At 47.1% G+C, this 102,285-nt stretch overlaps 2 long non-coding RNA genes across 5 annotated transcripts; both read left to right on the forward strand.

The window, feature by feature from the left end:
* The first annotated feature begins 9,804 nt into the window (after positions 1-9,804).
* On the forward strand, positions 9,805-13,660 carry LOC117723228 (uncharacterized). Its single transcript, XR_004608643.2, has 3 exons — positions 9,805-9,894; positions 12,100-12,357; positions 13,438-13,660. It is a non-coding gene; the product is annotated as an uncharacterized LOC117723228 (long non-coding RNA).
* A 550-nt stretch (positions 13,661-14,210) lies between these two features.
* On the forward strand, positions 14,211-83,039 carry LOC117723227 (uncharacterized). 4 transcript variants are annotated; one of them, XR_013104817.1, is made up of 3 exons: positions 14,211-14,385; positions 77,912-77,998; positions 80,232-83,039. It is a non-coding gene; the product is annotated as an uncharacterized LOC117723227 (long non-coding RNA). The 4 variants fall into 4 exon arrangements; XR_013104819.1 differs by lacking the exon at positions 14,211-14,385 and adding an exon at positions 68,845-68,912; XR_013104818.1 differs by lacking the exon at positions 14,211-14,385 and having other exon boundaries at positions 73,714-77,998; positions 80,232-80,454; positions 80,543-83,039.
* The last annotated feature ends 19,246 nt before the right edge of the window (positions 83,040-102,285 follow it).

Raw genomic sequence — 102,285 nt, forward strand, 5'->3', positions numbered from 1 at the left:
CAGATTTATGGTTGGGTTCACAAATGTCACTCAGCACTCTGGCATCTGCACAAGAAACGGAAAGCATGCAGGTGAGGATGCCCTAGAAAAGCTTTGTGAAACAAAACCGAACGATAAAGAACTGGCTGGAGCTCACAGTCGTCTCTCTGTGCGTTGTCTCTCCCCACCTTAGTACTGTCTCCCTTTCGGAGGCTGAGGCTGAACGTGGCTTCCTCAGATCCACACCTGTGATTCTTGACCTTGGCTGTTGAGAGGCTGGTGTGGCTTTGAACAAGACGTTTGTCTCCTGGGATATTAGATTTCTCAGCCATACACAGAGATGACAAGATCTGCCTCCCAGGTTTTGTGTTTTAGGTGGAATTCATATAACACATACAGTCTTTAAAATAATTTTTAATGTACATTGGTGTTCTCTACCTGCATGTATGTCTGTGCAAGGGTGTTAGATGCCCTGGACATGGAATTACAGATGGCTGTGAGCTGGAATTGAACTTGGGTTCTTTGGAAGAACAGCCAGTGCCCTTAACCACTGAGCCATCTCTCCAGCATAAAATAAACATTTTAAAAACAGACAACTCAGTAGCATTTGACCTATTCCAGTGCTGGGCCACCAACACCATTGTCCATGTGTGGTGCTTGGTCACTTTCCCAACTCATGTAGGCACCCATGAAACAATCACTTCCCACTCTGTTCACCACCCGGCCCCATCAATGACCTCTTTAGTGTGTGCTCTGTGGATTTATGCATTTTGGATATTTCCTATAAATGGTATTACACAGCATGCCACTTTTGTGTCTGGCATCTGTCACTTTAGCATAATGTTTTCAAGGTTTGTCCATGTGTTAGCATGTCTGTACTTTATTTCCTTTTATGGACGAACAAAGCACACATATATACCATATTCCACATTCGCTTTGATGTCTCAGTGACCCGGGGTCGACTGTGATCTGAAAATATCAGAAAGAAAACATCAGAAACAAATCTGAAATTTTAAATAACTTCCCAAATTTGTGAGTTTCTGTTTCCGTCACACTGTGCCTGAAGAATAAGTTAAACTGCATCATAGGAATGTGTGCATAGAAAAAAACAGTTTTGTAGATAGGCTTTGGGACTGTCCACATCAGGCATGCCTGAGGGCCTGGAGCACATCTCCTGAGGATAAGGGATGAATGCTGGATCACACTTGGTTTGTCACCTGGGATGGACATTTGTATTTCTAGCCTTTCACTACTCCCAACAATACTGTTTTGTACATATGTGCATAACTGCTTGGGTCCCTGCTTTTGGTCCTTCGTGCTGGGTATTTAGGATAGAAATTGTTGGATCATAAAGTAATTCTGCGCTTTTGAATAGTTGCCAAAGCTGCTTTCCCCATGTCCAGTAGCAAATTTTGAGGGTGGTGATTTCTCAACATCCATACCAACACTTGTTATTTTCCATTTTTTAGAAGGCAGCCACCCTATGGCAATCAAGTGGCATCTGTGTGATTTTGATTCACCCTTCTCTAAAAACTACACAATTGGCCATTTGTGTTTCTTCTTCAGAAAACTATCTGTTCAAGCCCCTTTGTCCTTGTTTGGACTGATTGGTTTTTTTGCTGTTACAGAAAATCTTTATACAGTTCTGAATAGTTATCCCTTTGCAGAGCTATGTGTGAGATGGCAAGGTTTTATGGCACTGGTAGATTTCTTCTCACTCTTTTGATCACATCTTTCGATGCACACAGGGTTTGGGTTTTGATAAATTCTGTTTAATCTGATTTTTCTTTTATTGCCATATTTAAGAAACCACTGTCAAACTTAAGGCTAGGAAGATTGTTTCCTGCATTTCCTTTAAATGGTATTATAGTTCTCATTCTGAAACAAACATTTGAAATCTAGTTTGCGTATGGTATAAGATAAGGGTCAAATTTCAGTATTTTATTCTTCTCATTTTGTTGGCACTGAGGATTGAACTAGGGCCTCACACACACACACACACACACACACACCAGCAACTGAACTGTTCTTTAGTACTGATCAACAGTACAGTGCTCTCTCTCTCTCTCCCCCTCTCTCTGTCTCTCTCTCTGTGTCTCTTTCTTTTGACTTGGGTTTTCACTATGTTGTAGAGGAATTTCAATCCAGCAACATTTATGCTTTGGCAAGTGATCACATCCAAAGACCTTCTAAGACTGTGTGATCTGACTGGAATGATACCTTTAATCCTTCTGGCTCAAATATAGACATATCCTTAATATGTCTTTGATCCCTAACAATGAAGGTAAGGCTAGTTTGTAGAAGAAAGCAACCTTGTTTAAAAGTGATGTCTAATTGAGGGGCAGACAAAGTGATGAGTCAGAGAAAGATTCGATAGACTAAGTCGGAGATAGGACATATCCAACTCTCACAAGAACAGACATGAATGAGAGGAGATTTAAGAGCAACACAGAGTGAGTCAGGAGAGAGAAGGCAGTTTTACTGCAACTGTTTTATAGACACATGTTGCAGGTGAAGACAGAATGAGCCAAAGAATGAGAAGGAGCCAGAAGATTAGAACAGATGACCAGAGTTAGTTTGAAGCCAAGCAGAGCAAATCAGTCAGAAGTCTAGAGAAGCCAGTTTGAATCAGTCAGCTTTGTAAGATTAGATTGTATAGAGGCTACAAGTTTCCAGGTCTAGGCCTAGGGATAGTTAGTACAGAGAAAGAAAAGCTCTGGGCTCAGCCCAAGCATGTAATTGCACACTTTAGAGATGGCTCTCATCTCTTCCCTTCATCTGAGGAAATAAATAAAATAAGTAATAAAAGTGATACTTACCTTCATACTATATATCCCTGGTTGGCTTGGGACTCACTCTGTAGACTAGGCTAGCTTCAAACTCAGACATCTGCCTGCCTCTGTCTTCTGAGTGCTGTGCCATTACTCCTGTTAGGTCGAGCATGTCTGAAATCCATTGTTTGTCCTGCCTGTAATGTCCTAGCATCTCCAAACATACTGCTCAACTTTCTTTGTCAGAATCTTCACCTCTGTAGAATGTTACAGTTAAGTTATAAGTTATGAGTTGTAAGAACTATCTAGTAATAGACAACAGTTAGCCACAAGGCTTTACAAAAACACAATTAACAAGAGTAAAACTATTCTGAAAATTAGTAACTATTTCTCTTTGGAAGGCTTGCATAGTTGAAGAGGCATCTTAAACACAATGCCAGCAACAATTAACATGTCACAGAAGAACTACATAAAAGCTATTCCTTTAGCTAAATTTGGAAACTTTGGTTCAGTAGAATAAGTTTGGCAATCAAATCAATTTTGGCAATCAAAACTTTAAGTCTTTTATAAATTTGGGAAACAGTATTAGATTATGTACAAGTTCTATGTACCTTTCTCAAACCTAACAGAAGCTGGAAGGGTTTCCAAAGTTCCATCATTAGCAATATTAGGTAAGTGCCAGTTGGTTTCAGACGTCAGTTGCTATAGAAAAAAAAGTTAGCCAGGTACATATACAGCATAGAAGGACAATTGCCATTATGAATGGAATTAGTTTGTTAATCTTTTGGGATTATTTATTGCTGGTGTACAACAATAACACTGATTTGTGTGTAACGATTTAATATCTCACAACTTTACCGAGTTTATTAGCTTTACTAGATTTTATTTTGTATAATTTAGAGTTTTCCACATATAAAATAGTGCCATGGATAGACAGAAAATTATTCCTCTTTTCCCATTTTTAGGTTCTTTAATTATGCTTCCTACCAAGTTGCTCTGGACTGAAGAGGCCATGAAGCACAAAGATAGTGAGGGTGGGTATCCTTGACCAGGGATTTCCCCAAAGTCACACACCTAGTGCTCTAGAATCAGGATCTCACTTCCATCTGTTTGGGCTCAGAATCTTGGCAGAAGCTATGTAGTCAGGTGTTCATTTGATGTTGCCAGCAATTCACATACACTGGACCTGACTAATGTTCACTCAGATCTACTCTTAATACACTAATTACGCAAGAGTATAACCCTGTCATTCAGTGAAGGTGGGCTGGGTCCTGGGGATATCTCCTGGCTGAACTGTGAGTAGAAATTGCTACAGTGACTCAGAGTGCCTTAATGACCTTTATCATCTCGCAGTGTATATAAGATAGAAACCTTTGTTTTGTCAAATAGCTTTGGCACTATTTGTCACAGCAGCAGAACTTACCCTATCCTGAATAGTGATGTATTGCTTATCCTGTCTTATAGATGAGAAAGCTGGGCCCCAGGAGCTTGCCCAATGTCAAACAGCCCATTTAGTTTTATAATCAGGGATGGAACACACATTTCCACCTCCTATAGTAGAGTCTGACCTAGTGGCTGCTGACAGAATGTGTAGCATTCTGCCAGGGGCTGCCTTGACCCGCAGAGGGTCTTTAGGCAGCCTTAGGAGGGTCCTCTTTATCACTTATTGTCATTTTGCCTGGAAGTGACAATTAGTGTGCATTTTAAAAGCCCCATTCCCTACTGTGGTGCAACTCATTGATTGTAGAATGGGCAGCTGGTAGTATGTGGATGCATTCCGGCTTAGTTCATCAGAGATGGAGAGATCTCATGGTTTTTAGAAGTCATGGGCTTTCTGATAATGTTTTATGAGAAGCACCCCAGCATGTCACAGTTACCATGGGTCCAATGTTCTGCCCTTGTCCTTCTGCTGTGGCAGATCCGGGCTCAGCCCCAAGTTCTGTGTATCTTCCTGGGGCATCCAGACCCACTGGTGGGCTAAGTGCTGGGCTGTCTGGGCTCACTATTAGCTGCTTCTGGGGAGCTGCTGGCCCCACCTTCTTGGCCCTTACTTCCCATTTCGATCTTGAGAATGGTCATCTCTCCCAGATAGTATGGCCAGAAAGGTTCTGGGACCTTTCCAAATGCCACGGGCAGGGGCTGGTGTCTGAGGTCATGACTGGCTCTGGCTCTTTATTTTAAAAGTGAAACCGCTGGCTTCTGACACACCGGTCCTGGCCACTTTTGAAGTTATCCTCTTGCTTCTTTGGACCCAAACCTGCCTGGCCCCTTTTTCCAACTCAGCTGAAAACTTTCTAATCTCTTTGCAAAGTGTCAAGTATCTTCCAATGCCTTGAAAGGTGCTTTTCTAAAAGCAGATCAAACGGTTTTGACATTTGCTGCCGAGCCATTTAAAGCCCGATTGCTGGCCCACTGCTGGCGAGGCAGTGCATCTGGCTGTAGATAAGGGCCGGAGAGGCCCATCTTGTCACAGACACACGGAGCCAGCTCGTGGGAGCGACATCCCAGACCAAAACATTGCCCATAAAAGTTAATCTGCTGCTTCGTCCAGCTGACAGTTTATTCTATCATGAAAGCCAGCTCAAGGTCCCCAATTGAATTTTGCATACACATTTTTTTTTTAAATGCTGGAATTTGCAAAAACACATCAGTGTCTCTCCTGCATTTTTGGGTTTTTATGTTTAGCAAAATAATCCCATGGCATTGCCTTCAAAAGAGCCTCAGCATCACACTTGCATCAACTGTACTCTGGGCTTCCAAGGAAGGGGCCTCCTCACACCTGAGACCCTGTGTAGGGAATGGAGCTGGTCACCCATTCACTATACGGGAAGGCACAGGACCAGCTAGGCCTGGCCAGGATGGAAGTCAGGGCTGAGCAGGGTGAACGTCACCAATTCAGATGCCTGCAAAGATCAGGCACATAAGATGAATGAGCCGAGTGAACTAGGTGGGGAGTCCACAGCAAGAAGTCTGGAGACTGAGGCAAGCTGGAGCCTGTAGTCATTTTGAGACTGAGGAGCTGGTCTCAGCGCCTGATAATTGTCACTGAGTGGGACTGTGGGCTCCACGCCACCAGAGCTTCCCACTTTCCAAAAAGAAGCAAGGCATTTGGCATTTTTAAGATTTGAAATCTCTCCATTTTTTTAAAACGTTGGCCCCAATTCCCTGAAAACACACTCGAGAGCCAAACCAAACATTTCTGAGGGCTGAGTCCAGTTGGTGGCTGCCAGCTTGCAACTTCAGCTCTAGGTGCAGAGATAAGGAGAGAGGCAGGCGGGCTCACCTCCCTGCTTTCAGTCCACTCAGAGTTGTACCCCTTCCTGACCAACCCCTCAGTCGTTTCTTCTGCCTAGACTTTCTTTCTCTAAGTCTTGAAAATGTCAGACTCCAAGACAAGACACAGGCATGCATCTCTCAGGACTTGCATGGCATAATGGAGACCTTCAAACCCTTTCAACCCAAAGACGTGGCTGATTGGATGGTGGCATTTCAGTCAAAGTGAGGGCAGTAGCTGGAGCTTTCCAGAAGTCCCTCCCTTGCCAAGTGCCAGGGGCAGATCTCTCTCCACTCCAGCAATATCTTGGGTGTGTTCTGCTTTCCCACACGTTGCTGGGCCTGCACTGATGCTGGGATTTGGAGTTTCTAGACCGGCAGGTCTGCCATGAAGTTGGCTCTGCTTCTGGTGCTATCTGGCAGGGCTGCTGGGACATCCTTCAGCATTCAACAGGACAAATTCAAGCTGTCTAGGACTTGATCTAGCTTCCACCAGAGCAGAAGCCATCTACAGTAAAAAGATGGCCTCCTGGTCTTTCTGCTCTGCCGACATGGAATCAGATGGTCAGGAATATTCCCCCTGTCCCAGCCTCCACCCATGTCCCTGTCCAGGTTGTCATAGCACTAACCACCAAATTAGCCCTTTGTGACTTTATGTGGCTTTTATTGGCTTAAGATGTGTGTTGATGATAGAGCGAGATGTGAGGCCATGGGACCATTTGAAAGGCCAGCTAATTGGCTGTGTCTGCCCTTGCCTTCTTATCCTGACAGGCAGACTCAGAGAGCGGTGAACTGAGAGCCTGGAGACGGCTGCCTTGTCCACAAGGGGAGGTACGCTCAGCTTAGAATGTCACAGCTTGCATGTGTGCATGCATGTGTGTGTGTGCATGTGTGAATATGCATGTGTGTGTATACATACATAGGTGAGTGTATGTGCACTGCAGAGTGTCCCTTAAAGACATGGCTCTTTTGTCCCCAACTTAGAACTGTCTTAGACCTATAAATCTGTGGAGGTGAGTTAATCCTATTTTTTTTTTATTGAACAGTAGCTGATAAACAATGAAATGTCTACCACTTGAGCAGTAAAATTCACATAGCCACATATCTCTGAAGAAATAAAAGGTTTTTCTCAACAGGTCTGTCCAGTGAGTTCTATTCCTTCCCCAGCCCAAGCAACCATACTTCCGGTATCTATTGCCACAGAGTTTTGCCGATTCTTAAGTATCATGTAAATGGAATCATAGAATACATGGGATGGGCTCAAGTATGAGGACCCGGGTTCAGATCCCCAGCAGCTATGTAAAAACTTGGTGTGGTGCTGTATGCCTGCAACGCCATTGTTGAGAGGATGGTGGAGATAAGAGGATTGCTGGAGCTCGCTGGACAGACAGCCGAGCTAACATATCAAGCTCTAGAAGAAGTCATCTAATGTTGATCTCTGGCCTCCATGTGCACATGCATAGACATGTTTGCCTGCACACAACTCTTGTACCTGCATGCAGGTGCACACATGCACATGTGCACACTTGTACACACACACACATGTACCACACCCTACACATACACACACACACTAGAGAGAAAGAGAGAGAGAAAAAGAGAGAGACAGAGACAGAGACACAGAGAATAATAATCAGATTTGCAAGCTTCTTGTGTCGTGTCTGACTTCTATTCAATGTAAGGTTTTGAAGACTCATCTGGGTTGTTCCTGTACTGGTAGGCTATGGTTTGGATATGAAAGGTTCCACCAAAGGCTCCAATGTTGAAGAGGTGGCCCCAGATAGTGGTGCTATTCTGAAAACCTCGATAGATGAAACTCAGCCAGAGGAAGTAAATCCCCGGCCTCTGCCTGTCTCCCTCCTCTCTTTCCTGTGATATTATTGCTGTTCTCCATCGTACGCGTCTGGTGATGTCTTTCCAGGTGCATGGGACCGAATGATGACAGGAGGAACCCTCTGAGATCATGAGCACAAATACGTCCTTCCTCACTTTGGTTGGGATTGGTCATGGCTGCAGAATGAAATATCCAACAAGGTAGTCTGTTGGTTCATTGTTGAACTGTAGCCCATGGTATGACAGTATCACATATTGTCTCTGTCCACTCTCTAATTGATAGATGGTGGCTTAAAACTACACTCACTTGTTGGTTTTTGTACCAGCAGAGAGTTGAGTACTGTCTGCACTTTGGTATTGTTATTTTATGAAACACCACCTGTCTCAGTGTTTGTTTGTACACGTTCTTCTCCATCACCTTCAGATTGATTTAATGAAGAGCTCATAGCCTATAGCAGGCCTGGAGATCCAGGCAGAGTTAGGAACTCTGGGAAAGAATCAGGCAGGCACAGAGGTGGGGAGGGATTCGCCAGCCAGACTTGAAGGAAGAACAAATGCCTGGACTGAAGGGAAGGTACAGAGCCACGTGGCAGAACATAGATTACAATCAACGGGTTAATGAAGTTATAAGACATAGTTGAGACCTAGCCCGAGCTATAAGGCCTAAGCTTAATGAATAATAATAGTAAGTCTTTGTGTCATTATTGGGAGCTGGCAGGTTGAAACTATCTGGCAGTACCTAGGGTGGGTCTTTTGCAAAATTAACAAAGTTGTTAAAGGATTTGGTTCTTAGCAATTACAGGCTGGCCTTGAGCTTCTTCAGGTGACCTGCCTTTCTTTCTGCAGCCTAGCAGGTGGTCTCTTCACAGTCTGTGGGTGTTGCTTCCCAGTTTCATCACTAATCTCTTAATGGGCTAGTCAGATTAGGTCAAGCCCACCCAGAGCAACCCAAGTCAACTGACTACAGGCTTAGTCACACCTTCATGATTCCTTGACCTTTGCCTTCGTTGCAGGGGTAATGTCATCAGATCTAGAATCCATGCGCATGTGGCATCCGTTTTTAATGCTGTTAACAATTACCAGAGACAATTAACTTATAAAGGGGAAAGGTTCATTTTGGCTCACAGTTTTTGAAGACTCCAGTCTATGACCTTTGACCTTGTATTTTTGGGACTGGGGTGAGGTGGGACATCATGACACTGAGCAGGAACAGAGTAAAACCACTGCCTTGTGACTGGCAAGTGGAAAAAGGAGGAAGGGCGTAGGGATCCGTCTGTCCCCTGAAAAGGCACATCTAAAATGACTTAAAAGCCTCTAAGGAGGCCTTCCTCTTAAAGGTTCACACATCTCCAGACTGTGTTAAATACTAAGTCTTTAACATGTAGGCTGTTGGAAGGCAGTGTAGATCCAAACACTGCATCAGACTGTCCCCTGGGGTCATAGGGCCATCTTGGAATTCCCTCAAGGCAACTGTGAACATTCTGGAGTTATTTTATTGTTTGTGTAAGGAACCCAAATAACATTAGCTACTTGAATAAGCAATGACTTCAAATGTCCTTTTACACCTAACGCGTATTTAAATTTTGTCTTGTCTCAACAGTAGACTTCAGCTGGCTCATCAACAGTAGACCATGGCCAGGGCCTTTGGGCACTGTGTCCCTCTGGGGCCTGTTGCTTAGTGTAGTGTCTTTTGCTGGCGTTGGTAGAAAAGGGCCGATCTGCCATCCTGAAAATCCCACAGTGTGGATTAATGGGATACGTGCTTTTGCTCTTGCTCAGCTTGTTCTGAATTCCCTTTGTGTCTTGTGAGCTATGAGTCAAATCTGGGGTTCGACAGACTCCAGGTCAACCACAGGCAGTGCCAAGGGCGTGAAACTACATCACTTGGGGAGACACAAAGTGTCTTGTTGCTCCACTGAAGGTTATGCAATCAGGATAGGGATAGGCTGATTCTCTCATCTCTGTTTCTTTCCGTTGGATCAGAGGGAGTCTGTGGCTCTACTTTGTCACTGTTCAGTTGTTCAATTCTGCAGTGAAGGTAAGTTTACCTAAACGGATGATTTTTCTATGGTCTGAATATTTGTGTCCTTCCAAGATCCAGGTCAGCATCTAATCTCCAGGACAGTAGTATTAAGAATCGGGGCCTTGGGGAGGAGGGTGGGTCAGGAGGCTCTGCTCTTATCTGTGTAACTAGAGGCTTTGTAAAGGAGGTGTGCAGGGGCTTCCTAGCCTCTTCCGGCTCTTCTGTCATTTGAAGTCTCAGTAGGAAGGTGCTGTCTATCATGAACCAGCCTTCAATAGACACCTCATTTCCTGGGTGTTTCCTGGGTGTATTGGTCTTGGACTGTCTAGTCTCCAGAGCAGTGGGAATAAATTTTGTTGATTACAGATAACCCAGCATGAGGAGTTTTTCTGTAGCAGCTGGAATGGACCCCCAGGTGTGGCCTCAACACATTAATTAATAACTCTTGCTTGAACCAATGTTTTGTCTTTTTTTTTTTTCCATTAGGTCCCAAGTAGGATTTTAAAAAATATTTTATTTTTTCATTGTGTGTGTGTGTGTGTAGTATATGCATGAAGAGATACCTGTAGAGGTTAGAAGAGGGTATCTGGAACCTCTGGTGCTGATGTAGGCAATTGTAAGCCACTTGATGTGGATGTTGGGGACTGAACTCGGGTCCTTTGCAAGAGCGATGTGTGCACTTAACTGCTGAACTGTCTCTCAGTTTCCCAGGTGGAATTTTGATGGAGCTCCTCCATCTGCAAAACAAGAACATGGTCTGAAATCTTCCTGAGTTTAATGTTTGGGGGGACTGACTTCCGCTGAGGTCAGAGTCTCTGGCTTAGGTCTCTCTTCACTAGGCCTGGGCAGAGGTGACCTGAGTTTGGAGGGGGTTGGGAACCTTGCTCCATGTGCAGTCTGGGCTTCATGCATTGCTTGACTGAGACCTACAGGATTCAGGCAACGTTTCTGATGAGTCATGTGGTCACCCCCACAAAGGTCTCCAAAATTGAACTGCTAGAGTTTAGATGTACATTGTCCACAAAGATTTACGTAGTTGATGCTTGGCCCCCAGTGGGCAATGTTGTAGTGATGAATCCTTTAAGAAGTGGGGTGCTGGACATGGTGGTACATGGCTGTAATTCCTGAATATGCAAGCTTGGGGCCAGCCTGTTGAGGTTTGGTCTTAAGTGTTAAGTGCGAGGTCCCCAAGACCTGCTTGCCCCAGAGAATCTGAACATAGACCCAAATGAGCTCTGGGACCTTGCCCCCAAGTTATTTCTCATTGGTGAATAAAAATGCCGAGAGCCAAAAGCTGGGCAGAAGAGACATAGGTGGGGCTTAGGGTTCTAGGGCCTGGGGTGTAGGAGGAGAAACATGAGGAACAGAAGAAGTTGAGGAGAAAGAGAAAGTCGCCATGAGTTAGGAGTCAAGAAAACATGGCCCTGAGGACTGGCCAATTGGAGTTAAGAGCAGTCCAGATGAAACATAGTAAGTAATAACTCAGGGTAGTCGATAGGAAATAAATTTTAATAGCATAGAGGGTAGTTATCTGCCCAGCTCTTGTGCTATTCAAGGCTTATTGTAAATATAAAGGGTGTGTGTGTGTTTTATCCAGGAACTAAATGGTTAAAGGCAGGGATTAAAAATGTCTACAACACCAGAGTGGCCTATGTAGGAAGGAAGACTGTCTCAAAATACCAGAACTAAAAAGAAAAAAAGAAAAAAGAAAAAGAACTGTTCCAGGTGCAAAGCAAGTAGGGGAGTGCCGATCACGGAACAATTGACATAGCTCAGAGGACTTAGGTCCAGGAAATAAATGCAGGCTGCTATAAGAACTAACCCAGACTCTCCTGCTCTGTGCCTTGTCATTGTGACGCCATCGGCCAAAAGGCAGTAGAGCCAAACAGAAGCTGACACCACACTCTCAGATCTTCAGAACTGTGAGCTAAAGAGAAAAAACAAAACAAAACCTTTTTTTTTCTTTTCTTTACAAATTAAACCAGCCATGGGGTATTTTTCTAGAGTGACTGCAGAAGATGCATATGCGAATATATAAACAAATTATAAGTGGATGAGGAAACTCTCACCTAGACCTACCTGGGCTCTCAGGTTTCCTGAGACCCACAAATGGGCTTCAGGTTCTCCATTTTTTATTCAGGCCAGTGGTGTAGCTGAAGTCTCACTGTGTGCTGTGAGATCTCTCAGTGGGGTTTTTGTTTTGTTTTGTTTTTCAAACAGGAACCTGCTCCCCTGGAGCATCTAACCACGGAGTACTGAAGACCTTCAATTCACTCCCAGCTCTGGGGTGTGCACCATCTGGAACCGTATCTTCAAGTCAGCAGCTCTGTCTGCCTGCTGTCTTGAGTCGTCCATGTGGCCCCATCCCAATGAGTGGGCCATGCAAGCTGCATGTTGAAATGCTGCCCTGCAATGCTGGCACCACCTCCCATTCATTCATGCAGCATGCCTCAGCCAGCCAGAACCAGGACATTTGGGGTACAATACTCCCTCCATCCTGGCTCCCCTCTTGGAAAATGACTCAGTAGCTGGGCTCTGACTCCAGGCCAGCTGACTGCCCCACCCCCCTGCAGAGAAATCTGCCTTTCATTTAACAGTTCTATTTCTTTCTCTCTGGAAAAAGTCTTTGTGGTACCAATTAAAGGACTCTTTTATCCCCCCCTGTTTGAGGAATTTGAGGACCGCCTATGAAGAACCTCTTTCCTAATCCCTTCCCAAGACAGAGGGAGCTGGTTGCTCTTGGAAAGGGTACCTGGCAGGGGGTTCTGAAGAGTCCTCTTGAGGACTTTGAGGTTGATCTCAATGGAGGGCCAGAGATGTGTCAGGCGTGGTGCCCAGTAATTGTATCTCGATGGCCCAAGGTCATCACAGGACCATTTTGGTCACATGTTAGGGACATCACGCATGTCTCAGGGTGTTAAACTTGATCCTGGCGGATGTTTTCCAAGTTCTTTGCTGACTTTATCATGTTTCCCCATAATCCCTTTAATTCAGAAGCTTCAGGATTGAATTCCAAGGACATTCTTCCTGGCAGCTCTCACCACTTGGGTTGAAGAGGTCCCCTGGCTCTTTTGTCAGACAGTCTGTCTTAGTTTCTTCTGTTGCTGTGATAAAGCACCGCCACCGAAGTCTCTTACCAAAGAAAACATTTCATTTCAGCTTACAGTTTCTGAGAGCTTCCATCTTTTTGTTTGATTGTCGAGACAGGGTTTCTCTGTGCAGCTCTGTCTGTCCTAGAACTTGCTATGTAGACCATGCTGGTAATGAACTCAGAGATTCATCTGCCTCTGCCTCCTGAGTGTTGGGATTAAAGGTGTGCACCATCAGCCTGGTATGAGAGCTTACATCTGGATCTGAAAGTCAGAGGCAGAGAGAGACAGGCACTGGGAATGGCATGAGTCTTTTGACCATAGCCCCTCCACCTCCTAACCCTTCCGGAACAGTTCTACCAATGGCGGTCAGGGTGTTGGGAGAGTTTAGGGACCAAGTATTTAAACATATGAGCCTATGGGCCATTCTCATTCAAATAATCACACAGTCTTTCCCCACCTTATGCAGGTTCATACTCTTGGTTATCTTGGGAGTTGATGCTGGCTGTTGGCTGGTACTAGGAGAGGAAGCAGAACCTCCTCCATCTTGATGGGCACATAAGATGACAGTAATTGCACCACTTTTGAGCTATTGAAAGGAAAAAGAGAGTCATTTCTGAAGAGGCTCAGTGCTTATCAGAATGTTCATCAGGATCAAGGGGTTCGAGATTCCTGAGTACACGGACCTCACTGCAAGGTACCTGGGCCAGTATGTCTATTTGACATGTGTAGACTTGCTGGGATACTCAAACTCTGGTGTGTGGTTGCCTTTACAATTAAGAACCATGCTCAATTATGAGTTTTTCATGTCCTCTTCCTGAAAGATAGATAGATAGATAGATAGATAGATAGATAGATAGATAGATAGATGACAGACAGACAAGTAGAGAGTCTTGCATTCTACCTTGACCGGATGACCAGTCTCTGTCAGTCCTCCACTGTCTGTCTCAGTGCAGGGACATGTAACAGCCATACCTTGGAATACTGACCTGTTCTTCTCAGTGCATTCCCCTTCTGCCCTCAGTGAAAGACTAACCACATCAGTCAGATCTGCCTGACAGATACTTTCTGTATTCTACCAAGAACCAGGGTCCTGGGTGCTAACTGCCTAGCACGAGTCTTGGTTAGGACCTTGGATGATCCTATGGGATCCTCTAGAGGAGGAGCAGCCCTTTGGAATTATTTGCTTAGAGGAAGAGTCAGGGCCTTTTCACTACTGCCTTGTCCTTCACCACGGGCTCTACTGAGGAGGATGTGTCACTATAGACAAGGCAGATGTGTCCAGTAAAGACTGTTCCTAGAGGAACTCAGCTATGAGCCATCGAACAACAAACACATCTGGAAGATGGAGGAAGGAGCAAGTACCTCCGTCCTGAAGAGAAATCTGGTCTGCACATAACGGTCTTCACCCTAGAGGGTAAGTTTCTCATACTCTTCCTGTAGCAGTGTTACAGAGAACATCCTAGTTCTCCTCTTTGTTGGCACACAATGTCCCTGCTTTGTACACCGTGCAGTGTAGGTAGACCGTGGCTGTGTGTGCATGGCAGGTTAGGGTGAGCAAGGGAGAGCTTAGATCCTAGAGTATGCCACTAATGTTGGGGCTGGTGGAGGCTCATGCTGCTACAAGGGCCTCTCCCTTCTCCAGTGTTCCTGAGTGCTGGGAGGACCAGTCCCCTCATCCAACCTGAGAGGGTTTGCACTCTATCTGAGTGTCTGTGCCCTAGAAGTGCTGCAGACAGGGCATGCACCTCATTAGTTTTCTTCTATAAAACTGGAAAGAGAGGGTGCTGACACCTTCCAGAATTTCACACTGCTGTCAGACACTGTGAGGAAGCATCTAATCCCATTGCTTCCTGTTTGCCAGCTGGGCATTTTTTCTCAACCTCCTTGTCACTTACCTCCCCCTTTATGGCTTTCTGACCCCATGTATTTTATACTGTGACGTTGTTTGTCCTTGACCTGAGGGACTCGTTGCTCTGCACCCTGCATTGTGCCTGCTGCTATGGTCACAGTTCTCCCCTGCACACTCACCAAACAGAGCCTTTGCATGTTTAGATCTAGAAAGATAGTTTGATAGAAAGTGTTCAAGTCACATGCCAGCACCTAGCTGTAAGAGAGTCCGAGATGAGTTCCCAGCCCTTTTAGCGTGTGTGGTGGAAGATGAGTTAAATTTTCCCTAAGTTGTTTGATCTGCGAAGTTCCTCAGAAAGGTATCAGATTTAGGACTTTATTGTCCAAAAAGCAGTAACTATGTATCTTGGTGCTAACAGCTCTACCATACACAGTTATGGAGGGCTGTAAAGAAACAATGCACAATGACACCTGGCCGGTACTGGAGATGATTAGTCACACCCTCTTCCTTCTAGGTTTTCTGGGTCAGATGTCCAGTGTACAGATGGCAAACTCAGTTTATTTGCATCCATGGTCCTTGAAGCCAGGCACACTGGGCACGCTGGTCAGAGTGCTAAGGCTGTAGGGGTTCTTATGTCTAGTTTGATTTGATACTCAGTGTATATCAAATTAAATATTTGATACTCATTTTTCCCCTTTGTCCCGTGCCCCGAAATAACTCTATGCTTTTTCTTTTCTTTTTTTTGAAATTCAAAAATCTGGTCATTTATTTCTGACTCTTTCTTTTCTCTGATTTTTAAAAAGATTTTCATTTACTCATTTTATGTATGTGACTACACTGTGAGTCTTCAGACCCACCAGAAGAGGGCGTCAGATCTCATTACAGATGGTTGTGAGCCACCATGTAGTTGCTGGGAATTGAACTCAGGACCTTTGGAAGAGCAGTTGGTGCTCTTACCTGCTGAGCCATCTCTCCAGCCCCTATTTCTGACTCTTAAAGATTCTTATTTTTTACTGGACTCAGAAGTAGAAGCTCTCAGTGAGGGCAGTCTATGTCTCTTGGCAATCTGTTCCTGGTATGTTTCTTTGGCCAAATGTTTATCATATTCGGCAGCCTCCTCCTTATTGTTCTTGGTACATTTTGCAGGACTTGTGGAGTGACCAGATGCTCATTGCTGGGTCCTTTAGTCCTAATCTTCTGCTCTTCTTTTTTAAAGGGCTTTCTTCCCTCCTTCTCTCTTTCTCTCTTTCCTTCCTTTCTTCCTTCTTTCTTTCCCTTCCTTGTCTTCTTCCTCCTCCTCTTCCTCCTCTTCTTAAACTAACCATGTTGAGAATATTCAGGTTTGTGGTCACAATGTACCTCCAACAGACTCGTGCTTCCTCTCTCAGATTCTCCTGTTCTCTAACAAGAATGTCCCTTACTCAATAGCACGTTCCACTTTGGGTCAAGACACCCTGCCCCACAGAAAACCTTATTTGTTGTTCCCACAGCTGACATGGAGTATACAAGCCTTCTGATCTTCACTCAGGACCTCAGTGCCAATGTCTGTGGCCACGTGCTTATCACAGGCCGTTAGCATTCGTCATTCTCTTCAGTGAGTTTCTGACCACCAGTGGCTGGAACAGAGGTATGAAAGAGGCCAGACTTCCACTCTGTGACTTTTAAAGTTAGACATATTCCCCAGTCTCTCAGGGGCAGTCAAGCCCACTGCTTAGTGCTCAGCTACATACCAACCCACAACAGTGCTGGACGGCAACCACCCAGCTGGCGGCCTCATTCCTTAAGAGTCCAGGCTTCAGCCAGGCATTGCATTCCTTTAATCCCAGAACTCAGGAGGCAGGGACAGGTGGTTCTCTGTGAGTTCAAGGCCAGCCTGCTCTAGATTTTAGAGATTTTTTTCCAAGGGTAATCTTTGACTTTATGCAGTTTTCCTTTGATTTGAAATTTTAGATCAGTTTTCTATAAGAGGGACAACTCATGGCCGAAGGTAAAAGTCTTATTTCAAATGCCATGTGTAGGTGATCGATCGGGATGGCCTGGTGAGTCGCAGGGGAGGGGCTGATACTTGAATAGCCTCATCTGCTAAGGGGACAGGAGTGGGATGGGTGAGTGCACCTGGGAGTTGGGTCTTGGAAATCTCTGATCTCTGCCGTTGAGATCTAAAGCTTGGCTCTGACTTGCCTCCTATAGAGTTCCCCCTTGTTCTTCTGTAGCACACGTCTCTACCATGTAGGAATGCTAGTGATGCAGGGAGCCTCCTGTTAGGTCAAGACTATACTCATGACTAACTAGTTCTGGACATAAATATATTCTGTCTCCTGTGAACATAAGCCTGTGAACATAAGGGGGGGGGGTCAGTGAAAGACCAGGGAATTAAAGGGACAGAGCCACCAGCCCCACCGTAGCTTAGGAAGCCGAGGGGAGGAGGCTAGGCTATAAAAAGTCTGGAGGGAAGGCTTTGAGCGCTCGCTCGTTGGTGTAGATGTGGAGGTGCCCAGCAAGGGCGGGGAAGCTGTGCATCCTTCTCACTGCCCACCGTGCTACTAGCTGCTCTACAGTGGTGTTCTCTCTTGTGTACCAGCAACGTACGTGTAGAATGCTGTAAAGTTCTGTGAGTCAACCTAGTGAATTAAACTCCAGGATAGGGTTGTGGGAATTTGGCAGAAGTGTGGCTGGTGCCTGAAGTAGGGGCAGTCTGTAAGGCACAGGCCTGAGCCTATGGAGTCTGAGGCTCACCCTGGGAGCCCAAGGTCAGAATCAAATGACGTGTGGGACACCTGGCTGGGGCTGGGAGTTGGAGATCAGGTGTCAGGTGGCACCAGCTGTGACCCTTTGATGCTTGTTGAATGAACAAAGAAAAATGGCCATTGTGAATGAGACCACACCATGTCCATAGTCACTCACTCAAAAAGTTCCTGAAGAGTGGTCTGTGCCTCAGTGTGTCTTGGGCCCAGTACAGCTGTGAGCAGTTAAGACAGTTCCACAAATACACTTCCAGATCTTTCACATAGGGCTTACTGGGATCACAGTTGTCAGCTAGCCAGTTTACTAACAAGTATTGCTCTAAGTTCCCACTATGTGCTAGGCTCTTTTCCAGACCAGCAGGACACAGTGGTGAGCTGACTGTCAGACTTCCCCATCCCCAGGATGCATTTTGCGGTAGACCTAGCAGCTCAGAGAGGTTGATTGTCTTTTGCAAAGTCACACAGCCAGAAGAAGGAGGGTCAACCTAACCTTTTCCCAACAGACATTATTGCTTGTATTCTTACCTGCTGACCAAGGTTGGGTCTTAATAAATTCTGTGGCTCACCTTGTTGGAAAATTTAGAGGCTTGTAGGTCAGCTGCGTAAGTTTTTCCTTTGACTCTCCATTAAAACCTCTCTTCTGTGGTGTACCAATCTTCCAAAGAGGCTGGTGGGCTTCCTGAGGGGTACCCCAAGCATCATAATGCATGTTCATGAACAAAACCCTGTGTTCAGCAAATTGTTGAGACCCAGGCCCTCTCTGGTTACCTGCCACATCAGAAGTATGTTCTGTGGGCTGCCAAGGAAAGCAGAGAATAACACTGCTAAGAATTTTAACCATTCTGTAGAAAAAGCACCATTTTTGGCAGGCTCTGCCAAGTGGAACCAGACGGAGCAAAGCAGGAGCCTTTACTATTCTGGCTGCTATCTGGCCTGGATGGGTGACCTGAACCCACAGCCACCTTGTCAAGACTGTCACCTGGCCAAGGCCACTGGCTGTTGGAGAGGTGGCTCTGGATTTCGATGTCCTGGCTTGGAACTTCAGACTGGGCTCTGCCTGCTGGTGGGTGATGACACAGGGGCTCTGAGGAATGTCTACCAGTGCCCTGTGGTAGCTCATGCCTGTATTCATCCCAGCACTTGGGGGCTGAGACAGGGTGGTCATGAGTTTGGGGCTGAACTGGATTACACAGCAAGTTGCAGGGGCCTGTGTGAAAATGAATAAGAGGCTCCACTGAACTTGGAGTGGCTTTGACTTCACCTTATTTGGGATGGTAACCTTCAAATCTGCCCTGGATGAGGACCAGTAAGTCTACACAAGCAAATATCAGTGTGCCCCTTGGGCTGTCTTGCTGGCCATGAATTCTCCAGCAGTGTCCAGACAAATACAATGAAGTGCCAGCAGGTGCTCATAGGAGACATGTGGCTTCTACGTCATGCAGTTTCTACGTCAACAGAGTGGTGGATAGTTGGATAGGGTTCCACATAGAGAGGCAGCTCTGAGAGGCTATAGGAGGCTTCCTTGGTGGTGGGTGGGAGAAATTAAGAAAAGACTCTCTCCAGGAGATTGTCTCAGACTTAAAAAGAGAAGAGCTCAGAAGCCAAGGAGATATCAGTCTTATGAACGAAGGGTGCTGGAACAGTTGGTTATCCATCTGCAGGGAGATAAACCTGAACCAGACCAGAATGCCCTTCCCAAACACAGTTGTAAAACAGAAAGCAGATCTGGGTGTAAAACAATAGTACAGCCTCCCGGAAGACAGCAGGGCACGTGGGGCAAGACAGCAGGACACAGAGGGGACCCCGAGTTAGGCTGTGATTGCTCAGACAACTCAGAAAGCACTCTCCATCAAAGAAAGACTAAGCTAACATCATGCCATTTAAAAACTTCAGCAGGGAAAGACGATGCCAAAAGATGAGATCCAGAGGGAATATTTGCCAAAGACTTGTCTGATAAGTGTTATCCAAAACACGGAATTCCTGAAGCTCTGCAAAAAATAAACATACAACAAGAGGCACTACACACTGTCAAAGATCTACGGACTGCAAAGAGGTCATGAAAAGATATCTGTGGATACTCCTGTCACACGTCCTGGGGAAACACCAATGAGAGAGCAGTGAGCTACCCGTGTGCACCTGTGAGAACAGCTAACCCCAGAACACGCTCCCACCAAACACCAGCATGGCAGTGGAATATGGGACAGCCATGCATTGCTGAGAAATTGAAGCAGGCAGCACGGGGAAGACTGGCAGCATCCTGCAAAGCCACACCTGCTCTACCTGGTGGTCCAGCCGCTGCATCCTTTGGTGTTGATCTAAAGAGGTTGAATGGGTAATGGGCACACAAGAGCCTGCACATGCATGTTCGTAGCCTTTGGGCTCATAATTGCTCAAACTTGGTGATTCGGAAGGAGCAAATTTCTTCAGTAGGAGTGAAAATAAATTATGGAGAGATGGTTTAGACTTTGGAATGTTACTCAGTGTTAAACAAACAAACAAACAAACAAACAAACAACAAACAATCAAGAAACCAAGCCTCTGAGACAGAAAGAAGAAAGTTAGTGTATGCCGAAGAGAAGCCACAGATGCGTGATGCCAAGGACAAAGTTCCTGAAGAAGCAGGACCAGGGAGATTGAAAAGATCATTGGCCACCAGGGACAGAGACTCAGGTGAGAACAGGTGAAGCAGAGGTGCTTTAGAACAGTGAAATACTCTGCACTGTGCTGGCAGATGTGTGGTAGACATTGGGTTAAAACCACGGATGGAGAACACGGGGAAGGAGCCCCAATATAAACTGGACTTGGATGATCACAGTGTGCCAGTGTAGACTCACTGCTGGTAACGAACTAATGTGCCCCTCTCGGGGACAGGGGGCATAGGGATATTTCTATTTTTATATAGTGCTTTGAGACTAGAACTTCCATGAGCATCTTCTATTAAATGTGAAAACAATTGGAAAGTCATGATGATAAGGAAGGGGTAAGCTATCTAGGGAACAGCATGTGCAAAGGCCCAGGGGCAGGGAGAAGCAAAGACCCGGGATAGGTTGGTGACGCTAAGTGCACAGTGACAGCACCTAAGAGCTGGTGCTAAAGGTCTGGAGCTGAGTCTTCTGGATATTTTTAGGTCACTCAAAACAGTGAGAGCAGGAAAACAGCCAAGTGGTGACATCATTCAGTTGGTGTTTAAAGTGTTTAATTTTCAGGTTCATTTACTTTATGTCTACAAGCATTTGCCTACAGGTGTATATATACACCATGTGCCTAGGCCAGAGAAGATCAGAAAGGGACATCAGCTCTCCTGAAATTGGAGTTTGGAGTTACGGATGGTTGTGAGCCACTGTGTGGCTGCTGGGAACCCAGCCCTAGTACTTTGTTAGAACAACAAATGCCCGGTAACCACTGAGCTGGTTTCTCCAGCCTCATGATTGGCATATCAATAAAGCTTAGTTGGTAGATAATAGCATATAGGAGCCTGGGGTCAATCCAAGAAGCCACCTAGGAGGCTTTTATAGTGGCCTAGAGCAGAAGAGAGTGGGAACCTAAAGTCTGGGAAAGGTACACAGAATCAAAGGCAGCTGCTTTTCTGTACAGGATGGCTGATGTGTTGTTATTGATATAGTACTGTAACCAGAACGCCAGAGAGAACACCAGAAAGATTTCTTATTTGAGCTCACGGTTTCATAGATTTCAGTCCATGGTCACTTGGCCCCATGTGCTTGGAGCGTGTGGTATAAGAGAGCTGTTCACCTCATGGCTGGCCAGGACAGACACAAGCTCAGTGTGCTCTCTTGTAACCAGACCCCATCTCCTAGGTTCTGATACCTCCCTATGTAGAGCACAAGCTGTCGTGTCATAGATAGAGACTTTAGGCCAGCACCTCATGACTCAGTTGTCTCTAGAAAGGCCCTCCCAGATACACAGGAGAAGTGTACAAATCTCCTTGGTGGTTTTTGATTCAGTCAAGTTGACAACAGTACACAGAAATCAGAGGGTCTGTCCTGGCTATACTCACTTCCTGGACAGTGAACTTGTTCCTAAGTTTCCCCCCTAAAAGTCACTAAAGATCAAGCCAGCTTGAGTTGTATTCAGCCCTCCCATGACCCCACACCCAGCATAGGGTCAGCTACCCAGAAAGGCCAACCCTAACCACTTGCCCCCTTTCTTTTTCTGGCATGGAGCTCAGAGTTTAGGTCCATGTGAAAAGCCGGGCACAGTCATACCTAGCACTAGAGTAGGGAAGAGACAGGAGGATGGCTGAGGCTTGCTGGCCACCAGCCTAACTCCAGGTACCGTGAGAGACCCTGCCTCAAAGGAGTAAGAGGGAGAGGGGTAGAAGCAAGACACACAACATTCTCCTCTGGCCTCCAAGGCATGCCTGGGTGCACATATCTGCATATGTATATACCATATACACTCATAGAAAACATGCATGCATGTGCGTGCACACACATGCACGTACGCATGCGCATACACACACACACACACATGCACGTACGCATGCGCATACACACACACACATGCACGTACGCATGCGCATACACACACACACACATGCACGTACGCATGCGCATACACAATAAAATTTAAAAATAAATGTAGCAGGCTAAAAATGAAGATGTGAAAGTGGGAGGGGCCCTTGTTCAGAAGAAGGGGTTTAGTTGGAGGGAAAAAAATGCTAAAAGAAAATGGTGAGGGGATGTGAGCAAATACATTACAAAGTATGAAACTGTGAAAGAGAAAATAAGTAAAGTATTTAAATGTTTGTGTAGAAGAAGAGATAATGGCAAGGTTTGTTTTTCTTTCTATCAGACTTTTTTTAGACTTCAAAATTAAAAAGCGTCAGCCGTGAATATCTGTTTCTTTTAAGGCCCGATAAAATACAATAATACGGTAAGGAGATTTTATTTTACACAAGGTGAGGTGGGACACTCCTGTAACCCCGTGAGCAAAATCTGTGTGGTACAAGAGTGCTATCTTAAGAAAGGGTGGGTTTTAAGAGCCTCCTGTGGAGTGCACAGTCTCTCCTTTTAATTCCAGGTCGGTTCCTGTCTGCCTTGACCAATCCCACCCCACAAAAATGACACTGGAGTTTCCTTTTCTTGCCAGAACCTTCTCTGCTATGTCGTCAGAAAGCCCGAAGCCTGAGCCACATGAGAGGCACGAGTAGGCATTTATGTCAACAGTCTGAGCTGATTCATCTTAGTATGCAAGCCAGACATTGGAACGAAGAAGCCTCTAGAAGTTTCTAGTCTCTAGCTACTGCCTTTGTCTCAGGAATGGCTTCAGACATGGTGAGGCAACGTGCAGCCATTGTTGTACTCTGTCTCATGTCTAGAGGATTGCAGGTGATTCTTTGACAGGAAGTTTGTGGTGATTTCTTTCTTTCTGTTAAGATGTTTTCTTTCTCTTAAGATGTATTTACTTTTATGGGCATTGATGGTTTTGCCTGCATGCATGCCTTTCTGTCTCTGTGAGGATGCCAGATCCCATGGAACTGGAGTTATAGACAGTTATGAACTGACATATGGGTGATGGGAATCGAACCCTAGTACTCTGGAAGAACAGTCAGTGCTCTTAATCCTGAGCCATCTCTCCAGCCTTATGTGGTAGTTTCTTATGGGAGCTCTGTTTACTTGTTTGGCAGTTTCACTGTGCAGGTAGCTAGCCTGAGCTCTTGACCCTCTATGCTCAGCCTCCTGATTACAAGTGTACAACATCATACTTAGCTTCCTTTTTTATGTATTTATTATTTTATTTGTGTGTGTGTGTGTGTAGGTTGTGGTGGTTTGAATATGCTTGGCCCAGGAAGTGGCACTACTAGGAGGTGTGGCCTTGTTGGAGTAGGTGTCACCCTGTTGTAGGAAGTATGTCACTGTGGAGGTGGGCTTTGAGACCCTCTTCCTAGCTGCCCATGAGACAGTCTTCTCTTGTTTGCCTTCACAACAAGATGTAGAACTCTCAGCTCCTCCAGTGCCATGCCTGCCTGGATGCTGCCATGCTTCCTGCCTTGATGATAATGGACTGAACCTCTCAACCTGTAAGCCAGCCTCAATTAAGTGTTGTCCTTTTTAAGAGTTGCCTTGGTCATGGTGTCTCTTCATGGCAATGGAAATCCTAAGACAGAGGTTGACACTGAATGTGTTCCTCAGTTGCTCCTTACTTTAATTTCTGAGACAAGATCTTGTTAAACCTGGACCTTGCCAGCTACTGGGCTGCCAGCTAGACCTTGGGATCCTTCTGTCTCTAGTGCTGGGATGCTACACCTGACTTTAAATGGGTGCTGGGGATATGAACACAGTTTCTCATTCTTCTGCAATGAAGATCTTTCTGACTGAGTTATCTCCTCAGCCTCCAGCTTCTGCTTGTAATCTTTTGACTCTACGTTTCCCAGACCTTGAATTTTTTTTTATTGTCAAACATATATGTCTTTATGATGAAGAATATGTTTATAAAAAAATACTTTCATGATATAGTAGCCAGGCTTCTTGAAAGAAACGTGTGTGTTTGTGTGTATCTGTGTGTCTGTGTGTCTGTGTATGTGCATTTATTAGAGCGCCTTACAGACTGTGTTTCTGGGTAGTCTAACAATGGCTGTCTCCTGAGGAAAAAGCAAGGATCTAGCAGTTGTTCAGTCCACAGACTGAATATCCAAGCAGTCCCAATCTGGTGCTGAGTTTGTGAGTTCTATATTGGTGTCTTAGAGTTTTATTGCTGTGAAGAGACCATGATCATGGTATCTCTTATGAAAGAAAACATTTCATTGGGGCTGGCTTACAGTTTCAGAGATTTAGTCCATTGTCATCATGGCAGGAAGCATGGCCGTGTCCAGGCAGACATGGTGCTGGAGAAGGAGCTGAGAGTTCTACATCTTGATCCTAAGGAAGCAGAAAGAGACTGCGTGTCACACTATGCTTAGCTTAAGCATATGGGACCTCAAAGCTCACCCTCTGCAGTGACACACTTCCTCCAACAAGGCTACACCTACTCCAACCAGGCTACACCTCTTAATAGTGCCACTTCCGGTGGGCCAAGCCTTCAAACCCATGAGTCTACAGGTGGCATTTCTATTAAACAACCACAGTTGGAATCCAGAAGATGTAGGTTCTCACATCAGCAAACTGACGCCTCAGGAGCAGGATAGATAAACTTGCCAGTAAGATCGAAGTCAAGCAAGCGGAATGTAAAAAGCTTCCTTCTTTTATGTTCTTTTATGTGGGCCACCATTCAGAGATGTGCCTAGATCCAGATTGGGGCTTCTGATTTCAAATGTCCCCATCCAAAAAAATTCCTCCAGCTGCTTGTTAATTCCAGATGTAGTCAGGGTAATAACCAAAATTAGCTATCACGAATGAATAAAGAATCACAAAACCGGAGAGATGGCTCAGCGGTTAAGAGCACTGACTGCTCTTCCAGAGGTCCTGAGTTCAATTCCCAGCAACCACATGGTGGCTCACAGCCATCTGTAATGGGATCCAATGTGTCTGAAGACAGCTACAGTGTACTTACACAAATAAAATAAACAAATCTTAAAAAAAAAAAAAAAGAATAGAAAAGGAAGAATTGAAGACTAGAAGGGAGGGGAGGAGAGAAAGAAGTAAGGAGGCATAGGGCTGCTTTTCTGAGAGAACTCGGGCTCCAGGGTCACCAGGCCTCGTTGACCTTGAGTGCTCTTCTTGGACCTTTCTTTCGTTCTTGAGACATTCTGTCTGCTCTTCTATCCTTAGGGCACAAGCAGACTGCTGAGCTCACTCAGATGCGATAGCTTCACCTCTTCCTGGCTGCCATGTTGCTATAACAAAAATATTTGAGGCTGGGTACTTTATAAAGTATTGAGGTTTGTTGTGTGGCCTAGGATTCTGGTGCCCAAGCAACATGGCGAGGGACTAGTGAGGGTCCTCGCTGCATTACAGCATGATGGCTAAACAAAGAGTAAAACTGGCTAGGCAGCCATGCCAATCGTGTGAGACGGACCCGTTTCTATAGTAACAAACCATTCCTGAGAGAACTAGGTCTTCTCGTGAGACCCAGTATTAATCCTGAGGGGCTGCCAGTGATCTAACTACCCTGAACCAGGACTCACCTTTGAAAAGACCCACAGCTCAATCTAACCACATCGGGGACCAAGCTTCCAGCACAGGAGCCTTGGGGGTGGGGTGGGGGAGGGGGATGCACTTAGATCACACCCAAACCTTACCCTGCCGTGTCTTTGCTGCAACTCAACCTCTCTGAGTAAGCTTTGAAAGCTTTCAAAGGTGGGGTGCACTGAAAGATGGGGTGCACTGAAAGATGGGGTGCACTGAAAGATGGGGTGCACACAGGCTCAGCTATGGCTGCTAGTGTGGAAAAGCATCAGGATGCAGACCTGGGGCTGTCTGAGTCCCTTCAGGACCACCCTCTTCCTCCAGGAACCTCCAGGCAAGGCCTGGGAGACAGAACTGGAGAGAGGAGCCATTGCCAGCCGCCCAGCCTGGACCTCTCTGGATGGGCTGCCATGGGGGCTGAGGTGTCAGGCATAGAGAGGGAAGGTCTGCGAACAGAGGCTAGGGCCGCCCTAGCTCCTCCAGGAAGCTGAGTGATTCCACCCATAAACCTTTCACCTCTGCACCTCTGAAAGGAGCCATTCAGAGGGGGAAACCTGAGCATGGCTGTTTTATTCAAGATCTGCCTCTGCCTGCAGCAGCCTTGGGTCTCAGGGGAGGGATTGTTTTTACCTGGAGTGCACAGGAGGGGTTTGGGGGCTGCTGGAAGCATGCTGGTCACTCACCTGTCCACGGTCCTCATCCAAGAGCCCCCTTCCCTTGCTGGGTGTAGCTATAGGCAACATTAATTGGATCTGAAACCAGCACTGGAGCCAATGCCTAGAAGCCATGTTTCCCCTCTTGCCACAGCTTGGGGATGTCTGTTGTGCAGCTACGGAAGCGATCAGCCTTATCCTAAATGCGCATGCCCCACGCCATGGGGAAATTGCTCCTTCATGATCACGAGTACGAATTTCAGTAATGCTACATGCTCAGGAAGTGAGCATGCACAGGCCAAGACTTGACATATTCCTTTGTTGCTGAGGTCACTGGACAACACTGTCTGGCTGCTGGAGTGACAGGTCACATACACATGTACACACACACACACACATGTACACACACACACACACACACACACACACACACACTTCTTCCTACAGTGTTCCTTATATGGAGTGTCTGGTTAGTATTAACTGAATGCCTACTGTGTGTGCCTGGAGGTTTTTCTACACATTGCCTCTAAATCTGTGCAACCCTCTAGAGGTGTGTACTACCATGGGATTCATTGTTCTTATGGTCAAGCCCAAGATAAGCACTTAAGCCTTCTCACCACATGCCCAGGCCTCTGATCTGGTAAGAGCCAACCTCAGAGTGCAGCGAGTTCTATTTTGTGTTTTCCCACAGCTTCGGTGAGTTCCACCTCCTGTGTTCTCATCGTTGGAGGAACAACTTAAAAGTTGTAGCGGGCAGTAATGGGGGTGCCTTGCACAGCAGCAGGGATTAAGGGTAGGGAGAGGGTGAGAAAGAAGACAGATAGCACTTATTCAGATGCTACTTGCCGTCCCAAGGACTGCGCCCAGGTTGCCGACCCTGACCTAAGACTCTTGCTCGACACAGGACGTCCCGGCTGGTGGCTCGCTTGGGTTTTCATTGCTTCTCTGCATAATACATCAGAAGCCTGTGAGTGTGAGCATGCTCTGTGAAGGGACAGGCCTGGCTCTTGTTGTTAACCCTTTGACTTCTCTGTCCTCCTTGGCCTATGCCCACAGCACAGCCAGAACTTGCTCAGCTCACAACCTCTCCTGATGGGACCTGTGTCTGCTCACCTTCCTGAGTGAGAGATGAGACTGTCATAGAGTGTGGGAGGCTTCAGGCAATGGTGGAACAGCTCTGCCTCACAGAGCAACGACTAACACTGAGCACTGGCTGAGATCATGTGGGTCCCATCCTTGCTGGTCTCTCATGAGAAGGGATTCAATAAAAGGATTTGCTTATGCAGGAGATTGGGAGTCCAGAGACACTTTTCTTCTTTGAGTGCTACATGTTGGCTAAGCCAACCTAGAAACCAGGTTGCAGAGGAATGAGGGCAGGAGTAGCACCAGAGGCCAACAGGCAAGTGACTAGCCCCTATTCATGCACAGCATTCAGGAGGATTCAGGATACAGGAGGCTACAGGAGGGTACAGGAGGATACAGGAGGATACAGGAGGCTACAGGAGGCTACAGGAGGATTCAGGAGGATTCAGGAGGATACAGGAGGACACAGGAGGATACAGGAGGATTCAGGAGGATACAGGGGGACACAAGGAGAAGGATGCTCATATTGACATTAGGAGCCTCTGGGGCTTTCCATAAAGTCACTCCTTCCAATCCTAAGACTTTCTTACATGTAAGGAAGCTGAAGTCCAGAGCAAGAAAGTAGCTGCCCACTGTCACTCAACCTAGGAGCAGGAGCCCTGAGCCTTCATGCTGTTCCCATACTTGGTCCCCTGTGCTATCCGCTCCATACCACAAGTCCTCTGGTGTTATAGTCAGTCATACATTGGTTCCAAAGCTCTGAGGAGGCCAGTGTCCCTTTGGACAGCACCATGCCTAGTCCATGATGAGACCCCAATACATGGTGACTATCCAGACATTACCTCAGAGCCAATCTAATGCAGCTGCAGGCAGGTTGAGGGACACACTGCCCCATGCCACCTGGCTAGTTGGTGGCAGTGCTGGCTTGTTTGGATTTGCTCAGGATAGTCCTGGAAACCCTGCCTACTCAAGATGGGCCCTTCCATTTGGTCCCCTGAGTATGCTCTGGCTCTTTCACTGTTAGGACAGCCAGAGTGCTACAGCAGGTGGGGAGAGGGACCCGTGTGCCCAGTTAGAGGCATTCAGAGTGATGTCTATTTACCTTTGACCGCAACCTATATGATCATGAAGGATGGAGCTCCAACTATCCCTTGGCTCTACCAAATCTGCCTTTGATCTGCTAGTCCTCACAGAGAAGGCTAGGACATAAGCAGGCAGAAGGAAAGTCTTTCTTCTTTTGGTCCACAATAGTGTCAATGGAGCCACCACAGGAATCTCTGCCCCAGGCCTGCTTGCCTCAATAATTACGGGGGATTGGGGGTGTTTGAAGGGGGCTTACATCATGGTGCACAGGCCACCTGGGGTGGCAGACACTCCCTACCTGTCTGATGTTCCTCCTATCTCCCCTCCACTCCCTCCTTCTCCTTCCTCCTCTTCCTCTCTCCCTTCCTCTCTTCCTTTTCATTTCATCCTCTTCCTCTTCGCTCTCTTTCTTGAATTAGATTCTTTGTGCTGACCTGGAGTCTGGGAAAGCCACAAAGCTAGTTCAGCTGGTGACCTCGCTGAGCTGTTCCCCCTTTTGTTACATACACAGGTATACTTTCTCAGCATGTGCTTTACTCTGGTATCACCCTGAGGAGGTGATGGAGTCCATGTCCTAGGATACTTCCCTTCTCTGAAAAGCAAGGCTAGTCCAGATGGGCATAGCCTGTGCTTCTTAGCTTCTCTAGAAGTGTTGAAGAATGGAGAGCCTTGTATCCACACCACTGTGTGTAAATAGCAGAGTCAGGCCTAGTGGCATAGATACATGATCCAAGATAAGGAAGCCAAGTCAGAAGGACTGGGAAATCGAGGCCTACCTGGCTTTCAAAGTAAGTTCAAGACAGACTTATCCCTTGTCTCAAAATAAAAAAGAAAATGGCTTATATAATTTGCCTAGCATGAACAAGGCCTTAAGGTTAACCTGGAATACTAGTGAAGGAAGAGCAGGAAGAGAAAGAGAAAGAGATCGAAGAAGAAGGGGAGGAAGAGGAAGAGAATGAAGAGGAGGAGGAGGAGGAGAAAGAGGAGGAGAAAGAGGAAAAAAGGAAGAGGAGAAAGAAGAAGAGGAGGAGAAGGAGGAGGATGAGGAAAACCTTTTGTGGGATGTTCAGCTCTTGTACCAGCTTTGAGGTGATTAGTTAGCCTTTTTGCCGTTTGGTTTCATCCTTTATAAAATGGGATAATGCTGGTGGATTATTATTTAAAATGATGCTGTGGTTTAATGGGAAACTACAAGCTGATACTGAAGAAGCCCTTAACAAAGGGCATGTGCATTGATGTGCTTTGTTCTCTGTAATGCCATAGGCAGCTTGCATCTGCACAGTATGTTCTGCTCATCACTCTCTATGATCCTATGGGTTCTATCTGTCCCCACAGACCCCAGACACAAATGGGGTGGACCCTGTCACATCAATGCTGACAGAAGAATTCTGGGAAAAGAACTTGAGACTCGTGGTACTGTTCCAAGGGAGGTGGGGACATTGGTCAGGTGCTCTTACAAGGAGTTATGGTTGTCATTCAAGCTGCAGGTTTACAACAACCACAGAGAGAGCCCAGTAGATCAGGAGAGGCCAGAGTCACTCTGAATGAACAAGGCACAAGTCCATGGTTCAACCTGATTCTTAGTGTGGGAGAGTGGGACCTGGTATGCAGGAGCCCCGGCCTGTTTGATGCACCTAAGTCTCAGAGACTTTCAGGGTAGAGGCTGGGCTGAAATAGGAAAGGAACACAGCCTACAGCTTTTCGAAGGGGCCAAGCAGAGGGCATGAGGCCAGGACACTGCTCTGGAGACCTGCCGACCATTTCTGTCCACACTGTTTGCTGTCAGCGCCTATAGAGGGTGGTGTCTGGCCTTATGCCTGCCTTCATCTTTGAACTTGGACTTCCTGTATGCAACCACCTGTTAGCTGAGTCGCCCCACTCCTGAGATACATACAGGAAGAGGACTTAGCTGCCCCTTCTCAGTACTCTGCTTCAGCTGTTTGTACCAACCGCACACTGACAATATCAAGTGGAAAATTCCAGAAAGAAAATATAATATTTAATACTGGTGTGATTCTGTTATTGGTGATGTGATGCTGTTGCTATGCCTAACTAACTTATCAGTGGCCATGGGTGTGCATGCGTGGGAGAGTGCAGGGTATGTATGGTTTGATGCTGTTCACAGTTCTAGGGAGGTATTGCAGGCATCTCCCATGGATAAGGGCCAGGATACTGTATATTTGCAGGGGAGGGGTGAGATTCTTTGCAGGGGGAGGGGTGAGATTCTTGTGAGATTTCTAATGAAAGTGTCACTTCCACCTCTTCCTCCTCCTCCTCCTGCTCCTCCCCCTCTTCCTCTAGATTTGTTTATCTTATGTATGTAAGTACACTGTCATTCTCTTCAGACATACCATAAGAAGGTATCAGATTCTATTACAGATGGTTGTAAGCCACCATGTGGTTGCTGGGAATTGAACTCAGGACCTCTGGAAGAGCAGTCAGTGCTCTTAACCGCTGAGCCATCTCTCCAGTCCCCAGTCACTTCTTTCTGTCAGTCCTTGCTATCGCTCCTTCATGACAGCCTTAATCCATCTTGGATTTATTCATTATTCATTTTATTGTGTGTGTGTTTTGCCTGCATGAATGTCTGTGCACCATGTGCTGTTGCCTGGTACCATTGGGGGTCAGAAAAAGACTCAGCCATATTGAAACTGGAGTTACAGATCATTGTTGAACCACCATGTGGGTGCTGGGAACTGAACCCGGGTCCTCTGCAAGAACAACAAGTGCTCTTAACCATGGATCCACCTCCCCAGCCCCATCTTTTCTCCATTCTGAACCAGAAAGAATTTGGTTGCGAATTCTTTCTCCCTAAAACCAGCTGCAGAAACTTATGCACTGTGGACTTGGTTGAAGACTGGCAGTTGTAGAAGAAGAAAGGCCACCTACCAAAGGGGCAGTTAAACTCTGTTTTGCCACCTTTTTCTAGAAAACCCCTCAGGTAGAGAATTTTCCCAAATCCTTGCCATGTCATCTCAGACTGTTAACCAAAACACCCAAACCGTGATTGTTAAGTGGTGTTAGATGAGACAGAATACTAACAGTGATCCAAGCCAAACTTCCTCACCAGCTCCAGAGTAATGCAAAGACGCTAACACACTCACCTTTGAGCTTGCCTTCAGCACCCTCCCCACTCTTTCAAATAGTGTGGCCACTGGGAGGGACTTCTTTCCCTAAAAGACACCTTGGGAACTACTGTTTAAAAGCAGCAACCCCTGTCTGACACCCAGACACCAGAAAGTGCTTTACCTGTCTGGGTCTGTTTTCCATCTTGGTGAATTGGGGGCCTGAGAGGTCACAGTTTCTGCCTTTCCACTCTCATGAGCCTCAGAAGAAAATAATTCAAGAGGAAGCAAAGGGCCACACAGGTGTTCAAATCCCCACTGTAATAAATATTCCATGACAATAAAAATGGCATTGTAAAACTTTGCAAGAACTTGAGTTTCTCCAGCTTGGATCTCCAAGTAGGAAGTTTTTGACCTCGCTAACAAAATAGCTATTTGCTTTCCCCACTGCTGGGATTTGCCAAATGAAGTAAAGATGGGGCAGAGACGCACTGGCTCCCCTTAGGAAGAGAGAGGCTCTTCCTCTGTCCCTCCCTCCCTTCCTCAGTGGGGCCTTACTCGGTTTTGTTCTTCCTTTTCTTTTGTTTTTACCATATGCAAATCTTCCTCTTGGCTTCCCTCGCAGCTTGATAGATGATTGGTTGGCTTTCACTTTCAACATCAAGAGCCAGGCATATACTTTTTTACTTCTTCGCAATTCCGTGTCTAAGTTCTGCGGCACTGAGAGAAAACAATATGGTCCCCCCGCAGGAGGTAGACTGTGTAAATATATATTAGTTTGGGGAGAAGAAATGAGGGCTGATAAAATATTCAGAAAGCGGGCTGCTCCTGAGGGATGTTATTCTGCACAGCCAGGGAGCAGATTAATGACATCGTTTGTGAGGAAGAAGAACGGCCCCATAAAATATGTATCAGTGGGGTTGGTGGTGGGATAGGCGATTGCTTGGAATTGCTCGTGTGGGTATTGGCCTCGGAATCTTCACCCATCCTTGGTCTCCCCCATCAGTGTTCCCAACAGCTCTGGAGGGTGAAGATTCCAACGCAGGGTGTGTTGGCCTTACCTTTCCAGGTGTAAAGGATTGAATGATGTCCTGGGAAAGAGTCTGGAGGTCTGGTTCTGCCTTTAACCTTTGCATAATACTAAGCTAGTCTTCACTTAACCTCTCTGAGACTTTGTGTCTTTTAGGGTAAAACGGAGATTAGACAAATCTTAAAGAGCTTAAGTGGCTCCAAGGGTGGAAGTTCTGGGAAAGGAAGCAAGATGGAAACCATGTACTATTTGCTTTAGGGTGAATTAGTATAGCTGCAGAGATTCCTTGAGGTACCAACTGGAGTTGGGAAGACTCTCAGGTCTCAAAGCCCAGTGTGACCCACATGCCCTTAATCCCAGCGCTCAGGAGGTAGAGTCTGATGGATCTCTGGGGCCAGGCTGGTCTACAAAGTGAGTTCCAGGACAGCCAGGGCTACACAGAGAATCCCTGTCTAGAAAAATGAAAAAAAAACAAAAAAAAACAAAACAAAACAAAAAAAAAACAAAACAAGAAAACAAAAGTCCCAAGAGTCACAAGGGAGATTCATTGATAACCTCTCGGGGTGGACTGTTTTCTTCAGCTTCACATAGCTAGCAAGTTTGGGTCTGAACAGCTTGGAGAGGTAGCAGAGAACAGAGGCTAAGGGCAAGCGCAGACAAGGTGAAGAGCGAGTGGATGAGGGCTGGTGAGATGGCTCTGTGTACAGTGCTTGCTGTATAAGATTGCCGGGAGTTCAGGTCCTCAGAGGCCATGTCTGCACTGTGCAGTACGTAACACGAGTCCATTAATGCCAGCACAGCCTTACTTGGAGGTAGAGGCAGAATCAGGAGAACCCAGCCAAGCTTGCAGGCCAGCTAGCCTGGTGAACACAGTTTGGGAAAAAGAGACCTTTTCTGATCAGGATGGAAGGCACAGATCAACTCCACGTGTGTGCGCACAGTGAACAAAATTCAATGGCACACATACATTAAACTATTAATAAACTGCACTATTTTGTGTACTACTTAAAACAACAATGACAATAATTTTTAGAAGCGAATAAAGATGTGCATTTTTTATCAGCCTCCTAAGAGGCCTTCTTTAGACCCCCACCCCCACATCAAAACTCCCTCTCTCTGAGACACCACAGGATTCTTTACATCACTTGGCTGTTCCTGACTCCCTGGGCCTTGAGCAGAAGTGTTACTGCACAGACTGCACAGAGCAATTGTGCACAGTTTGCACATGTAGGCTTGTGCTGCAGGCATTAGTAATTCCACCCTAAGAGCAATGCTAGCAAGAAATGCTGGAATTAACTCCTTTTACAAATGACAGAGGCGAGGAAGGCCTAGAGAGATCAAGAAACTTAGTGCAGGAACAGGGCTGGACAGGCAGGTAGAGGCCACCACTACTGTAGACATTTCCCCACTCTTTCTTTCTTTCTTTCTTTCTTTCTTTCTTTCTTTCTTTCTTTCTTTCTTTCTTCTTCTACTAGTTCTTCTACTAGCTCTTCTTCTTCTTCTTCTTCTTCTTCTTCTTCTTCTTCTTCTTCTTCTTCTTGTTCTTCTACTAGTTCTTCTTCTACTACTTCTCCTTCTTTTCCTCCTCCTCCTCCTCCTCCTCTCCTTCCTTCCTTCCTTCCTTCCTTCCTTCCTTCCTTCCTTCCTTCCTTCCTTCCTTCCAAAGATTTATTCATGTGCATTCGTGTTTTGCCTGCATGTCTGTCTGTCTAAAGGTGCCAGATCCCCTGGAACTGGAGTTACAGACAGTTGTGAGCTGTTGTGTGTGCTGGGAACTGGGCCCAGGTCCTTTAGAAGACCAGCCAATGCTCCCAACAGCTGGGCCCTCTCTCTAGCTCCAGCTGGAGGCAGAACCCTGTCCGAGCCCTAGGAGCTCAGCAGACACTGTTAGCCAGTTGGTCACCCTCTACCAGTCTCTTCCACTCTCTTCTTGGCAGAATCTTGTAAATATATTTGGGTAAGTCATGTGTGACATCTGCTTTTGGGTCACAGACTGTCAGGTAGCTTGGATTTAGAAGCCTCTTTCCCCTGCCCCACAGAAGTTCCCAGCATGCTCTTTGGCAAGGTATCACTATAGATGGTTATTTTTGAGTCCCCTAAGTCCTGTGGTGTTGTCTGTGGTTCCATTATCCCTTAGATGTCTCCAAAGGCTGGTTGGGACTCTCTGCATCTGTGATAGGGTTCCAGATAATCATTCATGAATATGCGTGGCCTCTAGGTTGGAGCAGAAGAGAACTTAGCCTTAGGGTCAAGGTAAATTGTTTCCATGTGACAAAAGACATCAGAGAGAGAGACTCAGAGGTGAAGCCTGAGACAAAGCTAAAGATGACATCAGAGATTGACCCAGAAATGATGACTGCATGTGTATAACAGCAGACATTCATGCCCACTGCACTGAGGAGCCTCCCAAATCCAAGAGAAGAAAGAGCAAAGGTAGACCCAGGTTTTCTCTGTGTAAAAGGTTCATGGCGCCGGATCCGATGCAACATGTCCACCTGTGAGCAAGCCCAAGCTGCTCTCTGGCTGGAAGCCACTGCAGGGAAGATGGGAGAGTACGATCCACGTGCATATCACCAGGAACCCAGGCTGTAAAACAGTACATACCCCACACGGCACAGGGATTCTACAGTGCCCTGGAGAAAAGTCCTGTACCCCTTCTTGCCAGTGAACCCTGTGTGCCTCCACAACCCAGGGTCCCTTTATTCGGGGTTTGTCTGGCAAGTATTTTATTCATCGGATTTTTTTTCCCCTAAGAATCCTGGCTACAAGGTGGTCTTGGGATTCTGCCAATCCATGCTCTGTAAATTCCCCAAATTGGAGACCTCTCTTCCTACTGAAGATCAGAAGAAGGGCTTCCTCCCTGTTTTTCCTTGTCTACAATAATGGTGCCTGGGGGCAGAGTGCGGGCACAGTGCAGGATGTCAGAGGGCCAGCTTCCACACCCCACCCCCTCTAGTGGGATTTTGTTCATCAAACCAGCAAAGAGGTAGCCAGGCTCTGAGCCTTGCTCCAGAGTCTGGAACAGGTAGGGGGCAGGGGTGGTGGTGGTGGGAATGGCTGTTCTCTGTCATAATGTAGAAAGGGCCTGGATTATTTTGTGGTGTGGAGGTTTCTTTCTTTTCTTTCCCCATAGAAGCCGAGATCAGGGAAGAGAAAAACAGCCAAGGTGGACAAAGCAGGGTGTAAGCCCCGTTGCAGACAGGAAAAGCCTTCTCTCTGAGATTGGTGATGGCGTTGACAGGGGAACATTGCAGCTGCTGCCCACACAGGAAGCTTCCCTTGGCCCCGACTTTAGGGCAGGCTGGTGACTGCTACAGGGTAATGAGTGAGCCTGGGCTCTGCTACAACTTCCCTGTGCTGCTTTTGCTCAGGCTGACCCAGAGCCTCCAGCAATGCCTGTTGATCCTTCTGAATGCTTTCTTTGGCAGCAAAAAACAGAGGGGAGCAAACATACCTGGGAGTAGACATCAACCAATGTGTGTTGGCTTTTCTGCCTTTCTGCTTGGAGAGTGTCTATCGCCCCACCTCCACCCAGGCACTTGACCCAGGCGCCCATGCCTCCACAAACTATGTCCTCTTTTCATTCCTCATTTTGAGTCGGAATCTCACTAAGTTTCTCAGGATGCTTCTGATTTCACTCTGTAGTGCAGGCTAGCCTTGAACTTCCCACCCTCCTGCCTCAGGCTCTTGAGTAGCTAGGATGTCAAGTGTGTATCCTCCAGGGCTGGCTTGTCTGCTCATTTTAAAGAATTATTTTTAGTCTTATGTGTAAGAGTGTTCTGTCTGCATGTATGTCTGTGCATCATGTACATGTCTGCTGCCCTCAGAAACCAGAGGAGGGCATCAGATCCCCTGGAACCTGAGTTACAAGTGATGGTGAGTTACCATGCTTTTCACTGTTGGGCCACCTCTCAAACCCTGTCTGCTCATTTTTAATGCAGCCAGGGGCTTTCTTCCCTTTCTGTTTCCTTCCTACCCATGTTCCCTAAGATCAGCTCACCATAAGCTCCGTGTCAAGAGCCTGCCTTTAGCACACTTCTGGGGAGACTCGTCAGGACTAAAGCTTCATACCCTGTGTCCCAAGGCCAGACAGCTCAGGACCCCTCTGGTCATTCCAATGCTCCAGCTCAGAGCCCACCACTATTCTTAGTTCATTTTCTTATTTATTTATTTCATATATGTGAGTTAGCTGTCTTCAGATGTCTTCAGACACACCAGAAGAGGGCATCGGATCCCCATTACAGATGGTTGTGAGCCACCATGTGGTTGCTGGGAATTGAACTCAGGACCTCTGGAAGAACAGCCAGTGCTCCTAACCTCTGAGCCATCTCTCCAGCCCTCTTAGTTCATTTTCTGTTGTGATGAAACTACTTGCCCACTACACACCATGCAGCTGACTTTATTAGATGCTTCCGAGTGTTTTCAACTGTTCTTGTGTGTTTTTGACTATACCCGTCTACATTTTAGGAATGCGGAGGGCCAGATTTGCTTGGGTTCACCTAGCTCCCACCACCTCAAATCCCAGCCTGCATTATATTGTTCTCAGAAGGAACTCTGAACAATGGGGCCAGGAGATGGTTCTGGGGAGCCAAGACAGCAAGCGAGCTGAGGGTCCTTTTCCTCTTCTGATGGGGACTGAGCTCATTGCTCTGAGAATCTGCAGAATCTGCAGATAGTTTGGGCCAGGGTGATGAAGGGATACGTTTAGACATTGTTACTGCCAAAAATCTCTCCTGTGACAATGACAGAAATACAAGAAGATCTCAGATGTAGGCTAGTGAGACCCAGGCAGGAAGGAAGGAGATGACAAGGACCTTGTCAAGCTAGGTACCACAGGGGGCCACTGGAGCATTTCCTCACACAGGGGAACTCTGGAACAATGTGGAACACATAGCTCTGAGGTGCCTTGTGTCCCTGTAGATAGATCAATTCTTGTCAGTCACAGGCTCAGGGCCTTTCCCTGGAGATATCAATACTTTGGTCTTTGTGGCACTAAGGGTGGGAGAGGAACTGGCCCCTAAAGAAATGATCCAATGGTGTCAACTATGCTCTCCCCCACACCTGTTGTTCACTCACACAGACAGAAACCCTGACGCTCTGAGGCCCTTCCATCTGGTCACTTACATCCCTCATCCCTCATCTACTAGAGTTGGCCCCAGACTCTTTGTCCCCCTGGGAGCTCCGGCCACCCACAGCACACGCGTTGTCCAAGGGCTGTCCGATGTCATTGAGGGCTGGGTGTGGCTGCTCTCTTGTCCAGCATGCAGCTGCATCCTTCTAGAGACAGCAAGCTTGTGTCTCACTCATCCCGCAGCCTCAGAGGCCGACGGGTACAGTATCCCTTCCTGTTACAGCCTGGATTCAACCTGCTGAGGGTGGAAAATAGAAAAAGGTTGCCCCTGTGCTGTGCACATTACTGTTCCCTAACCCAGGGTTTCTTAAAGTTTGTCTACTTGGGACCCATCTCCTGAGAAAATTCCCACAACCTCAGACATATAGAAAGAGTTTACTGATAATAAATTATAAGAAATTTATTTTAAAACAATTCTTTGATATAAAGGTAATTTACCATTTGTTAAGGACAAAGACAATTCTGCACACTGGTGGGATGGATGTGCTTGTTTATTTGACATTAAGAAAAAAATCTTTTGGCTGGCCATTTGATACTGGAGGATGTAATATAGTCAACATATTTCAGAATTGACTAATATTCAATATTCAGATTTTTATAATCATCAATGCATAGTATATACTATGAAATATCAAAAGGATGTTTAGGGCCATCTCAGAAATGATTGAAAACTCTGTCTTAATTCCAGGCTAAAATTCATTTAACAATTTGTCAATGTGTGTGTTATATGCACATGGTGTGTGTGTGTGTATGCGCGTGTGCACACACAGGTACTGAGGACAGCTCTAAGTTGAGGAACTTCCTCATTTCCTTCCTCACTTCCTTATTTTCTGAGACAGGGTCTCTCACCAAACCTGGACTTCACAGATCAGTTAGACTGGCTGGCTTACTGAGCCCCAAGAGTCTCTTGTCTCCACCCCATCACTAGATTACAGGAGCATGCCCCATTCCAAGTGGTGGTTTGAATGAGAGTGGCCTCCATATATTCATATATTTGAATGTCTGCTTCCCAATTGGTATTCTGTTTAGAAAGGATTGGAGGGGTGGCCTTGCCGGAGGAGGTGTGTCACTGGGGTGGGCTTTGAGGTCTCAAAAGCCATGCCAGGCCCAATCCTCTAATTCTCTCTCTCTCTCTCTCTCTCTCTCTCTCTCTCTCTCTCTCTCTCTCTCTCTCTTCTCTCTCTCCTCTCTCTCTCCTCTCTCTCTTCTCTCTCTCCTCCCTCTCTCTCTCTCTCTCTCTCTCTCTCTCTCTCTCTCTCTCTTTCTCAGTCTACAGCCTTCAGATGAGAATGTAAGCTCTCATCTCCAGGGCCACGCCTGCCTGTCTGCTGCTGCCACCTTTCTCACTGTGATGATCATGGACTAACCCTCTGAAACTGTAACCAAGCCCCCAGTTAGATGCTTTCTTCTCTAAGCAACTATGGCCATGGTGCCTCTTTACAGCAATAGAAAAGTAACTAAGACACCTAGTGTTGTTGTTGTTGTTGTTTTTACATGGGTGCTGGGGTTCTCATATTTGCACAAGAAACATTTTAACCCCTGAGCCATCACTTCAGGCCCTACTAAACAATTTTTTTTAAAAAAAAACCTGAAGTTCAACTAAGCACCTTAAATAGCAGTTTTAAAAATCAAACATTCTAGCATAATACAATCCAAAGATAGACTAATCTCCTGCATGCTGAGAAGTGACAGTGGGCTACTCTTTGTTCTCCACAATACAACCATTCTATTTCCATGAAGGTGGGAAACTCACCATGGACAGTGAAAACACTCCAGTTAGTAGCACACGGTAGCCTCAGATCTGGGCCAATGTGTTCCAGGCGGTGTGTGTTGGTGTTATACGGCGTGATGGCGCACACTGGGGGGACTATGTATTTCATGTGCTGAGAGCCAAGGCTGCTGCATGGTCATACATGGCAACGGGAGCAAGCACTGCATGAAACAGCTCGGATGGTTGAAAAGCTCATCTCTCCGTGTGTTGTCTGCATATATGAAGTTTCGTGTGCATGGGTGTGCCCATCCACACTAGCATGTGTGGAAGCCAGTAGTTGACATTGGAATGTCTCTTTCAATCCCTCTCTGCCTTTTTTTTTTTTTTTTAATTGAGTCTGAAACTTGCTGTTTTAACTAGGCTGCCTGGCCAGCAAGCCCTCTGCATCTGCCCATCTCTACCTGCTTGTACTGGAGTTACCAACACATACCGTCATGCCTGGCTTTTTACATGGATGTTGGGGATCTGAACTTGGGTTCTTATGTGCAAGACCTTTACCTACCTCTCCATCTCTTTCCCCCACACATTTGATTTAGAATTAATTTTTGGGTCATTTATATATCCTTGACTGTTATTAGAAATTTTTTGTGACCCCCCCCACATTAGCTATGTGTTTCTGTATAGGATCTCAGCCCACAGTTTAAGAAGCCAGCTCCTAAACAATGTAGTATAGCAACTGTCCTCTTAATGCTTATGTTAGTTACATCTGGTGTTATAAGTCATCCAGAGCTGAGTTGGCTTCTCTGGGAGATGTATGCAGGCTCTGAGCAGATAGGATGGTGTTCTATAGGTGAGACCTGGGCATCAGCAGATTTTGGTACCCAGAATCCTATAGCACTCGGAGCTCAACACATGATGATTGCCATGGTGATTGTGCTGTTGATGTGGTGTAAAGCTGAGCTCCAGGGAGCAGACCACATCTCGCTGTGGCTACCTTGCTGTCTCTTCTCCCAGGTCACCTGATTCCTCTCAGTCTGTTTTCTTGTTTTCCTTGAATAGTCTTCCTTTCCCTACTCAGACCTCAGTTAAGTGGCTCTCCCCACCTCCTCTGTGGTGATGTGCAGCCATGGGGATTAGACTTGACAGAAAGTCAGGAGAAGTGGTGTCCCTCCTCCTGTCCTGTCTATTCGTTGTACATCAGCTTGACTCAAGCTAGAGGCATCTGGGGACGAGGGAACCTCAACTGACAAAATGCTCCCAGCAAATTGGCTTGTGGGCAAGCCTGTGGTGCATTTTCTTGATTGGTGGTTTGATGTGGGAGAGCCGTGCTCACTGTGGGAGGTGCCACCTCTGGGCTGGTGGTCTCGTAAGTCCAAAGAACAGTGATTCTCCATTGTTGTGTTTTATAAAAAGAAAGAAGAGCCAGGATTATGTTGATAGAGGTACGGTATGGTGAGGTGGAGGGGTGCCTCTGGGGGCCTATGCTGAGACATCCCTCCCCCTAAGATACCAGCCATACAATGGGTTTAGTATAGAATAGAGTTTATTTAGGGCATGGGAAAGACAGTTGGGAAGGGAGTAGAAACAGAGAGAGAGAAAGAGAGAGAGAGAGAGAGAGAGAGAGAGAGAGAGAGAAACACATGGGGGGAAGAGAAAAGGAAAAGAGGGAGAAAGGGATTGAGAGTAAGAGAATAAGAGGCTAAGAGAGAGAGGAGGGAGCAAACAGCCCCTTTTATACTGAGTCAGGCATACCTGGATGTTGCCAGGTAACTGTGGGGCGGAGCCTAGAAGGAATGCTAATATCTATGGCTTATGCTTCAGTTCCTGCCTCCAGGTTCCTGCCTAGCTTGAGTTCTTGCCTTGACTTCCCTTGATGTGAAATGGTGTTCCCCCACCCCAGTTGCTTTTGGTTGTGGTATTTTATCACAGCAATAGAAACCCTAACTGATACCACTTGAACCTTTGGCGAGGTCCTTTATGGTCTTTTTAAAATCTATGACTGAAGAAAATGGGGTTGCAGTCAGCCACGCAGGGAGCTTGCCCAAAGGTCTCATCACTGGGCTATCTTTACTGTGTTGAACTGAAGTTTTAGGGGTGACAGAGCATTTTCCCCAAAGGGAACAGTGTTAATCTTTACAATGAGAAAACCAGTGTAGTGGGCTGTGGATACCCTTTGTGACAGAAATTGTTTAGAAGCTGGTCAACGAATGGTTCTGTCCTTGATAGGAAAGCCCGGGACATTCTTGTAGTAAGGAGTGACATGCACAGTGTGCCCGGTGTGCCGTGTGTGATGACAGGTCTTGATTGTCAACTTGATGAGATTTGGAATCACCTAGGAGACGCACATCTGAGTGTGTGTGTGAGGGGCTGTGCCTTCCAGCGGGTGGCCTGGATGAAAAGCCTGCCTTCCCTTCTTCCTGAGCAAGCATCCCCATCACTGATGCCACCACCCTCCATCAGCTCCATCCCGACATCAAACTCCAGTTTCACCTACCTCCTACTGTGGACTCGGTGGCAGCACATGTTCAGTGAGCTCCAGGCCTTCTGGGGTATCTAACTTCACGGGCTGCACAGCTACCTGGTTCTTAGCCTTTCCTGCGTGAAGATGGTGATCGCAGGACAAGCCAGTCATTGTTCTTCAGCCTCTTCACCAGGGAGTTCTACCACATATATTGCCCATCCCTTGCAATGTCAGATGGGCCCTGAACTGAAAAGAAGTGACACAAGCTTTTAGCAGGAATAGCTGTGACCCCATTCGTGTTCTCAGTTGAGGTACACTGGAACCTGTACCTGGCCGGGGTCTTGGCCATTTCCTGGGTGACATTTCTACCTCCTCTGATGTGGTGGTCTTTTCTCAAACTCCTCCCTCCATTGCAGACTTCAGCAAGACTCCACGGGACCACAGGCTTCAGCCAGGAGCTCCCCAGCAGTCACCAAGCATCAGTGAGCACTAACCAGTCTCCAGGTTCACCAAATCCCCCGAGTTCTCTCCTTACTGACATTTCAAAGAGAGCCCCAGAGGGGTTAGTCAGTCACAGAAGGAAGAAGCCAGGAAAAGCTAGGTGTGGTAATGCCCCCCCCCCCAAGTTCTAGTTGCTTTGGAGGTTGAGAAGAGGGGACTCCCTACCCTGTGAATTCAAGAATTTAAGGCCAGCCTGAGCAACATAGCAAGGCCTCTCCCCTGTCCCCCAACCAAAAGGATTAGAACAATGGGTGGGGCCAGCAGCTGGAGCAGGCTGGGTGGTTCGCGTGACCAGGGGTGCTGGTCACGCCTGACCTTGACATATTCATTCTGGACGTGTGCCAGAGTCTGTTCCCGTTCGCTTTCAGGACAGGAAGCCCCCTCCAGGCCTACCCTCACTTTCCCCAAAGCCTGGCCACCCTCCCTGTGCCCACGCTGGCGGCTAGAGCTTTCATTCAAGTGGAATTGAGTGCAGGCTTTTGTAGTACTCATTTAAATGTATGCCAACAAGCAGCAGCGGGCACCAACCTTGGAACACTTTCAAAGGCGGGTAATTCCTCTGCAATAGGTCTTCCGAAAGCTTTATCTTGTCCTTTCTTTTTTTTTTTTTTTCTCCTTTTTTTTTTTTTTTTTTTGTTAATCTTGGAGCCCCTTAGCATGTCAAAGCGATTTTCCTAATGTCACATCTCCTAGACATTAGCATGAAAGGGCTCTAAGAGATGATTTGAAAAGGAAAAAAGCATCGAGTGAGTGTTTATTACAGCCCTTCGGGCTACATTTGCATGTCACTGTTTACACCAGAGCCCAGGAAACAAGCTGATCTGGAAGTGGTGGAGTCCAAATGGCTGGGTGCGTGCACCTGCTCGCTCTCTCTCTCCTCTCTCTCTCTCTCTCTCTCTCTCTCTCTCTCTCTCTCTCTCTCTCTCTTGTCACGATGGAAAGAGGAAGCTGCATTGGGTTGGTAGTGGTAAGTGCCACTACCATGCAGTTAGCAGAACATGCACAACGGTAGAGAAACCCCTCAGACCCTGGGTCCTTTCTGTGTTGAGAGCAGTTAGTAGGACCTTGCCTCCTTCAGAAGACATTCACCTCAGCTATACAGTACAGCTTCAGAGCCCTGCTTTGCCACAGGTATTGGGGTTCTGCTTCAATCTGGCCACTTCCCTGAGACCCCATATGCTCATGGCCATACCTGCCAGCATCTCCTGAGGGGGCGCAGCATGGTATAGACAGAGGATCCTCAAATGATTCCTAGCATGCAGCAAGTGCACAATATGATCAATTGCCCACATTTTTCTTGACAGTTTTTAAAACTTTTAAAATGATTTGTGTTGATTTTTATATGTATGAGAGTTTGCCTTTTTACATACGTGCGTGCATGCCTGGTGCCCATAGAGGTCAGAAGAGAGCATTGATTCCCTGGGACTGGAGTTACAGATGGTTGTGAATCTCCATGTCGTGGCTGGGAACTGAACCCAGGTCCTCTGCGGTGGGGGGGGGGGGTCCCCTGCTCTTAATTGCTGAGCCATCTCCTGAGCCCTTTCTTGACATTTGCCTGCAGAACTTGGCCTGGTTTGGGGCAATATGGATGTTTCTGTGCCCGAGGACACTGCCTTTGTGGATGAATGAAGGGCTTGGGGGTGTGGCTGGGGGGGTCCTAGTGGCTGCTTCACTCTGTAGAAAGAGACATGGAAGATTTTTAGCGGTGTCAACACCTTAAAACCAGGGTTACTGCTTAAGCACTGGGTGAGCCTGCCACTCACTCCTTGTCCCTAGGGTTCTCTGTGCTGGAAGAGCTAAAAGCTCCCGCAGGCCATCCCATCAGACCACACACTGCATAGATTGCTCAATCCATTAAGTTCCGTTTCTCAAGCTGGTTTTTCAAAGCCACCGCACCTGTTTTCCAACAGACCTTTAAGCAAGAATCCAATCAGTGCCAACTCAGGGGACAGGTGTCCAGGCTACTAGTCCCCTGGCAGGCTCTGCTTTCCAGGCCTTTTGAAGAACAGATCAAACACTCCTGCAAACCAGATCATCCCCCCCACACCCCCACCCCCGCCCATTCCACAGGCAAGGGAAACTGAGCATCTGGGAGGGGCTTTGTGGGTTGGTAGAGGTGAGACCCAAGTCCAGGCAAATGAGACTGGGCCTAGCACCCTTGGCCACCTTGGTCTTCTCCAAGCCTATTCTACTTCCAGGCTGAGACCCTGCCTCTCTTGCCTTTCCTGGAGCTGGGGTAGGTTTCTTTCCAGAACTGTCTTCAGGACCAGCCTTATTCAGCTGTTGGCTGCTCGTACCTCACTCTTCCCTTTGCGGCGTCACGGTCAGAACCCTGCCTGGGTTGGCAGCTCCCATCCAGACTATCCAGGCTACAGGCTTGATGTACAACCTGGCCTTGGCTGGGTCCCCTTTTCTTTGTTCTGTATTCTTGACTGCGATCAGGCAGCGGCAGCTGTGCCAGCTCTGGAGCCAGCTTCAGACAGCGGGGCCGCTGAGGCTCTTCTTGCAAGCTGGACACCACTCCTTCCATGTGGCAGGTGACAGATAAGGCCATGAGTAGGCCGCAAGGTAGAATTTGAATCCTGTTCAGGCTGAACTCCAGTGGTAACGTGACAAGGTTGCAGCTGTCTGGCATCTCCCTTTCTTGCCCTGGTCTCTGAGCCTTCTGAGGACAGAGACAGCCCTGTGATCTTCGTTTCCCTGGCGCTTCTGCATGCAAAGCCAGGGATGGCACTAAGCTCCTCACTGCAGACTCTCCTATTCAGCATGGGCAGTTATGATTTTTACCTCACATTCTATACCCCAAAGGATCTGATCCTAAGATGCTGTCTCATGCCTATGAGAAGGACCAGGACTCAAGGCAAATGCCATGTAATGTCCAATGTCCTATTAAATGTATCACTAACTGCCAATGTGACTCTGGGCAAGCTACTTAACTTCCCTGAGCCTCCCCCCATCTCCTCCCTCAGATGGAGAATACTGGATCAAGTCAGACACTGGATCCAGTGGGGGAACATGTAGCACCTAATTCTGGGAACATGTAGCACCTAATTCTTACAAAAGACAGCGTTATGACTACACTGCTGTTATCCCTGCAAATTGTGTTCAGAGCCAGCCTGTGAATGCCAGTCTTACGTGCTCTCCCTAATTTGGAGCATTTTGTCCTGGTGACTTGGTGACCTCCAGGCAGCTTGATGCCTCTGTATCTTCCCTGAAATGCAGGAAATTAAACAAGCACACACTCAGTCCTGCCCAGCCTTGCTGTGGGGCCCAAGGCAAGTAGCTGACGACTCTCAGGCCTCGGTTTTCTTTTCTACAGAACGGAGTTAGTTGGGTTGGGGTTGGAGAGGAGGCTCAGTACTGGCTGCTCTTGCACAGGGCCAGCATACATGTAGGGACTCACAACCATCTACCTCGGATATCCTCATCCAGTTTCAGAATCCAACTCCCTCTTCTAACTTCCTTGGGTACCAGGCATCTAGGTGATGCCCATACACACATGCAGGCAAAACACTCCTACATCTTAAAAAAAAATCTAGAAAAACTTTGAGTTGGCTGTTCTAGTTAGCTTCCTACTTAGGAAGTCTCAGAGCACTGTTACCAGAAGAACTTGCCTCTCTGAGCTGAGTTACTCAACTGCTTCTCAGAACCCAGAGCTGCCCAGGCTCCTAGCAGGTGGCACCCTGTAGGCTGCACCTGCCCGCTCCGCTGAGATGCTGAACGAAAGGGGCCACTTCAAAATGCATCATAAATTGTGGTCAGGGAGGGAGAAAAAGAGGAAGGAGGGAGGGTGAAAGGGAGGGAGGGAAGGAGGGAGGGACAGAGAGAGAGAAAGAGAGAGAGAGAGAGAGAGAGAGAGAGAGAGAGAGAGAGAGAGAGAGCAAGCGAGCAAGCAAGCGAGCCCCCACTTCAAGGCCTGCTCCCTCCCTAGCGGGAGACCTGTGTATGTGAGGATGAAGGCAAACTGGCGACTGGCAAAGCTGGCCTTCTGATGGAGCGTGTGGTGCCCACTTTGAACGTGTGGCCTTTGTACCTGCCTATTCAGGGCGGCCTCAGGACGCTGGGGGGCAGGCACGCAGGGAGGACAATGACGGGACTCGCTGCTTTGCGTTCTCTTTGAAGTGGTTCTGCCCTGGCCCCCTGCGGGCTCCAAAAAGAATGCTTTTGTTGCCCGCTCCAAAGATGCCGTAAGATTCTGGGGAAAAGTAACCGGAGGGGATCTACCCGATTAAAACAAAATTAAAGATAAGAAACAAATCAAGCCGGCCGTGCGGGGGCTGGCGGCAGCTTTGAACAACCGGTAGAAGGGACACTCTGTGATCCAACCCTTTCTCTCCTTGGGGAAGTGACCGGCTTGGGGGAGGGGAGGCGAGCGGGCTGTCCTCAGTGGAGCAGAAGCCTGGAAGCCAGAAGGGGAAATCGGGGCCTGCTGGGGTCTCCTAGGAGGGACACCAAAGGGGAAGTGACGGTTCGGACTCTAAAATCAAAGTCTACTCCAGAGCTAGCGTTTGGGCAGAAAAATGCCGGAGGCAAAATCAAAATAGCTACTATTTACAGAGTTAGGTGCCAGGGGTGGGGCCCAGTGCTAGCTAGCTTCAGTGGCTGAGTGAGGAGTTTAAAGTCTTCACCGCTGTGAAATGAATAAGCGTGTTCAAACGCCTTTACGTGCCCCATTCTACTGTTGCAGAAGTTGAGGCTCAGAAAGGGACTTACCTCCCAGACACACTCAGCTAGCAAGTGGTGAGGTCACATTCAAGAAGTAATTTAGGGCCTCGGTTTTGAGAAGGAAAAGGGGCCGTTTTCCATCTAAAGTTCTCCTTACATGTTATACCCCGGTCTGCCTGAGGGGGCGCTTTCCAGGCTGTTCCAAGAAGTGTGTGTGTCTGGGTGTCAAAGGAGAGGTTTTTAGACTGGCAGTGGGTTGGCAAGACTACTCTTAGTCCAGACTCCTCCTATCCTCTTGTGTTTACCTTTTTGAAAGATCTTGCTGCACATTCCAGGTTGTGCTCAAGTTGGTGATCCCCCTGCCTTGACCTCCTCAGTGTTGGGATTGCAGGCATGTGTGTTCACAATGGGTTCTCTCAGATCCACCCATCAGTTCTGAACATCCAGTTCCACTTCTGAAGCTGCTAAGAGGTTAGCACAGGCCGGCCATGGCTGGATTTCACGTAGTCCCATTTGTCCACACTGTAGTCTGAGGGCCTCTCTGACACCAGCCCAGCTCCCCTCCTTCATCCAGGATGGAGACAAGTGGCTCTCTAGAGAGCCTGAAGGATCATTAGGTTCTGTCACGCATCTAGGCTCACACTGGAATGTTCCTGCCCTTCCCAGGGCCTTCCCCACTTCCTAGCCAGTCTCTCCTGGGAGCACAAGCCAATGGTGCCTTTGAGTTCTCACTTCGTCTGGTGCCTTGGGGTTCAGACCTAAGACAACTGCATTCAAATGAACATCCTATGCTTGGCTCTATCTGGTGTGGCACCCGGCTCTCCAGATGAAGGAATGAGTGCCCAGAATGGTGGAGAACATTCACAAAACTCTATTCTTACTCTACCTTCCGTGGTCCCTCCTTTAGGAAGCCTACCATTGAGCTTTTGCTAGTAAGGGGCTCAGGCAGGAAGTACTGGAACCCAAATCAGGCATTTCTCACCCTCTACAACTCTTACCACCCACAACCCATTTCCTAGCACCTCATCTTCCAGGTTCCTTCCCACAGGTTGACCAAGGAACTAGGCTACTACATCAGGGTCTGTAAACTGGCAGGAAGCGGTGGACAGACAGGAAGTGAATTAGGCCCTGTAAAGATTGTGGCCCCAGGGTTCTGCATGTTGTCTAGCTGTCTGTCTGCCACACATGTGGGTAACTAGCCTTTTTAAGGTTCTGGCCACCTGTCATCTGCGTACCTCTCAGACAGACGTCCCTAGCTCTGCTCCCTATGGATCCCTTAGAGCTCCAGGGTTCTAAGAAGGTCTGGTGGGCTCTCATGGTTGAAGGTAATTGTTGTTCCCAGTTCTGGGCAAGTGGCCCAGCTCCTTGCCCTTGGGTCAAAAAGCTCTACCCTCAGAAGCATCCTTCATCCTGGGTGTTACAGCTGGCATGACCACCCAGCCTTAGCTTGCTCTGAATACAACATGGACTGGCAGGTGTCCCTGGCTGTGCTGTCACTTTACCAGTCACTGCAGGAAGAGGAAGAGCCCCATTCAGTTCTCTGCACCTGGAACAGGGGCCCAGGATACAGCTGTAGTCTGCCTCAGCAGGTGGAAGCTCATAGTTAGTAGCCTACTGGGTTGGGTGGAAACCAGCAGAAGGTCAGAAGCCAGGAGGGCAGCTCAGGCTCGGTGACAAAGCTTTGGTTCCTAAGGACTGAGGGCTCCACAGAGAACTGAGCGTCTGCAGCTCCTGCTAGCTGTTAGACTAGGCTGGGTTTTTACAAATGATGCTTTAAAAACAAACAAAAAAAAAACCAGTTTTGGATTTATTTAGTTAGTTTATGTATATGAATATTTTGCCGGCATGTGTGTCTGTGCACCATGGGTGCCTGCAGAGGTCAGAATAAGGTGTCAGATACCCTGGAACTGGAGTTACAGATGGTTGGGAGTCATGTGGGTGCTGGGGCTCAAACCCAAGTCACTAACAAGAGCAATGCGTGTAAACTGCTGTGCATCTGTCCAGCTCACAGTAGACTCTTAGACTCTTTATTTCTCACAAGCCAGCGGGACAGATTTGTTTTGTTTTGTTTGTTTGGGTTTTTTTTTTTTTTTTTTTTTTTTTTTTTTCACAAAGGGTTTCACTGCGTAGCCCTCCCCGGCTGTCCTGGGACTTCAGGACAGATTTTTGAGATGAGAAAATGGAGGCTTACAGAGACTTCAAGAGGCATCCAGCAGCTAACTGGTAGGCTCCAAGTGGAGGTACCAGTCTGTGGGAGCACAGAGACCTTGCAAAGTAAGAAGTCGCTACCATTTAAAGTGGAATCTTTTGAGTGGGGTGATGCGGGATGAGTAGGAGTTTGTCCAGGGCAGAGAGGGAGGGCTAAGTCTTGGAGAGAAAAGGTAAGGGAGGAGGAGCTTGCGAGGGACTTGCCTTGAGTGAGGATGGGGACTGAGGGAAATGAACTGGGGAACAGGATGCAGCACAGAGTGGTTTATGGAGAAATGGATGTCTGGCAGGGCTCCTGGGGGTGGGGGTGAGGGACACAGCAGGGAAAGGCTTGTGAACCGAATGAGCCAGGCTTCCCGAGCTTAGCAGAGCGCTCGGCACGCACCAGCACTGGGTACTAGCGTGAGCAGCTCCGGGCGCCACCGGCGAGCGCGAAGTCTGCAAGTGGCGTCGCCAGGGCACCGCGGTCCCCGCCCACCGCCGGCGCACTAACGCGGAGCAGATGGCCGGCGGCCCGCTCGCCTCCCGCCGCCGCGCCGCGCTTTGAAGTGGCCGCTGCCGCCCTGGGCCGCCGGAGCCCCGCGGGCCGAGGCTGCGCGTGTTTACCCAGGTGCTCGGCCGACCGGGGCCTCGGCCGGTCCGCGTGGGGGCAGCTGGGCTGCAGAGCCACCGATCAAGCCACCGCTCCGCCGGCGCCACCGGGCTTCCCGCTGCAGCCACCGAACAAACGCAGGCTTAGAAAGGCCAAGGCTTCGTCCAAGGCTCGCGGGCCACCTGGCCCGGGACCCTTTTCCCATCTGCCTTGCCCCTCCTCCTGGGCGAGTTTCCCTTGGCGCTGGCATTCCCCCCCCCCCCCAACCCCCTCACACACACACTCCGATTAAAGCGCCTGGCACCTCCCCCTGCGCCGCAGGACAAGGACGATTTTCGTTGGCGTTTATTACATGCGGCTGTCACGGCTTGAGCAGTGCTCCGTGTGCACAAGGCCCTACGCCATGGGCGTATCCATCGTTGTCCTCCCTTCAAAGAAGACAAGAAACTTGCCCAAGGCCATAGCTGGTAAAACCATAGCCAGAGTTTGAAGCCAGGGCTAGTTGGGGCCAGAGTTTCCGCTGGGCAGACATGATACTGCCCCACCCCTGCTGAAGAGCCCTCCAGCCCCACCCCACTCCAGCCCTGGCTCCGCTTTCCGTGAGCAATACCGAGGAGCTCAGTGGTCTCTTGCATTTGCATCCAGTGCTTTCCAGCATCTGTTTGGAAGTGGACTTCCAGGCCTGTCTCCAGACTTGCAGAAGAGACCTGTTTTCCATGATCCCCAAGGCTTTGGAGATCTGGAGGAAATTTAGCTAAAAGCCTATCCTTTTGGAACTGCACCTCCCTCATCAGACTGGGAGCATCTCAGGACTCAGTTTTCTCTACCTCATCAGAATAGTCTTGTGAAGGGCCATGCTTCCCACAAGAGCCTGAGATCCTCACGGGACCCCGCTGGCCCACAACGAACGGAATGTGGCAGCAGACCCTATTTCAGAATTAGGGGCTTGCCTAGAGTCTCCTTAGCTACGGGACAGGGGAAGGGGAAAGCCTGGGTCACCAGCAGGGTGTCACCTGGGTAATGCAAAAGAGGCCCCTTCTGGCCACAGTGTGCTTATGAGGGCCCTGCAGGAACGAGGATAGGCAGACATTTGTCCCTGTGCGTCACTCTGGAGCTCTGTCTATAGGATGTCCTAGGAGGGAGCAGGAGGCAGGTGTGGGATGGCTCTGACCCTCAGCCCCAGGCTGGGTCATGTTGTGGTTGTGTTAAGAACGTGGTCCTGGCAGTCTCCCTCTGCCCAAAGACCAGGCAGGTTACTTGTCGCCATGCGTTCAGGCCAGGCGCCCCCGCCGCCGCTCCCCGCAGCCTGACCCCTCACACATCCGGCAGGGATGAATCAGCCGCGTCGCTGCCGCTGCCTGCACACTCTGATCCCGGTCACTTTGTTCTCGCTTTAAAGCCAGTGGGCCGGTGGGGGAGGGGCCGTCTCTCTTCTCTTCCCCTTCTCCCTCAGTCTCCTCCGTACTTGCAGGCCTGGGCTGTGATGATACTTGAAAGGACCGCGACACTCAGTTATCTGGCCAGGGAAGTCCGGTCTGAGAGTTATCTGTGCTGACTGGTGGAGTGGACGGCTGTGCGCCTGTGTGAGCATCCTGCACACGAGCCGCCGTGGAATTAGGGACGCGTGAATACGGGTACCTTATAACTACTGTAGCTTTCGGATTTGTTTTGATCCTTAGTAGGGCAAAACTGCTGTCTTTATACCCCCTACACAAGCATCCCCTGTTCCCGTTGAACGGTTTTTTTTTTTTTTTTTTTTTTTTTTTTTACCCAGAAGATTCACTCTTAGGAATATATATGCTCAACAAAATTCATGCCTAAACATGGACTCAAAGGAAACTGCTAGAATGGTGTTGGATAACATCTCCAAGTTGGAGCTACCCTGTGCTTATAGCCAGGGAACAAGAAAATGTAAGAGGAGGTAGCTTCATGTGTTAGAGTAGCACACTTCAGGGTGCGTGGGGCTTGTCCGGCAGTAGCGTGGGTAGGTTGAGGGATAGAAGCTAGGCAGGAAAACATGCGTGCTGTAAGATTCCATTAAGGGAAAGTTCAAAACCAAGCAGTTTGTCAGTCAAGATGGAGACTTGAGAGTGACTGATGTTAGGGAGGAAAGTGGCGACAGAGATCACAGAGCCACAGGAACAATGTTCTTGGTCTCCATCTGCCTTAGGGTTTGAGTATTCCCTTTGTAAAGAGTACATGCGCTAAGGGGTGGTCCTGTGCATATCTTGTTCGTGTACAACAAACTCACCAGAGATTTCAGCATCTTACATTTGTTCTCCTTGTATTATATCCTCTGTAGGGATTGTGTGTGTGTATATGTGTATGTGTGTGTAAAAAGTTCGAAGTCTGTTGGTTTTTTTTTTCTTTTGAAAAGCTCTAATTCCAATTATTGTCTGGAATTCTGTACTACTATAGATTTATTTAGGAAGACTTGCCTGTTTTATAACATTAGGTATGTTTTCCTCATGGACATGGTGACCTCCATTTGTTCTGACCAACTTCTATATCTATCTATTTATTTTGGTTTTTCCAGACAGGGATTCTATGTGTAGCTCTGGTTGTCCTAAACTTGTTTTCTAGACCAGGCTGACCTCAAACTCAGAAATCTGCCTGCCTTTGCCTCCCAAGTGCTGAGATTGAAGTCATGACCAAAGTCATAGTGTCTTATAAAAGAAAGCATTTAACTGGGGCTTACAGTTTTAGAGGTTCAGTCCATTATCACCATGGTGGGAAGCAGGACATTGTACAGAAAGACTTGGCGCTGGAGAAGGAGCTAAGAGTTCTACATCTTGATCCCAAAGCAGTCAGAAGACTAGATGTGTTTTACACTGGGTGCAGCTTTAGCATTTAAGACTTCAAAGCCCAGCCTCCATGGTGACACATTTCCTCTAATGAGGCCATACCTCCTCCAATAAGGCCAAGCATCCAAACACATGAATCTATGGGGGCCATTCCTATTCAAACCACCACAACCCCTGAGTCTTGTGATTTTATTTTTTTCTAGTTGAGGTTACTCCAAGGTAGCTTGTAAGGTTTTTACTTGCTTGTTTGTTTTATTACTGTTTTTTTTTTTATTTATGAAAGAAAATATCTTATGTTTTCACTTACGATTCTTTAAATTGTGCTAAAATATACACTGCATATGATTTACTATTTAAGTCGTTTTTAGATCTACTTTCCAGTAGATTAAATGCAGTCACATTGTTGGGCAACCATCACCACAACTGTCTTTAGAACCTTTTGTTCTCCACATCTGAAAATTTACATCCATTAAAATAACTGCCAGATCTCACTTCCCTTGATTGGCCAGGAAGCCAGTGTTCTGATTTCCTCTCTAAGAAATGTGCGGATGTGTGTATCTCTATGTCTTGTGACCAAGCAATGTCACTCAGTGTAGTACCAAGGAACAGCCATGTTGTGGCATATATGTGAGGATGCCTTAAGGCCAGGTCATTCTGTCTGAGACTGGTTTAGTCCTTTAGATATATACCACAAAAGTTGCTGGGTCACATAGGAATTCTGTGCTTGATTTTTCCCACAGTGGGGGTGTCATTTTGCATCTGATTAGGTTTTTGAGAATGTCCTTTCCAAGTATGTGCCAGTCAGGGGCAGGGGACATCAGCTAACAAGAGTGTGAATTATGGATCTCTCAGAGGGCTCTGTTTCGTGGTTCTCACCTTAAACCATGAGGGGTTTTACATCTTGATACCCAGGGACGTATAGAGTGAATTCTGGGTGTGCTTACCTACCCCCAATGGCATCCTTGTCTTTGTCTTCTGCTGTCTATCCTCTGGGACAGATGGCTTTGAGATGATGACACTGGAGATTAGACCACAGGCTTGTTCTATTGTGCCTAGAAGCAGAGATCCAGCTCTACTCCAGGTATGGATGGCTCCAAGATCCAGGGCACGTGGCTTTGAGGCACCCCTTAGAACAGGCTGCTTGAAGGAAGATTCACTAGGGAAGAAGACACCCAGAGGCCCTGTCTGCTGTCTATGGATCTTAGCTAACAGCTACCTTTCCTTGTGGTGAGGCCTAGCCCAGAGTCTGGTCATTCAGAGCTAGTCACTTTCACAATCACAATGTGACAATCATAGCCGCCCAGGCTCTTCCCAAATGTGACACTATCCAGCTCAGCCTGAGCTGCCTTTCCTCTATATATCACTCCATCCTCAGGATAACTTTTCATGAGAGCTCAGCTTCTGTCCCTCATTGACCAGAACTGCATCCCCAGACTTGCTGGCCTTGTGGAGAGTCAGCCCCCAACGGGAGTTAGTCTTACTTAGCTCCATCTAGAATAGCAGTGCTTTTCTGGGCTGTAGAGGAGTGGGTGCTAATGGAGATGGGGGAGCAGAGACTGACTCAGACCTTCTGATTTTTGTGCAGCCTCACGTTGATATTTTGGGAAATGCACGTGTTTGTATGCACACAACTGTAAATGTGTTGAGTATGTGTGGGGGGGATTGTGTGGTCAGAGAAGACACATATAGAAGGCAGAAGTCAACCTGAATAAACACAGAAAGGGAGAATGTTTCAATGATGGGAAGACAGCAAAGAGCAGAACCAGGAGGAGCAAGAGCCATACCTGACACTGTATATTCGGTGGGGCAGTCGTACAATGGTACCACCCTGGTCTTTTATCTGTACATTTTATGAATGAAAAAGCAAGCCCAGAGCTCTACCTGAGTCACAGTCCTGTGCTATTCCTGGCTGCAGTCAGATCAAGATATAGAACTCTCAGCTCCTCCTGCATCATGCCTGCATGGATGCTGCCATGCTCCCACCTTGATGTTAATAAATGAAACCTCTGAATCTGTAAGCCAGCCCCTATTAAATATTGTCCTTTATAAGAGTTGCTTTGATCGTGATGTCTCTTCACACCAATGGAAACCTAAACTAAGATAGAGGTTGGTACCAGGGACTGGGGTATTATGGATAGACTTGACCATGTTTTTGTTTGGAGGAATGTGGATTTGGGGACTTTGGATTTGGAAAGTGCCAAAATGCTTTAAGAAGAGCTTAATGGGATATCCTAGTAGGAATATGGAAGACATTAGTGCAGAGAGTGATTTGAACTGTACAGACCTGGCCCAAGAGGTTTCAGTGGAGAAGATTTCTTGGTATGTGGCCTATAGACTGTTCTTGTGATATTTGGGTGAAAAATGTGGCTGCTTTTTGCCCTTGTCTGAAGAGTCTGCCTGAGGCTAAGTCTAAGGTGAAGAGAATCAGATTAATTTCATTGACAAAGAAAGTCACAGAAAAGCCCAGCAGAGACTTTGCCCTCTGGTTTACTCTCACAAAGAACATTTTGATCAAGCATAGCAAGCTTTGAAAGGAGAAATACAAAATATATGGTTCAAGTAATAGAGGGGCACTAGGAAGTGAAATGGAGCTAAATCCCGTATTCAAGGAGATAAACAGATTAAGGGAGTGGTGATCTCAGGGCAAGATCCCCCCAGCTAAGCTTATTGTTTGTATCTGCAGTTAAACAAGAAATAGTTATGTTATTAATAGTGTTATTATTATCTGGTTATTGTTTTCATTTGGAACACGTGAAGTGAACATGATCCAGAAATGGAGGATACCAGCTTTTGATCTGGATCTTGAAGCATAGTGGCCATGAAAAGCTTAGACCCAGGCATGATGGTGCACACCTTTAATCCCAGGAGACAGAGATAAGGAGATCTCTGAGTTCAAGGCCAGCCTAGTAACAGAGACAGTTCTGGATAAAGACAAGTTTATGCCCATGCTTTTAATCTCAGAAATCAGAAAATGGGGGCATGCAAATTTCTGAGTTCAAAGTCAGCCTGGTCTATAGAGAAAGTTCCAGGGCAGTCAAGTTAGGAAGTGAAGGACTTGGAAAACAGCTTGTTATAAATGTAATAGAACAACAGGGCCATGTTCTAGTCCCAGCAAGCAGGAGACCATGGCAGTTTTGGCTATGTGGCTCTGTTTTTAGAGTGAACAATAGAAGGAACTACCGGGACAATTGATGCTGGTTAGCTGGGACTAAGAAATTAGCAGTGCTTATTTTCTGAGAGCACCAAGAAGCTGTATTCCAGAGGTGGCCAAAGCTGTACCTCATGCTGGTACCCAGATTCGATAATGTGTAAGAATCACCTAGGTGTTACTGGCTTTGAAGGCATGAAGACGTCATGAAGAGCAGCTGAGGCTTGGCACTATGAGAGGTCATGCAAGTCCATTGGTGAAGGTGCAGTGTCCGTCACTTGCAGTTGATGGTCCAAGACTGAAGGAGTCATGCAAAGAAGCTGAGGCTCAGCACCATGAAGAGAGCCCATGAGAGGTTACTGGTGAAGCCTAGCTGTATCGGAAGACCCCAGTGTATTGGAGATGCCAATACCATGGGATAATCATCAAGAACAGCAGTGGCAGTGGAGTGGATCAACCAGAGCCTAGAGTGCTACAGAGGGCAGAGCTGGAGAAGTGACCCAAGCCCTTTGGAGAAACCCAGATAGATGATTATGTGTAGATCCCAGACATTGAAACAAGGAGCTGTAAAGTTGAAGTTGCCTTGGAGACCCCAAGATGTTCAAGATGTCAGGGCTGTGGGATACCTGCTGAAGAAAGCTACTAACAGGGTGTGGAACCAACCCAAGAGAATGAAGCTTGTTGCTGCTAAACACCAGCTCTGCCAACAGCAGTCAACAAGGATGAAAGGAATTGGAGATCTGAAGAGCGCTTTGACATCGGACATGGGGAGTTTGGAGTTTGACCAGCTGGTTTTCGGTCTTGCTTTAGTCCAGTGTTTTCTCACTATGATGTCTGGAATGGTAATGTATATCCTGTGATGTTGGAGGTATGTGATCTGCTTTTTGATTTTGTAGAAACTTTGGACTTTTAACATTGTTGAGACTGCTATAAACTATGGGGACTTTAGAAGTTGAACTAAATATATTTTTTATTATGCTATGGCTAGGCATGGCCCCCACAGATTCACGTGTTTGAACAAGCCTATGGGGGCCAGGCAGTGGAATGTGGTGGCTTGAATATGCTTGGCTCATAGGGAGTGACACTGTTAGGAGGTGTGGCCTTGTTGGAGAAATTATGTCAGTGTGGGGGGTGGGCTTTGAAGATCTGCCCAGTGTAGAAGAGTCAGTTTCTCCTGGCTGCAGTCAGATCAAGATGCACAACTCTCAACTCCTCCTGTACCATGCCTGCCTGGATGCTGCCACTCTCCCACCTTGATGATAATAGACTGAACCTCTAAATCTGTAAGCCAACCCCAATTAAATGTCCTCTATAAGACTTGCCTTGGTCATGGTGTAGCTTCACAGCAATGGAAACCTAAACTAAGACAGAGAGCTATCCAGACATACTGGACTGCTACCCTAATAGTAGGGTCTTCAGAATACTTCCTCCAGCAAAGCCCCACCTACTCAAACAAAGCCACACCTAAATGGGTCACTCCCTATGAGCCTATGGGCGCCACTTTTCTTTCAAACCACCACGACATCCTTCTTCCATCCTTCTCTAAATAGCACCACCAGAGATAAGTCTGTGGGGGAATTTGGTAGTCAAACACCAAAGCCCTTCTCAGAGGGCCTGGTATACAGGGTACCCTGCCTTTGTTTGTACCCCCAATTGTAAATCCTCCCCAGGGAGAGCCACCTTGAACTACTGCTTCAGTTTGGAGCAACTCTGAAGGACCTTTGGGAGTCTAAAGACCTAGTGTTTGCTGGCGTTCCAGCCTGACTGCTCTCCCTTTCGATCTTGGTCCCCTGTTCCCCAGGTGAGAAGACAAGAGTTCTTGACTCCTATTGGGGGTCTTCCTCCCATTCTCTGTATCCTGGGGGCCCTCAGGAGGGCAATCCTTCAGATTGATGAAGAGGAAATTAGAATGTTTCATTTTTTTTTTTTTCCTTTCATGCATGGTGCATGCGCACGTGCCCTCACCCTGGAGGGATTAATATAAACAAAATGAGTAAGATGTGCTGACTTAGAAGTCAATGGCCACATTTGGTATATTCAATTCATCTCTTTTGTTCTGGTGCTAAGAACACGTAGTCCCCTTTGACAGCACTGAGTGCTTCATGCCAGATAATCTATGTAACCTGCATCGCTAGGCTCAGAGCTCTGCATATCATCTTACATGTGGCCACAGGAGGGACCATTATCATCAACATCTTAAGACAGAGAAGTGATACTCAGAGAGCTTAGGACACATGCTCAGAGTCACAGAGACGGATTCAAGACTGCTGGGAGGTGCAGCCAAATGAGAGATTTGGGGATCACACTTTCGAGGGTATTATGTATTATTAATCTATTTATACCCATTCATTGTGACTGTTTTTGTTTTTCGTTTTTGTTGTTGTTGTTTTGTTTGCTTGTTTGTTTGTTTGTTTTTTGAGACAGAATTTCACTAGTTAGTCAATTTGGGCCCAGAATTCTCTATTGTAGCCCAGGCTGGCTTCAACTCATGATCCTTCTGCCTTGGCTTCTTGAGTGCTGGGATTATAGGCATGGACAATCAGGCCTGGTTTTCTTCATGGGCATTAGATCTGAGGACTGTTGCCTGTGTACGGGGCTATGCCGGAGCTACTAGAAGGATACACTATGGGAGATATCTATCTGTGGCCAGAGCACAGGTACCTGGCAGATCCTGCCCAGCTTGTATGCACCCTGGATGTGGGGTTCAGTTGGTGAAGCTGGTAAGCTTCCTAACCTTGGACCAGGGCCTTGATCTAGTGAAGAGATTCAGAAGGAGCCAGAGAAGCTGTGTACTGTTCCCAACAATGAGGACAACCTGCAGCTTGGTGCAACACTGAGTGCCCTGAGGTTCCCCTCAGAATAACAGTCTCCAATGCTGTTTAGCCTCTGCCTTCTTCATCTCACACAAAATGTTCAAGCTGGTCCAGTAAAATAAATGGTGTGAGGTGACCTGGAGCACAGTGGGTAGTGGGAGGAGTCTGCAGCAAACAGATTTTTGTGAGAGGGTGTCTCTTTAGCTCCAGCCATTATTGTCTTTGTGGGCAATAATGTGGGCACAGTGTGGACATATAGCTGGACATTTTTTTCAGTGTGGCTAGTGACTTTAAATCAGGTGTGTGTGTGTGTGTGTGTGTATGCACAAGCATATGTGTGCACAAAATCTGCCACTTGAAAAATGTTAGCAGCCAACTAAGTTTCTACCCATAACTTTTTTAAAAAATCTGTTATTTTTTTCTTTTTAACTTTTTATTGGTTCTTTGTGGATTACATTATGTCCCCCTCACCTCCCCCTCCCAGCATACCTTTTCTCCACCCTTGCAACCTCCTCCCTCCCACAGAGAAAAAAAATGTCCTTGTGGAAGCTGTAGTGACAGTGTGACCCACAGTAAACACTTCTGTACACACTTCTTTCCTGTTCATTGCAAGACTTGTTGATCTGGTACAAGGTCTCTGATCTTTGCTACTCTTCAGTACCGAAACCTCACTGAGACTCCTCTCAGATACCCTACTGTTGCCTGTGTCATGGAAAGCCTGTAGTTTTTTGGATCGGTTGGCTACTTCTTGTCCTCCATCAGGTTCACTGATGGGATATATGTTGGGGTGGGCAATCCAAAGCCCTGGATCTGGGCCTGAGAGGTATCTGACTCTTCTGCTCTCCTGCCCTCCAGCTCACCCAGCCCCATCAGGGTCAGTTCTACTGTGCTGCAGCAGGTGAGGGGCAGGGCCAGCTCTCCTGCTCTTTCACAACCCAGTTGGAGCCAGCTGAGCTCCTGGTGGCAAGGGCAAGAGGTAGGGGAGGAAATCTTCATCTAAGTGATGCTGCTATTGCACAGCTGACAAGAGGCAGGGCTGGCTCTCCTGTGCTAGTGCCCTCAGGACTGGCTCACCAGCAACCCCCACATCCAGGACCATCTCTACTGTGCTGCTCAGGTGAGATGCAGGGCCTGCTTTCCTGAATGCTACACTATGTGAAGGGCAGGGACAGCTCTCCTGCCTGTTGTTGATAGCAAGGGGCAAGGCATGGTGGTGGGGGGTTGGATCTCACCCTCACACATGGCAGACAAGTGGCGGGGCCAGCCCTTTTACACTCAAGCTGGATTACCTGTTCCTCCACCTCCTGGGTTAGCTCTACTGCGCTGCCCAGGCAAGGTGCATTGTGGATATTACATTTAAGCCAAAAAAACCCTTAACTATGACTTCTCATGGTTTTCAGCACGTGACCTTTGACCTTGGAGGCTTCTAGGAATCCTTCCTATTCCATAGATCTTTTCAGAATGCCTTTACCCTGAGCAGTGGTTCTAGTCATGTTCACAAGAACTTTCTCTCCTTTGTTTCTATACCTTGGTCAATGCTGAAGTCCCTGGGGACACAACGGCTGGAGTCCCTGGCTCCAGGCAAGGACCGGAATTTATTGGATCCTGGTTCTTCAGGGCTGTATACCCCAGCTGCAGGGGGACAGAGGAGGGGGATTTTCACTCAGTCTTTATTACCTAGTGTGGAAATTTCCTGTTAGTCCAGAACACTGATAGATGCAGCTCTGTTTCCTCCTAGCAAGTTAGATCTGCGTTCCATGGAGTCTCCTATATGGTGTACATGCATAACATGCTTGGTTCATGTGCATCAGTTGTATGTGGGGCACAGTACATATGTATGTTAGTAGCATCTTTTGATCATCATGGATTCTGCCCAAGTGGAATACTCTGGGTGCTTGTCTATACACCCCTTCCTCCTTCTGCACCTCTTGGCGTATCTTCTGCTGCTTGATGCCTATCCTTGGGTGCCTTGTGCCTGCTTGGCCAGTCATTTCCTGCTGACAGATACCCACTCTACTCACTAATCAAAGGAGCAAAGGGGGTGCTGTACCGTGAGGAAGGCTTGATGAGGTGTTGGCCTGCTCCTGTCCAGTGTACTGAGTGGGGTCCTGGGCTTGATCCAGTGTCTTCATCTCTAAGTGAAGGGGAAGAGAGGGAAAAGGTCCTGTGTGTCTTGGACACTTGCCACTTCTTCCACAGTGCATCAGCCCAGTCTTGTGGTCCTCATCAAAAAACCCGGGTCTGCCAGGCTTCCTTGCAAACTTCTTGGTTTTGTCTTGATGAAAACACTTGTCTTCAGAGTACAGTAGGTTAATTTCTGTCATACAGATTTCCAGGGCTAGAATCGGTGGGCCCAAGACAATATTTCAAATGCAATAAAAATATACATTATATAATATGTGTTATTATATATCATTATATATAATATATTAAATTATATATATATTATATGTATGTGTGTATACATGTATGTATGTATTCAGAGTTTTGTTATATTGCCCAGGCTGGCCTTGAACTTGCCATTCTCCAGTTCAGCCTACCAAGTGCCGGACTTGGAACCATGTGTCATAATACCCACTTTGCAAAGTTTAAATGCAAAAAATTTAAATGCAAAAATTAAAGAAAGTCTTTAACTAAAGTTCCCAGATTGCTTTTCAGTCGGAAGGAACTTAACTTCAGTGAGCCGAATTTCTTTGGTCCCCACCAGCCATCATGATCTTGTCCCTAAATGCCTTTCTCTGATGGCCCTGGCCTTGCTAGGGCACCTTCCCTTTTGCCAGGGGCATTTAGCTTCCTGCTTTTATGTATCACCCCTTCATGTTCTTTGCATAATTCCCATTGGGTGTTTGTCCTTTTCTTTCCAATTTGAAAGAGCCTTTTGTGGATTACAGGTCTTAACCCTTTGCTCTCTGAATAACAAAGATTTCCTCCCAGATTTACTGCTTGTCAGTAAACTTTGCGTGTGGTATCTGCTGCTTTACACAAGACTAGAATTTTTGTGTGTTGAGTCTGTCTTCTTTTATGGCTACTCTGGATCTCTGTTCCTGGCGTGGTATCTGATACCCGGGAAGTGTCACCTTGACTGAATCATTTGTTCTATTTGTCCTCAACTGCCACATCAGAAGCATAGGAGCTACTAGCCTTGCCAACTTCTGGAGTGCTGGGAAACCCAGGAGCTTGTAGAAGCTTCTGGTACTCTGGCACTAAAACCCTATACAGCCATGGAGTCTCAGCAAGAGCATGGCAGCTCATGAGTTTCAGTCAAGTAGCTGGTATGACCGTGGTGGCCCTGAGGACGGAGTCACACTGGGATGTGGCTAGACTCCTGGTAGGTGGACAGCCTGGTAAGCATACAATGTGAGTCTTCTTCCACAGGCTCGAAATCTCAAAGGGACTGTGTGTGCCTCCCCACAGTTCTAGTCCCTCTTCCTGGTTAACAAAATCTCCCAAAAGTGGTCCTTTCAGACTTCTCTCACTTTCCAGAATTACATCACAGGCCCTCTTCTTCCCACAAAAAAATGGCATTTCTGTATACAATTGGCTTAGCTAGTCAAGATTGATTGGCGTGGTCAGGAGAAGTATATCTACCTGGAGATACAGTCACTTGTCTCCCACACAGGCATAAGCTGGTCCTAAGACAAAGGATGGGAGAAGGCCAGATGTGTGTGGTGTTTTGAATGAGAATGGTCCCCACAGGCTCATATATTTGAATACTTGCTCCACAGTTAGTGGAACTGTTTGGAAAGGATTGAGGGGTGTGGCCTTGTTGGAGAAGATATGTTACTAGGGGTGGGCTTTGCATTTTCAAAAGCCCGTACCATTCCCAATTTGCTTCTGTCTCTTTGCCTCATGCTGGTGGATCATTTAAGCTCTCAACTACTTCTCCAGCCCCATGCCTGACTTTCTGCTGCCATGATGGTCATAAACTCATGCTCCTTGCCATGATAGCCATACACTCTAACCCCCTGGAACCATGAGCTCCACATTAAGTGTTTTCTTTTGTAAACTACCTCACTCATTGTAGCTGGCACAATGTGCCCCCAGAAAAGTAGCTGACCCAGTGCGCTTTGTCTGTACAAAGTGACATTCCAGCCAGAGCCTTTGGGAAAGAGCCCAGGAAAAGGCGAGAGATGGCCAATGCCTGAGTGGGGACCAAGAGAAAGTGGGAACCTAAAGACTGGGAGATGCTGGCAGCGGAGTGCATGTGCTTGTCTCGCTCTTGCTATACGGTGTGTCGTATGCCCCCTGAGCTATTAAGACTGACCAAGCTTTGCCCGAGGGATACTGGTGGAGAGCGTTTAGCATGTGTGAGGCCCTAGATTCTGTCCTCAGCACCAAATCAAACAAAAGTCATGTTAAAACTCATTACCAGTGTATTGACAGGAGTCTGCAGCCTGTAGGAAATGGTATCAGATGCTGGGCATTTAAGAAGTGGTGTTAATAGGAGTGGGCTTGAGAGCTCCATCCTTTCCCAGGATTCGCGCTGCTTCGTTTTCTGTCAGCTTGACACACACTAAACTTATCTGGGAAGAGGAACCTCAATTAAGAAAATGTCTCCATCAGAATGGCTTGTAGGGAAGTTTGAGGGGGGCACTTTTTTTGATTAATGATAAACGTAGGAGGGTCCAGAAAGTCCTGGGAGGTGTAAGGGAGGAAGCTGAGAGGTTGGAGAGATGGTTTAGTGGTTAAGAACACTGGCTGCTATGCCAGGGGGGAGTGAGTCTGAGCCCTCACATCCACATGGTGGCTCACGATTGTCTGTAACTCCAGTACCAAGGGATCAGGTGCCTTCTTCTGGCCCCCATAGGCACCAGGGGGCACACGTGGTACAAGACATCTATGTAGGCAAAACACATAGATACAGAAAGTAGTGAAAGAAGTTAAAAGAAAAGAAAAAAGAAAGAAAGGAAGCTGGGTGTGAGCCAGAAGAGCAAGCCAGTGAGCAGCATCCCTTCCTGCCTCCTGCTTCTGCTCCTGCTTCTGCTCCTGCCTCCAGGTTCCTGCCTTGAGCTCCTGTCTTGGTTTCCTCAATGCGCTGTGACCTGGGATAAGTAAATCAAATATTTCTTTTCTCCCCCCAAGTTTCTTTTGTACATGGTCATTACCATACCAATACAAACAAACTAAGACAACACTGCTCTCAATAGCTTCTTTAACCTTCCAGTCTGTAAGGACATGGGGAGAAGGTACTACCTGTGACCCAAGGTACGAGCCTCTCAGACAACAAACTTGTTAGTGTGCTGGCTTCCGCCTCATCAGTCTCCAGAATGGTGAGAAATGCATGTCTATTGTTTATCAGCCACCCAAGAATTATCTTATATCAGCCTGGACAGACTAAGGTAGTTAATAAAAATTTTTTGGAGAGGAACAGGGCCTAGAGATGTCCAGTTTTATTGAACTCTTGTTTAGTAAGACACCAGAGACTACTTCAGGAGACATGGTTTGATTGAGAGAGTGCTTGACTAGCATTCGTAAAGCCCCGGGTTTGATCTTCAACACTGCGTAAACGCAGCATGATGGTCCACACCTGTATTCCAAGCACTCAGATGGAGTAGTAGGTAGGAGAATCAGAAGCTTATGGTCACCCTCAGCTATACAGAGAGTTTGGGGCTAGCCTGGGTTACATGAGACAGAAACAGAGGGGATGGGGGAAATGAGCTATAAATTTTCATATATTAGTTTGACATGACCGGCCATTGAAATAACTGATAGGTCCAACGTCAGCAAGCATGGACCGGAATGCGACCCTCTGCTCTGTTGGCGATGAAGTAGCACGGTCATACTGAGGGCAGCTAGGGAATGGGACTCAAGATGCAAAACGTGCCTGCCTTTGCTCCGCTGGCCCTACTTCTGCCCAGTGGGGACAATAAGAGCCCCGGTTTCAACAGGCTTCCGAAAGGCTCAAAGGAGCTAATCTATGGCAGCCACAAACCTCAGTGGCTGGCAAAAGGGTTAGAGACATCAGGATGGCTACTGCCACAGAACCACCTGCATGTCAGATGGTGAGCTGCAGGAAATGCTGCCTGCAACAGCAGAAGCGGAGGGGCCAGCTGACGGTTCACCCAGAGCGAAGGAGGCTGATTCCTGGGACCCCATGTTCTTTGGTTAACACAGTATCACCGCCACAAATACCTGAAGACCTTTTAGTAGTGAGCAGCATTCTCTTCTTCTGTGTATATTGCTGACTTTAGCTAACCTAAAAAAAAAAAAAAAAAAGCTAACCTTTCCAACCTTTCACTGTTACCGTTTCATCTGTTTGCTTCTTCGATATTTGATCCAATTCAAAATAGTTTTTGAAATTCAAGGATGCTCACGCACAGAATAACACAGAGTGTGTGTGGATGTGTGTGTGTGTGTGGGGGGGGGGTAGGTTGGAATGCCTGCTCAGAGATCTATAAAGTCAAGGTGAGTCTTTTGGATTCCCTAGATGGGAAAGTGAGAAGAATCGGGGTTGAAACTCCATTCACATCACTATAGCTGTGCTTCCTTGGATTCTAGCACTCCGGAAGTCAAGGCAGGAGGATTGCTGCAAAGTCAAGTCTTTCCTGGGCTACTGAGTGTCACAAAGAAACAAGCAGAAAACCTCACATCATGCACAAAGTCTGAACATCTCCTAAGGCTGAGGAGCAGATTTGAATTCCTGTAACAGACTCTTACTGTCTTGTCAGCCATGTGACCCTGGCTAGACCAATCACTAAATGTGCTAGCCCTTCCCTGGTGTACATTAGGCTGCCACTCATTCCTCAGGGAAGGTAACGGTGAATGGAATATTGGAAAATGGACAGTAGTACTGTCACAGGTGTGCTCGGGTCCCAGCGCTACTTGGTCTCCAGGCTGGTGACAGACCTCCAGGTTTCCTTGATGTTGGAGGCCAGGCAGAGGTGATAGTTCTCGGTACACAATGGTCACATTTTTTTTTTTTAAATCGATTCATGTATAACCTATGTTTTCATTTTGAACTGGCATTGTCCTGGTATGTATTTAGAGGGTGGGTGTGGTACTTCAATATATATATACACACAAAGTGCCGTGTCGGAGCAGCATACCCGAGTGTTACCTCAGCCATGCCATCTCTTTGTGCTGGGGATATGTTTTACATTTCTTCACTGCCTCTTTTGAAATGTCCTGTAAATCGTTGCTAGTCGTCAGTCTCCTCCCACGTCACTGTGAACTGGAGTTATCTATCTTCCGTGTGCTCACTGACCACCCCTCCCGACTTCGCCTCTACCCGCAGCCACTGCTGATAACTGTTCTTCACACAAAGAAGAGAACGTGGGCTTTTGTCTTTCTGCCTCTGGCTTATTTCACTTAACACACTGTCCTCTGGTTCCATCCACATTGCTCAGAACTTCATTCCTTTTATGGATACGTGAGATTCTAATATGTATACATACCACATTTTAAAAGACTGCTTAATCCCCCCCATAAATATGTGGATTGGTTCCACATCTGGCTGTAGTGGAAGCACTTCAGAAAATGTGGGAGTACCAATGTCTTTCCAACATATTGACTTCAGCTCTGGTGTCTGTGTCCTATAGCAAGATTGCTGGGCCATATGGTAATTCTATTTCAAGCTGTTTGAGGAGGATCTTCTCTATTTTCAGTAATGGCTATACTCTTTTACGTTCTGACGGGCAGTTTATTCTTTTCTCCACCTCAGAAGGCATTTTCCCTTTGCCTTTTGGCAGCAGGCATTCTGTTTGGGGTTTGATACCAGATCCGGTGTTTCTGCCTTGCGTCTCCCCCGTGATTGACAGTGCCGCTCCGCCCACACCATACTCTTCCTGACCATTTGTGTATCCTCTTCTTGAGACGAGTCTATTCAGTCATTTCCCTTTTGTCTTTTTGCTATTAACTTTAATTCCTCATGAATGCTGGAGCCGACTTCCTTGTCACATGCTCAGCTGGCAACACTGCCTGCCGTGTGGTGGCTGCTACCCCCGACCCCTCCCTGCCATGGATTTTTCCTTTGCTCTGCAGAAGCACATTCATTGGAGGCATCCCTGCCTCTTTGTCATGTTTTGATTTGTTGTCTGAGAGCTTCTCCAAAACTTTTTTTTCCCCAGCCGATGTCCTGAAGTGTTTCTCCGACGTTTTCCTCTAATGGTTTCCTCTGTCAGGTCCGTGGCTCTGACTTCTGAAGACTGGAGCGAAGTGGCTGCCCTCCTCCCACCGGGGCTTTGGGGGCCAAGTTCCGCTGGAGCCTCCTCTAGAAGGCTGCACCAGAAGACTCTGGAGCTGGGTGTGGGGTGGAAACACAGACACACAGTTAATTACGGCAGCACACTCGGCGCCATCCTAATTAAGGCTGGTCCCTGTAGAAGCCAAGATTTAAAGTTCTCTCTTTTATAGTGCTTGACAGTGTCCCCTCCCTCTGCCGCATCTCCTTCAGTTTGGAGGGTGAATGGTGGGAAGCACTTGAGGAAGGCTGTCATTGTCCGGTTGGAGGAATGTAACCACCCTTCCAGCACTGAAAACAGGGGGCAGCCCTGAGCCTTCTTACTGGAAGTGCTGGGTAAGCCAGTAGGGTCTCACTCTAAGAGAAGGGTTAGGGTCATCTTGGCTCTGGGACCTTCCAAAAAATGAGAAATGGCTCTCAGGGAAACACAAATGACTCAGCTGGCCTAATGTTCTGGAGGATGGGGAACCCTGAATCCTCAGTCACATTCCAGTATCCTTGGAGCCCACAATGTCTTGGCCCAGGCTGACACAAATAAGATATGAAAGACATATTTACATCTGAAAAATATATTTAAGAGCATTTCCCTTGAGATCAATGGTCTGCAATATAGACTTGTCCATTTCTGTATCCTCCAGTTCTGGGAAGGGGCCAATGGCTCAGAGTGGCAGGAGCAGAAAAATCATTTCATATTACAGGCAGAAGCAATGAGGGCAAGAGAAGAAAAATACTTGTAAAATATATTTTTAAATTTTTGTATTGATTATTTGTGAATTTCATATCATGTATTCCAGTCCTGATCTCCCTGTCCTCTCATATCTGCCTTTTGCCTTTGCAACCTCTCCCCCAAATAAACACACACACACGCACACGCACACGCACACGCACACGCACACGCACACGCACGCACCATCTCATCGTGGAAGCTGTAGTGTACCACAGTGTGTCCCACAGTGTATTCCTCTGTCCACACATCTTCACTTGCAAAATAGTCACTGCAATGAATCACTGGTTTGGTTGGAGATCTCTGGCTTCTGTGACACCATCAATTTTGAATCCTCATAGGTATCCCTTCTGGTGATCCTGTTGTTCCCCTGTGTCATGGAGATCCTGCAGGTTTGGATCAGTAGGACTGGTTTTCCCGAATGTTCCAGTCACTGAGGGGCAGGGGCAGCTCACATGACCTCAGGGTCAGCTCTCCCAACTGCCTCAGGTACTGAGGGGAGAGGCAGGAGGGGCAGGGAGGTTAAGAGCATCTCCACCCCCAACCCAAGCTGCCTCATGGCAGATAAATAGCTGGGTCACCTCTCCCTTACTCACACTCTCAGGCCGGCTCATGTGTGTCCCCACCACCAGGGTCAGCTCTGCTCTGCTGTCCAGGCAAAGTGCAGGACCCGCTCTCCTGAGTTCCCCAGCTGGTGAGGGGCAGGACTAGCTCTCCCAAGCACGTGTGTGGCTTTCCTGCCTGCCGGAGGTGTGGAGGGGCATGAATTATCACCACTGCATTGTGCTACCCCATCACAGATGAGTCAAGGTGAGGTCACTCTCCCACATTCACACCTTTGGTGCTGGCTCACCCACACCCTCACTACCAGGGCCAGCTCCACTGTGCTGCTTGGGGGAGAAGAGTGTTTTAGATCAGTGTGAATAAAAACTAGCAAGGGGCTCTGCCCGGGAGTGTGAGCGCTAAGTGAGTGTGCTGCTCGGGCTGACTGGGTGGACAGTGGTTCTGAGGTCTTTATCATGCTCAGCAGAGAGCAGGCACTCCGTGGATCAGCAGTGTTTGCAAAGGTACGGGAGGGCACAGGGTGGTGCATGTGCCAAGACTTTGTTATCCACAAATAGATGTCAGAGGGGCCATTGGAAAAGCAGGTGATATGGGTGGTGTGGGAAGGCTGAAGTAATGAAACTCAGAGGAAACCTTTGGAGAGATGCAGGGAATCAGGAGTTCCTCAGTGGACTACCTGTTGGGTCCCTTCAGGGTGACAGACAGAATGGGCATTCCTGAGGGCTTTTATATTAAGCCTTTTTCTTATGATACTGGAGCTGTGTCTCTGTTGCTTTTTCCCAGCCTTGAGACTTCAGTGTTGTGGCTGATGGGCCTGGTGATGGATCACAAAACCCTTGTGAGCAGCAGGTATGACGTATGTCCCAGGGCCGGAGCCCTTCTGTGAGCCTGAGTATAAAGCTATTTTATTCTCTTCCGGCCTCTGTCATCATTGTTTCTCCCTTCAATGAGTCCCATCCACACAATGGTCTCAGGGACTACAAGCTTTCTCGATTAAACACTTGATTCGTGTTTTTTTTTCAAATTGTGGTAAATTATGCTTTTCATAAGAATTAATATTTCAGGCAGGTATAGGGGTACATCCTGTAAGCCCAGCACTCATGAAGCTGAGGCAGGAGAATCAGGAATTGAAGACTAGTCAGAGGTATGTAGCAAAATCAAACATAAACAGAATTATAATTTTACATTTTTTTTCATTTAATCTTTTCTTTGAGACAGGATCTGTAGCCCAAGCTAGCCTTCCACGCCCTACATATCCAAGGGTGACCTTGAACTTCATAGGTTTTTGTCTGCCTAATTTCTGTGGTGTTAGAACTTCAACCCAGGTCTTGAGCATTGTAGACAACTGCTCTACCACCTGAACCACAGTTCTGGCTTCCGTTTGGCTACTTCAAAGCCAGTAACTGTGGTATAGATGCATTTACTCTCTTGTGTGATCGCCACTATCCAGTTCTAGAATTTTCCTTTAATCCCCAAAAACTCTTTACTAATCAACAACCACTCCAGCCCCTGGTAACCATTGTTGTGATGCAAATGGGGAGTTAGCTCCACTTGTGAGCTCTTTAAAGGGTCGCTGCTCCCACGTGACTACAGAAACTACAGTCAGAGATGCCTATGGTGATAAGAGTCTACTGTATTCACAGGTCCTAGAGAGTGAGAGGCAGCCCTCCCCTTGGAGATCACACTGAAGAGGCGACAGGGAAGTAGCTTCAACTAATCAGGTTCTTTGAAGGCTGTAGACACTGAAGGTGAGAGAGAGAGAGAGAGAGAGAGAGAGAAAGGGCTCCTGGGCAAACACTTCATGAGTTTCAGGGAGAGGCTACTGCCAAAGGACATGGGAAGATGCCTCTCTTGTATCTGAATGGCACTCGGTCCCAGCCAGAAGAGGATAAGAAGGGAACCACATAAGCCGGGTCTAGGTCCAGCATTATCACACTGTACCTGGCCACCTTGGTGAGATGCTCACTGCCTATAGTGGGAACATTGCTTATGAAGGTATAAGGGTTTATAAAAGAGTCTTTTGACTTTTGATCACTGAGAATGGTCACCCTGAGTACTTCATGTAGGTGGCATCCTACAACATTAGTCCTTTCGTGCCCGGGATATTTTGCTCAGCATAACGTCCTTAAAGTTCATCCAGTTGTAGCTTGTGTTGGGATTTCAAGACAAGTTCTGTAGCCCAGACTAGCCTTTAATTCTCTGCATAGTAGAGGATTACCCCTCTCTCGTTCACAGTGGATGGGCCACAGCCACCTCTGCCCCTTGTCCCCTGTGGATAATGATGCTGTGAGTATGGGTGTGTCCATATCTGATTCAGTCTCTGCTCTTATTGCTTCAGATGTCTATGTGCAAAGGTGGGATGGCTGCATCATCTTACAGATCTGTCTCATCTTTGATGAATCCCTGTGGCATCACAGTTTGTAGTTCCTGCCCTGCTTTCTGTTCACCTGACAGTAGCCACTTTCATGGGGCGAATGCGATTCTCAGACTTCCAATTTGCGTTTAGCTCATGATGACAGAGAGTCATACCCCCACCCCCCCACCCCGCCATGTCTACTGAACATATGTATATTGACTTGAGTCCTTTGTTCACTTTATTGTTATCTTTTGTTTGTTCCTTGACAATTTTGTACTTGTATGCAATGTGTCTTGATCTAATCCACTCTGCTACCCTGTCTCCCGGTCCAATTAGTACTGCCTGCAGTAGTGTTTACTGGTTTTCTTGGCTTGATCTTGTGCAGGTAACTGCAGCTGCACGTATTCACTACCTGAGTGCAATGGCCATGTCATGTCCACAAGACTTTCATTACACAGCAACCTCCAATGCTGAGTTGCTCCCTGAGCCTTGGTCTTGGGGGTGTTAAGATAAGTGTCTTGTTTATGGCTCAGCTCTCTGCAGCCACTTATTCTCATCAATGTGTCCAGCTGTGGGTCTCTCTGCATTAACTGCTGTCTGCTGCAGAAGAAGCTTCTCTGGGCGAGGCTGAGAACAGCATTCATCTATGGTCCGAACCCAAATATTTAGAAGATGGTCTGATAACACATCCATTTAGCACGACACAAGTATTAGCTTCTTCCTCTTGAGGGTTTATGACCTGCTGAGCCACAGGCTTTTGATCAAGTTTACAGTATTAGTCATGGATTGCTTTCCATGCAGCAGACCTCAGAGCTTTAGAAAGTGGTTGGTTACCCCCATAACTTCTAAGCCACTATTGAGCCAAGTGGGCATGTCTCACCTGGCAGGTCAGAATGGTACAATGCAAGGTTCACTTCTGGATGACATCACTGATCGTTTTTCTCTCCCAGATAAGGACCTACTGGTACTATGAGCTAGCAAGTAGCAGGATGTTTTCAGGTCAGTTACATCTCAATTTCTCTACGTCCTGCAACTACAGTGTGTTGTGTTTCCAGCAAAAGAGTTTTACATCTGGTTCTGGTACGCCACCAAGAGCAATGTCAAGAACTTGTATTATTTGTGAGGGGGCCTGAGGTCTCTCTGACCCATAGGCAGGTATCCTATACCAACACTGGGAGTTTAATTTAATAACGCTGGTTTCAGGGACATTGATTACAAATTCAGGGTCTCTGTGTTCACCCTCCTTTGTAATTATTATTATTTTTTAGTTACTTTTTAAAAATGGCTTTCATCTTGGTTTTTGTTGACCTGCCACTCCCCCTTGCTGGTTTCCATGTCTGTCTCACCCCTCACTTGAACCTTTTGTCCCTAATATCCCTCCCCGTTTCACATCATGTATATTTTATTTTACTGTCACACTATTAAGACCTCTTCTACTCCCCATCTCATGGGTCGGCTCTTTTTGCTTCTTAACCTCTACAGACATTCCAAATTAAATACCAGATTCTAAAATTCAAAGCTGGGAACACTCCAAATGAAATGCCAAATTGTAAAACGTAAAGCTGGGACCCAGATATGAGCACAGGGTGCCTGTCTTCTGGGGCCTGGGTCACCTTCATGTAACATTCTCTAGTTCTGACCAGGGGGGTGGCACAGTGGGGTCATAACAGTATTTAGCTTTTTGAGAAACTTCCACAATGATTTCCACGGTGGCTGCACCCACTTACTCTAGCAACAGCGGGTAAGAACAAGTGCTCCCGCCTCTACATTCTCAACAGTGTGTGTGCTCATAGGTTCCCGGAGGATAGCCATGCTCACTGGAACGAGATGCAACCTCAAGTCAGTTTTAATTTGCATTTCTCTGACATTTAATGGTGCTGAACACTTCAAAAAACACCTTTTAAAATGCTGGTTTCCTGACTTTATTTCTTTCTTTGGAGAACTCTTGGGTTCAGTTCCTTAGCCTGTGGGGTTTTTGTTTGTTTGTTTTGTTTTTGTTTGTTTTCTCTATGTTGAATATCCTGGGTTCTTTGTATATTCTAGATACTAATCCTCTGTCAGACACTTAGCTGGACCAGGCTCTGTCTTGTTCTGTAGATTCCCTCTTCGCCTGATTTGGCTTCCTTTGCTGCACAAACCCTTTTCAACTTTAAGAAATCCCATTTGTTCATTGTTGGCCTTATTTTCTGAGTTTTATTTAAAAAGTCCTTACATATGCATCTATCTTTTTATAATATATATTTATTTTTAGTTTATTAATGAGGGAGTGCATGCATGTGCACACAGAGGCCAGAAGGAAGCACTGGATCCCTTGAAGCTGGAGTCCCAGGAGACTGTGACTGCCCTCATAAGGGTGCTGGGGTCTGAATTCTGGTCCTCTGACAGAGCAGCGTGTCCTTAACCACTGGGCCATCCCTCCAGCTACACAGATACCTACATCTTGAAGTTTACTCCTATTTTTTCCTCTAGCAGCTTTGGTGTTTAGGATCTTATGCTGAAGCCTTTGATCTGTTTGGAGTTGACCTTTACACTTGGCAAGAGACGATTTAGTTTAATTTTTCTAAATGTAGATGTCTAGTTTTCCCAGCAGTATTTATTGATGATGCTATCTTTTCTCCAGTGTGTATTTTTGGCATCAGGTAGCTGCAATTGGATGCTTTGTATCTGGTATCTAGATTCCCAAGTATGTTCTACTGACTGATCTTTGTATCTGTTTCTGTGCCAGTTTGTGCTATTTTCATTATTGTGGTTGCATGGTACAGCATGAAATAGGCATGGTGATGCCTCAGCAAGGGTTCTTTTTGCTCAGGATTGCTTTGGCTATCCGTGGTCTCTTGTGCTTCCCAATTTTAAGTGTTTTTCTATTTCTGAAACACTAATATTTCTTTATAGAGATCTATAAATGATACACACAGAGACATAGACATACACACAGACATACACATATAGACACAGAGAGACATACACAAAGGCATGCATACAGACACATACAGACACACACACATACACACATAGACATAGACAGACAGACACAAGCACACAGACACACACAGAGACATACACACACAGACAGACAGACACAGAGAGTCACAGACAGACAGACATATACACAGGCACACACATAGACATAACCACAGACATACACACACAAACACATACAGATACAGACACAGACATATACAGACATACAGACACCACCCCTTGGAATAAACCTAACCAAAAATCTCTATAATGAAAAATTTAAAACACTGAAAAAAGAGATTGAGGAAGACCCAGGATGGAAGATGAGAAGACCTCCTGTGTGCATGTGTAAGCTCACAAACAGGCCTTCCAGGGTCTCCAGATTAAAGCATCCCTAAGCCAGCCTCATTCTGGTAGGAGATTTGTGTACCATGATATCATAGCTGCCTGGATAGCCTATGGTATAACTCCCTTTCATCAGATGAGTTTCATTTTTTAATCTGAGACAGTGTTCCACTGTGTATTACAGGCTGGCCTTAAAGTTGTCATCCTTCTGTCTCAGCTACCCAAGGGCTTCTTTTACAGGTGTGTACCACCACACCTGGTTAGGTGACTGACTCTTGATTGTCCAGTGTAAGATGGGACAGGCATTAGCTATCTGAGCTTCAAGGACAGATTGTCACCTCTTCTTTCAGCAGGGAATTAGCCTGTTAGGACTGACCCTTCCAGTGTCGTTAGAAACCACTGTCTGATGGACATTCATTAGGTACTATGTTTATATGTTTTGCTCCCCAATATTCTTGTGCTGGAAGCTTGATCCTTGTGTGGTAGTGTCATAGTATTGATTGGTCATTGCTCTTGATTAACATTGATTTCCAGCCAGAATACATTGCTATTGAGCAAGCTTGGCTTTCTGCCTAGTTCTGTAGTGGGCATGTGAACCCTCTTTCTCCATGTCCTCTTACCGTAATACCATTTACTATGCTGTTCTGGAGCCAGATGGCTCCACCACAGCCTAGCAGATGCCTCCCCCAAAATGAGCTAAAGAAACCCTGTCACTCCATACCTTACCCAACACAAGGTATTTTGTTATAGTAACAGAAAATAGAACAAGACACTTGGCATGGGGACAGGGTTGAGCCAAGCTATCTGTCTAGTAAGTCCTCATCTCCTCCTCCTCCTCCCATTCCTCCTCCCTCTACCAGTAATGCAGACAAACACTCTCCATGGCTTCCCTACCAACCATTTTATCCTTGCATTCTTAGAAAGTGGATTTTGAATGCTCTATAAAGGCCATTCTGGTGGCTAACAATTATTTGAGTCTTGGTACAGGATGCACTTTGTTCCCTCGCCCTAAATGGAAGCCTCAATGTTAGACTGGGAGAAGATCCTCAGTGGAGGAAGCTTATGCCCAAGTACATGTGGTCACCTGAAAAGCTTGCATGTGTAGGGTGACATTTTCATCACTGGCCCACAGGACTAGCCTCCCAATGTCAGCTTTGCCTCTGAGGTACTTAGCACTCTTACTCTATAGCACCTAAGAATCTGATCTCTGAGAGCCTCATGCTATGGTTTAGACCTTAGGCAACCCTGAAGGCTCGCTTGCTAAGGGCTACATATCACCTATGACACTGCTGGTCAGTGACGGAAAGTTGTAGAGGTGGGGCCTAGTGGAAAGAAGTCAGGTTATTGGGATCGTGTCTTTGAAGGGGATGCTGGGACCCCGGCCCCTCCCCCTTCTCTCCCTCTGCTTCCTGATACCATGAAGTTAGCAACTTTTTCCTCCATGGGATTCCATGAGATGTCCTGGGTCACTATTGGTCCAAGGGACCATGGGCTGAAAGCTCTCAAGCTGGGAACCAAATGAAAGCTTCCCTTCCTTTCAGTTGCCTGTCTCAGGTGACTTGTCACAATGGTAGAGGGCAGACTAACACTCTACTAGTTGTATGGTGTTTAACTCCCCTGTAAAATGGATGTAGAGTAAGACTCGCCTCCTAAGGCGCCTTTGAGGTAAATGCCTGTTACTTACACGGCGACGACGAATCACGGTGCCCAGCACTCAGGATCTGATGGGTAAGTGTTAGCTCTTACTTAGCTCCCCTTTAAAAAGTAGATCTTAGGGAGACAGGATTGAATGAAACATAAGCTTTGGCATATGACACACTGCTGCTCCATTAATTAAGATGGCAAACACCTGTGAGGCGGTTGCTCGATTGTAGAAATGTCATCAAGAGTAAAGACTCATGTCCTGGCCAAGCCCTTCCTCTACAGCACCCTCAGTCTGCTTATCACTCCTGTGCATGGGTTATGCATGTGGTCTTATCATATATACATGTCTGTCTGAACCACACACTGCTTTGTTTTACCTGACCTTGAGCTTTATGAAAAGCACTCATGACGAATGGGCTTTCGGGAAGTTTCTTTGCCCACACACACTTTTCAGGCTCTCTGATCCTCACACAGGCAGGCAGTGAGATCTCACCGTGCATGCTCGAATGCAGGAAGGGAGGTCGCTTTCAGCAGATGAGAAAGGCATGTTAGTGCTTTCCTTCTTGCTCAGTTCTGGCACTCCCTTTGTGTAACTGTCCTTACTTTCTAAGTGCTTCCAGAAACGCCTTCGGTTTGGATCAGTGTGGAGGGACCTCATGCCCTCTGATTTGACTGTCCTCCTGGCCACAGGGCTCAGGTATGAGGACCCAGGATATGGAATCACTTAGAGCCTGGCTTGTGTGGAGAGCCTGCAGCCCCTGTGGGATTTTCCTGATGCTTTTGAATCCCCACTGGGAGGCATTTTTCCTTTTCCATCCCAAATATGGGTTGGTGCTCTGAGTAGCATGGGAGAAGGAGTCTGAGGATAGTGTAAACATGTCCATGCCAGCAGAGCCCTGGCCAGCAGGAATCCCAAGCCATCTAAGAATTCTGCCAACCTGGGGTTGGACTTTAGCTGGGACATTCTGTGGACCTACTTTTAGCTGGGAACATTTTTCCCCCAGGGTGAAAATAGAGTCCCATGCTGCCTAAGGGTGTGTTTGCATTGAGCTGGGTGGTTATATGCCTGTTTCTTTTCTCTTTCTCCTGGGGTGCTAAAACCTGCCTACCTGTAAAGACAGAGCTCCTGTTGACTTACACAAATGGTGGAGGTATCCCTTTCAGTTTCTCATCTGGAACGTGGGGAAAATAGTCACACCCACCTCTTGAGTTGTGGTGAACTTTAAATGAGATAATACACAGGGGGAAGTTCTTGTTCAATAGACATGTATAATTAGTCAAAGTACTGAGGATAAGTGGCTGATGAAAGCCCAGCTGCTGTGACATCTTATCATTTCCTCCAAGTCTCAGGGAAACATTACAAAATAAGTAGTAAACACTGGCTAGACAGTTCAGAGGGGAAAGGCAGGTACTGTCTCAAGCCCGGAGTCTTAGAGTCACTATTGCTGTGATGAAACATGGCCAAAACTGAGTTGTGTGTGTGTGTGTGGGGGGGTTTAACCTGGCTCACACTTCCACGTCATAGTCTGTCACTGAAGGAAGACAGGGCAGGAAGTAACACAGGGTAGGGGGTCCTGGAGGCAGGAGCTGATGCGGAGGCCATGGAGGGTTGCTGCTTACTGGCTTGCTTCCCATGGCTTGCTCAGTCTGCTTGTTTTTTTTTTTTTTTTTTTTTTTTTTTTTTTTTTTTTTTTTTTCCTTTTTAAATAGAATCCAAAAGCACCAGCATCATCCACAATGGTCTGAGCCCTCCCCCATCAGTCACTAATTAAGAAAATGTCCTATAGATAGCCCAGTCTTATGGAGGCATTTTGTCAATTTGTGTTCCCTCCTCAGATGACTCTATTTTGTGTCAAGTAGATATATAATTAGCCAGTATCTCTGGCTGATCCTAGGGACCCATCCTGACTCCTAAAAGTTGTCTGCCGACCTCCACATGGATTACGTACTTGCTCATACGGACAAATATAAACAAACATCTTTTTAAAGTCTTGAAAGAGTGAACAGAGGAAGTGAGGAAGTGGAGCGGAACACTGGCCGTGACTCGGCTGCTGCCCTCTTGAACTCGCAGCAGCTGTGATGGCCAGCATGTGACTGGTCCCCTTAACACTGTGTCATAGAGGGAGGAGAGGCTCATGGGACCCCATCCCACTCAGTGGCTCATGGGGACACACACACACACACACACACACACACACACACACACACGGAGAGTTTCTTCAGTGGTTTAGCCACTAATAAAATGTTATGCTCCTATCAACAAACCTTCACCAGGGTCATGTAAGCAACCCTAATGAACATTCACTGGACCACCAAAAAAACCAAACAAACAAAAAGGTAGAAAAGGAAGGAAGGGAGGAAGGGAAGCAGAAGGAGGAAGAAGGCCATGAAAATAGAAGGGGGGAGACTAGTTGAAAAGAGATTAATGGAAGGGAGAGGGGAACCCAAGATAGGGTAATGAGATGAATGTGATCCAAACATACGTGAAAATGTCATAATAAACCTATTACCACCTATGACTAATGTATGATCATAAAAACAGGTTTAAAGGGGACGATAAGAATGAAGAGACTCAAACAATCGTAAGAAGAGTTCTTGCTTAAGACAGCATTTGTACCAGCTAGTCCAGGTAAGGCTATGCACAGTAACAAACGTCCCTCCATGTTTAACACAGCAGGACTTTAAGTTTACTCTAAATTTGCTGCGTGTCCAAATTCCAGCTCAGGCAGTTTTTCTTCATGAAAGATAAGGCTCCAGAGGATTGGATTCTGGCTTTACCGTTCCAACACCAAGCTGCCACACTTTCTGTGGCAGGCGGAGTCAACTAACGAATTTACCAGAGCACTCCAGAGTGGTTCTGCTCTCAGTGACCTGGCCCAGGCCAGATCCATGGCTGTACTTAAGACAAAGAATGAATCTCTATGTTCTGGAACTAAAAAAAAAAGGTCCGGGTATCTGGGAGGCCTTGTGATATCTGTCAAAATGTTCTAAACTGTCACTTTCTGCTTTCATTTATTGCCCTCAAAGAGCTGAGAAGCTATTCAAGGTGGCGGGACATCTACAGATAAAATAATCACCATGTGTTTTAATTCCTCAGAAGCAGGCATCCTTTGCACCCTGTAGAAGCTTAATGGTGGATGTTTCTCTTCTTTAAACCCAAGATGTTAATAGAGGATTCAGGGATGGGGCTGTTGGTCACCTGTGGGCACATGTGGACCTGCTGTCTCTGTATAACTCTGTGACCAGACTCTGCAGAGAATGTGGGACTGACCCTTCACAGACCTCTAGGGATAGACAGATGGACAGTGATAGCCTCCTGTCTATGGAGTACTTCTTGTGCACCAGCATTGGCTGAGTCCTTTGTTCTGTCTATCATGGAGCTATTTCCAACACCCAGCCTTACCAGTGAGGATGCTGATTCAGAGTTGAGCTAACCCACTCTAGTGTGAGGAATGACAGGGAGAGGGGTTGAGCCATCTCCATCTCAAAGGCTGGGCCAAGGATACTGGATCTTCCCTCCACCTTTCTGCTTATGTTACAGCTGAAAAGGAAAACAGGAGTTACTAGCAAAATACCATGTGGGACAATATTCAGTGGACCTCTGCAGAATGCATGGTGCTTGTAGCAGTTTCTCAAGAATGAAAACATGGGAACAGCTGTCTTGTTTTGTGGTTTTGTGGGTTTTTTTTTGTGTTCTCCACCCCCCCCCCATGCTGTGCTGAGGATGATACTCAGGGTATGTCTTAGTTAGGGTTTTACTGCTGTGAACAGATACCATGACCAAGGCAAGTCTTATAAGGACAACATTTCATTGGGGCTGGCTTACAGGTTCAGAGGTTCAGTCCATTATCATCATGGTGGGAGCATGGCAGCATCCAGGCAGACATGGTTCTGGAGGAGCTGAGAGTTCTACATCTTCATCTGAAGACTGCCAGTGGAAGACTGACTTCCAGGCAGCTAGGATGAGGTTCTTAAAGCCCACGCCCACAGTGACACACCTATTCATTCCAACAAGGCTACCCCTCCTAGCAGTGCCACTCCCTGGGCCAAGCATCTACAAACCACCACAGGGTTCTAATCCCAGTTGCTAAGTACCTTTACCCCATGGCTCCCCTCCTGGATCTAAGAGAGTTGAGAAGAGAGGATGGCCAGAGAATGGGCCTTCTGTGTGGGCATCTTAAGGACAATTAAGATTAGGAACAAAGTTCTTATGTGGTGGGACACGTTGAGATCTGGAACAGGGAGGTTTGTACAGGGTTCCTTCCATGTATAGAGTGGCCTTTGTAGGAGAGAACAAGCCCCCAAACACACCTCCCTAGTCATTCTGCTGCCTCTGGAGCAGAGCAGGGAGATCTGTGTGCTCGAAGTCAGCGGCAGCTCATGGGCTCTGGGTGTAGACGGTGGCTTCCATTGGATGTGCTATCCCCATCCTAAAGGCCTAAAACAGCAAGGCAGGAAGAAGGGGAGTGGTCCCATAGCACTTCAGTTTTCCAAAGCATCTCACTTCCATAAGGTGGTAGGGAATATATTCTTACAGCATTCGCTAAGAGTATAAGATTAAAAAAAAAAATCAGGACCAAGACTCATCAAGACAAGGCAGATAAACAGAGCAACCTTTTGTATGCAGCTCCTCTCTGAACCTCTTCTGACATCTACACAGGTCCTCCTCCTTAGTGTGAGGGTGACCAGCTACCCAAGTCTAGCCCTTACTTCTGCAGAAACTGAGGTTCGAACTTCAAACCCCAATGGACAGCTGCAAGTGGAGGCAGGGACAAGCTAACTCCCAATGCGCTCGCACTGAGGGTGTCCCAGGTGGGGTGCTGTGGGGTGTTTCACTATGCTCAATCCCCTTGCTCCTCCAGAACCTGCTCCGTGATCAGACCAGCTGAGCCTGACATCTGCACCCTTCTAACTGCCCTGACTTCCATGACCTCCATCTCTGCTTGGGTTTGATGGACAGAGGGCATCAATGAAAGACCAGGCAGTAGAAGACAAAGGCCCTTTCAATGTCAGACCATAGCTGGCTGCTGAGTCCCCCATTCCTCCAAGTCTCTGCTCTCCAAAGACCACCTGCTTTTAGTCCAGGTACTTGCTTGGCTCTGCCTCCTGTCTCTCAGGCCGCGGGGTGCCTTTCTAAGCAGTACTGATCTCTTGTGTCCTCTGTTGTGACTAGCCTGCCACGAAGTTCTCCTCTGTCACCCTTGAGACCTTCTGTTTCTTGCCTGGCTGAATTCCTTGAAAAAGAGGAAAAACTGGGACATTGGCTTCCTGGATCTAGCCTTTCCGAGATGCCAGGATTCCAGGATCTCTGTGGACACCTGACTGCCCTGGTACAGCATGCCCGGCCTGCGCCAGGCTCCCACCAGCCTTATTTATTTATTGAACAACATGCAAGCACAGTTTCCCTTTGTGCTTAATGTGTCAGCGCTTCACTGGATTCGGACTTCAAGGCTTGGATTTTGTTGACAATAATGAGATCACCCAGACAATTATCGTTTGATTTTTCAGTTTGCTGGAAGATTAAAGAAAGTTAAGACGCTTTGACTGTTTCCTGTTACCCATTTGCTGGGGGGCAGGGATGGGGTGAGGGACAGGGTGGAACAGAAGATCTCACTGTCTCAATTGTCCACTTCAGGAGCTGTTTATGCAGCACGGGCATCTTCCTGATCACCGAAAGGTCCCTATATGTGTAGAGGATCTTCAGGTACCTCAAAAGTCCAGGTGGGGCTGAAGGTGTCTGCCCCCGCACCCGAGGCTTCAGCTGACATCATGGAGGAAGAGATGGCCACTGAAATCTGACACTGCTGTCAATAAGATTATTGCCGTTTTTGTTTACCCAGCCATAAATTTGTTGACTTGGGAAAGCAGCTTTCTTTAAGCCTCAGTTTCCCCATCTGCAAAGTGAGGGATGGTTGAGTCAGGTGATCAAACTGCTCTTGGTCCTGGTTTCGAGATCCATTTTAACTTGCAGGGTTAGATTTCTGAGATGAGGTGAGGTTCAGACTAGGTGAATCTCAAAGGCTGCTGAGGGGAAGAGGTGCTAGAGGCAAAATCAGGTGTCAGAGCCCTCTTGGTTCTTGCACACACCCACCAGGACAGATGAGTCCTAGGGTCCCTGAGGTCCCAGGGGAAGAAGCAGAATCATGACAGGGCAGAGGGATGTGGCAGGACTCTGATTCCTCTCCCATCCTTCTGTCTGGGTCTCCCAGCTGGGAAGGCCTGAGTATCAACCCCACTGACTTACAGGATACTACTTTTATAACCAGAAGAACCATCCAGAAAATACATGCCCTCTGGGATGTGTTCTTGCCAACCACTTCCTACCTTGTTCTCTTTCTAGGGTATCACAAGACTCTTCCCCAACCAGGAACAGCCCCAGACCTCTTCTCTCTGCTTAGACCCACCGGCCTTTCTCCCCCACTTCCCCCCTGCTTCTCCTAGGTTGCTACCCTGTTCTCTGCCTAGGTGTCCATGCTTTCCAAAAGCCTGCTGGGTATAGATGTGCAGTGTGACTGTGAAGAGAAAGCACTTGTTATTGGGGGGAAATGATAGACGGGGAAGGAGACTCAGACATTTCAAGCAAGAAACAGACAAATGAGGAAGGGAGTGGGTGGGAAGAGGACTCAGTTAATAATCCCAGTGCTGGGGAAGCAGAGATAGCTAGACTTGTGGAGCCTGCTGGCAAGGCAGCCTGGCTAAGGAAACTCCTAACCCTGAGGGAGACCCTGTCTCAAAACGAAGGTAAAGGGTGACTAAGTACACCCAACCCTTCTGGCCTGCACAAGCATACACACACACACACACACACACACACACACACACACACACACGTACATGTGCACATACACAGACACATATGCAGTATGTACACGTGTACGTATGCAGACATGTATACCCATATACTACACATGCACCCACATACTCAGAAAGGAAGCTGAAACCCAGGGAGAAGAGTGACTGGGTACCTCCAAGTCTGGCTTAAGCTGCGTGCCACTTCAAACTTTCAGCTTCTGCAGAAGAATATATTTGGATGCGGAGAGCTGAGGTTTGCCTCACGTTTTTATTCCATGAGGCAGACTTTCCTGTTCTGGTTCCTCAGCTGTCCATGCTTCTGTGACCTCCTAAGAACTCATAATTACCAACTTCCTCTTCAAATGGCTTGGTTTGGCATAAAGCACCTATTTTTAAACTGCCAATATCAGGTTGATAAATCAAATATGGGAGGTTGGGCCATTCCATGTGGAAACCTCTGCCTTCAGGTGATTTGCAGCATGGACCAGCCCTGGCATGGGGATCCCAGGCTCCTAGGGAAGCGGTCCTGGTGAGCAATGGTCAGGCAGGCCCTCACCCGTGGCTCCCACAGTGGAGGAAGAGGTTCTTGGGAAAGCCCTAGTCCCCAAGTATCAAGTTTCTTTCCGTTTTGCATCACCTCAGCTCAGGATGAGAGCAAGCACTCTCCCACACCAGACCTGTGGCTAAGGATGGGATGATTTGTACCTTCTCTGTATTTCTTTTCCTATTTCCCAGTTTCTGTTGTTTTTCAGACAGGGTCTCACCAAGGAGCCCTGTTTGTCTTGGGACTTGCAATATAAACTAGGTTGACCTTGAACTCACAGAGCTCTTTCTCCCACTACCTCCTGAATACTGTAATTAAAGGTGTGTGCCACCATGCTTGGCTATTGTTTTGTTTTGTTTTTTTGAATAACTTCTTACAACTTCCTCCAATAAATCATCTTCGTAGCAGACAAAGGATCGGCCTGGGGACCACTGCTTTTTAATCGTCAGGGGAGCGACTGCTCATCAGACAAAGAGGGAAGGCCAGGGAGAGAACAAGGTGCCTCTGTATGTCTAGTTTCACATCAACTTGACACTAGCTCGAATCCTTTGGGAAGAGGGCCTCACAACTGAGAAAATGTCTGCCTAAGACTAGCCCGTAGGCAAGCTTGTCAAGCTTATTCTTGATTAGTGATTGAGGTGGGATAACCCAACTCACTCTGGGCAGGGCCACCACTGGTTAAGTGGCCCTGAATTGTATCGGAAAGCAGACTGAGAAAGTCATGGGGAAGAAGCAAGCCGGTAAGCAGGGTAAGCAGCATCCCTCTTAAGGCTCTGCTTCAGTTCTTACCTCCAGGTTCCTGCCCGGACTTCACTTAGTGATGCGAGCTGTAAGCTGAAATAAACACTTTCCTTCCCAGGTTGCGGTTGGTCATGGTGTTTTATCACAACGACAGAAACTCTAAGATGGTCTCCTTTCCGGAAGGGAAAGATGGGTATCACCTCAGGCCTTTCCCTTCGATATTCCGGTTACTCTGAGCTACCGTGACTATGACAAGGACAGGCTTCTCATAGCACAGATGTCATATGCTGTGCTTTGAAAAAGAAGTCCCTCCATTAGAGATTAAATCTGCATTATCAAGGTCCCCCCTCCCCTTCCAGTGGCCTCCCATGCACTCACCAACCTCCCTCAACACTGCTACTAGCCCAGTAGTAGTTTCCTGCGTGAATATTTGTGGAGTGAAGGACAGCAGACTGGAGAGCCAGCCCCTCAGCCATGAGGTGTGCACCAGGCCTGAAGGACCCTGCGGAGCCCCTGCACACCCTTGCCTTCTTTCTTTACGCTGTTTGGCTCTAAACAGAGATGAGAGTCCTCACTGTCTCCATTGACCTGAAATGGTTTCCTGAGCAACCTGGGCAGCCCCTGGGGTCTACAGGGCATTCAGGGGCCCTGGGCCTCTGGGGCTGGAGGCCTGCCTGCCTTGCCCTGGCTGTCACAGATTCCAGAAGGGCAGCAGATGCCTGGTGCTGAGAGCTGAGGGAGTGAGTGTGTATCAGGGTGGGGGAGGGCTGGGCAGGAAGCAAGGGGCCCTCCTGGCCTGGGGTATTGTCTGTTGGGGCAGGGAGGAGGAAGAGACCTCTTTAGCTCTGGCAGCAATGAGCAGACAGAATGGGGTTATTCTTCCAGAAAACCCAGTGCTCAGACCTGGGTGCCTCCCTGGGGCTAGTGGCCTGGGGACAGTGCCAGAGCCTAGCTGAGGGCTCCCTACAGATCAGAAGGGCAGCTTGTGCTGGGCAGCAGTTCTAGGGTATGGGACTTTAAGGCCTGGGAGGCTGGCCAGTGATCATCAAGATGGGGAAACTGAGGGCCAGAGAGGACCATGCACTTTCCCAGACTCCTTCAGTGAGTCAGGGGCAGAGCCGGACTGGGGCCTTAGCTCAGTGCCTGTGGAGATGAGAGACATTTGAGTCTAAGTTAGTTACTTGGTAGCAGTCTTTAAAAACAGTGGGACTGCAGCTTCTCAAGCTGAAACAAAACAAAACAAAAACAATGCAGGGTGTATCTGTCGCTGTTTTGCTGTTATACTGAGGCACCAGAGCCTGGCCATTTTATAAGAAACGAAGTTTCTTTAGCACACAGTTTCAGAGACTCGAAGGCTGTTTCTGGTGAGGGTTCCCTTTGTTGGAGTGGCACCATGACAGGAGCCTGTGCTTGCTTCTCTCTGGGTGGTGTCTCTTCTCCTTATGAAGTCACCCAGGTTCAATCACAGGATTCTCCCCTCCTGGCCTAACTTAATCTGACTATTCTGTAAAACCCATCTCTAAACATCACGAGAATGATGTTTCTACCCTTTTAATCCATTGAGATAAAATTTGGGGGGGTTAAACTTCAGAATGCAGGGTTTTTTGTTGTTGTTGTTGTTTTGTTTGTTTGTTTTTGGTATTTTTGTTTCTGGTTTTGTTTTTGGCATGGGGTGGGAGATAGGTAAATAGCCCAGAGGAAATAGCCCCAAGAGCTGACCGATGCTGGAGGTAAACTCAGTGTAATGCATCAAAGACCTCGTTAGCATGTATACAGCTGGCTCCTGAGACTAGCACAAGCCTGGTACATGACAGTTATGTAAGACACACACACACACACACACACACATACACACACACATACACACACACATACACACACACATACACACACACATACACACACACATACACACACACACACATACACACACACACATACACACACATACACACACACACACACACACACACATACACACACACATACACACACACACACACACTCCTTATGATGCTGATGGTATTTGCTCCCATTTCATGGGAAGAATTTGGTGGCAAGTTTGCAGGACCTGCTTGCTTCCTTTAGGAGCTTCTGTATTACCCTAGCTTGGTTGCTCCAGGCCTGAGGCCTGTCCTGTATGGGATCACTTAGAGCACATGCCTCAAGGGCAGCACCTCTATCAGGGGCTGAGCAGGCATTGGCATTTGGCTGCTCCTGGTCATAGAAGGAGTCCAGGAGGGCTGGTATCTCACCAACGAGGGCACTTGCAGAGCAGGATAAGAGGGTTCATTTACGAGGAGTTTCACATCTGGTATAATTTCTGCTACCCTCAGCCTGGCTCTTTTCTTACAGAGCCTCCTGGGGCTTGAAGTCACCCTCCATGGCTGCAGTGAAATAAACCACATTCAGAAAGACTAATATCTTGTTTTCCTCTCAGATGTAAAATGTCACATACTGAAGTAGAAAGTGGGAGGAGAAAGAGACTTGACTTGAGCTGGAAAGGACATCAGACCTTGTCTATGCTCTCCTGCACAGACCCCAGGTCTAAACACATGAATATAAATACATAGTATTTATTGTCATAGACAGGGGTGTCAAGAAAGGACAAGAAGTACTATCTGGGGAGAGGACAGGGAGGGAGACCAGAGGAGAGAAGTACATACGAGATCATTGTACTGACACACATGCATTATTTTGTACTCTTAGTGAAACTTTTTAAAAACTAAAATACAACAAGAAGAAAGAAAACATTAAAAAAAAAAACAAAAACATAGGGGACCATTTTTCACTCTCACTATTAGCGAGAGTTCTGGCTCCCCACCTACTTGTCGGCACTGGGTATTGGCCAATTTTCTTGGCTGGATAAGCTATCTTTGAGGCCACTTAGTGTTAGCTTGCCATTCCCATTTGCCTTTCTGTGATGGCTAGTCACACTGAGTGTCCTATGGGCTGGTATAATCTGGCCCCCCCCGTATTATTTTTTAATTTGTTGGTGTGCATGACAATTGGTTCTGCATCTTGCCTATGGTAAAAGTTGCATTGAGGAACACGGCAGTATAGAGATCTCCGTAAGCTATGGATTTTATTCCTTTATAAACGCAGAGGTGGGATGGCTAGAGCCCATGCTACTTCTATCTAAACTTTCATTGATAGTGTCTGTGTTCTCTGTGCTAGCTCACTCAAACCTGTTCAGATTTGTTACTGTTTCCTGTCTCTGATAAGCTTGGCTTTAGTTTCTTCTTTTAACAGTTCCTTACGATGCAAAAATAGGTTGTTTGAGGTCTTTCCGTTCTTTTAATGGAACATTTGTCACTGCAAATGTCCCCCTTTGAATTTTCCCTGCATTCTATAGGCTACATAGTGTTTACATTTTCATTTATCTAGACACACACAAATACACGTGCACATACACATGCACACTCACACACACACGCATACACATTGCAGTTTGATGTTTTTCTTCAACCTATTGGTTAGGTAGGTTATCTATTATCCTATTGTCCATCATTCTTTCTGCTACTGATTTATCATTTCATAGCATTGTGGTTTGAAAAGATATTTGATATGATTTTGACCTTGTTGAATATCTGAAGATTTATTTTGTGGGTTAACATATGATCTGCAAGCTTGAAAAGAATCTGTCCTCTGAAACCATCGGGTGTCTGACTCCGTGTTGACTTTCCATCTAGATGAAGTTGTTGAAAGCGAAGGTATTAAGTTCCCTTACTCTTAGAGTTGTTTTCCCCTTGAGTTTTGTTATTATTTACTGTGTATATGTAGGTGCTCCTCCATAGGTTACACGCATGCTTATAATTGTTATGTCTTTCTGATGATGTTATATAATAAGCTTGATGTGAAGAACTCAGAATCTTTGATACTTCTAACTCAAGGTCTGTTTTGTCTGATGCAAATCCAGAGGCTAGAGTGGTTATTTTCTGTTGTTGTTACCGTGTCAAAATGCCTAACAAAACAACTCAAGAAGAAAGGTTTATTTTGACCCACAGGGTAAAGGTGAGTCCCATCATGGCAGAGAAGCATGGGGGCAGGAACATGAGGCGCTGGTCATATTACCTCATATTACCATATTACAACAGGAAGAATACACGTACACGCACACACACACACACACACACACACACACACAGAGAGAGAGAGAGAGAGAGAGAGAGAGAGAGAGAGAGAGAGAGAGAGAGAGAGGAGAACGCCTGTGCTTACTTTTTCCTTCTTGTTCAGTTTGGGACTCCAGATTGGTGCAGTTCTTAACCCAGTCTAGAAACTCTCCCTGAGGCGTAGCCTGAAGTTTGTCTCCTAGGTTATCCTAGAACCTGTCATGTTGACAATCAATATTGATCGCCGCAAGGCAATTTGACACCTAAACATATCACTCTGTAACTTATCTTTAATTTTTTAATTATGCATGTATATATGTGTCTCTGTGTGAGTTTGTGTATGTGTGAGTAAGTGCAGGTGTCTATGGAATCCAGAAGAGGACGGTGTGTCCCCTGGAGCTGGAGGCCATTGTGAACCATACAGCATGGGTGCTGGGAACCAAACTGCAGCCCTCTGCAAGAACAATTGAGTGATCTCTTCATTCCCCCAAATATACCTTTAAACCATAATCTGCAACCTCTTGTTCCCATAGACTCATGGCCATCTCAAAATGCAAAATGCATATACTGCAACTAAAGTCCCCATATTTTTTTTTAAAACAGGTCAGACTTTGTTTAAAAGTCCACAGTCCAATTCTCTTCTGAGTGAATGCCAATAAAATGAAATAAGATGTGTATTTCCAGTATACAATGGCACAGAAGAAACCTTTAGCTTCAACAGGAAAGAATGGGAACACAGCAAGGAAATGCCAGATCTAAGTAGGAATGGAGCCTAGGCTTGGGGAAGCATGGCTGGGTAGCAAGAACAGGGTCCAAGCCAGATCCTCGTGTCTTCTGGGTCCCATGTAAATCCTCTATTCTGTCACCTGTGTTCCTCAGTCCCAGTGAAGGCACAGCATGTAGGGACTGTTGTTGACACTGTGTTCCTGTGGGGTGGGAAGTTTGCTGAAATTCCTCCCACCTTGTTGACAAAACCACAATGACTTGAATGAAAATCTCTTCCTAATGCACACTCAAGCAAGCTATTTGACCTCAGCTTTTCCTGTGTCCAAATATAAAGTCCCAGGTCATAGGCCTTTGGGGAAATCCAGAATACATGATTAACTAAAAATCCTTGGCTGAAGTGCCCAAGTCCTGCCTGCTCTAGCAGGTCTCAGTTGTGAGCAACTCTGTGTTCACAGTTGCAGAAGACGGACCAACAATAAGAACAGCGTGCTCAACTTCATAAATGGATGGTAGACTCAGAGGTTGACAGCTGGTGTGTGGAAATCTGCCAGTGGGCAGACAGGGGTGTCTGTCTCATCACCTGCTCTGTCTACCATTAAAGTGGTTTTGTATTTTTTTTAAACATTTTTATTTTTTACTCTTATTTTATTTTGTCTCTCTGTGCGTATGAGTGTTTTGCCTGCATGAATGTATGTATATATGTGTGTATATCACCTGGGTGTTTGGTACCTGAGGTGGTCAGAAGAGGGAGTCAAATCCCCTAGAACTAGAGTTACAGATGGTTGTAAGCCTCCATGTGGATTATGGATCTGAGCAACAAGTGGTCCTAACCACTGAGCCATCTACCCTGGGCCCCATTAAATCAAACAGGTTAACTGATTTAGCTAGAAGTTCATTGCAAGGACAAAATCAGGTTTTGACCCCAAATCTGTCTGATGTCTTCACATGGAGCCTAATGCAATGTCAGGAGCTCAAGGCCTTTCAAACCACCACACATTGTCAATATAGGGTCTTAGTGAGTGTTCAGTTGCTGTGAAGAGACACCACATCTCCTATAAAGGAAAACATTTAAGTGGGGCTGGCTTACAGCTTCCATTGTTGTCATGGCAAGAGGCTTGACAGCACATAGAGCTGGAGAGGAGCTGGGAGTTCTACATCTGGATCAGCAGGCAGCAGGAAAAGAGACACTGTGTCTGACTAGAGCACCTGAAACCTCAAAGCCCACCCTCCAGTGACACACTTCCTCCAATAAGGCCACACCTCCTAATCCCTGTCAAATAGTGCCACTCTCTAATAACTAATCACTCAAATATATGAGCCTATGGGGTCATTCCCCTTCAAACCACCACAGAGGGTGTCAAAGGTAAAGGTTAGGGGTGACGCTGGTCTTTGTTACGCAATCTGGGAGTCTTGGTCAGATTCATTTTCTCTGCAGTTCAAGAGTTAAAAGACAGCAAAAATCTGGGACACAATAGGGAAGCAGAGAGGTCTCAAGCATCACAGACAGAATCAGCCGCTAAAGGGGATTTATTAGGGGAAAGAAAACATAGGCACGCTGCAGACACACAGAGAAAAAGACTCTCTGCAAAGCAGAGGTGCGACTTGGGGCTGAAAAATCCAGTCTCTTCTTGAGGTCTGGGGCTTTTAAAGCACCTGAAGAATCTTTCTCCCCTACTTTAGGGTTGGTCAGTTTGAAGACAGATAGGATGGTTGACTGATCCACAACTGATGTGTGACATCTTCATCTAGCTTGAACTTGCTGAGTCAATCTATCTGCAGGGACCTTCTGGTGGGAGACAAGAGCTTCCAGGCTTTTGTCTCAAGTCAAGAGGTGAGGAAGCAGCTGGCCATGTAGAAAGTTCACCATCTTTATTACTTACCCATAACTCCCTATCTGTCTGCCTAACAGGGAGTCTGACTAGGAGAATGGAGACCTCTGTCCTTGACGGCCCCCAAACCTGGATTTCTCTCTATAACACATTCATCCATGACGTTTTATTATTCCATATGCCTGGGGCAGGTGTGTTCACCCTGCTGTGGCTTCACATAGTTTGACACCAAACTCCCGAGGAAGAACGGCTGGCCAAGCTTGGCCTGTGTCCAAATGGCAGGAGAAGGGTGGCACAAAAGGCCGAAAGGCTGGTGCACCACAGGCTCTAAGAAGTCCTTCATGGGAAATTTGCCCAGCTCATCACGGACCCAGGGCAGAGCTGCTAGGGAGAGGTTGGAGGCAGAAAGAGGTTCCTCACTGTGGAACCTTGTGTCGGTCCTTCAGTCTCTACAGTCTTGATTGTCTCTTGTATGATATAAGCCGAGGGGCGACATCAGTCCAGCCCCTCACATTCAGCATCTTCACTGTGAACGCCAAGCAAGGTTCCTGAGGTCACAGAAGCAACATTATGCCTTTTTCTTCCAAGCTGGCTCAATTGACTGTTTCATCAAACTACAAACGGCAAACAAGTCCTAATGGCTTCTGTCTTGCACTTCTTGTTCTGAGTTTGTCATTACCCTCTGTGTGATCTAAGGTCAATTGTCTGAATGTCACAGGGTTTCGGTTTTCCTCTCTGCAAAAGGGCACACTCATCATCCAGCACAGTGGAGTAAAGTTAAGGTAAAGAGACGGTGGGGTTGGGTGGGGAGTCTACAAAAGGAAGACCTTCCAGAGAATCAATAAAATACAGTTACAGTCAAAATCAAGCAAACAAGCCTTCCTCCATGCTAAAGTCAAATACCTCAAGGACCAAGCAAAGGCCTCAGAAAATTGGCCCCTCATTCTATCTGGGCAGGTCTAGTATTGCAGATATGTTCTATTTCTTTAAGAAACAGTTAGGGATCTGATACATTTTCTCATCCTTTCAAAAAAGGTTTTAATATCTGAATGAGTGTTTAAATAAAAATTTGTTATTTTTATTTAATGAGATGTACCCTGGGTTACCAGGATAAGACCTGTCCCCAGATGCATTGGAGATGTTAAGGACTTCCCTCCGAAAGCTGTCCCCACTCTCAGTCTGATCTAAGCCTCAGACAGGGCCACAGAATTCCTGTCCCCGCACCCTCCACCCCTGCCTGGTGCCAGGGATGACTTCAGCTGAGAGACAAAGGGGCCTTCATGTTCAAAGGCCAGCAAGGCGTTCATCCTCCATTCTCCACAAACAAACAGGGCGGCTTTGATCTGAGTGGGGGTGGAGGCCTCCGCTCCAATTAGGAGATTGGCCCGTGACTGGGCTAAAGAATGTTTGCAGTAAAATAAAAGATCTAAGTGGTCGTAATGAAGGGTAATAGAAAAACAGTGTCATTCTGGATTCCCTCTGAGTGGCCCTATTTGAAGTGGATTAACCAATTGTTGTGGGAGAAGGGAAAGGGCCAGTATCCAGACCCCTCTCGGTTCCTTGGTTCCTCCAGTCTGGGGTGAGGCATCCTGGGTGCACACAGAGGGGCCACCGGAAAAGACAGCAGTGCCATTTGCTGCAGCATGACCCCGTGCTTTTACAGATGTAGCCACCTGTGCCAGAGTGGCCCTCCTTCATCTGGTGTGGTGCAAGTTTGTCCCCAAAGGCCTTCCTCTGGAAGATGTCTCTGCCTTTGGATTCCAAGCCTTTCTGCAACCTAGTGGAGTCCAGACTGCAGAATAGAAGACCTGCCTGCTTCCTGCTACAACTGTTGAAAGAGGCATGGGGGTATCTTCCGGCATGCTGGGTGTTTTATAATCTTCTTCAGGCTGCTCTGATTATGTGTTGCATAACCACAGGAAGAGTTATAGACAGCCAGCAAATGATTCCCCCCCCCCATACTTTCATTTCTCTCCATGACTTCAAGACTATAAGACAGCCTCTTTTGGTTTCCAAATGAGAAAACTGAGGCTCTTAGAGGGTGGGATGACATCACCCAAACAAGCTGCTTGCACTGGGAAACTGAAGCTACCTGGGCACTTTTCTCTGTGTCACCAGCTCAGGATACAGCACTGCCAAGGTGTTTAGTACCAAGGGAGAATCCAGCAGACACCTTGGGGCTTTGTGTGTCTCGAGGTCCATCCTTTACGAATCCAGTGGGTGTCATTACAGGTAGCACCTACCTGCTTGTTGTGAAGTCACTGAGGCCCAGGCACACTTGGGGAGCAGGGCTATGCATCTCTGAGCTTGAGTAGCTGGACCCCCAAAGTCCACAGTGTGGACCATGCATCTGTCACCATCCCCAGTTCACTTCCACTCTCTGGGCTGGAAGGCTTTTACCATTTATAAACTGGTGACTCCATTCACCAGAGAAAGCCTGCAAAGACTGTTTATTCTGTCCCAGGTCACATCAGATTCATCTAGATGGACAGAGATCTCTTAGGAACTTGTTGGGACAGTAGGTCCTTCCTTCTGGTACCACAATTGGCTAGCACATCTCTCCCTAGGGATAACTGCTGTGTGTGTGTGTGTGTGTGTGTGTGTGTGTGTGTGTGTGTGTGTGTGTCTTTGTGCCCGGGATAACATGTACTATGCTGCTTGCTTTTTGTTCTTTCAAGGAACCCTGCTTCTGGGGAATCTTCCCACAAGAGTCCTAGAGATACTGGTCACAGAGAAAACAGGGCTGCTCTTTCTTTGGGGCAGGATTCTTTAATCTGGTTTTTTTTTTTTCTCCTAAGGATAAGTTTCTACCTGTTTCATATGCTTCCCTATCTGTTGCTTCTGATTTGTGCTGACCAGAACTATCTGAGGGTCTCATCTTGTTTCTACACTAGCCTCAGCCTATTCTATGCAAACTTCATACAGGAGCAGTGGCCCTGCTCCATCATTCCTGAGAGACTGGGGAGGGGAGTCCAACCTGTCCGGTGGGTCAGTACCCTGGCTAGAGATGCCAGCTGAGCCCTTTCCAGCTGTGTGTCCTGCTGGTACCCTCCTATGCACAAAGGGAGGCATGGCAGGGATGTTGAAGGCTGTTTCCAAATACTGGCCTTCCATGCCAATATCTGCCCCTGGCCTTGGCAAAGCAGAAGCCGGAGGACAATGTGGAGTTGTTTGTGACACTAAGTGAGCTTATGTTAAAGGCTGTCCTTTCTTCTGAGATGACGTCCTTTCTCTTTTTGATATTCAAATATCACTTTAAGAATCAAATGAGTAAAGGTCTGTGGGCGCAAGTGTGCGTGTGCATGTGTATGCTGGTGACAAAGGACAGTGCAGAGAACGCAGCGTTCACTGAAACGTGGCTGGGGAACCTCAAAGCCCTTTCAGGGGGTCGATAAGGTCAAAGTATTTTCCTAGAGCAGAGAGGCCTCATTTGTCCTCCTCTGCAGTTGACATTTGCATGGATGATGCATGAACAAAGGCGGGCACACCTGCCAGTGTTGTGCGGTGCATGTCAGGCAGAGATGTGGTTTCATTCACACAAAAAACCAGTTTAGGAGACAGACTCGATTGTAGTGTCCCCAAAGCTGGAAAATTTGTTAATTGGTTCTTTTCTCTGTGCTTGAGGATGGTCTGTCTTAACATTCAGTGTAACCAAGCAGAAGTTTTTACCCAGTGTTCTTCCTGCAGCCGACGTTTGAGCGTCACGAGCAAATCGTTTGTGCAGCTGGGGTGTGGGCTGAGCTACCTCAGCACTGTTTTACCTGAGGCGATGGGAAGGGCTGATAGAAATCATGGTTTTCAGGATTGAGCAGATGTTTTCTCAAAAAATGAACATAGTGTCTGTCGATTTAAGAAAAATGGTGGGAGCCGGGCAGTGGTGGCACATGCCTTTAATCCCAGCACTTGGGAGGCAGAGGCAGGCGGATTTCTGAGTTCGAGGCCAGCCTGGTCTACAGAGTGAATTCCAGGACAGCCAGAGCTACACAGAGAAACCCTGTCTAAAAAAAACCAAAAAAAAAAAAAAAAGAAAAAAGAAAAGAAAAGAAAAGAAAAATGGTGGGTATGTTGTGCGCCTAATGATCACATGATAGATTTTAAGATAACAGTGCTAATGACTGAAGTGGAGACAGGCACCCACCAAGTGCTGTCTTTCTAGGTCAACCCCCCTCCATCCCTATTGTTTACTCCGTGCAGGTTGACCCTTTGTGTTTGGTTGAGAACTGGCCATGAGATGCAGAGGTAGCAGCTGCTAGGGACGGTGAGCTGCTGAGAGGAAAGTCCCCTGCACATGACTTAGACAAAAGAAGAGGCTCTTTATCTTGTATGAAGTTCCAAGTGAGGAGCCAAGAGGGTGATGGGAGTCCATACTGTGTGCCAAGCACTAAGGGCTCCCTCCCACTCTGTTGTCTGCCTAGCCCAGAACTAGAGCTCAAGTTTACTCTGTACAGTACCTCGGAAGGAATGGAAGGCTAGCATAACGGCCCAGGGAGTGGCACTATTAGGAAGTGTGGCCTTGTTGGAGGAAGTGTGTCACTGTGAGCATGGACTTATAAGAGTCACCTTGGTCACGGTGTCTCTTCATTGAAACAGTAAAACCCAAACTTAGACTTTTCAGGTCTCATTTGCACAGTGTGTTGGTTATTTCCTGTTGCTGTGCTAAAGCACCATGACCAAGACAAGTTATAGAAAGAAGGGTTTATTTGGACTTGCAGACAGTTCCAGAGGATTCGAGTTCGTAATGGTGGGGACAGCAGGGTAGCAGGCAGTGGGTGGGGCAACAGGGACAGGAAGTTGAGAGCTAACATCGTGAACCACAAGCACAAAACAGAGATATCCAAGTGTAAGTGGCAGAAGGATTTTAGCTCTGAAAACCCACCTTCAGTGACAGACTTCCTTTAGCAAAGCTTCACCTCCTGAACCTCCCCAAACAGTTCCACCAACTGGGGACCAGGTACTCAAATACAGGAACCTCTAAGGGACATTCTTACTCACTCATCGCTGCTAAGGAGACCAAAAAGTAGGATTTCACCACATGACCAACCATGGCTAGGAAAGAGCAAGAGACTAGATGTTGGCAGACACAAGGAGAGATGCAGGATCTTTAGAAAGAACTAGAAGAACAGGAACATGGCACCAATGGACTCTCAAGTTTCAACAGTGTCCCCAGGCTGGTGGCCACTTGGGCTCTTCCCATCCAGACCGTGTGCAGTGATCTAGGCCAGGCAGGCATCCTCAGATTTTCAAAAACTCCAAATCCACGGGGTCTAGAAGACCTTGGAGAATCCCCTGTCTCATGTAATGGGCTCAGTAAACCCAAAGTCAGGGTATAGCGAGAGGCACCGTCTCCTTCCCTCCCCCAGTTGTCTCTTTGGTGATATGTTAGGCCAGTTCCTACCTGAATGAGGTAACACTTCACCTGAGCAGGGGTGCTCACCTTGATGGGTGCCAGCACACTTTAAACAGCAAAGGCCATGCTTACATCATGAGAAGCAGCAGAGGACCTTGGCTTCCAGCAGGTTACCCAGCCCTCTCTCTATATTCATAGGTCACTCATGAATCTTTTGGCCACTCCTGGCACCAGCTCCTCCACCACCCGGGGTGTCTTGTCAACAGCAGCAGTGCAGGCTGAGGAAAATCTGAGCCCTTTGGGTTTTTGTTGGAATGCATCCAAGAATGAAGGGAAGGGCTGAGGAGGCAGACCTAGAGCTTCATGCCAGAGGATGTCAGGGGCCAGAGCCAAGGCGTGCTATCTCCCACTCTGACGATCACAGAGAAGCTACTTTTAGTCTCTTAAGTCTCAGCACCAGGATTGGGTGTGGAGAAAACCTGTATGATTACCCTATGGGATTAGAAAAAAAATCAGCTCGGGGTAGGTTGGAGGCACCAGGAGAATGGGCTGCAAGAAGTAAAGTCAATCCCCACACCTGGGATCCTGATGCCATTGTTATTCAGGTTTGTTTAGTAGATTAAGTATTAGGTTGATTTTTTTTTTTTTTTATCTTCAGCACTGGGTACTAAACCCAAGGCATTGTACATGCTGACCAAGTATTCTACCAAGGAGTTCCATACCTGTAGATGGGATTTTATCTATCTGCTTGCTTGTTGTTGTATTTATGTCTATGTGTGGGTTTGTGTGTCATGGCTCAAGTGTAGAAGTCAAAGAACGTCTTTATGAAGTTGGTTCTTTACATGGGTTCTGAGGCTTGAACCCACATTGTCAAGCTTCACAACAAGCATTGAGCCATCTTGTTGGCCCTAGATTGTGGTTTTATCCCAAGTGTCAACTCACAAAAATGTGTACAGGCTTTATTAGTGACATGTTCCTAGTGGGAAGTAATGCATGCAGCCTCACCTCAGTACCCATGAGCTACATCGAGTCGAGCAAGCTGCTTAGCTTCTCAGAGACTCAGTTCTCTCATCTTTAAAGCGAGGGTCAAGGCTTCTTATAGGGTGGATGAACTAATTAAAGCAGCACGTATGTGAAGGGTCTAGGAGCTGAGCGAGCATAGTAGCAAGCATGGGGACTTTTAAGCATCTAAGTTTTCTTCCCTTTTCTTCTCTTAGGTTAAGTTTCAGAGAGGAGGAGACATGCAGTGAATGACAAAGCATGGCAGGGAGAGGCCACACTGAGTCCCACAGAGGGTAGAAGTTACCGTTTGGGGTTGCATGGTCAGGGAACAAGGGACCTAGGGTACTGATAGTTCTACCAAGCTAGCCTTTGGTCCAGGTCCCTGGGATACTGAGGCAGTCCACTGAGAATGGGAGACAAAGGACATCAAGTCAGGGGAAGGCGCTCTGGAAACATGGCTGCAGCACCAGACTGCTCTCGGTTTTACAGACTGGAAGACAGGAAAAAGCCTTTTGTGAGGGAGTTTGGCCTAAGTATGCACAGAAGTAAGGCTAGGCAGCCTTGCTCTGTGTGACCAGAGCTCACACACTCAGGCTCCAGGGTGCCCTCCTGGGAGTGGCTCATTTGCAAAGCACTTCTGAACAGGAAGGTTGGAAACCCAGGTGCTCCAGGCTCAGCTCAAAGCTAAGGGGATGTTTGTTGAAATCCAGCCCAAGGCTGGCATGGTGGTTCATGCCTGTCATTTCAGCCCTGAGAAGATGAAGCAGGAGGGTTATGAGTTCCAGGCCACCCTGGGCTCCGTAGTGATGCTTTTAAAAGAAAGAGAATAACTGATTGAGGGGCTTTTCCCTGGGTAAAAATATTTCTCTATCATTAGCATTCATCAGTTCCATTTTGCTCTTGGTGTGGGGTTTAGACCCCCTGAATTCTACCTAATATGTTAGTGGCATCATCCTTGTTCAGGTCTTGTTTAGGCTGACATGTTGATGAGACTTTTTGGGGGGTAGTATCTGCGACATTTCTAGGAGACACAATATCCTAGCAAACTTCCTGTTTCTCCGGCTCTTAACATTTTTCTGACCCCACTTCTGCTATGATCACTGTCTTAGTTTGGGTTTGGTTGCTGTGAAGAGACACCACGACTACTGCAGCTCTTATAAAGGAAAACATTTCATTGGGGCTGGCTGACAGATGAGAGGTTTAGTTCATTATTGTCATGGCTGGAAACACGGAGGCATTTACAGGTTTAGCCTCGCCCAGGATCTCTGTGGTTCATTAATTTACTGTCACTTTAATTCACGAAGCATCTGCATGGCGGTTACACACTCCAGAGAGTTCTTCTGCATACGTACAAACCGAGTTCTTACTTGTATAGTGTGACGAGGGACACTTGTGGGGATTTGGTCTGCCCAGCACGTGCCTCTGTTGTAAGGAGTCCTACATATGTTCTCTTACCTCATAATAGTTAGGGTGTAGTAGCTTCTCCACTTGGAGTGAGGGTGCTTCTGCACTTGGAAAGTGTGCTGGATACTTTTATGTCAACTTGACACAAGCCAAAGTCATCGGAGAAGAGGGAACCTCAATTAAGCCAATGCCTCCGTAAAATCCACACGACTGAGTTAGTTGTAGGCAGGCCTGCAAGGCATTGTCTTAATTAGTGATTGAGGGGGGGGAGGGCCGATCTCACTGTGGGTGATGGCATCCCTGGGCTGGTGGTCCTGGGTTCTACAAGAAAGCAGTTTGAGCAAGCCATGGGGAGAAGTCAGTAAGCAGCATCCCTTTATGGCCTCTGCATCAGCTCCTGCCTCCAGGTCCCTGCCCTGCTTGAGTTCCTGTCCCGGCTTCCTTCAGTGATGGACTATGATGTGGTAGTGTAGGCCGTGTCAGCCTTTTCCTCCTCAACTTGCTTTCAGTCATGGTGGCTCATCACAGCAATAGGAGCCCTGACTAAGACAGGAAGGGAGCAGACACACGGGAGGAGCTGGTGATCCTTGAAAACAGAAGCTTCAGGACTCAGTCTCTAGGTCTATAGGTCCCCAAGGATGAGCTTACACATTAGACCTATATATCAGGCCACATGTCTGTGCCACTGGCCACAGCTGCCTAACATTTTGGGGTCTTGTCTTTTTTTTTCTTTCAGTCTGATTTTATAGCCTCTTCTGAATCCTTTTTTGGTAGGGTTGATGATGATTGGATTTGGCATCTGAACCATAGCTGATTCAGTAGGGGTGGGGGAGCTGGAAGATGAGGCTAGAAGCATACAGGAGCTGGGTCGAAGGTGGGATGCTCAATGTTCAGTATGCCTATTTTTACTCTAATGTTCTTCATCAGGGACAAACTCCAGAGTCACCTATTGTATCAGTCAGCACTTACTATAGCAATGCTTCATAACAACTAAACCTTCTCAGGACATATAATGAGAAGCTTTTTTTTTTCCTCTTTATAAATCTTCATGTTGGCTGAGGTAACTAGTGAACTTGACTAGAACTGGTGGCACACGGGTCTAGGATAGTGTCTAGGTTTGGAACTGTTTTGTATTGTCTTAGGATTTTTTATTGCTGTGAATAGACACCATGAACAAGCCAACTCTTATAAGGACAACATTTAATTGGGGCTGGCTTATAGGTTCAGAGGTTCAGTCCGTTATCATCAAGGTGGGAGTATGGCAGCATCCAGGCAGACATGGTGCAGGAGGAGCTGAAAATTCTACATCTTCATCTGAAGGCTGCTAGTGGAAGACTGACTTCCAGGCAGCTAGGGTGAGGGTCTTAAAAGCCCACATCCACAGGGACACACCCACTCCAACAGGGCCACACCTACTAATAGTGCCACTCCCTAGGCTGAGGGAATACAAACCATCCCATGTATATTTTTCATATTTGGACCCAGGCTGCCCGACCAAGCCTTTCATGTGAATAGCAAGACTGGAAGAGGAAGGTACAGAAGAAGTATGCATTGCCTCTCACGTCCCTGGCTTGGAACCGGATCCCTGCCGTTTCTGCTTGTATTCATTTAAACAAATGAATCACATGACTGACTCAAACACACTGATGTAGAACAGTCCCTCTGCTCATGGGGAGTCATGATACAGGGAGAGGAGGACTGGGGTGTTTGCTGCAGTGTGGGGCCAGGTTCCAAGGCTCTGACCGTTGCCTGCGTTCTGCAAGCTGCCCTAGTGGTTTTGACCTGCATTCCTACACACAGAAAGACTGTGTGGGGCCACTGAGAGGTCATGGGAGGCATCCAGTGGAAGAATGACATGGCCAGTACTGGGCTTGCAAGATGCCTGGGAAGCACGTGGCTGTGGAGAGTTGGAGCTGGAACCTGGTGTTCATCTCAGGCTGTGTGACAAACATCCACAAAATTTGGTGGTTTAAGACACCAACTGATTTCCCCTGCTGATTTGGGGCACAGGGTCATTTAGTGGAGCTGGTGTGTATCTTGTGATGTACCCCTCAGATGCAGTCACCTGGAGATTTGCTGGTGCTTGGAATTTAAGGTGACACACACCCATGGTGAGCAAATGTTGCTGGCTGGCAGTGGGAGCTTAGTTGGAGCTAGAAGATGACACCCATACACGACCCTCCCACTCAGCTTGGATTTGCATGCAGCTGGGTTCTCAGAGAGGATGCCCAGTTAGTGACCATTCACAGAAGGAGAACAACAGGGGCTCATCTGCCAGCCGGCTGGACCTAGCCTCATTCCTACCAGCTCTCCTTCAACAACTTCCCTGGTCAGAAGCCAGGCAGTGGGTGAGGAAGCCTCAACTTTATCCTTAATCCACTCTCGCCTGCGTTATGCTTGCTTAGCTAGGCACTCATCCAACTCAGCTACATCCTCGGCCCCTCAATCCCAACTTTGCTTAATCAACAATAAAAGTACTCATTTTTCTGTTTTTCATTTGTCTGTCTGTCCGTCCATTTGTCTGTGTGTCTGTTGATCCATCCATCTATCCATCTATTCATCCATCCATCTGTTCATCCATCTGACTGTCTACCAGTCTATTTATCAGTCTGTGGGTCCATCCATTCCATTCCATCCATCCATCCATCCATCCATCCATCCATCCATCCATCCATCCATCCATTTTTGAGATACACTAGAATCTTCAAACTACTCCTAGGGCATCCACTGTCCCCTGGGTCTTACTTACTTCCTGGGCTCTTGCTTACAGGGCCAGCACTGACCCAAGGGATTCCTGGGCAGCAATGGGTCATTTACTTTAGCTGTTTTAATTAGCCACAGCAGTGCAGGGCAGAGGGAACGGCTGCAGCATCATGGGAGATGTAGTCAGATTGGAGATAGTCATTATTATGCTTGGATCTTAAATGTCTCTCTAGAGCGGTGGTTCTCCACCTTCCTAACATTCTGACTCTTTAATACAGTTCCTCATGTTGTGGTGAATCCCAACCATAAAAATATTCGCTGTTACTTCATAACTATAATTTTGCTACTGTTATGAATTTTAGTGTAAATATATGATATGCAGAATATCTGATATGAGACTCTCAAGGGAGTCAAGACACACATCTTGAGGACCATTGCCCTAGAGCTTATGTGTTGAAGGCTTAGTCCTAACTGTGTTACTGGGAGGTAGTGAAACTTCAGGATCTGCTTCCTGCTTGGAGGGACTAGGCCATAAGTTGAGTTCTTCCCAGGTGTGTTCTAGTGGGCCACTTCTTCCACCTAGGACCCTATCTCTGGAACTTCCCCAGAAGAAATGTTGGGACATTGGACCCTCCTTTGTTTTTGCTTCCTGGTTACTATGAGGTAAGCAAACAGTGTCCTTTACCTCAGGCTTCTACCAGGAATCTCTGCCTCAGTGTAGGCCCAAAGGCAACAGAGTCACGTGACCACTGCCTGACCAAGCCAGGAGCCTCTGAAAGTTGATTTTCTCGGGGATATATTTTGTTATGCCAAGGGAGAAAGCTAGCTGCTTTGTGAGGCTATGCAGGTAAACAGTGGGGTTGTTCGGGACAGCCACTTCTGTGAGTTAGCTATCGAGCTCCAACACTTGATGTTGGCCTCTCAGCTTGGTGTCCGGTGTGCCCTTAGAGGGAAAGGTGCTCACAGTCACTCCAGGTGTGGAGCCGGGGAACTGTGGCACTAGGAGGTGCTGATGTGGAAAAGGAATGGGGTCAGGTTGTCCTAAACCCCTGAAGTGTCCTCTCGAGAGTGGTAGGAGTGGGGCCACTCCCTCCCCTGCCCTGGACCTGTGTGTCTTGGCTCTCATAGTCCTGTGCCCACCCACTTTTGCCCATACTAGAGGAGGTCGCAGAGTCGCAGTCAGGTTAAACTTTCCCTCTCTTTATAAGGTCATGTCCAGCAGCACCTGCAATTCTTCCTTATGCAAATGAGACATCCCCAGCATCCTGGCCCCAAACAACGATGTACACCCACCCCAATGGCCCCTACTTACTCCCAAAGGCTTAAAAACCCTTTGCTCCCCCTAATTAAAGGAGCTGTCTTACTGAAGCTGCCTCCTGTCTGTTTCTCTCTGTGCTTGCGCCCCCAGAGGCCTCATCACCTCCAGCCATAACCCCCCCCCCTTCTCAGGCCACTGGTTGTGATCACAGGTGATTCCGCCATTATAGGTTGGGGAGCAGAGTGGGAAGGACATGTGGGATCATCGGCTCACCTGGGGATCTGTGTCCCTCACTCAACATTCTTGATGAGGACGAAGGACGGGAAATGTCGATGACAGGGATGCAGAAGAGGGGAGCTCCAGGCTATCCCTAGAGAAGCAGGCTACAGGAGTCAGGATGAGCTGGGATGTGAGCAGTCGGGGGATGGGTAAAGTGAACTCCCATGACTCCCAGGCCC

The sequence above is a fragment of the Arvicanthis niloticus genome, chromosome 18 (assembly GCF_011762505.2).
Source record: "Arvicanthis niloticus isolate mArvNil1 chromosome 18, mArvNil1.pat.X, whole genome shotgun sequence".
Classification (NCBI taxonomy): Eukaryota; Metazoa; Chordata; class Mammalia; order Rodentia; family Muridae; genus Arvicanthis; species Arvicanthis niloticus.